This window comes from Pongo pygmaeus, chromosome 2 (assembly GCF_028885625.2).
Source record: "Pongo pygmaeus isolate AG05252 chromosome 2, NHGRI_mPonPyg2-v2.0_pri, whole genome shotgun sequence".
Lineage (NCBI taxonomy): Eukaryota > Metazoa > Chordata > Mammalia > Primates > Hominidae > Pongo > Pongo pygmaeus.
The window spans coordinates 115,259,650-115,378,190 of NC_085930.1; the positions used below are offsets into that span (position 1 = coordinate 115,259,650).

The following is a 118,541-nucleotide window of genomic DNA, read 5'->3' on the forward strand; positions in this document are numbered from 1 at the left end:
TTTATAGGAAAGGGGTAAGGTCCCAATACCAACAGGAGAAAATGCTTAGGACTCTAACAGGTTTTCAAGAATGTGTTGGTAAAGGCCACTAAATTCGATTTTTCTTGGTCCTCTTTGTCGTCTAAGAGGGAAGGCAAGGGTGCAGGTTTTCAAGAATGTGTCGGTAAGGGCCACTAAATCCAACTTTCCTCAGTCCTCCTTGTGGTTTAGGAGGAAAACTAGTGTTTCTGCTGCTGCATCGGTGAGTACAACTATTCTGATCGGCAGGGTCCAGGAACCATTGCAGATTCTTGGGCAGGCCAGGGGTTGGGGGGCATGGGCAGAAACAAACCAAAACTGTGGGCGGTTTTTTCTTTCAGATGGGAAACACTCAGGCATCAACAGGCTCATCCTCAAAATGCATCCTAAGCCATCGGGACCAATTTGACCCGCAAACCCTGATAAAGAGGTGACTCATTTTTTTCTGCACTATGGCCTGGCCCCAATATTCTCTCTCTGATGGGGAAAAATGGCCACCTGAGGGGAGTGTAAATTACAATACTATCCTGCAGCTTGACCTTTTCTGTAAGAGGGAAGGCAAATGGAGTGAAATACCTTATGTCCAAGCTTTCTTTTCATTGAAGGAGAATCCACAACTATGCAAAGCTTGCAATTTACATTCCACAGGAGGACCTCTCAGCTTACCCCCATTATCCTAGCCTCCCTATAGCTCCCCTTCCCATTAATGATAAGCCTCCTCTAATCTCCCCTGCCCAGAAGGAAAAAAGCAAAGAAATCTCCAAAGGACCACAAAAACCCCCAGGCTATTGGTTATGTCCCCTTCAAACTGTAGGGGGAGGGGAGTTTGGCCCAATCCGGGTACATGTCCCCTTCTCCCTCTCTGATTTAAAGCAGATTAAGGTAGACCTGGGGAAGTTTTCAGATGATCTTGATAGGTATATAGATGTCCTACAGGGTCTAAGGCAAACCTTTGACCCCACTTGGAGAGATGTCATGCTGTGAGATCAAACCCTGGCCTTTAATGAAAAGAATGTGGCTTTAGCTGCAACCCGAGAGTTTGGAGATACCTGGTAGTTTAGTCAAGTAAATGATAGAATGACAGCTGAAGAAAGGGACAAATTCCCTACCGGTCAGCAAGCCATCCCCAGTATGGATCCCCACTGGGACCTAGACTCAGATCATGGGGACTGGTGTCACAAACATCTGTTGACCTGTGTTCTAGAAGGACTAAGGAGAATTAGGAAAAAGCCCATGAATTATTCAATGATGTCCACCTTAACTCAAGGAAAGGAAGAAAATCCTTCTGTCTTCCTTGAGTGTCTACAAGAGGCCTTAAGAAAATATACTCCCCTGTCACCCGACTCCCTCGAGGGTCAATTTATCCTAAAAGATAAGTTTATTTCCCAGTCAGTCACAGATATCAGGAGAAAGCTCCAAAAGCAAGCCCTAGGCCCTGAACAAAATCTGGAGGCATTATTAAACATGGCAACCTCAGTGTTCTATAATAGGGACCAAGAAGAACAGGCCGAGAAGGAAAAGCGAAATCAGAGAAAGGGCACAGCCTTAGTCGTGGCCCTCAGATAAACAAACCTTGGTGGTTCAGAGAGGACAGAAAATGGAGCAGGCCAATCAGCTGGTAGGGCTTGTTATCAGTGTGGTTTGCAAGGACACTTTAAAAAAGATTGTCCAGTGAGAAACAAGCTTCCCCCTCACCTATGTCCACTATGCCGAGGCAATCACTGGAAGGCACACTGCCCCAGAGGACAAATGTTCTCTAGGCCAGAATCCCCCAGCCAGCCAATCCAACAACAGGACTGAGGGTGCCTGGAACAAGCACCGGCTTATGTCATCACCCTCACTGAGCCCCAGGTACATTTAACCATTGACGGACAGGAAATTGACTTCCTCCTGGACACTGGTGTGGCCTTCTCAGTGTTAATCTCCTGCCCTGGTCGGCTGTCCTCAAAGTCCATTACCATCCGAGGAATCCTGGGACAGCCTGTAACCAGGTATTTCTCCCACCTCCTCAATTGTAATTGGGAGACTTTGCTCTTTTCACACGCCTTTCTTGTTATGCCTGAAAGTCCCATATCCTTATTAGGGAGGGACATATTAGCCAAAGCTGGAGCTATTATCTACGTGAATATGGGGAACAAGTTACCCTTTTGTTGTCCCCTGCTTCAGGAGGGAATCAACACTGAAGTCTGGGCATTGGAAGGACAATTCAGAAGGGCAAAAATGCCTGCCTAGTCCAAATCAGGCTAAAAGACCCCACCACTTTTCCCTGTCAAACGCAATATCCCTTAAGGCCTGAAGCTCATAAAGGATTACAGGATATTGTTAGACATTTAAAAGCTCAAGTCTTAGTTAAAAAAAAAATGCAGCAGTCCCTGCAACACCCCAATTCTAGGAGTACAAAAACAGAACAGTCAGTGGAGACTAGTGCAAGATCTTAGATGCATTAATGAGGCAGTAATTCCTCTATATCCAGTTGTACCCAAACCCTATATCCTGCTCTCTCAAATACCAGAGGAAGCAGAATGGTTCATGGTTCTGGACCTCAAGGATGCCTTCTTCTGTATTCCCCTGCACTCTGACTCCCAGTTTCTCTTTGCCTTTGAGGATCCCACAGACCACACATCCCAACTTATGTGGACGGTCTTGCCCCAAGGGTTTAGGGATAGCCCTCATCTGTTTGGTCAGGCACTGGCCCAAGATCTAGGCCACTTCTCAAGTCCAGGCACTCTGGACCTTTAGCATGTGGATGATTTACTTTTGGCTACCAGTTCAGAAGCCTCATGCCAGCAGGCTACTCTAGGTCTCTTAAACTTTCTAGCTAATCAAGGGTACAAAGCATCTAAATTGAAGGCCCAACTCTGCCTACAACAAGTCAAATAGCTAGGCCTAGTCTTAGCCAGAGGAACCAGGGCCCTCAGCAAGGAATGAATACAGCCTATACTGGCTTATCCTCACCCTAAGACATTAAAACAATTGCAGGGATTCCTTGGAATCACTGGCTTTTGCTGACTATGGATCCCCAGATACAGCGAGATGACTAGACCACTCTCTAAACAATGAGACCCAGAGGGCAAATACTCATCTAGTAGAATGGGAACCAGAGGCAGAAACAGTCTTCAAAACCTTAAAGCAGGCCCTAGTACAAGCTCCAGCCTTAAGCCTTCCCACAGGACAAAACTTCTCTTTATACATCACAGAGAGAGCAGGATTAGCTCTTGGAGTCCTTGCTCAGACTCGTGGGACAACCCTACAACCAGTGGCATACCTAAGTAAGGAAATTGATGTAGTAGCAAAAAGCTGGCCTCACTGTTTATGGGTAGTTGTGGCAGTGGCCATCTTAGTATCAGAGGCTATCAAAATAATACAAGGAAAGAATCTCACTGTCTGGACTACTCATGGTGTAAATGGCATACTAGGTGCCAAAGGAAGTTTATGGCTATCAGACAACCACCGGCTTAAATACGAGGAGCTACTCCTTGAGGGACTGGTGCTTCAAATATGCACATGTGCAGCCCTCAGCCCTGCTACTTTTCTCCCAGAGGATGGAGAACCAATCAAGCATGACTGCCAACAAATTATAGTCCAGATTTATGTTGCCTGAGAGGATCTCTTAGAAGTCCCCTTAGCTAATCCTGACCTTAACTTATATACTGCTGGAAGTTCATTTGTGGATAATAGGATACAAAGGGCAGGTTATGCCATAGTTAGTGATGTAACAGTACTTGAAAGTAAGCCTCTTCCCCCAGGGACCAGTGATCAGTTAGCAGAACTAGTGGCACTTACCCGAGCCTTAGAACTGAGAAAGGGAAAAAGAATAAATGTGTATACAGATAGCAAGTATGCTTATCTAATCCTACATGCCCATGCTGCAATATGGAAAGAAAGGGAGTTCCTAACCTTTGGGGGAACCCCCATTAAATATCACAAGGAAATCATGGAGTTATTGCAGTGCAAAAACCTAAGGAGGTAGCAGTCTTACACTGCCAAAGCCATGGGGAAGGATAGGGGAGAATAGCAGCATAAGCGGATGGCAGAGGCAGGGAAAGACCAGTGGAAAGTCAAAGAGAGAAAGAAAGAGGAAAGAGAGAGAGGGGGGGAAAGACAGAAAGTCAGAGAAGGAAAGAGAGAGGGGAAAGAAAGTCAAAGAGAGAAGGAAAGAGGGAGAGGAAGAGACAGAGAGACAAAAAGGGAGTCAGAGAGAGAGAGAGGAAGAGACAGAGACAGAAAGTCAGAGAGAAAGAGACAGAGAAGGGAAGAGAGAGAAAGAGAGAGAGATAGAAGTAGTAAAAAAAAAAGTGTGTACCCTATTCCTTTAAAAACCAGGGTAAACTTAAAACCTATAATTGATAATTGAAGGTCTTCTCCATAACCCTGTAACACTCCAATACCACCTTGTTGTTAGTGTAACCAAGAGCGTAGCTCAAAAGCACTGAGGCCACTGTCAATCTATAGCCTTCCTATCAAAAATCCTTAACCCAGCAGGTTTCCTGACAGGAGATCTAAAGCTTAATTAATTACCACACAAAGATCCGAACAGACCTAGGAGGAACTCCCTTTGGGACAGAACAATAGACGGTTCCTCCCAGGCGATTAAGGGAAAAAGACACAACGGGTATTCAGTAAGTGATAAGGAAACTCTTGTAGAAGCAGAGTTAGGAAAGTTGCTTAATAATTTGTCTGCTCAAACGTGGGAGCTGTTTGCACTCAGCCAAACCTTAAAGTACTTACAGAATCAGAAAGGAGCCATCTATACCAATTCTAAGTTAATATGGACTGAACGAGGCCTTATTAATAGCAAAGAATAATTGAAATCCCAAACTTACGAGGTTTTTGACAAAAGTAAAGTTTGCTAAAAGTTAACAGTGTAACATGTATTATCCTAACTTCTAATCTTGAGGAAATCAGACCCTATTAGTATCCCTCAAAGCTGAAGTCTATCAGCGCAGGGCCATACAACTAATAACCCTACTTACAGGGTTAGGAATGGCCACTGCTACAGGAACCAGAATCGCCAGTTTATCTACTTCACTATCCTACTACCACACACTCTCAAAGGATTTCTCAGATAGTTTACAAGAAATAACAAACTCTATCCTTACTCTACAATCCCAAATAGACTCTTTGGCAGCAGTGACTCTCCAAAACCTCTGAGGCCTAGACCTCCTCACTGCTGAAAAAGGAGGACTCTGCACCTTCTTAGGGGAAGAGTGTTGCTTTTACACTAACCAGTCAGCGATAGTACGAGATGCCGCCCAGCGTTTACAGGAAAAGGTTTCTGAAATCAGACAATGCCTTTCAAACTTTTTTTTTTTTTGAGACGGAGTCTCGCTCTTTCACCCAGGCCAGAGTTCAGTGGCGCTATCTCGACTCACTGCAAGCTCCGCCTCCTGGGTTCATGCCATTCTCCTGCCTCAGCCTCCCGAGTAGCTGGGACTACAGGTGCCTGCCACCGTGCCCAGCTAATTTTTTGTATTTTTAGTAGAGACAGGGTTTCACCATGTTAGCCAGGTTGGTCTCGATCTCCTGACCTTGTGATCCGCCCACCTCAGCTTCCCAAAGTGCTGGGATTACAGGCGTGAGCCACCGCACCCGGCCACCTTTCAAACTCTTATACCAACCTCTGGAGTTGGGTGACATGGCTTCTCCCTTTCTAGGTCCTGTGACAGCCATCTTGCTATTACTCACCTTCAGGCCCTGTATTTTTAACCTCCTTGTCAAATTTGTTTCCTGTAGGATCGAGGCTGTCAAGCTACAGATGGTCTTACAAATGGAATCCCAAATGAGCTCAATTAACAGCTTCTACTGAGGACCCCTGGACCGACCCACTGACCCTTTGGCTGGCCTAGAGTTCCCCTCTGGAGGACACTACCACTGCAGGGTCCTTCTTCACCCCTATCCAGCAGGAAGTAGCTAGAGTGGTCATCACCCAATTCCCAACAGCAGCTGGGGTGTCCTGTTTAGAGGGTGGATTGAGAGGTGAAGCCAGTTGGACTTCTGGGTTGGGTGGGGACTTGAAGAACTTTTCTGTCTTACAAGAGGATTGTAAAATGTACCAATCAGCACTCTGTAGCTAGGATTGTAAAATGCACCAATCAGTGCTCTGTGGCTACCTAAAGGTTTGTAAAATGCACCAACCAGCACTCTGTAAAAATGCACCAATCAGCTCTCTGTGGCTAGCTAGAGGTTTGTAAAATGGACCCATCAGTGCTTTGTAAAATGGACCAATCAGAGCTCTGTAAATTGGACCAACCAGCACACTGTAAAATGGACCAATCAGTGCTCTGTAAAATGGACCAATCAGCAGGACATGGGCAGGGACAAATAAGGGAATAAAAGCTGGCCACCCCAGCCAGCAGCAGCAACCCACTTGGGTCTCCTTCCACACTGTGGAAGCTTTGTTCTTTTGCTCTTCACAATAAATCTTGCTGCTGCTCACTCTTTGGGTCTGTGCCAGCTTTATGAGCTGTAACACTCACCACGAAGGTCCACAGCTTCATTCTTGAAGTCAGCAAGACCAAGAACCCACAGGTAGGAAACAACTCCAGACACACTATGGCTATTCAGGCTCTTTTTGGTTACTTATGAATTTTAAGATTGTTTTTTCTAATTCTGTGAACAATGATGTTAGTATTTTGATAGATATTATGTTGAACCTGTAGATTGCTTTGGGCAATATGGTAATTTGAGTAATATTAATTCTTCTGTTCCAAGAGCATGGGATGTTTTTCCTTTGTTTGTGTCTTCTTCAACTTCTTTCATTGGTTTCTTGTAATTTTCCATGTAAAGATTTTTCACTTCCTTGGTTAAATGGGTTCCTAGGTATTTTATATTATTTTTTGTAGCTTTTGTAAATGGGATTGCCTTTAAAAAAAAATGGAGACAGGGTTTTGCTCTGTCACCTAGGCCAAAGTGCAGTGGTGCAATCAACTCACTATAGACTTGAATTCCTGTGTTCAAGCAATCCTCCTGCCTCAGCCTCTGCGTAGCTGGGACTACAGGTGCATGCCACCACACTTGGCTAATGTTTTATTTTATTTTTTTTTTTTTGAGACAGAATCTTGCTCTGTCACCGGGCTGGATCTCAGCTCACTGCAACCTCTGCCTCCTGGGTTCAAGCGATTCTCCTGCCTCAGACTCCTGAGTAGCTGGGACTACAGGTGCACAGCACCACACCTGGCTAATTATTGTATTTTTAGGAGAGACAGGATTTCACCATGTTGGCCAGGCTGGTCTCGATCTCCTGACCTCGTGATCCACCTGCCTCAGCCTCCGAAAGTGCTGGGATTACAGGCATGAGCCACTGTGCCCGGCCTATTTTTATTTTTATACAGGGTCTCACTATGTTGCCCAGGCTGGTCTTGAACTCCTGGCCTTAAGTGATCCTACTGCCAAAGCCTCCTAAAGTGCTGGGATTACAGGCATGAGCCACTACACCTGGCTGGGATTGCCTTCTTGATTTATTTCTCAGCTAGATCATTATTCGTGTATAGCAACATGACTGGTTTTTGTACATTGATTTTTTTATATCCTGTAACTTTAGTGAATTCATTCATCAAATCTAAGAGTTTTTTGGTAGAGTCTTTAGGTTTTTCTGGATATAGGATCATATCTCATATCATCAACAAACAGTGATAATTTGAGTTTCTCTTTTGCAATATGGATGCCTTTTCTTTCTTTCTCTTGCCTGATTGCTCTGGCTAGGACTTCCAGTACTATGTTGAATAGGAGTGGTAAAAGAGACTTGTCTTGTTCCGGTTCTTAGAGGAAAGGCTTTCCACTTTTCTCCATGTAGTATGATGTTAGCTGTGGATTTGTTGTATATGCCCTTTGTTAATTTGAGGTATGTTCCTTCATTGCCTAATTTCTTGAGACTATCATGAAGGGATGTTGAATTTTATCAAATGCTTTTTCTACTTCTATTGAATTCATCATACAGTTTTTGTCCTTCATTCTGTTGATATGGTGTATCATGTTTACTGATTTACATATATTGAACCATCCTTGCACCCCTTTTATAAATCCCACTTGATTGTGGTGGGTTTTTTTGTTTATTATTATTATTATTATTATTATTATTATTATTTTTAGAAGGAGTCTCACTCTGTCACCCAGGCTGGAGTGCAGTGGTGTGATCTTGGCTCACTGCAACCTCCATTTTCTGATTTCATGCAATTCTTCTGCCTCAGCCTACCAAGTAGCTGGGATTACAGGCACCCACCATCACACCTGGCTAATTTTTGTATTTTTAGTACAGATGGGTTTTCACCGTGTTGGCCAGGCTGGTCTTGAACTCCTGACCTCAGGTGATCTGCCTGCCTTGGCCTCCCAAAGTGCTGGGATTACAGGTATGAGCCACCGCACCCAGCCCAGGTGTGTTATCTTTTTGATGTGCTGTTGGATTTGGTTTGCCAGTATTTTGTTGAGGAATGTTGTATTAATGTTCATCAGATATACTGCCCTGTAGTTTTCTTTTTTGCTGTGGCCTTTTCTGGTTTGGGGATCAGGGTGATGCTGGCCTCATAGAATGAGTTAGGGAGAATTCTCTCTTCTTCGATTTTTCAGAATAGTTTTTAGGAGGATTGGTATTAGTTCTTTTACATTTGGTAGAATTCTACATTTGGTTACATTTGGTAACTCTATCCAGTAAAGGGTTTTTCTTTGTTAAGAAGCTTTTTGTTACTGTTTCAATCTCGTTACTTGTTATTGGTCTGTTTGCGTTTTCTATTTCTTCTTGGTTCAAACTTGGTAGGTTGTATGTGTCCAGAAATTTTTCCATTTCTTCTGTTTTTTCCAGTTTGTCTATGTATAATTGTTCATAGTAGTCCCTGATGATCTCTTGTATTTTCGTGTTACCAGTTGTAATGTCTCCTTTTTCATTTCTGATTTTGTTTATTTGGGTCTTCTCTCTTTTTTTCTTGGTTAGTCTGGCTAGTGATTTATCAATGTTGTTTATCTGTTTGAAGAGCAAACTTTTTGTTTTGTTTATCCTTTGTATTTTCTTAGTCTGTTTTTCATTTAGTTCTGCTCTGATCTTTATTCCTTTTTTCTGCTAATTTGGGGTTTGGTTTGTTCTTGCTTTTTTAGTCCTTTGAGGTACATTGTTAGATTGTTAACTTGTGATCTTTCTATTTTTTGATGTAGGCAGTTACTGCTATAACTTCCCTTTTTGCACTACTTTTGCTGTATCCCACAGATTTTGGTATATTTCATTTCCTTGAAGAATTTTTTTATTTCCATCTCAATTTCTTCATTGACTCAATTGTCCTTCAGGAGCATGTTGTTTAATTTCCATATATTTGTATAGTTTCCAAAGTTCCTCTTGGTATTGATTTCTAGTTTTATTCCATTGTGGTCAGAGGAGATACTTGATATGAATTTGATTTCTAAAAAATTGTTGAGGCTTGTTTTGTGGCCTAACATATGGTCTATCCTGGAGAATGTGTTGTATGCTGATGAAAAGAATCTATATTCTGCAGTTGTTGGATAGAAAGTTCTGTAAATCCCTGTAAGTTTCATTTGGTCTGAAGTCCAGCTTAAGTCCAATGTTTATTTGTTGATTTTCTGTCTAGATGATCTGTCTAATGCTGAAAGTGGGGTGTTGAACTCCCCCACTATGATTGTATTACAGGCTATCTCTCTATTTAGATCTAATAATATTTTCTTTATGAATATGGGTGCTCCAGTGTTGGGTGCATATATGTTTACAACTGTTATATCCTCTTGCTAGATTGATTCCTTTATCATTATAAAATGGTCGTGTGTGTGTGTGTGTGTTTGTGTGTGTGTTACTGGTCTTGACTTAAAGTCTGTTTTATGTAATATAATAAGCATAGATACTCCTGCTCACTTTTGGTTTCTGTTTATATGGAATATCTTTCTCCATTTGTTTACTTTCAGTCTATGTGTACCTTTACTGATAAGGTGAATTTCCTGTAAGCAACATACAGTTTGATCATCTTTTTAAAAAAATCTATTTGATCAGTCTGTCTCACTCTCTCACCCAGGCTGGAGTGAAGTGGTGTGATCTTGGCTCACTGCAATCTCTGCCTCCTGGGTTCAAGTGATTCTCAGCCTCAGCCACCCGAGTAGCTGGGATTATAGGCACATACCACCACATGTAGCTAATTTTTGTTTCACTATGATATGGCGATGGGGTTTTGCTATGTTAGCCAGGCTGGTCTTGAACTCCTGGCCTCAAGCAATCCACCTGCCTCTGCCTCCCAAACTGTTGGGATTATAGGCATGAGCCACCACACCTAGCTCCAATCAGTCTATATCTTTTTAGTGAAGAATTTAAACCATTTTCATTCAAGGTTATTATTGATATATGAGGCTTTGTTCCTATCATATTGTTGTTTCCTGGTTGTTATGCATATTCTTTGTTTCTTTTTCTTTTATTGTCATTGTGGCTTGGTGGATTTCTGTAGTGGTACTATTTCAGTTCTTTCTCTTCCTCCTTTGTGTGATTGCTTTACCAATGAATTTTGTTTCATGTGTTTTCATGATGGTAAATGTTTTCCTTTTGTTTCTAAGTTTAGGGCTCCCTTGAGCATTTCTTGTAGGACAAGTCTAGTGGTAACAAATTCCCTCAGCATTTGCTTATTTGGGAAAGACATTTCTCCTTCATTTATGAAGAGTAACTTTGTTGAATAAAATATTTTTGGCTGCTGATATTTTTCTTTCAGCACTTTGAATATATCATCCAATTCTCTTCTGACCTGTAAGGTTTCTGCTGAGAAATCCACTGTTAGTCTCATAGGCTTTCCTTTATAGGTAATAGATGCTTTTCTCCTGCTGTTTTTAGGAATCACTCATTATCTTGGACTTTAGACAATCTGACTATAATGTACTGTGAAAGAGACCTGATATGGTTTGGCTGTGTCCCCACCCAAATCTCATCTTGAATTGTAATAATCCCCTCATGTCAAAGGCAGGACCAAGTGGAGATTATTGAAACATGGAGATGGTTTTCCCCATGCTGTTCTCATGATAGTGAGTGAGTTCTCACAAGATCTGATGGTTTTATAAGGGGCTTCCCCACCTTCACTGAGTGCTCAGGCTCTCTCCTGCTGCCCTGTAAAGAGGTGTCTTCTATCATGATTGTAAGTTTCCTGAGGCCTCTCCAGTCATGTGGAACTGTGAGTCAATTAAACTTCTTTTCTTTATAAATTACCTAGTCTCAGGTATTTATTCATAGGAGCTTGAGAACAGACTAATAGAGTAAATTGGTACCAGGAAGGGGGTGCTGCTATAAGGATACTTAAAAATGTGGAAGCGACTTTGGAACTGGGTAAGAGGCAGAGGTCGGAATGGTTTGCAGACACGAAAATGTGGGAAAGTTTGGAACTTCCTAGAGACTTGTTGAATGGCTTTGACCAAAATGCTGATAGTGATATGGACAATGGCGTCCAGGCTGAGGTTGTTTCAGATGGAGATGAGGAACTTTTTGGGAACTGGAATAAAGTTGATTCTTGCTATGCTTTAGCAAAGAGACTGGCAGCATTTTGCCCCTGCCCTAGAGATCTGTGGAACTTTGAACTTGACAGAGATAATTTAAGGTATCTGGTGGAAGAAATTCCTAACTGACAAAGCATTCAAAGGAAGCAGAGCATAAAAGTTTGGAAAATTTGCAGCCTGATGATGCAATAGGAAAGAAAAACCCATTTTCTGAGGAGAAATTCAAGCCTGCTGCAGAAATTTACATAAGTAATGAGGAGCCAAATGTTAATCACCAAGACAATGGGGAAAATGTTTCCAGGGCATGTCAGAGAACTTCAGGACAGCCCTCCCCATCACAGGCCTGGAGGCTTAGGAGGAAAAAATGATTCTGTGGGCCAGGCCCAGTCCCTCTCTGTTTTGTGCAGCCTAGACACTTGATGCCTTACATCCCAGCTGCTTCAGCCATGGTACAGCTTGGGCTGTGGCTTCAGAAGGTGCAAGCCCTGAGCCTTGGCAGCTTCCACATGGTGTTGAGCCTGCAGGTGCAGAGAAGTCAAGAATTGAGGTTTGGGAACCTCCGCCTAGATTTCAGAGGAAATGCATGGATGTCCAGGCAGAAATTTGCTGGGGGATGGAGCCCTCATAGATGAACCTCTGCTAGGGCAGCACAGAAGGGAAATGTGGGGTTGGAGCCCCCACAGAGAGTTCCCCCTGGGGCACTGCCTACTGGAGCTGTGAGAAGACGGCCATCATCCTCCAGACCCCAGAGCAGTAGATTCACTGACAGCTTGCACTGTGTGCCTGGAACAAATGCAGACACTCAACACAAGCCTGTGAAAGCCAAGAGTGGGGCTGTACCCTGCAAAGCCACAGAGGTGGAGCTGGCCAAAGCCATGGGGGCCCACCTCTTGCATCAGCATGACCTGGATGTGAGAAATAGACTCAAAGGAGATTATTTCAGAGCTTTAAGATTTAATTACTGCCTTGTTGGATTTTGGACTTGCATGGGGCCTGTAGCCCCCTTGTTTTGGCCAATGTCTCCCCTTTAGAACAGGTATATTTACCTAATGCCTGTACCTCTATTGTATCTAGGAAGTAACTTTTTTTTTTTTTTTTTTTTGACAGTGTCTAGCTCTGTCGCCAGGCTGGAGTGCAGTGTCACAATCTCAGCTCACTGCAACCTCTGCCTCCTGGGTTCAAGCAATTCTCCTGCCTCAGCCTCCCGAGTAGCTGGGATTACAGGCACACACCACCATGCCCAGCTAATTTTTGTATTTTTAGTAGAGATGGGGTTTCACCATGTTGACCAGGATGGTCTCAATCTCCTGACCTCGAGATCCACCCACCTTGGCCTCCAAAAGTCTTGGGATTACAGGCGTGAGCCACTGCATCTGGCCAGAAATAACTATCTTGCTTTTGATTTTACATGCTAGGTGGAAGGGACTTGCCTTGGCTCAGATGAGACTTTGGACCTGGACTTCTGGGTTAATGCTGAAATTAAGTTCAGACTTTGGGGGGCTGCTGGAAGAGGATGATTGTGTTTTGAAATGTGAGGACAAGAGATTTGGGAGGTGCCAGGGGTGGAATGATGTGGCTTGGCTGTGTCGCCACCCAAATCTTGCATGGGGACTGTGGCCCCTTTGTTTTGGCCAATGTCTCCCCTTTGGAACAGTTATATTTACCCAATGCCTGTACCTCCATTGTATCTAGGAAATAACTATCTTTTTTTTCAATCTTGAATTATAACAATCCCCATGTGTCAAGGGCAAGACCAGGTGGAGATAATTAAATCATGGGGGCAGTTTCCCCATGCTGTTCTAATGATAGAGAGTTCTCATGAGGTCTAATGGTATTATAGGAGGCTTCCCCTTCACTCAGTGCTGATTCTCTCTCCTGCTGCCAAGTGAAGAGGTGCCTTCTGTCATGATTGTAAGTTTCCTAAGGCCTCCCCAGCCTTAGGGGAAACGTGAGTCAATTAAACCTCTTTTCTTTATGACAAACCCACAGCCAATATCATACTGAATGGGAAAAAACTGGAAGCATACCCTTTGAAAACTGGCACAAGACAGGGATGCCCTCTCTCACCACTCCTATTCAACATAGTGTTGCCAGTTCTGGCCAGGGCAATCAGGCAAGAGAAAGAAATAAAGGGTATTTGACTTGGAAAAGAGGAAGTCAAATTGTCCCTCTTTGCAGGTGACATGATTGTATATTTAGAAAACCCCATCATCTCAGCCCCAAATCTCCTTAAGCTGATAAGCAACTTCAGCAAAGTCTCAGGATACAAAACCAATGTGCAAAAATCACAAGCATTCCTATACACCAAGAACAGACAAACAGAGAGCCAAATCATGAGTGAACTCCCATTCACAATTTCTATGAAGAGAAATACCTAGGAATCCAACTTACGAGGGATGTGAAGGACCTTTTCAAGGAGAACTACAAACCACTGCTCAAGGAAATAAAAGAAGATACAAACAAATGGAAGAACATTCCATGCTCATGGATAGGAAGAATCAATATCGGAAAATGCCCATACTGCCCAAGGTAATTTATAGATTCAATGCCATCCCCATCAAGCTACCAATGACTTTCTTCACAGAACTGGAAAAAACTACTTTAAAGTTCATATGGAACAAAAAAGAGCCCGCATCGCCAAGACAATCCTAAGCAAAAAGAACAAAGCTGGAGGCATCATGCTACCTGACTTCAAACTATACTACAAGGCTACAGTAGTCAAAATAGGATGGTACTGGTACCAAAACAGATATATAGAACAATGGAACAGAACAGAGGCCTCAGAAATAGCACCACATATCTACAACCATCTGATCTTTGACAAACCTGACAAAAACAAGAAATGGGGAAAGGATTCCCTATTTAATAAATGGTGCTGGGAAAACTGGCTAGCCATGTGTAGAAAACTGAAACTGGATCCCTTCCTTACACCTTATACAAAAATTAATTCAAGATGGATTAAAGACTTAAATGTTAGACCTAAAACTATAAAAACCCTAGAATAAAACCTAGGCAATACCATTCAGGGCATAGGCACGGGCAAGGACTTCATGACTAAAACACCAAAAGCAATGGCAACAAAAGCCAAAATAGACATTTGGGATCTAACTAAACTAAAGAGCTTCTGCACAGCAAAAGAAACTACCATCAGAGTCAAAGGCAACCTACAGAATGGGAGAAAATTTTTGCAATCTACTCATCTGACAAAGGGCTAATATCCAGAATCTACAAAGAACTTAAACAAATTTACAAGAAAAAATCAAACAACCCCATCAAAAAGTGGGCAAAGGATATGAACAGACACTTCTCAAAAGAAGACGTTTATGCAGCCAACAGACCCATGAAAAAATGGTCATCATCACTGGTCATCAGATAAATGCAAATCAAAACCACAATGAGATACTGTCTCACACCAGTTAGAATGGCAATCATTAAAAAGTCAGGAAACAACAGATGCTGGAGAGGATGTGGAGAAATAGGAATGCTTTTACACTGTTGGTGGGAGTGTAAATTAATTCAGCCATTGTGGAAGACAGTGTGGTGATTCCTCAAAGATCTAGAGCTAGGAATACTGTTTGACCCAGCGATCCTATTACTGGGTATATACCCAAAGGATTATAAATCATGCTACTATAAAGACACATGAACACATATGTTTATTGTGGCACTATTCACAATAGCAAAGACTTGGAACCAACCCAAATGTCCATCAATGATAGACTGGATTAAGAAAATGTGGCACATAAACACCATGAAATACTATGCAGCCATAAAAAAGGATGAGTTCATGTTCTTTGCAGGGACATGGATGAAGCTGGAAACCATCATTCTGAGCAAACTATCTCAAGGACAGAAAACCAAACACCGCGTGTTCTCACTCATAGGTGGGAATTGAACAATGAGAACACTTGGACACAGGGAGGGGAACATCACACACCAGGGCCTGTCATGGGGTGGAGGGCTGGGGGAGGGCTAGCATTAGGAGAAATACCCAATGTAAATAATGAGTTAATGGGTGCAGTAAACCAAATACATGTATACTTATGTAACAAACCTGCACGTTGTGCACAAGTACCCTAGAACTTAAAGTATAATAATAAAAAATTCAAAAAAAAGAGAGGCCTCAGAAGAAGCCAAATCTGTGAACACCTTGATCTTGGACTTCCGGCCTCCAGAACTAAGAGGAAATAAATGTCTGTCGTTTAAGCCACCCAGTCTGTAGTATTTTGTTATGGCAGCCCTAGCAAACTAACACAGCTGTAATAGGTTAAAATATGCATATTGGCAATGCCTACAGCAACCACTAAAAACTAAAACAAAGAAGCTGTTGCAGGTTGAGTTCCCATGAGCAGAGATGGAGTTCAGTGTGAAGGATGTTTATTAAGGAGTGCTCTTGGGACAAATACCTGTAGAAGGAAGGTGACACAAGCAGGGGTGGGCAGTATGAGAAACCAGGTTGTTATGCTAGTCCAATAATAGCCTTGGCCAAGCCCACATGAAGCTACAGAGCTAGAATGACTCTTCAGAATTGTGCTGAGTTGGATTGAGATGGTCAGACCTTAATATTCTTGCATTCAGCACTGGATGTTAGCCACCTTGGGAAGGCAAATGACCTTGAGCAAGGTAGCTCTCTGCAACTGTGGCAATCCCTGAAGGGTCTGTCAGCAGAAAGCTATCTGTCAACAGGTCTCCCAGCAAGGGAAACAATAATGACTTCTTGAAGAGGAAACTGAGCAGCATTTAACATTATCCATCACAGAGATCTAACCAATATATGGAGTGGAGATAAAATGAGATAACAAAAAATACTCAAATAACTCAAAAGAAGGCAGTAAAAGGGGAGGGGACAATGAACAGCTGGAACAAATAGAAAACAAATAGTAAGATGTGGGATTTAAAGAAACCACATCAATAATTACATTATGTAAATGGACTCTAAACACTCCAACCAAAAGACAGTGTTTACAGTTCAAGAAGGTTAAAATTTAAATGATTTAAAGAAACATATAACATGCAAATACTAATCTAACAAATGGTGGAGGGGCTATAGTAATATCAGGAAACAGTATTCAGAACAGTGAATATTAACAGGGAAAAAGAGGAACATTTCATGATAAGTGGGTCAAATCATCATGAAAATATAACAGTCCCAAATATGTATGTCCAAGTAATAGAACCTCAAAGTATATGAAGAAAAATGGAAAAAACTAAAAGGAAAAATGAAGAAATACACAATTATGGTTGGAGATTTTACTACTGCTCTCTCAGTAATTGGTATAACAAGTATACAGAAAATCAGTTAAGACATAAAAGACTTGAACAACACCATCAATCTAATTCGACCTTATTGTCATTTACAGAACACTCAACAAGAGAGAAAACACATTTTTTTTCAAATGCACACAAAACATCCCCCAAAATTAAACTATATGCTGGGCCAAAAAATAAATGTCAGTAAGTTTTAAAATCTTGAATTTATGCAGAGCATATTCTTAGACCACACAGATGACATTAAATAACAAAACAAAATTCTAGCAAAAAGTTATCTGGAAAATCCCCTAATATTGGGAATTAACCTAAGAATTAACAAAAAATAGCAAAGGAAATCGGAAAACATTTTGAGCAGAATGACAATGGAAACAGAACATATGAAAATTTATGGGATGCAGTTAAAGCAGTGCATACAATGAAACTGATAATGTTAAGTGCTTATGTTAGGAAAGAGGAAATGTCTTAAATCAGTTATGTAGATTTCCACCTTGAAAAGCTAAAAACATTGACCAGGCATGATGGCTCACACCTGTAATCCCAGAACTTTGGGAGGCCAAGGTGGACGAAGCACTTGAAGTCAGGAGTTCTAGACCAGCCTGCCCAACATGATGAAACCTGTCTCTACTAAAAATACAAAAATTAGCCAGGTGTGGTGGCAGGCGCCTGTAGTCCCAGCTACTCAGGAGGCTGAGGCAGGAGAATTGCTTGAACTGGGAGGCGGAGGTTGAAGTAAGCCAAGATCATGCCACTGCACTCCAACCTGGGCTACAGAGCGAGATTCTGTCTCAAAAAAAGAAAAGAAAAGCAAAGCTAGGAAAAGCAGAATAAATTGAACCTGAAGTAAATAATAAAGAATGGAAATCAATAAAATAGAAAAAAAGTATGATCAATAAAATTGATAAACTTCTAGCTAGTCTGATTCAGAAAAAAGACAAATGACCAATTTCAGAAATGAAAGGGAATTCTTTCACTACAAGTACTACAGACATGCAAGGATAATAAAAGAATATTTAAACAAGTTTATGCTAATAAATTTGACAAGTTAAAATGGAAGATTGTGGCCAGGTGCGGTGGCTCATGCCTGTAATCCCAGCACTTTGTGGGAGGATTGCAGGAGTTCAAGACTAGCCTGAGCAACATGGTGCCAAGACCAGCTCAGTCATGGCGACCAAACCAAGCAGCGCTAGAGGAATTAAGACAAAGACACGGGAATACAGTATAAAGTGGGGATTGGGGGCTGACAGCCTTCAGAGCTGAGAGCCACAAACAGAGCTTGACCCACACATTTATTGACAGAAAGCCAGGGACAAGCATTGCTTCTATAGACTGTAGATTAGCTAAAAGCATTCTTTATGGGAAACGAAGCAATCTCAGCGAGGAGCAGAGAAACAGGCTCTGGCTGATTATCTGTAGCAAAAATATGCTGTCAAGGCACACGCCTTTCCTGCTATCATTTGTGGTTTGAGCAGTTTTTTGCTCTGGGCGAGGCCAGGTGTTCCTTGCCCTGCTCCAGTAAACCAACAACTTTTAGCAGTGTGCATGACAGCCATCACGAGCATGTCACATTCCTGCAGAAATCCTGTTTATGGCCAGTTTCTTTAAGGTCTGTTTATGACAGGGTTAGGGCTTGCTACCAACATGTCCCCCCTTTCTGTTTTTGCAAAGTGATAAAAGCATAGGCAGCTTTGTCACAGTAGGCTACTTCTCGCAGGATTCGGGATCCACATTTGCAGATGTACAAATGACCAATTTCATTTGTATTTCAATTTGATATACAAAGACAAACAACACCAATTAAAAGCACAGTCATCATTGAAATCACAGAGCCTCCAAGTGTCTTGATCCATTTTAAGGGGTTAATAGCTGCTAATACATCTGAAGCGCCTTCAAGCACTTCAGTTCCTGGCATTAGTTTCAGATGTGCCTGAGAAGATTGGAATATTTGTTCCTTCAGTTGTGTAATATCTAAAGTAAATTTCCAGTATGACCTTTCAAATGTTTTTTAACTCTTTCCCACTCATGCTTTCTTTCATTATACAGATGAGGAGTAATGCAAAAATCAGAAGTATTCCAATCACATTGTAACTGCATTCTATATTCTAGACTAACTACTCAATCTCCTAGCCACATTACAGTTTGTTGGAGCCACATTACAGTTTGTTGGAGATCATTGATTTGATTAGCTAGTTTCTGGTCTATATTAGTTTGGGAATTCTACAGCAAAGTAGAATTTTTCTGCCAATTATTTACATAGTCTGCTGTTTGTACTGTGGAATGCAAAGCAACTCCAGCTGCCACGGCAGTAGCTGTGACAGCAATCAATCCCATAATGATTAAAATTAAAGTAGCAATGAAACACTGACAGCGTCTCAGAATCTTTTGAAGAATTTCAGTAATAATATGCACAGAAGAGGCTTCCCAAGGGCTGGAAAGCTTTACAGGTATCCATACTCCTTCTTGGGCTCTTACCACTAAAATAGAATGATCAGTATTATACAAGGAAGAATTCACGCAAGAAACAACCTACATTCTTGACAAGTCCCATGATGATTAGGGAGATCAAGTTTTAAATCACCCACTACAAGCAGGAAAGGCGGACTTATTGTCAGTCTCAACATGGCTGCAAGTGGGGGGTCCTTGGGTTCCTCCCAAAATCTCTTCCTCAGCATCTGGCTCATGATAAAGTTTCAGGTGTCTTGATGATATCCAAATTGGCTGCTGGTTTTGGCCTGGAGAAACACAAGCATAACCTCTACCCCATGTTATTATTTTACCTATTTCCCAACTTTTTGTTATCGGATCTCTCCACCAAACCAGTTGTTCTACTTCTCTCTTTGAAGCTGGTTTCTGTAGATGCTGTTCAGCTGCTGGTAGCATCCAGCCTTTAGGCAGGCTCAAAAAATTTAAAGTTAATAATGCTAGATTTAGTTGTATGTGTGGAGTCCTATAATCACCATTCTTATAATCATTGTTCCCCCTCTTCTGCTTTTGTAATTGTTGTTTTAGGGAGTGATTCATTCTTCCCACAATGGCTTGTCCTTGTGAATTATATGGGATGCCAGTAATGTGTTTAATATTCCATATAGAGAAAAATATAGCTAGAGCTTGGCTAGTATAGTCTGGAGCATTGTCCATTTTAACTGAAGCTGGAATGCCCATGAATGCGAAGCATTACAGAAGATGCTGTTTAATACAGGCAGAAGATTCCCCTGTTTGGCATGTAGCCCAAACAAAGTGAGAAAATGTATCTACACATACATGTACATAAGCTAGTCTCCCAAATGAGGGAACATGTGTGACATCCATTTGCCAAAGAGAATTAGGTTCCAATCCTCAAGTATTAACTACTCCTGTAAAAGATGAGGAATGCACCATTTGGCAAGTTGGGCATTGCTGGATAATAGCTTTAGCTTCTTTCCAGGTAATGCTGTGTCTGCGTTTGAGACCAGAGGCATTAACATGAGTTAAATTATGAAAGTGTCTAGCATTAGATAATGCCATAGCAACTAGGCGATCAGCAATTTGATTTCCTGCAGTCAAAGGTCCTGGAAGAGGTGTATGAGCTCTAATACGAGTAATGTAAAAAGGGTGCATTCTACTCTTAACTGCTGTTTGCAATTGGGTAAATAAAGTCATCAGTTGTTTATCTGCATGAAATTGTAACTGAACATTTTCAATTAATTGTGTGGAATGAACCACATATGAAGAATCAGAAATTACATTGACAGGCATCTCAAAAGCAGTCAGCACCTCAATTACAACTACAAGCTCTGCTTTTTGAGCTGCAGTATAGGGCATCTGGAAAACTTTACTTTTTGATCCAGAATTAGAAGCTTCACCATTACTAGACCCATCTGTAAAAACATTTTCAGCACCTTCAATTCATTTAAATTTAGTTATTCTAGGGAGAATCCAATTAGTTAATTTCAAAAATTGAAATAATTTTGTCTTTGGAAAGTGATTATCAAGAACACCTATGAAATCAGCTAAATGGGTTTGCAATCAAGACTATTTATAAAGGCTTTTTGTATTTGTGCCTTTGTAAGGGGAACAAAAATTTTTCCAGGATCATATCCCTGTACTTTAACAATTTCAGTTCTCCCATTTCCTATCAGAGTAGCAATTTGATCCAAATAAGGAGTTAGAGTCCATGAATTAGTATGTGGAAGAAAAAGCCATTCTACAAGATCTTGCTCTTGAACAATAACACCAGTAGGTGAATGCTGAGTTGGAAAAATCAATCTTTTCTGGATCTTTTCTGGATCTATTCTATTTATTTGAACTTTATGCACTTGCTTTTCAATTAGCTGTAACTCTGCCTCAGCCTCCTTTGTTAATTGCCAAGGGCTTGTGAGACTGGGGTCTCCTCTAAGGATAGAAAAGAGATTACTCATGGCATAGGTAGGAATGCCTAGAGCAGGTCATATCCAATTAATGTTTCCCAGTAATTTTTGAAAGTCATTCAATGTTTTCAATTGATCCCTATGTATGGTTACTTTCTGTGGCACAATGGTAGTGTCATTTACTAAGGTCCCCAAGTAGGAGTAAGGAGTAGTAGTCTGAATTTTGTCAGGAGCTATAATTAAACCAGCATGAGAAATCAAGTTTTGCAAGTGATTATAACATTGGAGTAATAGTTCCTGAGTGGGGGCAGCACAAAGTATATCATCCATATAATGAATAATGTAACACTGTGAAAATTTTTTACAAGTAGGTTCAATTGCTTGTCCTACATAAGTCTGACAAATCGTTGGACTATTTAACATGCCTTGTGGTAACACTTTCCAATGAAAACGCTTAGTAGGCTGCAGGTTGTTTACCGCAGGAATTGTACATGCAAACCATTCACAGTCTTGCTTAGCTAAGGGGATAATAAAGAAACAGTCTTTTAAATCTATGACTATTGAAGGCCAATTTTTTGGAATCATAGCAGCAGAAGGCAGTCCAGGCTGCAATGCTCCCATAGGTTGTATAACTGAATTAATGGCTCTAAGATCTGTCAACATTCTCCATTTATCATATTTTTTCTTAATAACAAAGACTGGAGGGCCGGGCACGGTGGCTCACACCTGTAATCCCAGCACTTTGGGAGGCCGAGGTGGGTGGATCACAAGGTCAGGAGATCGAGACCATCCTGGCTAATGCAGTGAAACCCTGTCTCTACTAAAAATATAAAAAATTAGCCGGGCGTGGTGGTGGGTGCCTGTAGTCCCAGCTACTCGGGAGGCTGAGGCAGGAGAATGGCATGAAACTGGGAGGTGGAGCTTGCAACTAGCCAAGATCGCACCACTGCACTCTAGCTGAGTGACAGAGCAAGACTCCGTCTTAAAAAAATAAAATAAAATAAAATAACAAAGACTGGAGAATTCCAGGGGGAAAATGTTAGAACTATATGTCCTTTTTCTAATTGTTCAGTAACTAAGACCTCTAAAGCCTCCAGTTTTTCTTTACTCAGCAACCATTGTTCTATCCAAATTGGCTTACTTGTTAACCATTTTAAAGGTATAGGTTCTGGAGGCTTAACAATGGCCGCCATAAAAAATGATACCCTAAACCCTGACAAGAATTTTTTCCTTCCGCTTGAAGTGGTTTCTTTAACCCTTGTAAATTTTTTCCTAATCCCATGCCAGGCACATACGCCATCTCTTGTATCATATGCTGACTTTGAGGGCTATATAATTGTTCTATGTAATGGGGAACTTGTGCTCCCCATTGCTGTAATAAATCTCTCCCCCATAAATTTATAGGTACAGAAGTTACAATTGGCTGAATAGTCCCAGATTGTTCATTGGGTCCTTCACAATGCAAAATATAAATACTTTGATATACTTCAGGGGCTTTACCAACTCCAACTATGTTAAATTGAGCAGATTGAATTGGCCACACAGATGGCCAGTGCTGTAGAGAAATGATTGAAACATCCGCTCCTGTATCTCCCAACCCTTTGAATTTCTTTCCCTGAATAGTTATTTCACAGGTAGGACGTTTATCAGTAATTTGATTTACCCAGTAAGCTGCTCTCCCTTGCTTATTTGTACTTCCAGATCCTCCTGTCTGTTTAGTTTAACTTCTCCCCATTTCCACATATGGCACAATCAGGAGTTGTGCTATATACTCTCCTGGCTCTGCTTTCCAGGGAACAGAAGCAGATATAACAACTTGAATTTCCCCATTGTAATCTGAATCAATGACTCCTGTTTGTACTTGTACTCCTTTTAAATGTAAATTAGACCTACCTAGAAGTGATCCTGCCGTCCCACTGGCATCATCTGACTGGAGACAGCAACAATCTTTAACAGTCCCATTACAAAAGGAAAACTTGGTCCATGTTGATTAATAGATTGTTTAAATTCTTTAAGTATTTTAAAAGGAAAAGACTCAAATGTAGCCATAATATTTCCCTGTTGATCAGGTGGGTGTATTCTAACAGAAAACTGCCAAGCATCCATATTACCCTTTTGTCTGGCTTGCTGGATTCCTGCCTGAATAGAACTGAGAGCGGTTGCTCGAGGCGCTGCTCAAACAGTCACTGGGGCAACTACTTTTCACCCAGTGTCCTCTGGAAAAGAAAGATTCGGAGGGTCAGGCCACTCCTTTTCTTCAAAATAATGAGGGGGTGTAGAGGGGTAGGGACAAAGCTCTCCCTACTTTGCTGCTTTAGCTGGCAAGCAAACCTGCTCTGTCACCTCTTCTGTTACTTCGTTAGACTCTCCTTCTTCCTCTGATTCCTCCTCATCATCATCTGTGTGGAAAGGCTCCAAGGTGGAATGAACCAGAGCCCACACTGACCAGTTATAGGAATATCCCCAGCACCATCCTTATATGCCTTTCTCAGTGTGCTGCCTACCTTTTCCCAGACCTCTACATTCATAGTTCCTCGGTCCGGAAACCAGGGGCAATAAATTTCTACTGCACTAAAAAGCTGCGTAAGTCAGCTAGTGCTAACGTTCACTCCTCCTTTTCTGAGGAGATGTCGAAGCAGACTCAAATAAGCCTCATGCCTGCTCGACCCTTGTCCCATTGTTACCCTGATGCTTCTGAGCTCCCCTTCTTACTCACCATGAGGATTGCTTTAACAGTACTCGGGTGTCTTCCAGCATAGTTCCACATTTTCTAACCATTGCTCCAGCGACCCTTCGACCCAGGTTCGAGCCCCTGTGTTGGGCATCACTTGCCGAGACCAGCTTGCTTGTGGAGACTCCAACCCAGCGGCGCTAGAGGAATTAAGACAAAGACACAGGAATACAGTATAAAGTGGGGATCGGGGGCTGACAGCCTTCAGAGCTGAGAGCCACAAACAGAGCTTGACCCACACATTTATTGACAGAAAGCCAGTGATATAAGCATGGCTTTGATAGATTGTAGATTAGCTAAAAGCATTCCTTATGGGAAACAAAGCAATCTCAGCGAGGAGCAGAGAAACAGGCTCTGGCTGATTATCTGTAGCAAGAACATGCTGTCAAGGCACAGGCCTTTCCTGCTATCATTTGTGGTTTGAGCAGTTTTTTGCTCCGGGAGGGGCCAGGTGTTCCTTGCCCTGCTCCAGTTAACCAACAACTTTTAGCAGTGTGCATGACAGCCATCATGAGCATGTCACATTCCCGCAGAAATCCTGTTTATGGCCAGTTTCTTTAAGGTCTGTTTATGACAGGGTTAGGGCTTGCTACCAACAACATGGCAAAACCCTATCTCTACCAAAAAAAAAAAAAAGGAGATTCTTTGAAAGATATGTATTATTAACATTGACACAAAAAGAAGTACAAAATCTGAAGGGCCATATATTTTTATGTAAATTGAATTTTAACTTAAAATTTCCACAAAGAAAACATCTAACTAAGATGGTTCCACTGGTGAATTCAATCAAATATTTAAGGAACACATAATACCAAAACCATAACACATACATGTAAAACATTTACCAAAATTCAAGACAAACCTACACATTCTTTTTAAATATTCCTCCCCACCTCCAGCAAGAAATGAAAGGGAAATTTCTTAGCCCGATGGAGGGCGTATTCACACACACACTGTTAGTGATAAAATGCTGTCCCCTAAGATCAGGAACAAGGCAAGGATTATTGCTCTCCCTGCTTCTATTCAACATTATACTAGACATTCTAGCCATTGCAGTAAGGCAAGAAAATGAAATAAAATGCTTACAGATTGAAAAGAAGAAAACTGTCTTTGTTTTTATAGATGACATAACATGATGGATAGAAACCCTATATATCCTACTAATACAAAATACTACCATAACTAGTGAGTGAATTTAATAAAGTTGCAAGACACAAAATCAAACAAAAATTGATTCTTATGGCTGGGCGTGGTGGCTCACACCTGTTAACTCCAGCACTTTGGGAGGCTGAGCAGGTGGATCACAAGGTTGGGGGATTGAGACCATCCTGGCCAACATGGTGAAATCCCCTCTCTACTAAAAATACAAAAATTAGCTGGGCATGGTAGGGGGTGCCTGTAATCCCAGTTACTCAGGAGGCTAAGGCAGGAGAATCACACGAACCCAGGAGGCAGAGATTGCAGTGAGCCAAGATCGTGCCGCTGCATTCCAGCCTGGCAACAGAGCGAGACTCCATCTAAAAAAAAAATGATTTTTATATGTTAGCAGCAAATAATTCCATATACCATAGACTATCTCTATATGCTAGCAAAAACAATTGAAAAAATGAAACACTTTTCCAACAGCATCAAAACAATTAAATGTGTACAAACGGCAAATAAGAACATGAAAAGTGCTTAACATCACTAGTCATTAGGAAAACACAAATCAAAACCACAATGAAATTTCACTTCACATCCATAAGGATGGCTATTTTATATATATATATATATATATATATATATATAAAAAGAAAAATAACAAGTGTTGACAAGGATGTAGAGAAACTAGATCCCTGTGCATTACCGCTGGTAATGCAAAATGATGCAGCTGCTGTGGAAAACTGTGGTGGGTCCTCAAAAAGTTAAACGGAATTACTATATGATTTAGCAATTCCACTTCTAGGCATATACCCAAAAAATTGAAAGCACGGACTCAGATATTTGTACATCAATGTTCATAGCAGCATTATTTACAATCACCAAAAGGTGAAAACAACTCAAATTTCCACTGATGGATGAATGGATAAAGAGGATGTGGTATATAAACACAGTGGAATATTATTCAGCCTTGCTACAATGTGAATGAACCTTTAAGTTTAAAACATTAAAACATTAACTATTTTGCACATGTAATATTTAATAAAATATTACACGAAGTGGAATAAGCCAGAAACAAGAGGACACATGTATGATATCACTTATATGAAAAACCTAGAATAGGCAAATCCATAGAGACAGAAAGAATAGCGGTTATCAGGGGCTGGGGAGAGAAAAATAGGAGTTATTGTTTAGTGAGTAGAGTTTCAGTCTAGAATGATAAAAAGGTTTTGGAAATGTGTGGTGGTGATGGTAGCATAATATTGTGAATATACCTAATGCTACTGAATTTGATCTTTATATGTTCGCAATGAATAATTCAACATACCATGGAATAGTCCTAAATGCTAGTAAAAACAATTGAAAAAATGAACACTTTTCCATGGTTAAAATGATAAATGTCATATATTTTATCACAAAACATGGTTAAAATGATAAATGTCACACATTTTATCACAAAACATTTTTGAAATATCAAATAATTTAACAAAATATGTGTAAGATATACACTAAAAACTATAAAACTTTGTTAAGGGGAATAAAAAGAACTAAGTAGAGAATTGGCCTTTGTTTATGGAATTTACCCATCATTGGTACATAGAGATCTTCCTCATTCTTTTTTATTGTGTGGATGCATTATAATCTATTCAATCTGTCCTATATTAATGTATATGTGCCTTTCCCAAGCACTTTGCTGTTATCAATAATTTCACAATAACCTTATACATATGTTGTCTTGTATGTTGGAATTGTGTCTTTGTGCAGATTCCTATTGGAATGGTTAAGTCATACTCATTTAGTTTTGTTGATGTTGCCCAATTTCCCTCCTTAGGAGTTTCACAAAATTGCACTCCTACCAGAAATGTATACGAATGCCTATTTCTCCACAACCATGGTAACACAGAATTTTATCAAACTCTTTGATTTTTGTCAGTAAGCATTTTAAAATATGCTTAAAGTGTATTTGCGTTTTTTCTGATACATACATATATATGTATATATGTATATATACATGTGTATATGTGTGTGTGTGTATATATATATATATATATATATTTTTTTTTTTTTTTTTTTTTTTTTTGGAGACAGAGTCTTGCTCTGTCACCCAGGCTGGAGTACAGTGCTGCCATCTCAGCTTACTGCAACTTCCACCTCCCAGGTTCAAGTGATTCTCCTGTCTCAGCCTCCTGAGTAGCTGGGATTACAGGCGTCTTCTACCACGCCCGCCTAATTTTTTTTGTATTATTAGTAGAGACAGGGTTTCACCATGTTGGCCAGGATGATCTTGAACTCCTGACCTCAGGTGATCCACCCACCTCGGCCTCCCAAAGTTCTAGGATTACAGGCATGAGACACCACGCCCGGCCTGATACATATACTTTTTTTTTTTTTTTTTTTGAGACGAAGTCTCACTCTGTTGCCCAAGCTGGAGTGCAGTGGCGAGATCTCGGCTCACTGCAACCTCCACCTCCTGGGTTCAAGCGATTCTCCTGCCTCAGCCTCCCAAGTAGCTGGGACTACAGGCATGCACCACCATGCCCAGCTAATTTTTGTGTTTTTAGTAGAGATGGGGTTTCACTATTTTGGCCAAGCTGGTCTTGAACTCCTGACCTCATGATCCGCCCGCCTTGGCCTCTCAAAGTGCTGTGATTACAGGCATGAGCTTCCATGCCTGGCCTAGAAACTGTCTTTTGAGCAACTATGCCTGCTTGTTGCCCATAGAAAGTTGGGGGTCCAGGGTCTTTTAACATTTAGTCCCTTTTAATCCAGGTTAATGCCATTAGTATAGCTTCCTAAAATGTACTGTGGGTTTTATGTGTGATTGGAGTCTACTCTACGTACCAAAAGCCTCACTCACAATTGTTTTTGAGATAGCTCCCAATGAGTTTAATCACTGATATGCCAGGTGTGTGAGGCTGCTGTGGGACAATCTTGATTCCTAGAAGAGTCATAAATTCCTAGGGACTACAGGATCCTGCCACCATGCCTGGCTAATTTTTGTATTTTTTTTTTGTACAGATGAGGTTTCACCATGTTGCCCAAGCTGGTCTCGAACTCCTGAGCTCAAGCGATCCACCTGCCTCAGCCTCCCAAAGTGCTGGGATTACAGGTGTGGGCCATCACGCTTGCCCTAGAGTAATATTCTCTATTATCAAGGTAGAAAGTTCAACATATATTCATTAGATCTACTTTATAGATACTATTATTTAGATCACTTATATCGTTATATGTATTTTTTGTCTCCTTAACTTCAGTCTTGGATGAGACAGAGGTGTTTTAAATTTCTCTGTTATTTCTGGGTTTCTATTCATTTTTCCTTGCATAATTTGTTATGCAAATGTTATGGGCTTTGACAAGGCAGAAGTAACACAACGGAAACAACGAAAAAGGAGGCAGAGAGAAAGAGGAAAGTACAAAGAGCTCTTTGTTGTACAGGGAATAGGTAGGAGCCAAAGAATATCACTTAAAGTTGACAAACCAGATAACTGAAGCTCTAACACTCATAAGTAGTATATCCTCATTGTGAATTGTGGCTTTTAGCATTTTAATGTATCCTTCATTGCCTTGTCTAATTTTTCCTGAATTCTACCTTTTCAGATATGGATACTGTAATCTTTGCCTTTTTTGGTCCTACTTGTCTGGTCTATTTTTGCCCATCTCTTTTTTTTAGCCTCTCCTGAATCACTTATTTTAGATGTGTCTCTTATAAATAACAGACAATAAGACATTGGTTTGTAAGCCAATCTGATATTCCTTTTAATAGGTAAGTCCTTTCACATGTACTGATTTAACTTATATGCTTGGACTTAATATATTTACTGTATGATGGTACATTTACTGCATGTTTTTCACTGTAATCTACTGCCTTTATTATTGTTTCTTTGAGCATTGATGATTTACATTTTTATTCTAGTAATTATACTATGTATTCTATACTATTAATAGTATAGTACACCTTTAATGCTCTAAATCTCCCTTTTTCCTTACTTACACTTCATATACTTGGTTTGTTAACTTTAAATAACACTCTTTGATTTCTACATATTGCCTAAGCAACACGTTCTTTGTATTTTCCTCTTCTTCTTTCCCTTCTTTTTTGTTTTGTTACTTCTGCCTTGTCAAAGCATATACAATTTGATACTATTTCATGTGATTAGGCTTTCTGTCCCCACCCAAATCTCATCTTGAATTGTAATCCTCAGGTGTTGAGGGCGAGACCTGGTGGGAGGTGACTGGATCATGGGGGTGGTTTCCCCCAAGCTGTTCTCATGATAGAGAGTTCTCACGAGATCTGATGGTTTTATAAGACAGTTTTCCCTGCTTGCTCTCTTGTGGGTTCATGCTCTCTCTTTCCTGCCACCATGTGAAGAAGGTCCTTGCTTCCCCTTCACCTTTTGCCATGATTGTAGGTTTCCTGAGGCCTCCCCAGCCATGTGGAACTGTGAGTCAATTAAACCTCTTTTCTTTATAAATTACCCAGTCTTGGGTACTATCTTTATTATTTTTTTGAGACAGAGTCTCACTGTCACCCAGGCTGGAGTGAAGTGGCACAATCTCGGCTCACTGCAATCTCTGCCCCCGGGTTCAAGCAATTCTTGTGCCTCAGCCTCCCAAGTAGCTGGGATTACAGGTGTGCACCACCACACCCAGCTAATTTTTGTATTTTTAGTAAAGACGGGGTTTCACCATGTTGGCCAGTCTGGTCTCGAGCTCCTGACCTCAGGTGATCTTCCTGCCTCAGCCTCCCAAAGTGCTGGGATTACAGACATGAGCCACCATTCCCAGCTGGGTACTATCTTTATAGCAGTGTGAGAATGGACTAATACTGTTCTTCCACCCTTATCCCCACTTCCATTTGGCCTCAGGTCTACAATCAAAGATATTCAATGGTCATATCCAGTCCTTTTGCTCAAGTTTCTCCAATCATCTAGTTGGATGAAGCTTGTCTTTTAGTAGAATTCTAAGGAAGAAGTTGTGAGTATAATAGTCCCTGGGCTCTTGTGTAATTAAAACTTCTTCCTATATCCTTGATACTTAAAGGACAGCTTGGCGAAATATGAAATCCTCAGTTCATACTTTGAGTTTCTTGAAAAGGTTGCCCCATTGCTATCTTGCTTTGTTGAGAAGTCTTAGGCCAACCAGATCTTTCCTTTGTAAGAGACTAGGTCTTTTGGCCTAGAGGCTTACATAGTTCTTTTTCTTTGGCTTCAAAGTATAGTTGGTAGGCTATGTCTCAGAGCTAATCATTCTGAGTCAATATTCTAAGTAACAAGATAGACCCTTTCAAGATAAAGTTTCAGGTTTTCTTTTGTTTTCCAAAAGTTCTTTGGGATTTATTTGTGTTTTAATATTTGAATTTTAAATATTAACTCTATTCCACTGTCTTATCTTTTGTCTTCATGAGTTCCAATTTTACCTGTATCATCTTTTCTTTGCCAATCTTCTTTATCTATCATTTTATTTCTGGGTCTTTATGGCTCTTCCTTTAATATTGCTTTGTTTTGCTTCTCTTAGCTTTTCTTTTTTTTTTTTTTTAATTAAGTATTTATTGATCATTCTTGGGTGTTTCTCGGAGAGGGGGATACGGCAGGGTCATAGGATAATAGTGGAGAGAAGGTCAGCAGATAAACACATGAACAAAGGTCTCTGGTTTTCCTGGGCAGAGGTCCCTGCGGCCTTCCGCAATGTTTGTGTCCCTGGGTACTTGAGATTAGGGAGTGGTGATGACTCTTAAAGAGCAAGCTGCCTTCAAGCATCTGTTTAACAAAGCACATCTTGCACCGCCCTTAATCCATTTAACCCTGAGTTGACACAGCACATGTTTCAGAGAGCATGGAGCATCCCAAGGCAGAATTTCTCCTCCCAGACAGGGCGGCCGGGCAGAGGCGCTCCTCACTTCCCAGACGGGGCGGCCGGGCAGAGGCGCTCCTCACTTCCCAGATGGGGCGGCCGGGCAGAGGCACTCCTCACATCCCAGACGATGGGCGGCCAGGTAGAGGCGCTCCTCACCTCCCAGGCGGGGCGGCCGGGCAGAGACGCTCCTCACCTCCCAGACGGGGTGGCCGGGCAGAGGCGCTCCTCACTTCCTCCCAGACGGGGTGGCAGCCAGGCAGAGGTGCTCCTCACCTCCCAGAGGGGGCGGCCGGGCAGAGGCGCTTCTCACCTCCCAGACGGGGCGGCCAGGCAGAGGCGCTCCTCACTTCCCAGACGGGGCGACTGGGCAGAGGCGCTCCTCACTTCCTCCCAGACGGGGTGGCAGCCAGGCAGAGGTGCTCCTCACCTCCCAGACGGGGCGGCTGAGCAGAGGCGCTCCTGACTTCCCAGACGGGGCAGCCAGGCAGAGGCGCTCCTCACTTCCCAGACGGGGCGGCCGGGCAGAGGTGCTCCTCACATCCCAGACGGGGCAGCCGGGCAGAGGCGCTCCTCACCTCCCAGACGGGGTGGCCAGGCAGAGGTGCTCCTCACCTCCCAGACGGGGCGGCCGGGCAGAGGCACTCCTCACTTCCTCCCAGACGGGGTGGCAGCCAGGCAGAGGCGCTCCTCACTTCCCAGACGGGGCGGCCGGGCAGAGGCGCTCCTCACTTCCCAGATGGTGCGGCCAGGCAGAGGTGCTCCTCATCTCCCAGACGGGGCAGCCGGGCAGAGGTGCTCCTCACTTCCTCCCAGACGGGGAGGCAGCCGGGCAGAGGCACTCCTCACCTCCCAGACGGGGCGGCTGGGCAGAGGTGCTCCTCACTTTCCAGATGGGGCGGCCAGGTAGAGGCGCTCCTCACTTCCTCCCAGACGGGGCGGCAGCCAGGGGGAGGCGTTCCTCACTTCCCAGACGGGGCGGCCGGGCAGAGGCGCTCCTCACTTCCCAGACGGGGTGGCCGCGCAGAGGCGCTCCTCACTTTCCAGATGGGGCGGTGGCCAGGTAGAGGCGCTCCTCACTTCCTCCCAGATGGGGTGGCGGCCGGGCAGAGGCACTCCTCACCTCCCAGACGGGGCGGCCGGGCAGAGGTGCGCCTCACCTCCCAGACGGGGTGACCGGGCAGAGGCGCTCCTCACTTCCCAGACTGGGCGACCGGGCAGAGGCGCTCCTCACATCCCAGACGATGGGTGGCCTAGCAGAGATGCTCCTCACTTCCTATATGGGATGGCGGCCAGGCAGAGGCTCTCCTCACTTCCCATACGGGGCGGCCGGGCAGAAGGGCGCCTCACATCCCAGACGATGGGTGCCAGGCAGAGACGCTCCTCACTTCCTAGATGGGGTGGCAGCAGGGCAGAGGCTGTAATTTTAGCACTTTAGGAGGCCAAGGCAGGCGGCTGGGAGGTGGAGGCTGTAGAGAGCCGAGATCACGCCACTACACTCCAGCCTGAGCAACATTGAGCATTGAGTGAGCGAGACTCCGTCTGCAATCCCAGCACCTCGGGAGGCCGAGGCGGGCAGATCACTCGAGGCCAGGAGCTAGATACCAGCCAGGTCAACATGGTGAAACCGTCTCCACCAAAAATACAAAGACCAGTCAGGCGTGGCAGCGCGCGCCTGCAATCCCAGGCACTTGGCAGGCCGAGGCAGGAGAATCACAGGAGCCCGAGGCAGGGAGGTTGCAGCGAGCCGAGATCACGGCAGTACAGTCCAGCTTTGGCAACAGATGGAGACCGAAAAAAAGGAGAGGGAGAGGGAGAGGGAGACGGAGAGGGAGAGGGAGAGAGTCTTAGCTTTTCTTACTCCTACCTTCTATGTGCCTTAATGTACTTGTGACCATATCTATTTTCATTAAGATATAATTTAGTATTCATATCTGTGAAGATTTATCTTTTTGTTCAAATTATTTCCCAAGTTCAGTCAGTTCTCTTCTCATATATGCTTGTAGCTTTTTCATTTTTATTCTGAGTTTTTGAATTTCTGATCTCTGGTGTTCTTTTATATCCACAATTATTTATTTTCAAATTCATGTTGAAGTGTTTTGTTACAGTTTACTGTCTCGTGGTCCAAGACAGCCTTTTTCTGCTGGCCAATAATGTAAAATGTCTTTAAAAAGTAACATCTAGGTGGTACTAGGGGGAGTTGTCTGTCTTCTTCGGAATCTTCGGCTTGCTGTTGTATCTAATGGGCCGTTATCTTTAACCTCTTGCTTCCTTTGCCCCCTTTCACCCACCATGCCTCCAAAGACACCACTCCCTTTCAAGATGGTTTCATCTCCATCACAAGTGATGCCTTTGGTCCCATTCATTTTCTAAGCCCCTTCCTTTTAACTTCCCACTAGCTACTGCTCTGACCCACCAGGTCTCAAACCTATCTGCAGGATTTTGTCACTCTGGGTGAGAACATGAGTATTTTGATTTAGCTGGAGTCCTGAGCTCAGTAAAGGCCTTGGGCAGAAGAAAAATCTGGAAGAGTCTGCAGGAGTCAGATCACAGAGGACTTTCTATAGAGGCTTTTGCAATAATTTGAGCAAGGAATAGAGAGGTATAAAGTAAAACAGGAGGGATAAAGAGGAAGGAAAAAGGAACTCACTATACAAATATAGGAAGAAAACTAAAAGTGAGAATCACAACTTTTCAGCTGATGAAATACTCCAAAATAAAAAAGAAATCCAGAATTTTGGAAATTCTTCCAGAGAAATGACACAACTTCTTCAGCAACTGGACTGCAAGAAGAGAGAGGGAATGAGGGAGAAAAAGGGAGAGAAGTTCTAAGCTGCACCACTTGGGAGATGGTCCCTCTCAGTGATCTGTGGGCATAGCTAAAAGCAGGGCACAGGAAGCACGTCCACCAGGCCCATTGTTTGGGTGGGAGGTTGTGAATTATGCCAAGTGAGTTTGGGGAGGGAGGAGAGATGAAGGAGGGGGAGAGGAGAGATGATGAAAGGAGAGAATGGGGACAGCATGGAGAGGGTGAGCATGGGGCAAGTAAGAGAGGCCCTAGGAGGCACCTCAGACAGCTGAAACAAGGAGGGCAGGGTATGGAAGAGAAGAGACTGTGGGGTTTCGATTGGGGGAGAGGATGGATGGTAGATCAAGGTATGGGGTGGGGGCGGCTGTGGGTCACAGTTTGCGGAGGAGTGGGCAGACAGTCAGGGTTGGAGAAAGAGATAGGATGAGGTTAGGGGGTGAGACAGGGCTTTGTCTCCCCCATTCTGCTGATTTGAGTCCCTAGATTAGCTTTAATTCTGCCTCTGCAAGGGGAAAAGTCATAGTTTTTATTGGACATATCCCAGTCTCAGTGTTGTCCTGCCTCCTGAGATAAAAGACAGGAAAAGAGAGATGCTTTCCTGCCCTGGGGCACATGGGCACAAGGGCAGGAGTGCCTATCTATCTTCAGGCAGATGTGCTGAGGGCGGCTTTAAGATGGTCCCGGACACTCCAAGGAGTCAGTAGGGGCAGGAAGAGCTGTTCAGAACAGAGAAGAGGATCCCTGCTGTCTGGGGCCATGTCTCCAAGTGGGGTCAGTAAATCTGGGCAGGCAGGGGCAACAGGGATGCCTGTTCACTCCGGAGGCCCCCGGGTCTGAGACAAGATTCTCTGCTCGAGTTTGGCGTACTGGGGGAGAAGGGCCTCGTAGACCTAGAAGAGCAGAAAAAGCAGTTTAGAACAGGGACGGGGGAAATGCCTTTTACATCTGGTTGCCCTTTGCAATTTAAAATTTATAAATCCCGTTTACTTGCAATTTAACTTTTTTGCTAGGCAAAAGAAAGCATCAGTTCACAAAAGAGGAAATGCTAGTAGTTCCCAAACCTATAGTTTAAGATTTTTTAAAACTGTAAATTATGACAAGAAACCAATTTTTATGATCAAATCTACAAAATTTAAAAAAAATTCTGGTGAGAGTACCTAGAAATGGCTGCCTCATTGCACAGCTGGTGAAACCTGGTGATACAACTCTTTGGGAAATAGACTTGACTTTATATCTGTATTAAGGAGCCCATAGTATGGGACCCAGATATTCTACTTTGGTGAAGTTCTCCTAAGGAAATAATCCTAAATGTAGGATGCCAAATCCACCAAGGGTCTTCTTTGATACCACTAAACATTCAGACTTATAAGACCATCATGAGCCAAGGGAAGTCAGCCTGGAGACACACAGTGGCGGGAGGTGCTCCTCTCAATGGAAGACCATGTAGCAGTCCATACAGCAGTTCACACAGCTGTCCAGGAGAGGGTCTCTTTGCCTCCCAACCAGGTTACAGCCCAGGCACAAAGAGTTGAGATCTGGCCGGGCATGGTGGCTCATGCCTGTAATCCCAACACTTTGGGAGGCCAAGGCAGGTGGATCACCTGAGGCCAGGAGTTCGAGACCAGCCTGACCAACCTGGTGAAACCCCGTCTCTACTAAAAATACAAAAATTAGCCGGGCATGGTGGCAGGTGCCTGTAATCCCAACTACTCAAGAGGCTGAGGCAGGAGAATCACTTGAACCCGGGAGGCGGGGGTTGCAGTGAGCCAAGATCGCAACATTGCACTCCAGCCTGGGCGACAGAGCGACACTCCGTCTCAAAAAAAAGAAAAAAAAAAAAAAGAATTGAGATCCACATCATACAGACAAAAGAATGACCCTGGCTTCAAAACCTCATATGCCCTACAAAAGTATCTCCTGTAACAACTTAGTAGGTAGGAGGCATGTCCAGGAGGAGTCACTGCACTCAAGGAGGCCCTGAGGAAGACTTCTCCCAGGTAGTTATGGTTTTCTCAGTTCAGACGCAGTTTCTCAAGCAAAGGCCATTTTTACATAAGCAATGTTGCCTAGTAAAACTGTTGATAGTCCACTTCTATGAGATCTCAAGGAAAACAGAGCTAGAAAGTTAACCAAAGTTCAAATTCTCATGTAGAATAGGAAAGGATTTTTTTTTTAAATCCTTTATCTAAGAAGAGTTAATTATAATTGAAAAACTAAAAGCAACTGTGCTAAGGCATGGAAAATGCTCGAGTAAATTGCGGTTCTGGCAAAAAATTTGCCAGTTTTTTTTTTTTTTTTTTTTTCGTAGAGATGAGGTCTTATGTTTGCCCAGGCTGGTCTCCAACTCCTGGCCTAAAGTGATCCTCCCGCCTCAGCCTCCCAAAGTGCTGGGATTATAGGTATGAGCCACCGTGCCTGGTCTACCCAGATAGAATATTATACAGTCATTTAAAATGGTATGCACATACATTTTTAAGAATGAAATATTTATGTTGTAATGTAGAAATTTTAAAGAAGCTACAAAATTATATATACAACGTGCTGTATTATAAGCCAAAATAAATAAACACAAAGCCCAACAGAGAAAAAAAGACCAAAAAGAAATACAACCCCACATTCTTACTCTTCTTTTATCCCCCTAAGCAGTTTTCCCTGTGGCTGTCCTTTTTACCTGAGAAATGCAGATGCACTTCAGGCAAGCACACGCTGTCTTACAGACAAACAACAAGACCAAGGACCCGGATTTTCCTGGGACTCGCAAGTAAACACAAGTAGGAGCTCATGCCAACCCCATTCCTTCTTAATTTGGTTTAATTTGCTCCAGAGTTAAGTTTTGTTTTTTTATTTTTTGAGACAGGGTCTCACTCTGTTACCCAGGCTGGAGGTGCAGTGGTGCAATCTTGATTCACTGAAGCTTCCACCTCCTGGTTTCTAGTGATTCTCATGCCTCAACCTCTCAAGTAGCTGGGACTACAGGTGTGCGCCATCACACCCAGCTAATTTTTGTGTTTTTTTCTTTTTTAGTAGAGATGGGGTTTCACTATATTGGCCAGGCTGGTCTCTAACTCCTGACCTCATGTGATCCATCCGCCTCAGCCTCCGAAAGTGCTGGGATTACAGGCGTGAGTCACCACGCCCGGCTGGAAGCCAAGTATTTTTAACAACTGATTATGCAACTGGGGCCTACTCTTGGTGCAGCTGGAGCAGCTCTGTCTGAGAAGGCTCAGGGACAGTTACACGTGGTGTCAGAGCCAGAGAGAAGGAGCCTGCTGGCTTCTGAGTCCACGATAAGTCTGTGCTGCCTAGAAGGGCTTAGGGGGATAAATTCCTTTGCTCTTCCAAATGAGGGTGACACAGCTGATGTTCTGGTTCTACCCTGCAAATTATGTGTTTGTGAAGTACTTGGGAATAGACCCCATGAGTAAAATAAAGCAAAAGATAACAGGTGACCCTTTATAAAGAGGCCCACAGGCGAGGGGCCTAAGGTTGTCCTAGCCTGTATTGGACATTAAGGAGTCAGAGAACAAAGGTAAGGGGCTTTGATTTCTCCCCATGGAGAAACTGCAACATTCAGTTGGGCTAAGGGAGAAAACATTCTTACTGCTTTGAGTTTCCCCTTGAGCACAAGCAGTGCTGTAGGTGCCACAGAGAGAATGAAGGATGTGGCCCTGCTCTCAAGAAGTTTAACTCTAGTCCACAAATTCAGTCTGCATATAAGTCACGTATGCTGACAATCATATAGACTGTCACTGCTTGCAACCTACTGTTGGGCGGGCTTTTGAGGTTACATTTTGATCCAATGGTAAAGGGTTCCATGAGTTGTCAGTGATTTCGGCCATGGGCAGGCCAGGGAGAGTGATGAGGCACATACAGCTCAGAGGATTGGCCACTCCGTACTCTACATGAGGCAGACGCTGCTGTGCTGCCCTAAAACTTTCCCCAACTACCTTCCTCCTTGCTGGCCTCCTTCTAGATAGAATGAAAGAGCCAGACCCTACCCTAGCCTTTCCTACAACCGGAATTGACCATATGACCAAGTGGTAGCCTGTTGGGGGTGTGTGGGGTAGGGGAGGGATAGGCCAGTATTTTTCTCCCTGATGAGCAAGAGGTGTGTGAGGAGAGACTCTCTGCCCAGTGTCACCCTCTGATCCCTGCCTTTGAATACAGCTGTGAAGACATGATGTTTGGGGCAGCTACAGCTGTCCTGTCACCATGTGGAGCACATCCAGAGCTGCACTATCCCACACAGTAGCTGCAAGCCCATGTATACCTTTGCATACTTGAAGCATGCCCAGAACTATAAGTATTAAATGCACACCAAATTTCAAAAGCTTCATGCAAAAAAGGAAATGTAAAATATCATTTTAGTAACTTTTTTTTTTTTTTTTTTTTTGAGACAGGGTCTCTGTCGCCCAGGCTGGAGTGCAGTGGTGTGATCTTGGCTTACTGCAACCTCCACCTCCTGGGCTCAAGTGATCCTCCCACCTCAGCCTCCCAAATAGCTAGGATTACAGGCACACACCATCACACCCAGCTAATTTTTTTATTTTTTGTAGAGACAGGGTTTTTGCCATGCTGCCCAGGTTGGTCTCGAACTCCTGGGCTCAAGCAATCTGCCCACCTTGGCCTCCCAAAGTGCTGGGATTACAGGTGTGAGCCACTGTGTCCGGCCCCACGTTAGTAACTTTTCTAATTTATTACATGTTGACATGACAATATTTCAGATATAGTGGATTAAATAAAATGTATTAAAATTAATTTTAATCATTTATTTTTATTTTTACTTTAAAAAATGAGGCAACTGAATATTTTAAATGACATATGTGGCTCACATTATGTTCCCATTGTCCACTGCTGACCTAAGGAATTGCAGGGAACATGACCAGAGTTCTCATGTTGAACCACTGAACCAATTTGTACCTCCGGATTTCCTATTAGATTATAAAGCCATTTTGGTAAAGGATTCTTTTTAAGCCTCACAATTAGCAGGTTAAAGGGAGGCAGGACAGATGGTATAACCACTTCACAGATAAACAAACAGGGGTCTGGAGGCAAGGAGTGCTGCTTAAGATCTCATGGTGAAGGAGAAGCAGAATAAGAATCAGAACTTAAATGTCCTTTATCTCGACATTGAATCTTTCCAGTGTATCGAGGGGCCTCTGGAACATAAGAGAAAAATAGCCTCTCACACACAACAGAAAAATTACAGAAGCTTGGGCACACCTATGTGTGTGGTTTGTCTGGTCTCCTAGACAGCATGAGCTCCTGCTTCCAAGATATGCTGGGAGACAATTCTCCATAGTGTTTCTACATGTCTTATGACAGCTTTCGTTTCAGACCATCTTTTCAAGGATGTTTGTAAAGTATAGAGACATACAGATAGTGACTCTCTCCAGGGCAGAGACACTGGAGACAGTGTTTGTCTGTTTGCTGACAAGAATAAAAAGGATAATGTCTCCTTTGGTGGCAAAGTTTAGGCAGGTTTGCTCGCAGTTCCTTTACAAGGTTGGGAGTTTTCTATGCTCGGGATCATTTAGTTGTATCACAGACTATTATGTGCACCGTATCCACCTGGGCACACTTTGCATCACCCTGTGGAATTTGGGGGCCAAGGGAAACTGATGCAAGCATGAAGCTCATGCTTCCTGATGAACCATGAGTTCATCATGGTTCATCATAATAAAGCCCTTTGTCTCTGATCCAAGAGTCCCGTGTCTTCTGCCTGCTGCTACAAAACGGTGGCAGGCTCACTTGTTAGCTTTCAAGTCAGGTAAATCTCAGACCCTTCACAGTTCCTTACAAGATGCACCCACCCCTGCTGCTGGGCTGCCAGACCCTTCTGCAAACAGGTGCAGTGGTGTGGCGGATGCTGTGGTGTGCCATCCAGATTCACCTCGGGAATGAAGAACTTATTCTCCCAACTGATGGGAGTGCTGTTGGCAGAGAGCCCTCAGCTGACAGCCCACTTTGGAGGTTGCTTTAGCTATAAAGAGCTGCCTCACCCCATCCTGGGGTGGCCCACATGCGATGACTGATTGACATGGGGTATAAAGGCCCAGCCCCTTAGCCCAACTGGGTAAAACTCTAAAGGTCATCTCAGCTTCGGAGCTTTCTGTAGGAATAGCTTAGGCTCCAGAAATTGCACTGCTGCTCACCTTCTCCCTCCGTCCAATCCTGTCTACTCGCTTTCCTTTCTGCAGTTGTGGATTCCAAAAGCAACTTCCCTGACTCCCATAAACCTCATATATCTTAGTTGACATCTCAGACTCTGCTTTCTGAGGGACCCAACCTGCAACAAGTGAGGTCTGCCTTCACAGGAATTTCCTGGCCTGGGTGACTGCACAGCTATCTTGGGTCTAGACTTGAGATCTGAGTGCTAGAAACCCAGCATGTCTTGAATTTCAGTGATGGATCCTTTCAGTAGCTTTTATAGCCCAGTGACATGGAAGGGCCCACCGTGAGGCATAAGAAGCAATACAAATATGCCCAGCAATCCATCTGACCCTGGCTGTAAAATCAGCAGTATCTGTGACTTGCAGCTGACAACCTGGCTCTTTTGCTCCATTTTCTTGATAATTTCAATAAAGCAGAATTTCTCCTTTAGCTAAGCACATCAAGTTCAATGTAGGTGACCTTTTGGTGGGGGAAAAAAACCTAGCGGGCTTTCATAATGCAAATGCTACAAACAAATTCTGATGGTCTCTCACCTGAGAAGCTCCCGGGCTTGGGGTAGCAGCTAGTCTGGGATTTGGAGCTAACTTCACAACCTCTGAAAAGGGCACATCTGTTCCACCTGCAAGACCTAGAAGGGAAAGGTCACTTCACATTAGTGCATGTTGCAAATGAAGACGTTAACCATAAACACCACGAAGGATCTCACTGGGGTGGCAAACTGTTCTAAAACTGGATTATAGTGATGCTTGCACAATTCAGTACATTTATGAAAAATCAATGAATTGGACACTTAAAATGGATGATTTTTATGTCATATAGATTGTACCTCAATAAAATTACAAAACAAAACAAAACAAAAAAATGCCAAGCGCAGGCTTGTCTCCAGCAGGACCCAGCTTGTCTTGCTCTTTGTGGTTGTGCCTTTCATGGAATGGGCCGGGTAACCTCGACATATGATGGGGAAGGGTCTGCCTGCCCCTCCTCTCTCCCCTCATTCACCACATTCTGGACAGCCTGGTCTTCTCTCCACTCATTCTGCCTCAGAGCCTTTTCACTGTATGGAATGTTCTTTCCACTCTTCACACGCCCGTTCCCTTCTCCTCAGCTAAGATGCACCTAGGACCATCACTTGTTCAGGAGGCCCTCCTTAGCGCTCAGCACCATCTGCTTTTCCTCAGAGCACTTTTCCCAACTTGTGCCTATGTATTTCAGTGATTATTGGTTTAAGATCCCTCTTTTGCCGAGCTGTAAAGTCCACGAGGCCAGACACTGTGTCTCTCCGGGTCACCACTATAACCATGGTGCCTAGCACACCATCTGGCATACAAAAGGCACTCAATAATTACTCACCAAGCAAATGAGTAGCAGGGGGAAGGTTGCCATTGGTGGGCAAGAAACAATGAGTAATTTCTAGGCAAGGTAAGTAGTAGCGTCAGATATACAGAGAAACACACCACCACCAGGAGTGAAGAAGGGCCCTCTGAAGATGTGAGGACCAGTTTTCCTAACCAAATGCCAGAAAATCCCAGCTCAGAGCAGAATGGATGAGGGACTGGGATGGTGGTGGGGTGGACAGCAGAGACTAATCAAAAGACTCTGGTTCCATCTCCACTCATACTCGCAGATTGGCTACACAAGACAGTCATCCCCAGACCCAGATGGGGAGAAGAGATCTCCAAATGAAGTGGTTAGTATCCCTCTGGGTAGGGACTGGTGAGCTAAGATTTGGCTCAGGCTTTGGTTTTGGAGGGCAGAGCAGGGCAGTGGCCCAGGTAACCTTTGGCAAGCACAGAAAGGGAAAAAGAATAAAACAAAACACAGTGCAGGATAGCAGTGAAGTCCCTAAAGGGTAACTCCTTTCCCACTTCCACAAAAGAATTATGAAGCAGACCCCATACTTCTCATCAGCAACCCTGAAGCCCAGAATATTATGGAAGAGTATCTTCACAGTTCTCAGGAAAAGTATTTTGAACATAGAGTCTTTTACCCAGCCAGTATTTGGGAGGATGAAACAAAGGCCTTGTTGGACATGTCAGGCCTCAGAACCATCACCTATTGAATTCTCTCTTAAAATATTTATTTAGGTTGTATATTCCAGCAAAACTACCATACAGCCTGGGTGCGGTAATCCTAGCACTAGAATTCATGCCTGTAATCCTAGCACTTTGGGAGGGTGAAGTGGGTGGATCACTTGAGCCCAGGAGTTCGAGTTCAGCCTGGGCAACATGGCAAAACCCTATATCTACAAAAATTAGCCAGGTGTGGTGGTGTGTGCCTGTAGTCCCAGCTATCCAGGAGGCTGAGGTGGGGGTGGGAAGATCACCTGAGCCTAGGAGGTCGAGGCTGCAGTGAGCCATGACTACGCCACTGCACTCCAGGCTGGACAACAGAGACCTTGTCTCAAACAAAACAAAACAAAATCTCAGCATAGAAATAAAGGAGAAAGAAGAAGAAGTTTGTTTTTTTTTGTTTGTTTGTTTGTTTTTTGAGATGGAGTCTTGCTCTGTTGCCAGGCTGGAGTGCAGTGGTGTGATCTCAGCTCACTGCAACAGCTCACTGCAACCTCCGCCTCCCAAGTTCAAGCTATTTCGCTGCCTCAGCCTCCCAAGTAGCTGGGACTACAGGCGCGCGCCACCATGCCCAGCTATTTTTTTTTTTTTTTTTTTTTTTTTTGTATTTTAGTAGAGACAGGGTTTCACCCTCTTGGCCAGGATAATCTTGATCTCCTGACCTCATAATCTGCCTGCCTTGGCCTCCCAAAGTGCTGGGATTACAGGCGTGAGCCACTGCACACGGCCGAAATGTCAGGAAGTTAAAAAAAAAGACAAAGTAACAAACAGAGGAAGGAAGGAAGGAAGGCAGGCAGGCAGGCAGACCCATAGGTAAGTGTGAATAAAAGCCAATATAATATTAAATGTACTTAATATAAGAATCTGGAAATAAATTCCCAAATGATCTTGATATAGGATATGGCATGAGGTGGGGTGAGGTAGATAGGGTGGGGAGAGAATAAAAGAGTAAGAGGTTAATTATTATTATTATTTTTTTTGAGATGGAGTCTCACTTTGTCACCCAGGCTGGAGCGCAATGGCGCAATCTCGGCTCACTGCAACCTCTGCCTCCCGGGTTCAAGCGATTCTCCTGTCTCAGCCTCCTGAGTAGCTGGGACTACAGGTGTGTGCCACTACACCCAGCTAATTTTTGTATTTTTAGTAGAGACGGGGCTTCACCATATTGGCTAGGCTGGTCTCGAACTCCTGACCTTGTGATCCACCCGCCTCGGCCTCCCAAAATGCTGGGATTACAGGCATGAGCCACCACACCCGGCCAAGGTTAATTATTAAGAGAAGGATATGTTGCCTGATTAATTCTCAACATTGATAGAAAAACATAAGCTTAGGCCGGGTGTGGTGGCTCACGCCTGTAATCCCAGTACTTTGGGAGGCCGAGGTGGGCAGATCACAAAGTCAGGAGATCGAGACCATCCTGGCTACCACAGTGAAACCCCTCCTGTACTAAAAATACAAAAAATTAGCTGGGCGTGGTGGCGGCGGGCACCTGCAGTCCCACCTACTCGGGAGGCTGAGGCAGGAGAATGGTGTGAACCCAGGAGGCAGAGCTTGCAGTTAACCAAGATTGCACCATTGCACTCCAGCCTGGGTGACAGAGCAAGACTCCATCTCAAAAAAAAAAAAAAAGAAAAGAAAAATATAAGCTGAAATAGATATGTTAAAAAGTTAAGAATATGAAAAGAATAAGAACCACCTGGGCTGCTACAGGAGCTCCCTGAGCAGGCAGGAGACAGAGCAAATTGATCCAACTTGAAGGACTGCCCTTGCAGGTGGGTGCTGCTCCCACCAGAACTCCCCTAGATCAGGGAGCTTCCCTTAATACCCAGAGTTTCAGCGAGGCCTCCATCAGGGCAACAGGGCTCCATGACGCTGTCCAGGGTCCTGGACTGCTTGGGCCTGAAGCCTTCCCCTTTGTTTCAACTTCTGTTCTTGCTGAAAAGACGGCTCTGGACTTTGTCCACCTCTCCTGCCCTCTAGCTGTCCAGACCCATGCCCACATGCTCTCAACCATGCCCTGTGTTCTTTTCCCGTGTCCCTGTGCTGACCTTAACTCTGACCAGACCTCATTCAGTTAGGACCCAGCCTCTTTTTCTCCACTTTAAGCAAAGAATAAAGGAACAGAGAGCATGGGTTGGTTCTCACCTGCTGGGAGCTAGAAAAATTAAGCTGAAGTCCCCAAGACTCCAATGTCCCCAAAGACTGGGTACACCTCACTCTTCCCTTTCCACCCTCCTCAGCCCACCCCATGTCCTGGCCACTTCCAGAGATAGCTGTCTCCCTCCATCAACCTACCATGAAAAGCTCGGTATGCAGAACCCACACAGGCCGAGTTGGCAGTGTCTATAACATACACCGGGGCACCAAACACATCTGCAAGCACCTGAAAAGGACACAGAGGTTCTACTGTGGTGAGCCATTCCTCAAAGGGAACACTGACATTGTGGGATGCACTTTCCAGGCTCTCTCCCTCATATGTCTTCTGACCCCTTCCATTCCACCTCGACTGCCTTAAGAGGAGTATGCTTGGTCATGCTACCCTGGTGATAGAGTCAGGATGAGCTGGGGGAAGTCCGTAGTGGAGGGCCACAGCTCCCCAGGCTGTCCCTGTACTTTTTAGCCATTTCACCAAAGACAAGGCAGAAGATTTAGGAAGTATGTTTAGCAAATGGCACTGACCTAGGGCTGAAGACAGCTGGGTATTAGACTAATATTAACAAGCCCAAACAAACCCAAGCTAACAAGGGCATGTTTCATGGGGATAATGGTGAAGTTTCCCATTTAGGTTCAAAAATAAATTGCATACATTTCAAATGGAGGACCTGTACTAAGAGGAGTTCGCATGGAAAGAACTTGGGGGAGGTCTTAGGTGACCAGAGATATTGTAGTAGATGCCACTGATGCCTACCCAGATCCCCCTCACTGGACCGTTGTGCATCCCGCCCCAGCTACTGTGAGTACTGGCTACTAATGGCTTGCAGCACTACTTCCTCAAGAAAGCTGACCTTGGCTGAGCACAGGCCACCGCTCACAGGAAATTTAACCTCCCCAGGGTGACCTGTTGGCCCCCTTGTCCCAAGGTAAAATCAGCTCTGTGGTATAATTCAGGTTCCAGAGCCCCACCTCCCCACCAGGATGGAGCTGAAGTAGACTCCAGACAAGACCATATCCTCACTTATCATTCTTCCTCTGCACTGCCCTGAGTCCCTCACTTCCTTCCTCCTGGGAGTACTCTCTCAACAAACTGCTTATAGAAGAATTCCCATTTCAGGCTCTGTTTCTAGAAAAATCTTACCTAAGATAGGTAGTCACAAGCAAACAGCTAATACAGTTACTCTAACAGTTAAGGCAGCCCCAGGCTGCACCCAAAAGTGCACAATGTCCCCATAACAGGCTCTGACAGCCCCACAGGTGACAGTCTGAGTGTCAGACATCTGCAGGTTGATTCTACTTTTGGTCATATGTTTCTGGCATAATGAAGGACCAGAAGGACAGTAACAGTCTGGCAACTGTGTTATAAGAGGACTGGTTGGAGAATCAGCGATGGTTAAATTGGAAGGCAGAGGCCTCGAGGAAGACAAGAACACTGGCATTAGATGTGAGAAGGTTTGCCACATGGAAGAACAGGCACTTTCCATGTGACTCCAGAGGACAGTGCTGGTATCAGAGAGTGGATTGTACACAGCCGTAGAATTCACCTGCATGTGAGACAGATCCCACTCACAGTGTGAGCTGTAAGGCAACAGAGCTGCTTCCTGGAGTGTGAGCTAAGAGCTCCCCATTCCTGCAGGAGTGGGAATGGAGGCTGTCCTTCCTATCGAGTCTCTGGCTCTTAGACATAAGAGATATGGGAGAGGCCATGGTGTAGGGCCCACTACTAACGCTTACCTGTAAGATGTCTCTATTGTGAGATGCTCCTCCTGTGGCCAAAATCTTTGTCTTGGACACTGCAAGGGAAAAGAAAAAAGTGAAATAGCTATGCCAGTTCTCCCAAGGCAGAAAGGGCTGTTTTTGCAGAGTTCTTCAGCTACAGAGGGCTCATGATGGGCCAATGCCTCCCACTTATCACACAGGACTACGGGAGAGATCCAAAGCTGGCTCTGTGTGTGCAGGCCTGTCACATTCATTTGCTTGTAAGGTTGCTGCCTCACCCACCTTAACTGTCTTTAATACATTTTTGTTTTAAATATCTCAACAAAACAGGAGAAGGGAACTTCCTTAAGTGATAAAAGTCATATATCCACAACTTATAACAAATGTCATTCTTAACAGAGATTTAGAAGCACTTTCTTTCAGACTGGTGTGTCAGCCAGATTCCAAAATGGCCTCCACATAATCCCTCCCTCCTGATATTCACACCTTCAAGTAGTCCCCTCTCACATTTAATAGGGCCGACTTGTATACCCAATAGAACCTTGTGTAAATGATGGAGTATGAAGTCCAAGACTAGATGATAAAAGACATTGAGGCTTCCATCTTGCTCTGACACAGATCATGCTCTCTTGGATCACTCACTTTGGGCAAAGCTAAGTGCCACATCCTGAAGACACTCAAGCAGCCCTAGGGCGAGGTCTACATGGCAGAGGACTGAGGCCTCTTGCCAACAGCCACATGAGTGAGCCAGCCTGGAGGCAGATCCTCCAGCCTCAGTCAAGCCTTCAGATGACTGTAACCCCAGATGACATTGTGACCGCAACCTCAGGAGATATCCTCAATCAGAATCACCCAACTATGCTGAAACCAAATTCTTGACCCAAAGAAATTGTATAAGAGAATAAACATTTATTACTGTTTTAAGCTGCTAAATTTTGAGATAATTTGTTACATGGCAATAGATAATACAACTACAAACAAAACAAAGATTCACAGTATCCAGTCCACTGTTTAACACAGTATTAGATCTACCAGTCAATGCCGTAAGATAACAAAAACAACTAAAATGTTTAAGTATTGAAAGAAAAGAAAATAAAACTGTCATTTGCAGACAATAGTCCATCTACTTGGAAAAAATAAAGAATAAACAAACTAATAAAACTAACAAGAGTTTAATAAGTCTGCCAGATACAAAATCAACTTATAATAATCAATGGCATTTCTAATAATAATAAACTACCAAATAAGATAGAAAATAAATAAATTAACATTCACAACAGCAACCAGAAATGTAAGGTAGACTTACATGTAAGGGAATACCTTAACAAAGAATTCAAAAGTCTCTACTAAGAAAAAGTTGAAATTGTTGTCAAAGTACAAAAAAGAATATCTAAATAAATTAAAAGATATTCCAGTCTTGAATGAATATGAATTAACATTATAAATATGTCAATCTTTTCCAATTAATGTATACATCCTATTCAACCTAAATAAAAATTCCAACTGGACTCTTTTAAGGAAATAGACCAATTTCTTATAAAATATTTATGGAAAAATGAAGACCTATAAACAGCTCAGACAATATTTTAAAAAGAAAAGCAAGGAGGAGATAATTGCTATACTACATATTAAAACATTATTATGGGCTGAAGTGTGTCTACCCTAAATTTATATGTGGAAGTCCTAAACCCCAGTATCTCAGAATGTGAGTGTACTTGAAGATAAAGATAAAGACAGATATTACCTCTTTAAAGAGGTAATTAAGTTAAAAATGAAGTCATTAGGGGTGGGTCCTAATCCAGTATGACTGATGTCCTTATGAGAAGAGAAAATGAAGACACAGGGACACACAGGATGCGACCATGTGGAGACACAGGAAGAAAGTGACCATCTACAAGCCAAGGAAAGAGGCCTAAGAAGAAATTAACCCTGCCGACACCTTGATCGCAGACTTTTAGCCTCCAGAACTGTGAGAAAATAAATTTCTGTTGCTTAAGCCACCCATTCTGTGGCACATTCTATGGCAGCCCTAGCCAACTAATACAGACATACTACAAAGCCACAATAATACAACAGTTCTTCTGCCCCAAGAACAAGACCAATAAACCCATGAAGTAGAAACAGGAGTGCAGGTCAGGTGTCGTGGCTCATGCCTGTAATCCCAGCACTTTGCGGGGCCAAGGCAGGCAGATCACTTGAGCCCAGGACTCTGAAACCAGCCTGGGCAACATGGCAAGACCCTGTCTCTATAAAAAATATTTAAAAATTGGCCAGGCATGGTAGCACGTGTCTGTAGTCCTAGCTACTCGGGATGCTGAGGTGGGAGGAACCCAGGAGGTGGAGGTTGCAGTGAGCTGAGATCGCGCCGCTGCACTCCAGCCTGCGCGGCAAAGTGAGACCCTGTCTCCAAAAAAAGGAAAAAAAAATGAAAGGGAGTACAGAGAAAGACCCATGTATATACAGGAACTGGATAAATGATAAAGGGGGCACTATAAGTAATGGGGTAAAATAGACCACTTAGTAAACAGTGTTTGGAAAACTGGATCAACATGTGGAAAAAATTAAATTGGATCCCAAGTTACACCATTCACAAAGACTCCAGATGGATCAAAGTCCTAAATGTGGAAGGTAAAATTGTAACATCAACAGGAGAAACATAAAACAGTACTTCTGTGATACTGGAGTAGGGGGAGAATCTCTTAAACAATACCTCAAAAGCATAAAATGTAAGATGAAAAATTGATGAATTTCATCAAAATTCTGTTAAATTGCTGACACTATAAATAAGCAACAGACAAATGAGAGATATCTGCAACACAAAAAACTGTAAAAAACCTAATATTCAAAGTATACAATAAAATCCTACAAATCAATAAGAGAAAGATAGGAAATCAAATAGAAAAATGGGAAAGGATGTACACAGCCAATTCAGAGAAAAAACCAGAGTTACAAAGAGCTGTTCAAAATCATTATTAATTGGCCAGGCACGGTGGCTCACGCCTGTAATCCCAGCACTTTGGGAGGCCGAGGCAGGTGTATCACCTGAGGTCAGGAGTTTGAGATCAGCCTGGCCAACATGGTGAAATCCCATCTCTACTAAAAATACAAAATTAGCTGGGCATGGTGGTGTGCGCCTGTAATCCCAGTTATTCAGGAGGCTAAGACAGGAGAATCACTTGAACCAGGAGGTGGAGGTTGCAGTGAGCCAAGATTGCGCCATTGCACTCCAGCCTGGGCAAAAAGAGCGAAACTCCATCTCAAAACAGAACAAAACAAAACAAAATCATCGTTAATTAAGAAAACACAAATTAAACTGACACTGAGATACCAGTTTGCACCCATCAGACTGGCAACAGATTTAAAGGTTGTTGCTGTTAAGTGTTGGTGGGGATATGGGAAAGTAAGAACCCTCATAAACTGCTGCTGAGAGTACACGACTGACTTCATGACAGCAGGGGTCTCAAGCCCCTTCCCTCCACTCCCTTACACTCAGCAGCAGAAGCAGCAGCAGTGTTTGTCCCCAAGCTAAAGTAAAGAAGTGCTCATTAGTGAAAGTGGGCTACTAGCTGGGGAGGGTGCCTGGGGGGACTGAGTGAAGAGGAACCTGAAATGACACTGAGCTCCCACAGCAGGCATGGAGACAAACATGGAAAGTAGCTCTACTCATCACAGAAAAAAGCTTGATTCCTCTTCCAACCAGAATAAAACCCTGCTTATTTTGGGTTGGATAATTCTTTTTGTGAGGGATCGTCCCGTATATTGTAGAATGTTCAGCAGAATCCCCAGAATGCTATGTCCTCACATGGCTGAAAAGCAGAAAATGGTGAACTCACTCCTGAAAGCACTTTTATAGTGGCATTAATACACAAGAGTTCTCATGACCTAAACACCTTCCATCAGGCCCATCTCCCAACACTGTCACATTGGGGCTTAAGTTTTTAACATGTGAATTTGGGGAGACACAGTCAGGCCATAGCAAATGGATAAATGGTTGTATAATCATGTGATGGAATACAATGAAAATTAACAGCTAATAGCTATCTATGCACATTAACATGGATGAATTCATAAACATGACGTTGATCTAAAGCAGCAAGTCACACCACATGTAGTATAATTCCACGTATTATGACGTTCAGAAAGGGCAAAAAACCACAATGTATTTAAAAGAATGCATACACAGCTGGCAAAACAATAAAGAATTCCAGGGAAATAATAATACAAAAATCTGGATAGAAATGATCTCTGCAGGGATGAGGGGAAGATGAGGATACAGTGGAAGAGGAGCACGGCAAGATTCTAAGGTTCTAGTGATGTTCTATTTCTTCTTTTTGTTGTTGTTGTTGTTGTTGTTGTTGTTGTTTTGAGATGAAGTCTCGCTCTGTCTCCCAGGCTGGAGTGCAATGGGGTGATCTTGGCTCACTGCAACCTCCGCCTCCTGGGTTCAAGTGATTCTCTTGCCTCAGCCTCCCGAGTAGGCTATAAGCGTCCGCCACCATGCCTGGCCAATTTTGTGTTTTCAGTAAAGACGGGGTTTCACCATGTTGGCCAAGCTGGTCTTGAACTCCTGACCTCAAGCGATCCGCCTGCATCAGCCTCCCAAAGTGCTGGGATTACAGGTGTGAGTGACTGCGCCTGGCTGATGTTCTGTTTCTTAACCCGAATGCTGATCATCAGATGTTTGATTAATATGTTTTATAACTAGCTGTTAGATACATATACTCTACTGTATACATGATATTTTTCACAATAAACTGACTGAGCGTAGTGGCTCATGCCTGTAATCCTAGCACTTCAGTAGGCCAAGGCAGGAGGAGGATTGCTTGAGCTCAGGAATTTGAGACCAACCTGGACAACAAAGTAAGACCCTGTCCCTACAAAAAATACAAAAATTAGCTGGGCACGGTGATGCATGCCTGTGGTCCCAGCTACTCGGGAGGTTGAAGTGGGAGGATTGCTTGAGCCCGGGAATTCAAGGCTGCAATGAGCCATGATCACACCACTGTACTCCAGCCTGGGTGTATTCCTGCCTGACAAAGCCAGATTTTGTCTCTAAAAAAATATAATAGGCTGGGCACAGTGGCTCATACCTGTAATCCCAGCACTTTGGGAGGCCAAAGCAGGAAGACCACCTGAGGTCAGGAGTTCGAGACCAGCCTGGCCAATATGGTGAAACCCCGTCTCTACTAAAAATACAAAAATTAGCCAGGTGTGGTGGTGGGCACCTGTAATCCCAGCTACTCAGGAGGCTGAGGCAGGAGAATTGCTTAAACCCAGGAGGCAGAGGTTGCAGTGAGCCGAGAATGCACCATTGCACTCCAGCCTGGGCCACAGAGCAAGCGAAACTCCACTTTAAAATAAATAAATAAAAATAAATAGTAAAATAATAATAAACCTTAATCTAATAAAAGACATATAGTTCCACTTCCAGCTAAGATGATAATGGTCAAGAAAGAACACACTTGTGCTGTAACAATGACAGAATGGAATAAACAACAACAACCAGAGCATCATATTTTTGTTTGAAGCTATCAAAAAATTGTAAATTCAAGAAGTCTAAATAAAATAAGTTCCAGAATGAGATGAGCCCTTAAGTGCTGATTCATACCTGCAGCATGGGAGACATGAAGAAGTAAGACTCTACAGGCAGATAAACTTTGCTAGAAAAGAAAAGCAACTACATTTGGGCTGGTATGGAGGACTGAAATCTGGAAGAGTCTCCAATATAGAGCTAGTCCTCCCTACCCACCAATTGTCTCCAATGAACTACTATGGAAGCAGTGATGTGGAAGTGGGGGAAGAGCTGGAAAACAGAGAAAGAGCTCTGTAATCTCAGTGGTTAGGTCCCAAAGACTTGATGGAGGGAGGGGCCTGATCCTGCTGATCCTGATCCCAAGATACTGCAACTACTGGTGAACTAAAACTAACTAGTACTGATCCAACCCCTGATTAAACAAAAAAGACCACCACCTCACCCTCACTTCCTGATAGAAAGGCAAGCCTTTTCTGCAGGTAAACATTAGCTATTTATTTAACAACTGCATGTGAATCTACAATTATCTCAAAAGTAAAAGCTTTAAAAATTAGCCACTTTAGTCAACACTGTACTTTTAAACACAACGTACAGCATTCAAACAAAATTAAATAGCATTTTAAGAAGCAGGAAATGGGAGTAAAATAGTAAATAAAAGCAGACTCTGAGATGAATTAGCAGATAGGAGCTTTATAATAATTATAAAGATGATATAAAGTCAGAGGAAAAGATGGACAAAATGGTTAAAATATGAAAAATTTCAGCAGAGAAATAAGAAAGTATAAGAGAATGAAATGGAAATTCTAGAAATAGAAAAAATATAATATCCAAAATGAATTTGTTAGATGGACTTAATAGCAGACTGTATACAGCAGAAACATGAATAAAAAGAGGTGTGATAGAAATTGTCCCTCTGAAGTCCGGGCGCAGTGGCTCATGCCTGTAATCCCAGCACTTTGGGAGGCCGAGGCAGGCGGATCACCTGAGGTCAGGAGTTCAAGACCAGCCTGCCTAACATGGTGAAACCCCATCTCTACTAAAAATACAAAAAATTAGGCAGATGTGGTGGCACTCACCTGTAGTCCCAGCAACTCAGGAGGCTGAGGCAGGAGAAGCGCTTGAGCCCGGCAGGTGGAGGTTGGAGTGAGCCGAGATCATGCCACTGCACTCCAGCCTGGGCAACAGAGCAAGACTCTGTCTCAAAAAAACAAAACATAACAAAACAAAACAAAAAATGAAATTGTCCAACTGAAGCAGGGAGAGAGAAAAAATAAAAATAAAAAAAAGAATAGAAAATCAAAGTCCTATGGGACAACAGCAGATGTGTAACTGAAGTCCAGAGAATGGAAAGAGGGAATAGGGAAAAATAAATATTTGAAGAAATAATGGCTAAGAATTTTCCAAAATTGATGGAAGACATTAACCCACAGATCCAAGAAGCTCAGTGAATCACAAAGGGGATACATAGAAAATAATAATAAAAAAAACACTTACTTAGGTATATCATAATCAAACTGCTGAAAATCAAAGAGTAATAGAAAAATTTTAAACCAGTCAGAGAAGAAAACCCCATTACATTCAGGAGAATAACACTAAGAATGACAGTTAATTTCTCATCTGAAACATTAGAAGTCAAGAAAACAATGAAATGACATTTTCAAAGTGCTGAAAGTAAAAAGTGCCAACCTAGAATTCCACAACAGAAAATATTATTTTAATATGAAGTAAAATAAATACATTTTCAGACAAAGTAAAACTTAAGAGAATCCACTTCTTATAGATGTTCTACATTCCTTCCTGAAGCTCTGACTTTCCATCTGGTATGATTTTCCCTTTAGCCCAGAAGACATCCTTTAGTCATTCTTGTAGTGCAAGCATGTTGGTAAAAAATTCAAGTGTATAATATTAGTGCAAACCAGACTTTTCAAGTTAAGGATTTCAATTTAAAAATAAATTAAAAAGTGTATACCTTAAAAAGCCAACAGAGGAGATAAAATGGAATACTAGACATTGCTCAGTTAATCCAAAAATAAGACAGGAAAAGAATAAGAAAGAAAAAAGAACATATAGAACAAAAGAAAAGAAAAAGCAAAATTGATATGTAATCCATTTTGTAAATGGATGGATTAAAAAAATAAAAAATAAATGGATAGATTTGATTAAAGCCAATCATTTCAATAATTACATTAAATGTAAATGGATCCTTCCCTTTAAAAATATTTATTTCCTGCCTACCTTCCTACCTTTCTTTTTTCTTCTTCCTTCTCTAAAAAGCCATTAAATAGGCAAACAGAAGTGGCTCAAGGGCCACATGTAAGTACATAACCAGAGTGGGGCAGATTCAAGAGGCCGCTGGAGAGAGGACACAGAGACAACACAGGTAAGGGTAAGCAGAGAAGCCAAAATGGGGCCTGCACGTCAAGGAGGCAGCAATCTGGAGGGGTCAGAAGAATCAACTTTGTCACTGTTAGGATAAGATACAAATGTGGGAAGGAAGAAAGCCAGAATGAACCCCATGGCATTGTACTGGAAGTGGAGTGTATAGGGTTGAACTCATGTTTTTCAACACATGGAGAAGTAGACAGACAGACAAATAGAAAGGTAATGTGTGTATTGATACAGACATATATATATTTGGAGATATACATATATATATATCCTAATATTTCCCAGCTCAGCCTACTGAAAGGGGTTGTTATATATCCTAACATATTCCCAGCTCAGCCCACTGAAAGGGGCTGGGAACAGTATCATCCCAGTAGCAATGAGCATCCAGAGAGAGCATCCAAACATCTCTCCCCACTCAAAGGAGTCAGGGCCCCTTGGATAAATGGAGGATTACAGGGCTGATCCAAGGAAAAAACAAGATGAGCCTGAAACTTTTTTTGTACTAGAAGCTATGGAAATGCTCAAGGAATGATAGAAGATATGTCAAAAGGACGAGAGGCCAGTTTGAAGGACCACTCATTGATGCAGAAAAAGATGAAAATTACTATCTTTTTAGAAATGAAAGATACATTATGTAAATAAAGTTAACATGTAACATTCTGAAATGCATAAATTAGAAGTTAATACAGAATGGGAATAAATGAGCTAAAATTTCAACTTAAAAATACAGAAAAAGAAAAAAATTCATAAAGTAGAAGGAAAGCATTTAAAAAGACAAAATTAGAAATTAATAAAATGGAGTACAAAACAAAATATTAACATTGCTTAATAAAATATACAAACCTTTAGCTAACATGCTCAAGGGAAAAAAAATACACAAACAAGAATGAACTAGGGACAAGGGTATAGGGCATAGAATGAGATGGTGAAAGTGGAGATTACAATCCCAGCACTTTGGAGGCAAAGATGAGTGGATCACTTGAGGTCAAGAGTTTGAGACCAGCCTAGGCAACATGGCGAAACCCCATCTCTACAAAAATACAAAAATTAGCCAGGTGGTATGGCACGCACCTGTAATCCCAGCTACTCAGGTGGCTGAGGCACAAGAATCGCTTGAACCTGGGAGGCGAAGGTTGCAGTGAGCTGAGATTGTGCCACTGCACTCCAGCCTGGGCGACAGAGTGAGACTCTGTCTCAAAACAAGAACAAAAACAAAAACAAAACAAAACAAGAAATAATCTTAATGTCCTTCAACTAGGGCTATAAAATAATTTAGCAGACCTCATGCCAGTCATTAGAAAACAAAAAGGTAGACCCGTACATACTGTTATGGAAAGCAAGTCTCAGAATAACACGTAGAATATAATAGCATTTCTGTTAAATATACACACACACACACACACACACACACACACACACACGTATCAGGTTGAACCATATGAAATTGCCATTTTTGTAAATAAAAACTTCTTCAGTATTGGCAATTCCGTATGACTCAATCCAACACAGAAACTCACAGGAAGGAAGTCACAGTCTGGAAGGAAGGAAAGGAGTCTGGGAGGCATATGAAGGGGGCATTTGCTTCTTATTCCATATTTCTGTTTTGCATGAATCTTTTATGATAAAAAGACATCCATTTGTTATGTATTTTAAAACAAATAGTTGTTTTTAAGACCTGCTGCTTTCCATCCAGCCCCTTAGCTCTGTCCAGGAGAAGACATTCAGCCCCCACCTCTCAGCTTCTCCCATCTTCATTGCTGGCCATGAAGACAGTGTCTGGGAAGACAGAAGGACCGCCATCCTCCTGGGGAAATAATTCAAGCTATCGAAGATGTTCTAGTGTGATTCCATGTTGGAAAACCAAGAACAATGGCCAGGCACAGTGGCTCACACTTGTAATCCCAGCACTTTGGGAGGCCGAGGCAGGTGGATCATTTGAGGTCAGGAGTTTGAGACCAGCCTGGCCAACATGGTGAAACCCCGTCTCTACTAAAAATACAAAACTAGCTGGGCATGGTGGTGTGCACCTGTAGTCCCAGTTACTCGGGAGACTGAGGCAGGAGGATCACTTGAACCCGGGAGGTGGAGGTTGTAGTGAGCCAAGATCGCGCCACTGCACTCCAGTCTGGGCAACAGGAGTGAAATCCTGTCTCCAGAAAAACAAAACAAAACAAAACAAAACAAAGAAAACAAACAAATAAAAAAAACAAGAACACCCTCAGTGCCCAAATGCAGGAAAAGTAACCTGGCCATCATACACAGCACCACAAAGATGACTTCTGACCAACTTTGGTTCTTGTATACACCCTTTGCATATAAGGTACAAAGGAACAAAACTATGGCTGTATGGAAATAAGCTCATAAAGGAGACTGGGAGAAAATGTCCCCAAATGGTACCAGTGGTTGGAGAGAGGGGATGGGATTATGAGTCATTTTCCTTTATTTTTTTGAGACATGGTCTTGCTCTGTCCCCCAGGCTAGAGTGAAGTGGTGCAATCACAGCTTATTGCAGCCTTGACCTCCCAGGCTCCAGCAATCCCCCCAGCCTCCTGCCACCCCCTGCCACCCCACCCCCAGTAGCTGGGACCACAAGCACATGCCACTACACCAGGATATTTATAATTATTATTATTTGTAAAGAAAGGGTCTCTCTGTTGCCGGTCTCAAACTCCTGGGCTCAAGTGATCCTCCCGCCTCCACCTCCCAAAGTGCTGGGATTACAGGTGTGAGCACCAGGCCCATTTTCTTTATTTTTCAAACTTGCTATTACAAGGTTTGACTGTTTTTACAATCAACCTAAACAACATGAAACACACTGAAATATAAGCTGAAAACTATGGCTTATTAGCCCTGCCCAGCTGGTGTCTATCATGTCTGATGGTGTCTATAAACATCAAGAGGGCGATTGTTCCTTAAAAAAAGCAGGTTCAGCCAGTGGTTGAGAATCCAGCTTCTGGAGCCAGACTGGCTTGGTTCAGATCCCAGCTCTGCCAGCCCTGACCAAGTTATTTAACCATGGCAAGATTTGGTTTCCTCGGCTGTGAAGTGGGAATCATATCAGTACCTACGTCAGAAGTACGTTGTTAATAAAGATTAATTGCTAAGGAACTGGGCCGGGCACACACTCAGTGCCCAACAAATGCTGGCAGCTGTTAGTATCATAATAATCATTTTTATTTGAAGTGCTTCTTTATTCCCCTTAGACACTATTAAAGCCAAATGAGATGATGACTGGGCAAGAACGAAAACTAGAGCTGGCCAGTCCACACGGCAGCCTGGAGAATGAGTCCTCACGTGCGTGCAACCTCTGTTGGTTCCAAGTATGTCTATTTAAGTGATCACTCAGCAGAGCGGCAAGACAGGTCTGATTCTGCATTTAAGCTTGCTAAGAGGATAAGTAACTCTACGCCGTTTTGCACAAGAAATGCCTTAGAGGCTGGGAATAATGCCACAATCCCATCAGCTCCTCCTGAGTCCATAGGGGCCTTCTGCCCTAATTGCTTCTCCCTGTATGCTGGGCTGTTCCGTTCCCTGGGGTTCCCTTCTGATGGTCGGAGGACCCCTGCCAGGCACTCCACCAACTCCAGCACCATCCCTGCCCTGCTCACCCAGTCTCATTTTCAGGGAACTTGGAAGTCTTTGCAGACCTTTGGGAAACGTCTTTTTACACTTAGGGTGGTGGGATGAGGGCAATCGGAATGCTCATGGTGGTCATTTTACATATTTTAAAATCTTGTATTGACCTAGAACACACATCCTGAAAAATGCACACATCATAAGCCTATAATCTTCATAAATTTTTACAAACTAAACACACTCATGGAACATGAAACAGAACATTGACAGCACCCCACAGGCCCCTTCTGAAAGGTGACTACTAATTATCCCAACTTCCAACAATAGTAAATAGTTTCGTCTGCTTTTTTAATTTTTTTTTGAGACAGGGTCTCATGGCTCACTGCAGCCTCAACCTCCTAGGCTTAAACGATCCTCCCACCTCAGTCTCCTGAGTAGCTGGGACTACAGGCATGTGCCACCACACCTGGCTAATTTTCGTATTTTTTGTAGAGATGGGGTTTCACCATTATCGGGGAACCTGCCCCGATAATCACGTAGGTTCTTTTCCATTTTTCCTAAGCATCAGCCGGCTTGAGAAATAAAGGGACAGAGTACAAAAGAGAGAAATTTTAAAGCTGGGCATCCGGGGGAGACATCACACGTTGGTAGGATCTGTGATGCCCCACAAGCCACAAAAACCAGCAAGTTTTTATTAGGGATTTTCAAAAGGGGAGGGAGTGTGCGAATAGGTGTGGGTGACAGACATCAAGTACTTAACAGGGTAATAGAATACCACAAGGCAAGTGGAGGCAGGGCGAGATCACAGGACCACAGGACCGAGACAAAATTAAAATTGCTAACGAAGTTTCGGGCACCATTGTCATTGATAACATCTTATCAGGAGACACGGTTTTGAGATCAACCGGTCTGACCAAAATTTATTGGGCGAGAATTTCCTCTTCCTAATAAGCCTGGGAGCGCTATGGGAGACTGGAGTTTATTTCATCTCTGCAGCCTCGACCATAAGAGACAGGCTACGCCCAGGGGGGCCAGTTCAGAGACCTACCCGCAGGCACACATTCTCTTTCTCAGGGATGTTCCATGCTGAGAAAAAGAATTCAGCGATATTTCTCCCATTTGCTTTTGAAAGAAGAGAAATATGGCTCTGTTCTGCCCGGCTCACCGGTGGTCAGAGTTTAAGGTTATCTCTCTTATTCCCTGAACAATTGCTGTTATCCTGTTCTTTTTTCAAGGTGCCCACACTTCCTATTGCTCAAACACACATGCTGTACAATTTGTGCAGTTAATGCAATTATTACAGGGTCCTGAGGTGATATACATCCTCCTCAGCTTACAGGATCAAGAGATTAAAGTAAAGACAGGCATAGTAAATCACAAGGGTATTGATTGGGGAAGTGATAAGTGTTCATGAAATCTTTACAATTTATGTTTAGAGATTGCAGTAAAGACAGGCATAAGAAATTATAAAAGTGTTAATTTGGAGAACTAATAAATGTCCATGAAATCTTCACAATCCACATTCTTCTGCCATGGCTTCAGCCGGTCCCTCCGTTTGGGGTCCCTGACTTCCCGCAACACACCATGTTGCCCAGTCTGGTCTTGAACTCCTGGACTCAAGCAATCCACCTGCCTAGGCCTCCCAAAATGCTGAGATTACAGGTGTGAGCCACTGTGCCTCGCCTGTAGTACCATCTGCTTTTGAATTTGAAGTACAGAGAACCCTGCCATATGTATGTCCATGTTTGGCCTCTTTTGCTCAGTGTTACATTTGGTGAGATTCACCCATTTCATTGTGTATCACTGAGGGTGGTTCATTTTCATTTCTGTGTAGTATCCTGTTGTACAAATGCACCACAATACATTTTTCCTGTCTACTGTTAATGGGCACTGGGCCACTTCCACTGTGGGGCTATTCAGCATAATGCTGCAATGAATGTTCTCCTGTACATCTTTAGTAAACACATGCACAAATTCCTGTTGTACCTTTACTTAGAAATGAGATTGCTGGGTAGGCGTATATTCAGCTTTAGCAGATGCTGTCTAACAGGTTTTCCAAGAGGTTTCCCTAATGGGTATTTTTATACTATCCTTTTACTCAGTTGATTCAAAGGTATAAAATATATATTACATAGAACTTGGATTGTCCATAAAGTATCACAGGAAGGCCCTCAAGCAAAGCAGTTTCACTATCTTCTCTAGTGACAACAGCTATAACCCAGAGGGACAAATACATCTTAGAAACCTGGACTCTATAGGCAGCCAGTCCAACCTCTTTACAGACCCTTAGACCATTCCAATGCCACCTGTAAGGGGAACTCACTGACACCCTAAAGCTGATTATTCTACAGATCAAGTTCTCAGAAATCCCTTTCTCCTCCTTTTGCCTCCCCCAGCCCTGGGTCTGCCCTCTCCATGCCAGTTGCTAAGGTATGAATATGTGTCCCCTCCAAAACTCATGTTGAAGTTTTATCTCCATGTTGCTTTATCAATGACATATTGAAAGATGGGACTTTTAAGGTGGGACATATTCAAGATGGGACATATTGAAAGATGGGAACTTTAAGGAGATTGGGTCATGAGGGCTTTATGAGTGGATTAATCTATTCATGGGTTAACAGATTAACAGGTTAATGGATTAATGGGTTATCGTGGGAACGGGACTGGTGGCCTTCTGAGAAGAGGAAGGGAGACCTGAGCCAGCACACTCAGCTCTCTCACCATGTGATGCCCCCTACCTCCTCAGGACTCTGCAGAGAGCCCTACTAGCAAGCAGGCCCTCATCAGATATGGCCCCTCAACCTTGGACTTCTCAGTCTCCATAATTGTAAGAAATAAATTCCTTTTCCTTATAAATTACCCAGGAACAGATATTCTGTTATAGGCAACAGAAAATGAACTAAGACATCAGTCTTCTGAGTTTTGACAGTGGTATTACATCCCCTTCTTCCCTGTCCAAGCTGAAAGACGCAGACGGTGTCCCACAGGCAATGGGACCTGGCCAGGCTAAAAGGCCAAGATCCACTCATGTTCCCAGACCTTGCACTGCCTATGTCTTTGCAGTCCAGAGCTCAGGACAGGTCTTCTGCAGCTTGGAGCTCATCTGCAGCTTGGTCTTCAGAAAGACCATTCCCAAGTCTTACAGGTCCTGGCCAAAAGGTCAGGCTATTTGGACACAGCTGAGAAGCGGGAACAACCAGTCTGCTATTCTATGCTTGCCTACACGTGCCAATTGACACTTTCTCACCCCATCCCTGAGGTCAGGCTCCACCTCCCTCCTGCACAAGTCCCCCTGTAAGAAAACTTTAGTAGATATTGCCCCACTAGCCCTGGCTCCCGGGTGTGAGCTGGCCCTCAGCCCCCACCCCGGGACACATGCCAGTGGCTCACTTACTGACTCGATAGCCCAGGCCTTCTGCGTGAATCCTCTTGGCCATGAATTGTCCTTCAATCAGAGCTCGAACCTCCACATCCCCAGGGAATGCTGCCACCTGTTTCCAGGAAAAGGTGGGCACAGAGTAAGGAACTCTCATTGTCCATTCATGTGTGTGTACATGTGTCTGTGTGTGATCTTTTTAAACAACAGCCCAGATTTGAAACTCATAGCTGGGCTCTTTAACCACTATCTTTGCCTGTCACACACACTCACACAAACATACTACTCAAGCACACAAGCTCACAGCCTCACATGCACGTCACTTCGAAGAGTCAAGAGACATTACAGAACTTAGTCTCAGGCAGCTGAGAGTTCAAGTTCTGTCTACCATTCAGCTCTGCAATCTTCAATAAGTTACATTAGTCTTGCTATCATTCTTTTTCTTAACAAAATGGAGGTAATAGTGGCGCCTGTTTTTTAGAGTTGTTGCAATGATCAGATTAGACAACAGAGCCTGGAAAATGCAGTACATACTAGATAAGTGAGAGCCACGAGCTTACGCTGAGATCCCACCCCTGTGGCATGTCCTTCAAGCTAGCGCTGATGGGCATCAACCCCAGGCTCACTCCTGCTGCTCTGGCACCTGAGACCAATGCTAGAACCTGCCGCCATCCCCCTCATAAACAGCTACACTCTAACCTTACTGACCTTCTTCTAGTTCCCAAGCTGCTCCCTCTGCCTGAAAGTCTATCCTACTCTTTCCATGGTGAGATCCTGAGTACTTTCAGGTCTCAACCTACAGGCCACCTTCTCAGAGAGGCCCAGGCCTGATCACCCCACCCAGGGTAAGTATCCAACCCGCCCACCAGCTGCTTTCCTTTGCGGCACTCTGTTCTTCTGCCTCCTAGCCTTAGCACCTGCTGCATTCATGTACGTGCTCATTCAGTCGTCTACTGTCCCTCTTCCTCCTAGACAGCAGGCTCTGGAGAGCAAGGACCACCGATGTTTTGTTCTCCTTTGTGTCCCCGGTGCCTGGCACCAATCATACATATCTGCTGGATGAATGAATGAATGAAGAACACTACTTTCTCCTTGACAAATCTAGGATTGATATGCATGAAAGAGAACAGGCATAGCTTCTCACTAACAAAAGAAACCAAACTGATCCTCCATCAGAAGACTGAGATGAACTTCCTACTTTATACAAAGCTTTCCATTCATAATCCAACATGTAGTGCCATCATCTGCCACTGAATCCAGCGCGAACTCTGACAGTTACAGTTTCCAGACAGAGTGTCTTACATAAACCCCCCATTTACTGGGGTCAGAAACATCTCTCAGGTACAACCCAAAATGTGGTGATGACTCTCCAGTGACTCTCTAGCAGCAATGTCAATTTTGAGCAGCAAGAACCAACTAAATCCTTCCCGAGAAAGGTCACATTGTGGAGGAGAAAGAAAACAGCAGCTTCAGAGCCAGAGAGGAATGGGTTTGAGCCCCCTCCACCATCTATGACCTTGTGACTCTGGGCAGATTATTTAGCCTGAGCCTCTGAGTCTCAACCTCTCCATCTAGAAAGAGGAACAATAGTGCCTATTGCTTTGAAAAGTAAATGATAGCTGGGCATGGTGGCTCACACCTGTAATCCCAGCATTTTGGGAGGGGGCGTATCACTTGAGGTCAGGAGTTCGAGACCAGCCTGGCCAACATGGAGAAACCCCTGTCTACTAAAAATACGAAAATAAGCCAGGCGTGGTGGCTTGCGTCTGTAATCCCAGCTACTCAGGAGGCTGAGGCAGGAGGATCGTTTGAACCCACGAGGTGGGGGTTGCAGTGAGCCGAGATCATCCCGCTGCACTCAAGCCTGGGCAACAGAGCGAGACTCCATCTCAAAAAATTAAAAAAAAAAAAGAAAAGTAAATTAGGAAGGTATAGAAAACCATGCGCACAATGCCTGGCACCAAATAGGCTCAATAGAAGTTAGTACTTCCCGGGCTCAGCAGCTCTTTCAACCAGGAGGAAATTCATGATCTCAGGATCCATGGGTTCTTGATAGGTATAGGATAAAACTCATCAAGGAAATAAGCTCTGTGATACCCAATGATAGTGTTAGCATTTGTTAAATACGAAGAGAACTCTCAGGTTTTCTGCATTCCTCCCTGAGGGAAAGGACCGTGTCTGTCTTAGGTCCTGCAGATTCCCCAGGATCTAGAATGCACCCTGGCACACCACAAGTGTGTATGATATCAATGGATGAGTGAATGAATGAAGTCCCTAAAAGTAACATAATTTGATAGGCAATTGTTAAATTTTACACTCACAAATTGAGCCAATGTAACTCCAATACCAACAGCAAGTAACATAATTTGATAGGCAATTGTTAAATTTTACACTCACAAATGGAGCCAATGTAACTCCAACACCAACAGCACATATACCTTGTGGTTTTCTGTGTTAAACCTATGACGTCCAATAATTTCAGGGGTGATCTCCATTACATCAAAATAAAAACCTGAAATAAATCCAGGAAGAGATCAGCCGTCGTTAGTCAAAAAACAAAAGATCAGCTTCTCAACAGACTTAGAACAGGACAAAATGACCCCATATCCCTGGGTCCCCCGGCTCTCTTTCATCCCCCAGATGAGACCTGTGAATATTCTCAGTTCCTTCTCTCCAACGGGATAGAAGGGAACCAGGGAGCTCTGAGCTAGCTTTTCTCAAAGACAACTCTTCCTGCTCTCACTTGGCAGCCTGGAATAGGAAGCAGCTGCCCAGCCAATCCTAAAATACCAACACAGGTTTGACCAAGGGAGGCACAGCCCCTCCCTGCTCAGGCCTGCCCAGACACTGGGCACTTTCCCTTGTGCCTGGGGCAGAGGGCTGTGAACGGGGATGCACCAGGGTACAGGCTGCCCTCTCTGATGCTGTCACCAGGGGCTTGGTGGGAACAGAAGACATAGCTATGGCCTGATGTTCTGCTCAGAGCAGAAGCCAAGGACAGCCTTACAGCTCCACCCTCGCTCAGAACACAGGGTTCCACATCAGCTTGTAGGATGTGTGGAATAGAAGTGCAGACAGACAGGACTCCCCTGGACTTCTCCACGGCCCTCCTCTCCCCCAGCTCATGGGGCCCCAGGCCCTGCCCCTCCAGCTGGCAGCTGCTGACCCTTCACGGGCCTGGGCATCACCAACTGGCCTACCCAGGTTTCCGCCGTTGCCCATCTCTGTGGACTGCAGTGCCTTAGAGAAATCGCTCCAGGAACGGGACGCAGACTCGTCGCGGATCTTCTCTCTCATGAGGGAGCCATTTTTAAAGCTGCAGAAGAGGGCATAGCTCTGAGGGAGGGAGCCGGTGCTTGCTGACCGGACCCATGAGTTTCACTGAAGAGACCCAGGCAGAGGAACTGCAGGTCAGGCTGGACCACAACCCCTAGTCAGTGCACAGCAGGCTCTGAAACTTAGGTATCGGAGGCTCTTCCTCAGATTCAGGCCCCTGAACGTCCCTGGGAGGTGCTGGAAACGCCCTTGTCTTGGGCTGTTTACACAGGAGGCTGACACAGAGGAGCTCCAGGGAGAGACAGGGAGCTCAGGCTTCTGCACATTCTACCACGGGCACAATGAGGCAGGGAGGGCTAGATTAACTAGCCACATTCTCCAATGGTTCTTAGGGCTTAGGAGCTCAGAAACCATTTCCCTCGGGAGCTTTGGACAGGTCTCCAAAGGCCTGAGGTCAGAGCACAGAGCACGTCCCTTCCATGAGAGCTGTCGGGAGGCAGGATGTCCTTCCCGCCATTTGCTGAAGGTCCACCACATGCCAGACAGGTCACGGTAACAATGTGAGGTAAATGCTCTTACCCTCCCCATCTCATGAGGAAAGTGTGGCTCAGACATGCCACACTACAGAGTTTGCACAAGGTCACACAGGATATAGGCGGTGAGGATAGAATTTGAACCTGGGCTTGAAGGACACAGGGTCTTGGGTTATTCCCCACCCAGCTCTGCTGTCAGCAAGAGCCGGTGAGTCCTTGGGGGTCTCAGTTGCCCAGCAGAGCCTGGAAAAGTGGAGGGGGTCATTCCAGAGCTTAGTGGAATGACTTGGGGTCCTCAAGATGGTGCCAGATCTGCCCACACCTCCTCACCCGGGAATGGTGCCAACCAACACCCAGGCTCACCACAGGAGTGCCATGTAGTGCTGGGAGTCAACCGGGTTGCAGAAGATGTGGCCTTCCAGGGCAGGCATGGGCTCTTGGAGCCAGAGAAACAGGGTGTCACTGGTGCCCAGGCTGACCTGGGGAGAGATAGGCAGAGGTGGGGCACCTTGGGCTTTGCCCACACACGCTGCCCTCTGCCAGTGACACGCTATACTCCACCCACCTTAACCCTGTCACTTCATTCATGCTGCAGACCTCAGATCCAAGGCCGCTTTCTAAGAGCCACTTCTGACCCTCCCACACCAGATGAGCCAGGAGTTAGCTCCCCAGATGCAGATCTCATGGATCTTCTGTGCTGATTTCCCACAACTGCATCTAAATAATGGTTTGGGTGATGGCTGGTTCCCCACATGACTTTCCCACTAGAAGTAGGAATGCCTGGGTTATGTCTTCATTATTCATCTGGGCTGCTCACAGCCCTTTGGCCCCACATCTGACCCTCTGCCACTGCATGCACTAAGACTGGCCACTGTGAAGCAGGCAGGGGTCCTGCCCATCTAGCAAAGAACGATGACTTTCTGAAAAAGATGTACGCCCCCATCCCCTCCCTCCACTGTCTTTTGGAACTGGCAGACACTCTGATAAGTAGCAGAGATGCTGCTGGGACCCAGACCCTGGGATATGGGTCCCAGCAGCATCTCTGCTACTTATCAGAGTGTGGGTATGAGTGTGGAAACAGAAAGAGACTATGGGTGTGGGAAGTCGCCTTACCGCAATGTCACCTTCCTCCAGTCTCATGCCTGCCAGCGACGCTGAGAATGGGAGGGGAGCTTCTGGTTAGCTGGCAGCCACATGGGAACCACAAAGCAAACCACAGGGCTCTCCAGGCAGGCGCACAGCCCCCACCTCCAACCCCCGCCCACACCCTAGGGTGGAGGCAGGAGCAGGGAGAGCTGAACGCTCAGGAGGCCCTAAGAGGAGAAGTCATAGGGGTCAGGGGGTGGAGTCTCTGTTAGCAGGGTCTCTGATTTGAGCTGTGAAGTCTCTTCCCTGAAGGGGTCCAAACATCCCTCCACTGTCAGGCACTCCCGAGAGTGCAGAGAATCAAGGAGGCCAAGACAAGACACCAATGATATACAGCAGAGAAAGACAAAGGCAGTAAAGGAAAAGGGGGTGAGGTTATGTTCACTCTCTGTGCCCTGCCTTAAACACAAAGCCCACAACAGCAGTCTTTTTTTTTGTTTTTAAGAGATATATAGGTGGGGTCTCACTCTGTCACCCAGGCTGGAGTGCAGTGGCATGATCATAGCTCACTGCAGCCTCGAACTCCAGGATCATGCAATCCTCCCACCTCAGCCTCCCAAGTAGCTAAGACTACAGGTGCACACTACCACACCTGGCTTATAACAGCAATCTTTATCTGCCTTGATTGCTGAAGGGCCCCAGTGCTGAAGGAAGGCCTGGCACATAATAGGCACTCACTAAATGCTGAGTGAATGAACATGTGAATAAATGTGAACTGGGAGTGAGGAACAGGTGCCACTGAGGTTCAATCAGCAGTGTGTGTGTCAGAAGCCTTGGATCTAGGAATCCCACCTTTGAGAATTTATCCTATAACAACAAAGAGACGAGACTGAATGTGCATCTCAACATCGTTTGCACTGCCCAGACACTGAAACAACACCACCCTCCATCCATCAGGGACCAGTGAAATAAATGCTGGGACAATTGAGCTCTAGACAACTGTTAAAATGAGAAAGATACTGCCCAGGTTGATTAAAAGAAACAATGCTTATTTATGAGCACAGAAAGAAGATTGAAAAGAAAGAAATTAATCTTTCTAATTAAGGTTAAAATTAACCTTTCTAGTTAGTGTTAAATGTAACCCTAATCTGGTGGATCATTAGAAAAAGACTTACTTTTCCTGGGGTGGGGGTGGGGCTGAGGGGTAGTAGTTAGGGTGTTATTCAGTGTAGCCCACCTGGCCTTCCTTCAGAGATCCGAGGGCCTCTCCAGGAGTGGCTTCAGGACTACCCAGAGGAGAGGAGGAGGAAGAGAAGAGGCTAGGGAAGGAGATGAGGTGTCTGGATGAGAAACAAGTCATTGCTGCAGATCAGATGACAGGGCAGAGACTTAAAACCATGTCCCAGAGGAAGGGTTGGAGGAATTGAGCTATTCATCTTGGAACAGAAAAGACAGGTTAGGGATGGGGTGGACATGACTGCCTTCCATAATCACTGGGCAGTTTTCATCCAGAGAGAGCAGACTGACCAGCTCCTGAGGGCAGAGTCGGAGCTAAGATGGGGCAGGTACAAGGAGTCAGATCACAGGGTGGGAGTGGTGAGGAATGACCACAGAAGGCTTCACCAAGAGGCTGGACTGGAATTCTCAAACATCCAGCATGGACCCAGTCATGCTCATTGGAGAGTGAAACTCCCCGAGATACTCACCTGGGTTGTCCCCAGTGAAGGCCACCACTTTGCATCCTGGAGGAAATCCGTAGCGCTGGACATAGTAGGAAGAAATGGCTCCCTGAGGGACGGGGATAAAGCAAAGGAGCTCTGTTGAGGTAAATCCCGCCTGCCCGGCACAGCCACCCACCCTTCAGGCCACGAAAATGCTACAGGCTCCAGGTCACCAGAGCTGAAGGAATCTTTTGCAGAGCCTGGAGTCACATCACTCCCTGTCACAAACTGGGCACGTCCCTCCTGTTCACAAATCGTCAGAGAAGTCCAGTGCAAGTTTGGAAACCACAAGCATGAGGTCATTTCAAAAACTGCTGATCTTGAGATTTAAGGTAGAGAGAACAAACCAACCCCTAACTTGTGCTTGCTTTATAAGCTCCAAATTCTGGATATAGCATTAAAAAAAAAAAAAAAGGTAACAGGACACCAGTAAGCAAACTCATGGGAGCAGATAATGCCTCGCACACTCGCTCTATCACCCCAGCGACTGGATTAACAATAATTGGACGTGAACGTGCAGAGAGCAATGTTCTAAGGAAAGTAATCCAAAAAAGACAGTGTGCAGGGAGGGCTATCTGAGCACCAGCTGCAAAAAGAGAGAAGACGAAAAGCATGGGTCTCGCGTGGTTCCCCCACACGTGACACCTATGTGACAAATGAAAATGCCTTTTCAGAGTCAGTTCTTTCCCGATCCTCAAGCTGCTTGTCTTTACAGGCTCCTTCTTGGAGGCATGTGTTCTCGCATAAGGCAAACAAAGCCTGCTCTGAATTTCACATCCAACTAAAAGCCATGTGTGGATTACCAGTCCCGGTGGCTTGGCTGTTTTCTGTCTGCCCTTTCTCTGCCTTTCTGACCCGTGTCAGAAAGCGGGGTCAGAAAGCTGCGCTGTCAGCTTCCACAGGGCCACATGGCTCTTCCTTCAGCTCCGTGCACTGGCCTCATGGCCATGGCATACTTTGGATGCTGATGGTTTGGCTTTGACATTCTGCCTCATGGTGGCAGAGGCTGTTTTCAGCATGTCAGTGTGAATCATACAAGAAAAATGGCCGAGCACAGTGGTTCACACCTGTAATTCCAGCACTTTGGGAGACTGAGGCAGAATTGCCCAATCTAAGCAACATCACATTTGGTAGAGACCCTGTCACTACCAAAACAAAAAAAAATTAGGCCGGGCACGGTGGTTCACGCCTGTAATCCCAGCACTTTGGAAGGCCGAGGCGGGCAGATCACGGGGTCAGGAGATCGAGACCATCCTGGCTAACACAGTGAAACCCCGTCTCTACTAAAAATACAAAAACATTAGTAGGGCGTGGTGGCGGGCACCTGTAGTCTCAGCTACTCGGGAGGCTGAGGCGGGAGAATGGCGTGAACCTGGGAGGCGGAGCTTGCAGTGAGCCAAGATTGCACCACTGCACTCCAGCCTGGGTGACAAAACCGAGACTGTCTCAAAAAAAAAAAAAAAAAAAATTAGCTGTGCATGGTGGAGCAAGCCTGTGGTCCCAGCTACTCAGGAAGCTGAGGCAGGAGGATCACTTGAGCCCAGGAGTTGGTGGCTGCAGTAGCTATGATCACGCCACTGCACTCCAACTTGGGTGACAAGGTGAGACTCTGTCTCTGAAAAGAAAACAAAAGTGATTCTGTGGCTGAGACTCCCAATGCGAAGTCCTCACAGCAGCCCCTCCTCCACATGGCCTAAGACTCCCAGTTACACGACTCCCTCCAGGCCTCAGGGTGCCCTTGTCCCTTCTTCACACCAACACTCTGTCCCACCCAGAGTTCATTCTGGTTGTTCTGGCTCTGTGGTAAGCATTTCCCACCAAAGGGCCCCAGTGGCAGGACCCAGATCTTTTTCTCTCTCTCTCTACTCCACTGTCCCCACAGGACAATGGAGAACAGGGCTGGCCAAGTAGGACACCCCAGGACATTCACAGCCAGTGTCCACTGCAAATGGGTGGGGCTGCTGTGATGGGTAAATATTTTTCCCATTACCCGTGGGACCAGGCACTATTTTTTAAGTGCTTTAAAAGTATTAACTCATCTAATTTGCACAACAGCCCTGTAAGATGAATAGCATCATTCCCCTTGTTCCAGATGAGGAAACTGAGACACAAAGTCACAAAGCTGGTAGAACCAGAATTCAGTCCCAGGCTGTCCAGTGCCAGGGCCTGTGCTGTGCCAGCCCCACTGGTATTTCCTTCTATTTTCCCCAAGGCTGCCTCCTTCAAGCTTCATCAGTAGTCCCTAGAATTTCAGCACTCTGTACATTTTTTTCTTTAGCTATGCAATCACCTGCCATTTTTATCCCTATTCTAATAAATTTCTAGTGGAATTTTCCAAAGTCCCGCCAACCATAAGGCATGTACCTGAGCACCTACTATGTGCAAGGCACTGATCCAGACACTGACTTACATCTTAGGCTAAACTGAAGACCCTGCATGTGTATGCCTGTGGGTGAGTGAACAAATAAGGGAGGCTGCAGTGTGTGTGTGTGTGTGTGTGTGCTACAGTGCTTCCCTGGTAGCTGCCAGCTCTTAAATGAGCCACATCACCAGAAAGGAGACCTACCACAACTGAGCATGATGGTACTGGTGGGCCAAGCTTCTCCTCTAAATGAGGTGCACAGGCACCAAGGCAAGCCTGGGACCAGACTTTATCCTGTATCTGCAACAAATTCATTCCAGAACCTGAGGAAGGAAGGAAACAAACAACAGACAATCTTGAAAATGGACCTTTTGTGAAAATGCACAAAGAGCAGATAATTCTCTTGCCGCAACTTGTACCTGGAGCTCTTTCTTCATGGAAGGTATATATGCTTGTGTTGTTCTGGAACCAGAGAACCAGAGACAAGAGGGGCCCTTGGAAACACACGGCACCACACCTCCTCCAAATGTTCCTCATCAACTCAAACACTACAGTTAGCTTGGAAATCTGCTGCTCAAAGACCTCCCAGGGGGCCTGGAACTAGCAGCAACACACTGACCAGGAACCACTCTCCGTGTCCCTTAGGTTTCCAGGTCAGCCCCCAGGGATTTCTCAATCTCATCTAACTTTTCAAGGAAAGGTCTCAGAGTCCTCTAAACTTCCTCCTGGTCACTGAGATCAACCTACTAGCTCTTTCCTAAAACATCCTCCTTCTCCCAAGGCTTCCCTGAGGATGGGAAAGGACAGGTAACCCAGAGCATGGGTGCAGAGACCTCCTCCTCCACTGGGCCAAGGTGGAGGCAGACAGAGGTGGGCTGGGATGCTGATGGTGTCACCTGCCCAGGTGAAATGAGGAGGTGACATCTCAGGTGAGTGAAGGGGGCAGAGTGGAGGGCCCACCTGTGGCTGAGGAACATAAACCTCTGGAATGCCCCCTGGAATAGCTGCTGCAGTTATCAGCCCTGTGGCAGGTGTGCAGAACGGGTGGACATGCAGGCTACTCCAAGTTGACTATTCTGCCTGTCTGAGTTCTATGGAGCTAGCTGTAGGGAACCCTATTGCCTCCTCCAGATTGTGAGGGAAGCTTAACAGCACTCCTTAGTCACTCTCTCTCCTGAAACCAGAATAAAGCCTGGCATACAACAGCCCTCAAAAACTTCCCATGAACTCCCATGAGGCTCAGAGCATCCCAGGCTCCATTCTGAAGCCACGTCCACGGCTCTGGGCTCCTGCCCTGCATTCTCTATCCCCATTCTGTCCACACTCTTCTCACTCTTAGGCTCATCCAAGAGTTCCTGTAGCAACCTCCTCCCAGCTTTCCCTCCTCACTGGCATTAACTGCAATTTATTTTTTTGGGGGGTTTTGATTCTAGAAGCTCACAAATCTCATGAGTTCACCAAATGTGAAACAAAAACTTTAATAGCTCCTTGCAGGAGCCAGGCTCCATGATCGCCCCTACTGATCCCCACCTCCTGGTGTTCACCCCTTGTGAGGTTCCCCCCAACATTATACTGGGTCAACTGTACCTAGTGTGTGACCAGTAAGATGAGACAAAAGTGATGGCATGGCACTTCAAGATTAGGGTATAAAAGACTCCTCAGCTTCTGCTTGGCCTCTGTCTCCTCCCTCCCTATCTGCAGTGTCACTAATAGCCCCATAAAGAGGCCCACATGTGAGGAACTGAGGCCTCTTGCCTGTAGTCATGTGCATGATCCTGGAAATGGATCCTGTAGCTACAGTCGACCCTTCAGATGACTGCAGCCCCGGCTGCCAGCTTGACTGCCACCTTGTGGGAGATCCTGAACCAGCACCTCCCAGCTAAGCTGCCCCCACATTCCTGACTCTCAGACACTAGGTGAGAAAATAAACATGGTGGTCTTCAGCTGCTAAGTGTTGGTGTCATTTGTTATGTGGTAAAAGATAATGAATACACTTCCTTCCTGGCAATAGATGACAGGGCTACAAGATTGGCACCCACTTGGGGTAGATGGGGCTCCCACTGCCTGCATACCTACATGCCACATGCACGCTGCCCAGGCACCCACCCCATACCCGGAGGCTCACCATCGCTGTAGTCAATAGGGGAGTAAGAGCCAAGGAACAGGGAAGCAGCAAAGCTACTGACCAAAGAAATTCTCTGTAAAGGAAAGAAACAGTGAGAGGTGCCTCCCTTCCACATACCCTACGCTACTGAATGCTTCTGACACACACACAGCATGAAAAAAAATTGAAGAGGGAAGTGGAAACTTTGAACAAAAGGCCCAAGTAATGGTGGAGATGGTGCATCTCAGATAGGAGCAGCTGGAATACCATGAGCGGACTCCTCGGGAGAGCATTCATTCTCTACAGTTTCTGATGGGCCATAAAACTGCCAATTTCAAAAGAGACAAAAACCAAAAGCCCTATGAGAAAGGGCTTAGGGAAGCTGCGTTTTCATCCGGAATCCACATGTTGGGGAATGTGTGCCCTGATTTCCTTCCTCTATTTCCTTGGCATTTACTTCTGGTCACAACGGAAGTGGATGTGTGGCCTCAGAACTAACCAGGACACTCTCAGGGCTTCAGGAAAGCTGGCTCCTCAGAAGCCACAGACCCTGAGCACTAGCCAGAGAAATAGATGATGGATCTTCAATGCCACCCTGAGGGTCTGTACTTCCACATGAGAATCATGGGCCTTTGGAACTGTGGAGAGAATGTTATCACCTCCTGTCCTCTGTCAGGCCAACTTCGTTTCACACACAGAATTTAGGGAGAGTTTTCACCCCTCCACCCAAAGCCTACATTAATGGCTAATGCTGCAGAACAATCTGGAACCTCAAATCATTAAATAATAAACCACATGTTAATTTCTAAGATTAAAAAGCTGCTTTGGTTTAACGGGAGCTGATCGTTTCCTTATCACAAGATGAAAATCACTAGCCAGGGTGTGGGGCTATTTCTCAGGCAGCAACAAGTGCTGGCTTCAGCAACTGTGGAGCCAGGAATGAACCTGGGTTCCTGTGACAGAGGCTCTGGCTGAAGGGCCACAGCTGGGGACACAAATGCCCAGTCCTATACATTTCCAAAGAAAACACTGACTCCATGCCAATCATGTGCCTGGTAGCCCTCCTATGTTAACCACATAGGAAAGTGAGCAGACACAGCCTGCTCAGACACCCAGATCTTCCACTCAGGTGGTCTCAGGAACAGGTCAGTCCCCAGTGCTCCCACCTGGACCCTTACCCTCACCCTTCTGGTCAGGAGAACCCCTGACTTCTCTTTCCCACATTCCATTCTTCCCCTCCTCTTTGGAAATGTCCTGACAATGAGAAAAAAGCAAATCGAATATATCATTTGTTAATGTCTGCTTATCAATGTTTTCAGTCACCGCACGTAAGATGTATCTATTCTAACATATTATGAAAAGAATTCAACTGTGACTTTCAATCAAACAGGAACATTTAACCAACCTCCGTATGTGAGTAGGCCTCGGGGTTCTGCTGGTAAATTTTTGCAATTTGGTTTCCTGTAAAACGCTGGAAAAGGAATATAAATTCTTAGGAACCCAAATCCTACACAGAATGAATAATTACCTCCATAAAGTGAGTTTAATGTAGCATGCTCTGGATAGGAGTAGGTACCATAAAAGCTTTTAAAAGTAAGCCCCAACCAGGCACAGTGGTGTGCACTTGTAATCCCAGCTACTCAAGAGGCTGAAGTGGGAGGAGCTCTGGAGCCCAGGAGTCCAGCCTGGGCAACACAGTGAGACCTCGTTTCTAATAATTAAATATTTTAAAAATAAGCATTAAATCCATTTGATATCTACTGAACAATGTGATCTTGGCCTTTGAATCCTTAAAATGTCCTTAGTAATCAAATACTCAGGCAGTAAACAATGGCTCTGCACCCACAGGATAGAGAAGTAAGTAACTTCTGGGCCTTCCTGGAGGGCCTCTCCCACATCAGGATTGGACAACACAGAGTGAATAACCCTTGCTCTTCACACAACACGGTGACTGCTCTGACCAAGGCACCAGAGTGGGGGATCGGGGTATTTTCCCCATCCACATATTGTTATTTCAGGTGGCCCAAGTAGAGTTGGCCCTATCCCCAAAACTTCTACTCCAGCGAGGTCATGTGACCCAAGCTGGCCTAATCACAATCACCCCTGGGGACATGGTTGAACCAGTGGAACAGAGACATTATTATTTTTTTTCTTTTCTTTTCTTTTTTTTTTTTTAACATTGCCAGGCACTACACTAAGTGCCTTACAAGCACTGACTTCTTTCAGCTTCAAATCTACCCAAAACGTAAGTCCTGTTGTAATCCCCAGGTTACAGACAATGAGAGGAGGTGCACTCTCATTGAGGGGGTGCCCTCACCCCCATGCACAGCACCTCCATGTCAGGAGCACAGCCATGTGCACACCCAGCCTGGCCTGGGAACACACAGGGCGGCAGGTGGCCTGGATCAGGACCCAGGGGCCAGAGTGCCTGTTGCTGGCTCCGCAGGGCCAACACCTCCACGACCTCATGTGATCCCCACAGAGGCAGGTCACCCACTGTGCCTCCGGAGCTTGCAACCAGACCACCACCTGCACTCCCCTGCATCCTCAGCCTACCTCATAGGCGCGGGACCCCGTGAGGCAGCTGAGAGCCTGAGCCCCACCCACGGCAGCCTCCAGCTGGCGGCACTGGGCTGTGGTGCTGGAGTCCATCCACACCGGGCAGTCGCTGATGGAGAAACAATCCTGGGAAGGAGGGCAAAGGCGCAGGCTTAAGCTCCATCCGCTGACTTGGAGATCTGCCCCAGGGCTAGTGGTCACACTGCCCATCACGGCAGTCGTGACGCTTCTTCCCAGGTGACTTTGGTTGGAGACACATGGGCCAGCCCTTTGTGCATAACTTAGAACTGGCCCAGTGGGGTCTCTCCCCAAAAGCCTGAGGTTGAAAGCTCTTCTGGTGAGGGCATGTGAGCACAGCTGCAACACTGAGATGAGCAGGCTTCAGGACCCACAGGACTTGGGACTCTGCAGAAGTTTCTCACCCTCATGCAATGTAGTCACAGTTACCTGCAGCTGCTGGTGTAGCGGGAGGTCTGGTGATAGGCTTGTCAGTGCCTGCTGGGATCCAGCCTTCCAGTATATACTTCCGTGTTGCTGTTGGGAAACCCAAGCACATGTTCACATGACCACACACCGGTGTCACAGCCTCCTGGAGACACAGAAAGACCCCAGACCACATGCCAAAGAACTGGGCTCCACACCTGCCCCTGCCACTTCTTAGTCACAGAGCTCATCACCCTCCTGAGACTTGGTTTCCACTTCAAGAAAATGGGGAGGAACTCTGCCCTGTCTACCCTACAACTTATAGAAAAGGTCCAAGAACTAATTATTGGTCTGGATTTTGATGCCTTTTGTAAAACTGCATTTAAAGACATTGCTCGTAATATTACCTGAAATTCATTTATTTATTCACTCACCCCATTCATTCATTCATTCATTCATTCAATGAACATTTATTAAGCACATAGATCATGCCAGGCTTGGGATAGATAAATAGGGTACTATCATCCCTATTCTTCAGGCTATTGGAGTTGAGTCAGGGAAAAGGACACAAATGTACAATTACAAAACCCTATGGAGCTGCAGTGACAGGGCCGTGGGAACAGAGGCACCTAACCGACTCAGGTACAGATGGGTGGAAGTGGTCGTGAGTATCAGGAAAGGGTCCCAGTGTGTGTTGCATGCACAGAATCTGCAGGTGAGGGGTGCCAGGAAGGTCCCGGGAAGGGTGGCATTCTAAGCAGTGGGTCTGAGGCTGGGTCAGGGGTGGGTGATGGGCTGAAGAGAGAGGGGAGAGTGTGAGCACTGAGAGCCTGAAACCATGCTCAGGAGGCTGGGGTTTATCTTGGAGGTGGTGGGAAACCTGGATTACCGGGGGAGTGGCATGGACAGAGCTGAATGTATGAAGGGCTTGTGGGAGTCACGGGGAAGGTAGGCTGGAGGCAGGAAGGCTGCGGTAGAGACCTGGAGAAGAATGACAAGCAGGTAGCGCTGGAGAAGAGATAGTAGAGTCAAGGGTCACAGACAAATCAGTGGGACATGAGGACCCTTGGATGTGGGGAGGGAAGGTGGAGGAGGCAGGGATGACACTTGAGTTGTGCCCTGGGTGGATGGGGAGAATTCCCTGAGAAAGAGAACCCAGAAAGGAGGAGGTCTGAAGGGAGACAGAACTCAGTCTGGGACATGCTAAGTTTGAGGCATATGTGGGACATCCAGCCATGGGGGTCAGGGAATAGCTAGGAGGGAGATGGGGGTCCAGGCCCGGGATTCGGGAGAGAGAAGTGGACAAGATCACCCAGGGAATCTCTGTTGTGTTTAACAAGAACCAAAACAATAAATTCCTGTTAGGTCACAGAGGAAGAAGCATCTTCAGAAAAATTAGTTACATCCTAGTGAGGATTTGAAAATATAGTAATCCAGCATGGAGAAAAGCGATCCCAGCACAGCCAAGGGACTGGATGAGATGGACTCAGGTCCTGACTCCCACTCCCAGCACTGTGTGATCTTGGGTAACTGACATCACCTCTCTGTGCCTCATGTAAATATCAATGATAATAACAGAAGCCCAAGCTTTAATAATGTTTACTGCGTATTAATAGGAGGCACTGTGCTAGGTACTTACACTCACAATGACCCTATGACAGATGAGAATACAGGGGCACCAGAAAGCCAGATGACATATCCCAGGTCACTGCCTGTAAATGGCAGAGCCAGGGATCAAACCCAGACAGTATGCCCTGAGTGTGTACCAAGCACTCCACAGCACCACCCTGTAGAATCATAAGGATTAAGTTGGATGACATCTGGAAAGGCCTCAGAGTTGTATCTGGCATGCACTAAGTGCTCAGTCAATGTCCTCTGATATCATTATTAATATTCTTCCTTCTACTGAAACTACTATCATTATTAGGATCATTTTTGACTTTGCTTTTACTTTCAGGAAATAGAAAAGCAATTGTGGTGCCCCCAAGCAGTCATAATAAATTCAGGTCAATTGCTTCCTCCATCCCTTTCAGAGGAACTCAGTTCTCTCACCAAGCGTCCTATTTTATATAATACTTACTCCTAAGAACTGTCTCAGATCCTTTTGCAACAAGACAAGTTATACAGTCTCCAAAGTAAAATAGTTGTAGGGATTTTTATTCACAGTGAAATTTGTGCAGTGGCTGTCAAGAATGAGCCGCTCCCCATCAAAGAGTTGCCATCTCTTCAACACCCACACCACTGCCCAGGACAGTCACCCTCACATGGCAGACAGAGTCTGCTGCAAACGAACCTGGCCTGCCCCGGACAAGGCTAGGACTTGAGAGAAGTCGAAGCCCGAAGCCTTCATCTTCTCCAAGATGATATCCAGTGCCTGAGAAGAAAAACAGAACCCACCATGACTGTACAGAACCACGGAATCAGACACGCAAGCCTCAGAATTGAAACGCAAGTGCCTGCCATTACAGCAGAGGACTCTGGGCAGATGATGAAGAAACTCATGACTTGGGATTTGTAAGCACTAGAGTACATTAATTAAACAAGTAGGCATCAATCAAATAAAAAGGTCAACTATGCTAAAAAAATTTTAAATAAATGGAATCATAAACCACCAATCCTCAAATTTTACTTCTCCATTTTTTTCTTTCTTCAAGACAGGGTCTCGCTCTGGTTCCCAGACTGAAATGGAGTGGCGCAATCTCAGCTCACTGCAGCCTCAACCTCCCAGGCCCAAGTGATCCTTCCATCTCAGCCTCCCAAGTGGCTGCAACTACAGGTGCATGCCATCACCTCACACCTGTAATCCCAGCACTTTTGGAGGCCAAGGCAGGAGGATCACTTGAGCTCAGGAGTTCAAGACCAGTGTGGGCAACATAATGAGATCCCATCTCTACAAAAAATGAAAAATTTAGCTGGGTGTGGTGGCATGAACCTGTAATCCCAGCTACTCAGGAGGCTGAGGAGGGAGGATACTTGAGCCCAGGAGAATGAGGCTATAGTGAGCCATGATCACACCACTGCACTCCAGCCTGGGCAACACAGCGAGACCTTGTCTCAAAAACAAACTAACAAAATAAGGCAGCCAACTTTTGCCTTCTTTTATTTGCATTTTCAACCCTCTATATTAGTGATCTGACTTCACTGCAACAGGGAAGTGAAGAGCAAATGAGAGAGCTCCCATGAGAGCAAAGCATCAGGCCCAGACTCCCCGTGTTCAGGAGCCGGAGGCTGGAGGGAGTGGATAGAGATGATGGCCACCTGTTTCAGGCCCCTATTCCAGCCTCCACTGTCTGGTTGGACCCTCCTTTCTAGCAAAACCCAGTGAGTGGGATGGATGGTGGCGCCCAGCAGAACTTGGCACCACCCTCCTAAGATTTCACGGCAGGAATTAGAGATTCATTCTGACCTGTGTTTTCCTGAGGGCAGAGAAGACTCTCTCACTTCTGCCTGACTCCACCACCCCCAGACTTTGCTGGGAGAGCTTCTTTCAGCCCTGGCTGTGGCTGCCATCTCTATCTGTGCCCATCAAACCTCGGGCAGGGAGTGGGGTGCAGCTGGAGCAGGGTCTGGCAGAGCTAGGATCAAGTTTGGTCCTGGAGGCTGCGTCAGATCAGAAATCACCCTGGCCCCACCCCCAAGCCTGGCTCTCACCCACTGCTCACCTCCCCAGGTGAAGGCCTTGGCCTATGAGATGCCCTCGACATCATCATTAGGACCTCCTGACACTGACCATTGTCTCTAACCCCCGACCCTCCCACTCTGCCCCTTGGTCTGGCTCAGCCTCCTCTGAAGTACATTCTAGCCAGTTTGTCTGGATAAAATCCATCCTTTACCCCAATTCTCCAGTATATGAATCAGGGTTATATCAATAAAAAAGAAATCATACTAGTTATTTTTAACAAGAAGAATTTAATATAGGGAATTGGTTAGATAGGTATTGGAGGACTGAAAAAAGCTTTTGGAAGACACACACTTAGCTGGCCTCCAGTTTCAGGAACTCGGGGACCCTGCAGCATATAATGAGGTAGCCCCTGGCGCTACCACGCCTGTCTGTGCTGTCCACATCCCTGCTCCTGTGGCCCCCTAGGTCACCAGATCCTGCTACAGGCATTCTCCTTTCCTGTTGATCCCCAGCAGGCAGGCCTGGCTTGGCATTGATATAAGTCTGACTGGCCAGGCCATAACTTGCCATTCTAGGTGCTTAGGGAGCTAAGGGATCTTGGAGGCTGAGCACTAAGACCCTAAGGGCTATGTTTGTATTTCTTTTTTTTTTTTTTTTTTGAGATGGAGTTTCACTCTTGTTATCCAGGCTGGAGCTCAATGGTGCGGTCTCAGCTCACTGCAACCTCCACCTCCCAGGTTCAAGTGATTCTCCTACCTCAGCCTCCTGAGTAGCTGGGATTACAGGCACGAGCCACCATGCCCAGCTAATTTTTTGTATTTTTAGTAGAGACAAGTTTTCACCATGTTGGCCAGGCTGGTCTCGAACTCCTGACCTCAGATGATCCACCTGCCTCGGTCTCCCAAAGTGCTGGGATTACAGGCATGAGCCACCATGCCCAGTCTATGTTTGTATATTTCATGGTACAAGGGAGGCCACAGGGCCTGACTGCAGATGTTTGGAAAATATTTGCTCTGTGGTATTTTAAAGGTGGTTAATGGCAGGACTTGCCATCTGCTGTAGCTCCAGTACCTGGAAGTTTTTTGTAAGTCCTCTGAGCCTGGGAGTGTTGACACCAGCTGAGGCTGAGCCTGATCCCAGGAGCCATGCCAACTCCACTTTCCCATGAGGACCTGGTCTCAACAGATGCTCTCATTGGCTGCCACCTTTGGACCTCCTAGCAAATCACCGAGTCTGCCAGTCAGACAGGCTGGGGACAGAAGGAGAACAGGAATCCCTACGCTTACCTGGACCCACATTAGTACTGGAGAAGTGACCGTCAGCCCATCCTTGTGCACATGAACACCGCCCTGAGTCCTGCAAGAACAACAGAGAATGTAAACCAGAGCCTCAGGGCAGGCAGACCATTGCAAAGCCAGGAGAAATCCTATGGTAGATGACTCTGGAAATGTCCAGATGAAGGAGAACCTTCCCCAACCCCAAGTGGGAACTGTTAATTGAACAGGCACGAGGGCTGCAAAGATGGAAAGAGAAGACAGGCAAATTGCCCAGAGTGGCCCAGATGTGGCAATTCTCAAAAGCATCTTCTAAAGAAGCCTTCTAGATAAGAAAGGCTCACCCTAGGGGAGTGCAGTGTTGGATTATAAAATCCCTCTCAAGCCCCATAGGTTTGGAGAGGTAGAAGAGGGGCAGCCACACAGAGATGCCGCGTCAGAGGGAAGAGTGTCTCTACTATCACAACAGACCAACAAGTCCTTGGACTACAGGCTTTGGAAGTTTGACTGGAACCCTCTCCCCACCCTCCTCACCCCTAGAAGACTCTAGTGCAAAGAGCTGATCTGATAAAATCCAGCCCTTTTAACTATGTGTTAAAAAAGAGAAAACCAGGCTCAGAATCCACACCAAGATGCTGTTAGATAACCATGTGATCTAGCCATTCAATTCCTAAGTATCCAGCCAAGAGAAATGAAAGACTAAGTCCATAGAAAGATTTGTACACAAATATTCATAGAAGACTTATTTGTAATAATTAACTGGAATCAACCCAGTGTCCCTAAACAAGTGAACAGATAAATTGTGGTATATATATGTGATATCACACTACAGAGCAAGAAAAAATATGAACTATTCATATGTACACAATTATAACTTATACAGGAACAGACTAGAAGACGCAGGTTCTTCTATACTGAGAAAAGGAGATCAGTGGTTGTTTAAGTCTAGTGGGTGCTGGGAATAGGCCCTAAGCCTGTCATAAACAGGCCTTAAAGAAACTAGCCATAAACAGGATTTCTGCAGCAATGTGGCTGTTCCTGATAGCTATCACACTCACACTGGAGGTTGCTGGTTTACCAGAATGAGGGCAGGGAACACCTGGCCCACCCAGGGCGGAAAACCGCTCAAGGCATTCCTAAACCACAAACAATGGCATAAGCGATCTGTGCCTTACGGACATGTTCCTGCTGCAGATAATCAGCCAGAGCCTGTTTCTCTGCTCCTTGATAAGAATGCTTTGTTTCCCATAAGGAATGCTTTTAGCTAATCTATAATCTATAGAAACGATGTTTATCACGGGCTTACTGTCAATAAATATGTGGGTAAAACTCTGTTCATGGCTCTCAGCTCTCAAGGCTTTTTAGCTGATTCCCACACTGCACTTTATTTCTGGGTCTTTGTCTTCATTCCTCTAGTGCCGGTACGTTGGAGTCTCCACAACCGAGCTTGTCTCGGTAAGTGGGGAAAACAGCAATCCTTTGGGGGGTGACATAAATATTCTGTATCTTGATTGTGGTGGTAGTTTCACAGCTATAGGTCTATATCTGTCAAAATACATTTAATTATACATTTTTAATGGATGGCATTTTTTGTACATAAATTATACTCAATAATATGGATTTTTAAAAAAGATACTACTAGGGAAAAAGAGGAAGAGAGCAACAAAATTTTACTATAGACAATAAAAGCTCACCAAAAAATGTTGCCTTTACAAAACAGATAAAAACTGTAACCAGACATTCTGCCATGTATTTAACAACTTAAAACTGGCATTTCGGCTGGGCGCGGTGGCTCACACCTATAATCCCAGTGCTTTGGGAGGCCAAGGCAGGCAGATCACCTGAAGTCAGGAGTTCAAGACCAACCTGGCCAATATGGTCAAACCCCATCTCTACAAAAATACAAAAATTAGCCAGGCATGGTGGAGGGCACCTGTAATCCCAGCTACTTGGGAGACTAAGGCGAGAGAATTGCTTGAACCCAGGAGGCGGAGGATGCAATGAGCTGAGATCTTGCCACTGCACTCCAGCCTGGGCGTGACAGAACAAGGCTCCGTCTCAAAAAAAAAAAAAAAAAAAAAACCACACACACACACAAAACAAAACTGGCATTTCTAGCTAAGAAGGAAGACCAGAGCCACCCCATGCCCCAAAAGCACCAGGCCCAAATGGTTTGACAGAAAAATTATACCAAACATTTAAATAGCAAATATTTCTAATACTATTTAAATTGTTCTAGAGCACCCGAAAAGAAGGAAAATTTTTCCAATTATTTTAGTGAAGTAAATATAAAATTGATACCAAAACCTAACCAATACTGCACCAAAGCACAAATAGCAAAAGGAAAAAAGTAGGAAAATTAGACTTTATCAAAATTAAAAACATTGCTTCAAAGGATCATCAAGAAAGTGAAAAGACAACCCACAGAATGGGACAAAAATTTTGAGATCGCATATCTGACAAGGGACTTGTATCCAGAATATATATTAAAAAAACTTTTACAACTCAATAATAAAAGAGAAATAACACAGTTTTTTTTTATAAAAGGGCAAAAGATCTTAATAGACATTTCTCTAAAGAAGATATACAAATGGCAAAGATACTCAACATCATTATCATTAGATAAATACAAATCAAAAGCACAGTGAGATTGCATTTCACATCCACTAGGATGGCTGCCATCTGTAATTAAAAAGACAGTCAACAATAAATGTTAAGCAAGGATGTAGGCTGGGCGTGGTGGCTCACGCCTGTAATCCCAGCACTTTGGGAGGCTGAGGCGGGCGGATCACAAGGTCAGGAGATTGAGACCATCCTGGCTAACACGGTGAAACTCCGTCTCTACTAAAAATACAAAAAATTAGCCGGGCATGGTGGTGGGCGCCTGTAGTCCCAGCTACTAGGGAGGCTGAGACAGGAGAATGACATGAACCCGGGAGGTGGAGCTTGCAGTGAACCGAGATCGTGCCACTGCACTCCAGCCTGGGTGACAGAGCAAGACTCCATCTCAAAAAAAAAAAAAAAAAAAAAAGGATGTAGAGAAACTGGAGGCACCATCTACCACTGGTGGGAATAGAAAATTGTACAGCCACTTTGGAAAACAGTTTGGCAATTCTTCAAAATGTTGAACATAAAGTTACCATGTGACCCTGCAATTCCACTTTTAGGTAATATACCCAATAGAAATGAAAATATATGTCCACACAAAAACGTGTACATTGTATTAGTTTGCTCAGGTTGCTATAACAAAATACCATAAACTAGATGGTTTAAACAACAGGCATTTATTTTCTCACAGTTCTGGAGGCTAGAAGTCCACAATCAAGGTGCCAGCAAATTCAGTTTCTGGTGAAGGCTCTCTTTCCAGCTTGCAGACAGCCGCCTTCTCACAAGACCTTTCCTCTGTGCATCTGTGCATGAAGTGGGATAGCACTGGTGTCTCTCCTTCTTATAAGGAAACCAGTCCTATCAAATTAGAGCCCCACCCTTACAACCTCATTTAATCTTAATTATCTACCTAAAGGCCTCACCTCCAAATATACTGTCATGATGAGGGTAGGCTTCCAACATATGAATTCTGGGGGGCCACAATTCAATCCATAACATATGTGGATGTTCATAGCAGAATAACTCACAATAGCAAAAAAGCAGAACAACTCAAATGTCCATCAGTTGAAAGGAAAAACAAACTGTGATATATCAATGCAATGGAATATTATGAACCACAAAAAGGAATGAAATACTGACACATGCTACGACGTGGATGAACTTTGAAAACATTATGCCAAGTATCTGGTTCAAGTTGGTATTTGAAATAAACAAAAAGCTATGAAAATTTTTTAAAAAGAAAACATTATGCTAAGTAAAAGAAAGCTGTCACATATTATATATATTCACGTCTATGAAATGTCCAGAATCAGCAAATCCAGAGATAGAGAGTTGATTGTGGTTGCCACTACTGGCAGGAGGGGGGACTATTCAGTGGATGCTAATTAATACAGGGTTTCCTTTCCAGGTGGTGAAAATGTTCTAAGATTACATAGTGGTGATGGTGATATGGTTCTTTGAATATACTAAAACCATCAAATTGTACATGTTAAAAGGGTGAATTTCATGGTATGTGAATTACATTTCAATAGAAACAGTATTTTCTCTTTGTTTCTTTTCTTTCTTTTTTTTTTTTTTTTGAGACAGAGTCTTGCTCTGTCGCCCAGGCTGGAGTGCAGTGGCGTTATCTCGGCTCACTGCAAACTCCGCCTCCCAGGTTCACGCCATTCTCCTGCCTCAGCCTCCCGAGTAGCTGAGACTACAGGTGCCCGCCACCAAGCCCGGCTAAATTTTTGTATTTTTAGTAGAGACGGGGTTTAACCGTGTTAGCCAGGATGGTCTTGATCTCCTGACCTCATGATCTGCCCGCCTCTGTAATCCCAAAGTGCTGGGATTACAGGCGTGAGTGACCACGCCTGGCCCCAGTATTTTCTTTAAAAAAAGGATATGAGGGAAAAAATTATATTAGTTAAGGAAAAACACATTTCTATGGCTTGATACAGCTGAAGTTTCTTTCTCCTCATGTAAAGCACAATCAGTAGGTGGTGAGGAACATGAGTGGGGAGTGGGGAGTTCTGCTCCATGCAGTCATTCAGGAACCAGGTTGATGGTGGCTCTATCATGTTCCACATGTGCTTCCAAGGTTGCTCTGGATACCCACATCAGCCAGAAAATGGGAGAAAAGTTGGAGAAGGAGGTTTTCTCCAACTTTTGGAGTCTAAAAGACTAGGTCTTTTAGAGGTCTGATCACATTTTCTTATATTCCACTGGCTAGAACTCAGTCACATGATTGAACATAACTACAAGGAAGGCAGGAGAGTGCCTAGGAAGAAAGGGAAATGAGTTTGGAAGACAGCTGATAAGTTTCTGCTAGAAACCTCCCTTCCCCACTTACAGTAGTAAAAGGATAAAAAAGTTAGAAATAAACTTAAAAATAATTATCTACATTGGGTAGTTTTTGCATTGTCACAAACCACTTCAAAACTTAGTGGCTCAAAACCATTAAGCTCATAATTCTACTTGCTATCATTGGGTGGGGCTCAGCTGGGCTCACTCATACATCTGCAGTCAGTTAACGATAGCTAGAAGGCTCTGCTTCATAGGTAGCTAACAGTAGCTAGTGGCTGGCTGGCTCTTAGGTGAAGAACTTGGGGCAACTAGGCCACATATGTCCAACTCTCCAGCAGTGTAGCCTGAGCTTGTTCATTTGGTGGCTGGGCAGAGTTCCAAGAATGACAGCAGAAGCACGTAAGGCTGCTTGAGGCTTAGGCTTAGAACTGGCACAATGCCACTTCCCCTGTTCTATTGGATAAAGCAAATCAACAGGTAGGGAAATGACTCCTTGATGGGAGGAATTGCAGTCACATTGCAAAGGCTGTGGGTACAGGGATGGGTGGAGTATTGTGGTCATTTTTGTAATCTATCAAAGTGAGCAAAATCTGTATGTTAAACATATTAAAACACATGTGAAGTATTCAAAAGAAGACTTGAACAAATGGAAAGTCATAACGTGTGCTTAGACACGAAGACTTAATCTCATAAAGTTGTCAATTCTGCCAAGTTAATTTATAAAGATAATACGATCTCAATAAAAATATTAACAACAGGCTGTGTGCGGTGGCTCACGCCTGTAATCCCAGCACCTTGGGAGGCCGAGGTGGGTGGATCACCTGAGGTCAGGAGTTCGAGACCAGCCTGACCAATTATGGTGAAACCCTGTCTCCACTAAAAACACAAAAATTAGCCAAGTGTAGTGGTATGTGCCTGTAGTTCCAGCTACTCAGGAGGCTGAGACAGGAGAATGGCTTGAACCCGGGAGGTGGAGGTTGCAGTGAGCAGAGAACACACCACTGCACTTCAACCTGGGCTCCAGAGCTAGACTCCATGTCAAAAAAAAAAAAAAAAAAAAATTAACAATTTGGCTTTCTGGAACCTGAAAAGCTGATTCTGAAATACATATTGAAAAAGAACAAGAATAGCCATGGAAACTCTGGAAAAAAAACGAACAGAGGGGACCAACAATTCTAGATATTAAAACATATTACAGGCCGAGTGCAATGGCTCACGCCTGTAATCCCAGCACTTCAGGAGGCCGAGGCAGGCGGATCACCTGAGGTCAGGAGTTAGAGACCAACCTGGCCAACATGGCAAAAACCCATCTCTACTAAAAATACAAAAATTAGCCAGTGGCGGGCGCCTGTAATCCCAATTATTCAGGAGGCTGAGGCAGAAGAATCACTTGAACCCAGGAGGCGGAGGATGCAGTGAGCCGAGATCGTGCCACTGTACTCCAGCCCGGGCGACAGAGCAAGACTTCAGCTCAAAAGTAAATAAACAGACAAACAAACATATTACAGAGCTGGGATAATTGAAACAATGTGTTACTGGCTTATGAACAGATCTACCAAACCATGGAACAAAAAAAAAGCCCAAAAATGGACCTAAGTGAACACAGAAAGTAGCATATGATAAGGCTCACATCTCAAATCATGGAGGTAAAGATGGACTTCTTTTTTTTTTGTTGAGATGGAGTCTCGCTTTGTCACCCAGGCTGGAATGCAGTGGCACAATCTCAGCTCACTGCAACCTCTGCCTCCCAGGTTCAAGTGATTCTCCTGCCTCAGCCTCCCAAGTAGCTGAGACTACAGGCACCCACCACCATGCTCAGCTAATTTTTGTATTTTTAGTACAGACAGGGGTTTCACCATGTTAGCCAGGCTGGTCTTGAACTCCTGACCTCAGGTAATCTGCCCACCTCAGCCTCTTAAAGGTAAAGATGGACTTCTAAAAACCCGGTTGAGGCTGGGTGTGGTGGTTCACACCTGTAATCTCAGCACTTTAGGAGGCAGAGGTGGGTGGACTGCTTGAGCCCAGGAGTTCGAGACCAGCCTGGGCAACAGAGTGAGACCCCATCTCCACAAAAAAAAAATACAAAAAAATTAGCTGGTCATGGTAGGGGCGCACCTGTGGTTCCAGCTACTTGGGAGGCTAAGGAGGGAGGATTGCTTGAGCCCGGGAGGCATAGATCGCAGTGAGCTGAATCACACCACTGCACTCCAGCTTGGGTGACAGCCAGCTCCTGTCTCAAATAAAAAAATTAAATGAAATAAAAACATGGTTGGTGTTACAACAACTGAAGAGTCATCTGGGAAAAATTAAAGTCGGATACAAATGTCATACTATGTACCTGGATAAACTCCAAATATTTTTTTGTAAGAAAGTTGAAATCTTACAAGAACTAGATAAAAATATAGGTGAGTTCCTTCATAATTTTGGAGTGAGGAAGCCCTTTTAAACTATGACTCAAAATCTAGAAGCAATAAAAGAGACTGGGAAATTCAATGACATAAATATCTGTGTGTGGCAGTAATAGCGACAACTTGGCCAGGTGTGGTGGCTCACGCCTGTAATCTCAGCACTTTGGGAGGCCGAGGCGGGCAGATCACGAGGTTGGGAGATCAAGACCATCCTGGCTAACATGGTGAAACCCCGTCTCTACTAAAAAATACAAAAAATTAGCTGGGCGTGGTGGCAGACACCTGTAGTCCCAGCTACTCGGGAGGCTGAAGTAGGAGAATGGCATGAGCTCGGGAGGTGGAGCTTGCAGTGAGCCGAGATCATGCCACTGCACTCCAGCCTGGGTGACAGAGAGAGACTCCATCTCAAAAAAACAACAAAAAAAAGCAACAACCCATAGCAAGTCAAAAATCAAACAAAATCTGGGAAACATATTTGCAATTCATTTAACAACAAAGAGGGAATTCCTCCAATATACGAAAAGCTCCTAGAAATTATAAGAAATGGATAACCAATCCAAGAGATGATAAGAAATAGATAGCCAATCCAACAGAAAAATGGGCGAAGGACATTAAAAACAACTTCACAGAAAAATAAATTCAGGTAGCCCTTCAACGTCTGAAAAGATGCTCAACTTCACTCATAAGAGAAATGCAAAGTATATCATTATTCATCTATCATATTGGCAAAGAATCAAAAACTCAATAACCCTCATTGTGCTGGCTAGGCTGTGGGAAAACAGGCCCTGTCATGTGTTAGTGGTAGGGTGCAAATCAATATAATCCCTATGGGAGGCAATCTGGCCACATCTCCCAAAATTATAAATCTTTGGACCAGCAATCCCAATTCCCAAAAATTTAACTTACAAATAAATTGGCACACATCTGCAATGACATATGTAATGTAATCTACTATATTATTTTTCATTGCAAATAAGTCAATGTCCTCCATTAGGAAATGGTACATCTACACAATGGAATACTACACATCTATAAAAAACAACACAGAAGTTTTTATGTATTGACATGTAAACATAGCCACATTATTGCGAAGTGAGTAAAGCAAAGTACAGATCAGTGAGCACAGTATGCTTTCTCTTGTGTGAAAGGAGGAAAATAAGAATATTCATACCTTCCTATATTTCCATGTAAAAACACTGGAAGAAGCCTGGCGCAGTGGCTCGAGCCTGTAATCCTAGCACTTTGGGAGGCTGAAGCGTGTGGATCGCTTGAGTCCAGGAGTTCAAGACCAGCCTAGGCAATATGGTGATACCCTGTCTCTACCACAAAAGTGCAAAAATTAGCCATGTGTGGTGGCGTGCGCCTGTAGTCCCAGCTACACAGGAGGCTGAGGTGGGAGGATCACTTGAGCCCGGAAGTTGGAGGATGCAATGAGCCAAGATCATACCACTGTACTCCAGTTTGAGGGACAGAGCCACACCTTGCCTAAAAAGTAAAAAAAAAAAAAAAACTGGAAGGATACACAACAAATTAAAGTCATCTGTAGAGAAGGGATGGAGAGGACAGATGAGCTCACAGGTGGGATTAAGACTTTTCACTGTTATATGGCTGGGCTCAGTGGCTCACGCCTGTAATCCCAGCACTTTGGGAGGCCGAGGTGGGCAGATCATGAGGTCAGGAGATCGAGACCATCCTGGCTAACATGGTGAAACCCTGTCTCTACTAAAAATACAAAAAATTAGCTGGGCGTGGTGGCGGGCACCTGCAGTCCCAGCTACTTGGGAGGCTGAGGCAGAAGAATGGTGTGAACCCGGGAGGCAGAGCTTTCAGTGAGCCGAGATCGCGCCACTGCACTCTAGCCTGGGCGACAGAGCCAGACTCCATCTCAAAAAAAAAAAAAGAAAAAAAGAAAAAAAAAGACTTTTCACTGTATACTTTTCATTTGAATTATACATTAAGTGCAATGTAATGCCTGTTAACAATATAAAATATTTTTTATTAAAATCACCACTTTGGAAGAGAATTCCTTAAGAAGTTAAACATATACTTGCCATATAACTCAGCCACTATACTCCTGGTATGTCATTTCCAAGAGAAATGAAATCATATGTCCATGAAAAGATTTGTATGTGACTCTCATAGCCCCTTGCTTATAACAACAGAAAAGAGAAACAACCCCAATATCCCTCATCAGGTGAAACCAATTGTAGTCCATCCATACAACATCATACAATGAAATACTATTCGGCAATAATAGGAACCAACTATTGCCACATGTAGCAACACGGATGAATCTCAAAACTGTGATGCGAAATTTTAAAGGTTTTAAAAAAGCGTACATAATTATGATTCCATCTATACAAAATTCTAGAAAATACAAACTAGTGATAGAAAACACATCAGCGGTTGCCAATGGGTAGGGGTATGGGGAAGGAGGCATGGCTTGCAAAGAGTAGGAGGAAATTTTTAGGACATGGAAATACTCATTGTCTTATTTTGGTGATAGTTTCATGAAAGAATACAGACATTAAAGCTTTTAACTGTATACTCCAAGTATGCACAGTATTGTACATCAGTTATACCTTAATAAAGTTGTTAAAAAAAAAACCCACAATGCAATTGAGGTGATGGGGAAGGAATGAACTAAATGTATAGGTATCTGGTTTAAAATATCTTGAAAATATAATGGAAAAAAGCAATACCGTATTTTGGTTATGGACACCTTTTTTTAAATGTCCAGTGGAGAGGACTGACATTAAATGGAAGAGAGAGTGAGGGAGAGGAAATTTTAAAATTTTGAAAGACTAGAAGTCATATAGGGTATGTTCTCAGACCACAATGAAATTAAACTAGAAATCAATAACAGAAAGCTGGAAAATCTGGAGATTAAACAACACACAACACACTTCCATACGTATTTTTTTTTTTTTTTTTTTTTTTTGAGACAGGGTCTCCCTCTGTTGTTCAGGCTGGAGTGCAGTGGTGCGATCTTGGCTCACCGAAACCTCCCTCTCCACAGTTCAAGCAATTCTCCTGCTTCAGCCTCCCAAGTAGCTAGGATTACAGGCGTGCAGCATACATGGTGCCTGCCACCATGCCTGCCACCACGTCCAGCTAATTTTTTTGTATTTTTAGTAGAAACAGGGTTTCACCATGTTGGCCAGGCTGGTCTTAAACTCTGGACCTCAAGTGATCTGCCTGCTTCAGCCTCCCAAATTGCTGGGATTACAGGTGTGAGCCACTGCACCCAGCCTAAACAACATTCTTCTAAATAACCTATGAGTCAAAGAAGTTTCAAGAGAACTAAAAAATATTTTGAACCAAAAAAAACGAAACTATAACTTATCAAAATCTATGGGATGTTGCTGAGGCATCCCGTAAAAAGCATTTGTGCTTACAGAGAAGTTTATAGCATTAAATGCATATATTAGAAAAGAAGGTCTTAAATCAATCCTCTAAGCTTCCACTTCAGGAAACTAGAGAAAAAAGAGCAATTTCAACCTAAAGCAAGCAGAAGAAACTAAGTAATAAAAATTAGAGCACAAAACAACAGGGGAAAAATCAACAAAATCAAAAGTTGAACTTTGAAAAGATCAATACAATTGATAAAACTCTAGCCAGGATAACCAAAGAAAAAAAGAGAGAAGACAAATTTCCAATATCAGAAATGACCAACAGCAAGAGATCATCATTACTGGTCCCATAGATATCATAAGGAGGATAAAGGAATATTATAAACAACACTATGGCCACACATTTGATGCCTTAGTTAAAAAGACCAATTCCTTGAAACATACCAACTACCAAAAGGCAAACATGCAAGGCCTGCAATAATAAAAAATGTGAGAAAGCAAGATGGTTTCTAACCTCGGCTCCAAGGGGCTGCATTATTAGCTGGGGGCAAAGAGTTGGCAACACAATGTGATGGGTAATGAGAGGTGCAAAAAGGGCCAGCTGGGAAGGCTTCAAAGAGGAAGTGTGTCTAAAACAGACAGGGAAGGACACTTTTTTACCAGGACCTCACGAGGGTGCCTCAAAACCAGCAAGTTCACAGTGTTACGGACTGAATTGTGCCCCCTCCGCCCCCAAAACTCATACGCTGAAATCCTAACCCCGAGGGCCTTGGATTGTGATTATTTGGAGATAGGGCCTTTAAAAAGGCAATTAAGTTAAAATGAAGTCATTAGGATGGGCCTTAATCCAGTATGACTCATGTCCTTATAAGAAGATTAGGATACAGATGACACAGACACCAAGCACTCCTGCACCAAGTGACCACCATGTGAAGACACAGCAAGAGAGTGGTCACCTGCAAGCCAAGGAGAGAGGTCCCAGAGGAGACCAATCTTCACAGCACTTTGATTTTAGACTCCTAACGGCCAGATGTGTGAGAATATAAACTTCCGCCCTTTAACCCACCCAGTCTATGGTACCTTGTTATGGCAGCCCAAGCTGAACTCATGATCTTTCTTTCCAAAACTCATTATTTCCCACAGTCCAACATCCACTCTGAAGGACAGCCAGAAATCCCACCCTTACATCTCACATTCAATTTTGTAACAGGACCTGTGTATTTTACTACTCAGCTCTCTCCTATCCATCATTTCATACCCGAATGACCTGCAAAAACCTCTTCAATAGTTCCCCACGTCCATTCCAGCAATGCTCCGAATCTGTTCTCCCAATGCCCCCAGACAGATGTTTTCAAAACAAAAATACAACCTGTCATACCTCACCCATACCCCTAACTCTTATGGCCCTTAGTGGCTGACCATAGCTTCTAGAATAAAGACAAACTCTATACCATGACCTGTGGAGCTCTGACCAGCCTCCACCTCTCTCTGCTCCCCAGCCTCATTGGCTTTCTTCAATTGCATGAAGGAATCAACCATGCTCTTTCTTGCCACAGGGCCCTTGCACATGTTGTTCCTTCTGCCTGGAATGCTCTTCCATCACCTGGCCAACTTCTCTTCCATCGCTTGGCTAACTTCACTCACTCTGATCTCTAGCTCAAGCACCACTTCCCTAGAGACACTCTGGGACTTCCCCTCCCAAGTCTGAGTCACATTCCTTTATAATAAACACTTGGAGAAGTGAGTTCCTTTCCTTCAGAGGCCTTCTCAGAGTTTATAATGAAATGATCTTTTGTGAGATTCTTTGTTTGATACCAGTCTCCACTACTCAGTGGGAAGCTCTGGGAGAGCAAGGACCATTTCTCTTTTTGTTTCACCATCAAGTCCTAGCACCTGGCACAAAGTAGGTCTCAACTGATGCTTACTGCATGAATGGATGAATGGAATTAGGAAGAAATGGGGGAGATGGCACTCTAGGTATAGGAAAAAAAGATGCTTGAAAAGTCTGCCGAGACCACCACTCCTGTATTTGGCAAAGCCTGAACAGTGCGTTCTGTGAACACAAAAGTTTGCGGGAGGACCCCAAAACCAACACCCCCATGACACACACATGCACATCAAGTACATACCCAAATTCTGGAAGATCTCTGTCAAAATGCACACTTTCCTCATAGAAGACATTCAACTCTGCATCAACAGCAACAACCTTTACCTGAAAGGCATTTTAAAAAATGAAGTGTAGAATTTTCCTCAGCTTCTACACTGGTCCAGGGAGTACTAACATCACCAGAAGAGGCCACACACCCTAGGAGCAGTTCAGCCTAGAGACCTCCTTGAAGGCAGGGCTGCGTCACCATAATCGTGGTAACAGAGGACTCATCTGGGGTGACACTCAAAGTTTAGTAAAATGAAGAAACTGAGGCTAAGTAGGAACACCCACATGCCTCAAGGAATCTTTGTACCCCAAATAGCCAAAGCCAAGACCCTCTAGAGGAAGATGTTCACAGATGAGTTGATTTGTGCATCTGACAAGGAGACGGGAGAAACTGCCAGAGAGGAAGGAATGGGAAGCAAGGTTTGGAGGCATCTCTGGGGATCCATGTCTGCAGGGGCCTGAGACCAGGCAAGGCCATAGGCTATTCTCACAGGCCATGATTGTGGTTCAGAGACATTAATGTCCCACTGAAGCAATCTCCAAGCTTGGGAGTATAACTCCTTTCCTGGACAGATGGGGAAACTGAGGTCTAGCAAGGCAACTCGAGTCATCCAGAGTCCCACAGGACTTTCCCCCCAAGGACTGCCAGAGGCCTGCCTCCCTTGACCCATTCGAGAAGAGGGGTTTGACTGCAACTGTGTATATTTCCCAAGTACTTTAAAGGAAAAGGTGCCCCCGGTCACCCCATGCCCTCTTTGAAGGCAAATTTTGATTTGCTTGCCTGTTCGCGGGGCGTTGGCAGCAGCACACTGCTCCTCTGGCCAGCAGTCCTGGGTCCGCCGACCAGGCAAGCTGGTGTCAACGAAGGGCGGTCACAGGGTAAAGTCCATTTGTACACTACGCATTTCACTTTTTTTTTTTTTTTTTTTTTTTTTTTTTGAGACAGGGTCCCGTTCTGTCGCCCAGGCTGGAGAGCGGTGGCGCCATCTTAGCTCACTGCAATCTCCACCTCCTGGGCTCAAGCGTCCGCTTCAGCCTCCAGAGAAACTGGGACTATAGGTGTGCGCCACCATGCCCGGCTAATTTTTGTATTTTCTGGTAGAGACCGGGGTTTCTCCATATTGCCCAGGCTGGTCTCGAACTCTAGGGCTCAAGTGATCCACCCGCCTCGGCCTCCCAAAGTGCTGGGATTACAGGCAAGAGCCACCAGGCCTGGCTCATTTCAATTTTTAAAAAAAGGTTTTGGGCTATAATCTGCTTCCAGGTCACTGGTTGTGCATGTGCGCAGGGCTACCCGCCTGTCTGTTAGTAGCTGACTACTACTGTAGTAGTAGCTACTACTGTTAGTTAGCTACTACTGTTAGTTAGTAGCTGTTAGTTAGTACTGTCTGTTAGTAGCTGACCCTGCCTTATAGTAGCTGACTTCCTTCGTATCCCCGTCACTCGGTGACCATAACAGCGCAGGAACCCGCGGAGTCCTCCGGTCCCTCTGGGCACCGGGGGTCCTGCCGAGGAGCGCCTGCAGTTTCCCGGGGTAGCGGGGTCCAGGCGGGGTCGAGGCCGCATCTTGCGAGCAGGTGGCATTGGCAGGGCATCTCCGGGCGAGGGCACCGGCGCCACACGGCCGCGCGCGGGGCAGGGGCGCGGGGGCCCCGGGAAGCCAGAGAGGTAGGCGCGCCCGCGGCCGGGCCCATGTTTTCCCGCGTCCGGGTGACAGCCCGCCCCCTATCCCCACCGTAGCGGAGGAGGCGGCCCCGTGGCCCTGCGGCCAGGCGACTGTACCTGCTGCGTGCTGAAGTCCCAGCCCAGGCAGCAGCGGCGAGGGGCGTGCTCCGCCATGGCCCTGTCGGGTAAGGCTGCGCGTCCGTCAGTCCGTCCGTCCGCCACGCCGCGTGACTGTCGCCGCGCTCCAGCGCCCAGAGACGCAGGTGCCCGCCCCTCGCTCCGCCCGACCGGACTGTGGACCGGAGTCACGAGGCAGGCTTGCGCTCTGGCGCCGCCTGCGGGGCGACGCGAGCCGCGACCGCGTCCTGTGCAATCGACGGTGCCCCCCACGCAGCCCGCTTTCGTTCCAAGCGCACCCCTTCTGGTCCTCCCCATCTTCATCTTCTCTCTTCATGGGCCTTGCCCTGACACAGCCTGGCTTCCCTTAGAGGACGCCTGGGCCAGAAGTTTCAGCTATAAGCCTGCTTGTCTCTCACAGGGACCCTGCCTGTCCTTCTGGAGGCCCTAGGCCTGCAGTCCTCTGTGGCTGTATCTTGGCACTGGAGCACCCATGGGGGTGACTCAGGGGCCACAGGGAAATGGGCCCTGGGGTTGGAAGCACTGAGTCCTGACAAGCCCTGTCCAGATCCAGCAAATCTGAGTGGTTCCCAGTGTGTCACATCCCACCTGTGTATTTAAACTCAGAGCTCCTGATGCCCCCACGGGGAGACACTCATTCCTGGAGTCAGTTGGAATTGATGGTCTAATGTGTGCCAGGCGTGGTAAAGAGGAATGAGAACCAAAGTCAGACCCACTCCCTTTATTCATGGAGCTGAGGGCGCCTGTCCCACCAGCTACATCCTTCTCGTCCCTAAGACTGACTGCTTTCCAGAATTCCTCCCCAAACCCAGCATGTGAGAGGCTCCTCCTACGAACTTCCCAGCCCACCAGTGCCCTTCTCATGCACTTGCAGTGGTCTGTCTCCCTTGCTGAACTTGAGCTGCTTGGAGTCTACATGGGATCCTCTTCATTGCTGGAACAAGAAGGGGCCAACATACTTGTCCTTCAAGACATTCACAGCTTATTGGGGACACAGCCCCTCCAGCAGTCACCACCTGTGACAATAGACAAATACTGGATACTAGCTAGATCAGAAACAATTATGCAACCTGCTGAGCACATTTAATCCTCACAATGATGCTGGGAAGTAGGTATTATTATCTAGACTTTTAAAAAATTTTAAATAAAGCTATCTAATCTAATAAAGGTATCTAAGTATCTAATCTAATTAAGATTAGGTTACTGCATTTTAGTCTAATCTTAACTGCTTGATGCCTTTTTTTTTTTTTTTTTTGACAGAGTTTCACTCCTGTCGCCCAGGCTGGAGTGCAGTGGCATGATCTCCGCTCACTGCAACCTCCACCTCCCTGGTTCAAGTGATTCTTCTGCCTCAGCCTCCCATGTAGCTGGGATTACAGGCGCACACCACCACGCCCAACTAATTTTTTTTTTTTTTAAAGGAGTTTCACTCTTGTTGCCCAGGCTGGAGTGCAATGCCACGATCTCGGCTCATCGAAATCTCTGACTTCTGGGTTCAAGTGATTTTCCTGCCTCAGCCTCCCGAGTAGCTGAGATTACAGGCATCCGCCACCAAGCCCAGCTAATTTTGTATTTTTAGTAGAGACGAGGTTTCTCCATGTTTGTTAGGCTGGTCTTGAACTCCCGACCTCAGGTGATCCGCCTGCTTCATCCTCCCAAAGTGCTGGGATTACAAGCGTGAGCCACTGCGTACAGCTCTAATTTTGTATTTTTAGTAGAGATGGGGTTTCACCATGTTGGTCAGGCCGGTCTCGAACTCTGACCTCATGTGATCCACCTGCCTCAGCCTCCCAAAGTGCTGGGATTACAGGCATGAGTCACCGTGCCTGGCTGATGACTTTTTAAAAATGTATGTATATACCCATATAAACACTGAGATCAAAACAGAACATTTCCACCACTCCAGAAATTTCCTTCATGACCCTTCCTAATCATTAACTCCCAAGGCAATCACTATTCTGATGTCTACCAGTATAAACTCACTTTGAACTTTGTATAACTTACCATCTTCATTTTACAGAGTGAGAAACTGAGGTGTAGAGAAGTTAATTAACGTGGCCTAATGAAACTGCCATTGCGAAATTATAACTGAGACAGTGAAAGAGATCTGACTTAACCAATTCCATCTTGCTTCCAGCCTCCAAGCTGTCATTGCTCATTCCTAGGCATAGACAGAACTAACTTTAGGAGGAACTTACTTTATAGTTTAAAACAAAGATGATAACAGCCCTTTCCCAAAACAAATCTCCTTCTTGCCTGTGACTAGACTGCCTTTGTAGGACTAACAAATTAGCCACAAGATTAGAAATTAAGGTTTAGGAGTCATGCAGCTGAAGACTACAAGATTCTGACCATCACCAAATTTCTCCTGGGGATAACATCACTGTTGTAAAACCTAAGATCAGTGCTCGAGATATTTTAGAGACCCTGCACTTGATGGATCAGCTGGTACCACCCAGCTCCATAAACTGGCTCATCTGATCTTGTGGCCCGCACCCAGGAACTGACTCAGTGCAAGAAGATAGCTTCAAATTCGTATGAGTTCATTTCCAACCCAACCAATCAGCACTCCCAACTCACTGGCCTCCACCCACCCACCAAATTATCCTTAAAAACTCTGATTCCCAAATGCTCTGGGAGACTGACTTGAGTAATAATGAAACTCTGGTCTCCTACACAGCTGACTCTGTGTGAATTACTCTTTCTCTATTGCAGTCCCCCTGTCTTGATAAATTGGCTCCGTCTAGGCAGTGGTCAAGGTGAACCTGTCGGGCGGTTATACATCCTTTGCTCAGATCATTGGAACACTCCTTCTTTTGTACAGAATGAGGTGTTGCCCAATTCTAGAATCACAGATAAAATCCATTTAGGATCTTTAAACTAAATTTGTTGTAATTTTGTCTTTTGACAGCAGATGTCAGCTCCCAATAAGAGTGGGTTAGATTGCACAGAAAGGGCTCAGAGTGGACAGATGAACCCACATAGGGAGCTGTGAAGGCTATCAAAGACACAGAAAGAGATCATGAGAGGGGCGTAATGGTGGCATTCACTAGACTGAGCTTGTCCAACCTGCAGCCCATGGGCTGCATGTGGCCCAGGATGGCTTTGAATGCAGCCCAACACAAATCAGTAAACTTTCTTAAAACATTATAAGATTTTGGGTGGATTTTTATTTTAGCTCATCAGCTATCATTGGTATATTTTATGTGTGGCCCAATGTGGCCCAGGGAAGTGAAAAGACTGGACACTCCTGCACTAGAACCTTCCTGGGAGGTAGGGCTTTTGACAGGGTCAAGTGCTGCCTAGGAGCCTCTCCCTCAGGCTTAGCAGTAAAGAGGGCAGGTCATCGAAACAGCAAGAGCAAGACCATAGACCTTACTTTGTGCTTTTTAGCCTGAGCTGCTTTCACAAATTGCCACAGATTGATGGCTTAAATGACAGGTATTTATTTCCCACAGTTCTGGAGGCTGGGAATTCTAACATCAAGGGGCTAGCAAATTCAGTTCCTGGTGAGGGCTCTTTTCTTGGCTTGTAGACAGCAGCCTTCTTAATGTATGCTCACATACAGCCTTATCTCCGAGTATGCATGTGGGGAGAGGGAAAGCTCTCTCACCTTTTCCTCTTCTTAAAATTTAATAATCTCATCATGAGGTCCCCACCCTCCTGATCTAATCTAGATCTAATTACCTCCCAAAGACCCCATCTCCTAATACCATCGCATTGGGGGTTAGGACTTCAGTGAATTTTGGAGAGACACAAACATTCAGCCCCTAACAGTTTAAGTACTTTTAAAATTCAGCACCGTTTTGAAGATGTATTAATATTCGTGTATATATCTAATCCTGTGGTTCCCAAACTGCACCAACGTGCTCTGGGTAGCTTCAGGGAACCCATAGAGGTGCTTTGGGATACTTTCCATTTTAGTGGGAAACAGTGATGCAAAACATCTGTCAGGCATCATGTGAACCACTAACTTGAGGTAGTTCACAGTTCCAGCATTAGACTGCTACTTTCCTTTCCATGACATCTTATTTTTGCGAAGCTGTATTTTCAGCAGTTGTAGTGACAAGCAGATACTGCATGAAAATCAAGGGGAAACAAAATAAGGGCACATGTCCAATCTGACCCCAACATTTGAGAAGCCACACGGTGCCCAACAGGCACACACATCACATCCCCTCAGTAAATAATTCTGGTTATTTAAGAATGAAATATTATTTTTTCCTCCAATGTATGTGTATAAATTTCTTCAAACAGGTACTAGTGTGTTGGCACATAAATACCTATTAAGCTGTTTGGACCATCTACTTAATAACAGAACAGAATGGCTAGCCAGAGCTGTTGGCCATTTCTTTTGGCCTAGGAACACCGTGAAGACATTGGTGCGTGAAGTGAGAATGTTTGGGAACCCCTGGTCTAGTTGATCATATTTGTTAGTGAGCCAACACCACATTTTATTATCCAGGCCCCCAGTGAGCGACACCTGGGTGGAGTCCAGTTCAGTGCAAACAGCATTGCATGGAATGCCTTCCCCCATGGCCCTATGGACCTGTGTGAGAGAATGTTTCTGGGCTTTATGTCTGAGAGTAGGATTTATATGATGTGTGCATGACTGATTGGACCAGAGAATGCTGGAGTGCTCCTGAGAATGGCTGTGCCAGTCAACGCTCCCACCTGGAATGCATGAGGCTACCCCATCCCTACCCCCTATATTTAGCACTTGGCATTTCCATCCTTCTAATTTTTTGCCGGTTTAATAGATGAGAAGTGATTTCCCTTACTGCTGTAATTTGTGTTTTTTCTCATTATTGATGAATTGGAGCATTTCTTCATATAGACTCATTGGCCACTCAGGATTTCTCATTCAGTGAATTCCATACTTATCCTTTGCTCATTTCTCAGTTGAATATTTTTGTCTCTTTCTTGTGGATTTGTAGGAATTCCTGGATGTTTCAAGATATAAACCCCCTGTTCATTTTAGATGTTGCAACTATCTTCTCTCAATATGTCATTTATCTGTTAACTTGATCCAACTAATCTTTTGTTGACTGGAAATCTTTAATTTGAATATAATAAAACCCATCAATGTTTTGCCTTATTGTCCAAGTTATTTGATCTTAAGAAGCGCTTCCCCACCCTCAGTCCACAAATATATAATCCTATATTTTCTACAAGGACAGCCCACATTTTTTTCTATTAGCAAGATCTTTGAATTTTGCATTATTGAATTTTCTTTGAATCTAGGCATTTTTCAGCTGAATAAATTACCATCATAACAGAAATCAGTGAAAATGAATTCAAGGATAAGCACTAGGTGTAAGCTTTTCAGAGAAAGAAAAAACTTTTCATTTAGTAAATATAATAACGAAAATGCATTGCAAAATAAGAAAAAAGAGACAAATATCAATCCAATTCTTATACACTGGTCTCCAGTGAAACAACATCAGAACATTTCTTTGAGGTTTGTAGCCATGTGAAACATGAATTTTTCTCAAAGTAAAACTTTATATTGGCAAAGGTCCTTAAGAAAGTGTGCTTTCTTCATAAAGACGCATTATTTTTAAATTCCAGTATGCTTTATTCTGTTAATTCTTTATTATGCCTTAGTCTATTAATTGCAGGCTAGTTGTTTTTAGCTCACACGTTCCTAAATCTGCATTCATTAATATTGATAACTATTGAAACCACTCAGGCTTGTATATATTTTTCAGAATGAGTAATTTTATCTTATTTGTTTTTACTTATTTTTTTGAGACAAAATCTCACTCTGTTGCCCAGACTGGAGTGCAGTGGCACAATCTTGGCTCACCGCAACCTCCGCCTCCCAGGCTCAAGTGATTCTCCTGCCTCAGCCTCCCGAGTAGCTGGGATTACAGGCGCACACCACTACCACCCGGCTAATTTTTGTATTTTTAGTAGAGATGGAGTTTCACCATGTTGGGCAGGCTGGTCTCAAACTCCTGACCTCAAATGATCCACCCACCTCAGCCTCCCAAAGTGCTGGGATTACAGGCGTGAGCCACCACGATGGGCCAGAATCAGTAATTTTAAAAGTAAAAGGTTGGCAGTAGATTAGTAACTTAAATTTTATCCCTTCTACTTCCAAGACAAAGATAAAATTACTGAATTAAAAATAATCAGAGGGCAGGCATGGTGGCTCGTACCTGTAATCCCAGCACTTTGGGAGGTAGATGTGGGAGGATTGTTTGAACCCAGGAGTTCAAGACCACTCTGGACAATATAGTGAGACCCCACCTCTAAAAAATGAAATAAAAATAAATAAATCATAAAAAAATCTGAAATTAGGGAATGAATTAGACAAATCAATTATAATTCAGATTCACTAATTGATTGTATATATCTGAAATTCTATAACATGTACACATATAGAAGATTTCATCTTGTGATATGTTGGAAATGATTATTTCTTCTGTCCTTTCTATACCAGAGTCAGTAAAATTCTTTGTAAGATCAGTGGGACGCTCTTGCAAGTGAAAATGAATGTTTTGAACTACAACCCATAGCAGGGCAAATGTTTGAGAGTGGGGGTAGGTCTGCCTCCAGTTAAATAAGTAACTCATGCAGCTGAGGTTAAAATTTTTAAAAGCTGAGTTTGGGTTTGTATCTGGAGAAAAGTTTGATGGACTTTGATACTTAAGCAAACAGATTCCAAAGAGCTTTGAGGAGAAAAGTTTTTATTTTCACCAAAGTGTGAATATATCTGATGTTAATTTGTTTGTACTCACTTTAGGAGCAAATTTGGTTTAAGAAAATTAGATGTGATATCTTCCATTTTTTCCTGGTTTTACTGCATTCACTCCTTGGGATCTGCCCTTCTCCCTTCTCCCACTCCACGAGTATTTGAAGCACATAATTCAGCCAAGTACTTCTTTTGTTTTGTTTTGTTTTTTAAAATAAATTGAAGTTGTACAAGTGAAGTTTTGTGACATGAATGTATTGAGTGGTGATTAAGTCTGGGCTCTTAGCATAATCATCACCTGAAGAGTGTACATTATCATTAGGTAATTCCTCATCCCTCACCCCCCTCCCACTGTCCCTAAGCCAAGTACTTCTGTATACATGAAAGAATGGTTTGCAAAGATAGACTCCAAGTTATCAATAACAATGATCTGTGGGAGTGGGATTTAGAAACTATTGGTTAGGGGATGACTTTTGCATTTTAATGTATTCTATATTATTGAATTTTTGTGAACTAAAAGAATAAAGAAAAAGAAAATAAACAAAAAATAATAATTGAAGGAATCTCAAGCTACTTAGAGCCTTTAAATCATTCTCGTAAATAATTAATGGCTCAAAGAGGCAATAATAATACAACACACTACTTAGAAAGCAGGAAAATGAAAACATCCTTATCAGAACCTTTAGGGTATCCTCAAAGGTAAATGTATATTCTTGAATGCTTTCATTAAAGAGTGAAAGTAAATTAACCCCGTGTAGTGAGTAGAACTGTGTATCCCAAAAAGATGTGCTCAAGTCCTAACTCCCAGTATCTGGGAGTGTAACTTACTTGGAAATAGGGTCTTTGCAAGTGTAATCAAGTTAATATGATGTCGTACTGGATTGGGGGGCTCCAATCCAATGACCAGTGTCCTTATAAGAAGAGGAAAATTGGCTGGGCATGGTGGCTCACGCCTGTAACCCTAGCACTTTGGGAGGCCGAGGTGGGTGGATCACCTGAGGTCGGGAGTTCGAGACCAGCCTGACCAACATGGAGAAACCCCACCTCTACTGAAAATACAAAATTAGCTGGGCGTGGTGGCACATGTCTGTAATCCCAGCTACTCGGGAGGCTGAGGCAGGAGAATCGCTTGAACCCGGGAGGCGGAGGTTGCAGTGAGCCGAGATCCTGCCATTGCACTCCAGCCCGGGCAACAAGAGCGAAACTCTGCCTCAAAAAAAAAAAAGAAGAGGAAAATTTGGACACAGACACATGGGGGAAGGCCATATGAAGACGGAAGCAGAGACTAGAGTTTTGCATTTGCAAACTAAGGAACCCCAAGGATTGCTGGCAACCACCAGAAGCAGGAAGAGGCAAGGAAGGACTTTCCCCAGGATCCTCCAGAGAGCGCATGGCCCCGCTGATGCCTGATTTGGGACTTCTAACCTCCAGAACTATGAGAGAATCAACTTCCTTTTTAAACCACCTAGTTGGTGGTACTTTTCAAATGGAAGCCCTAGGAAATTAATACACTGCGTAATTCAGGAGGTTAGAAAAAACAAAACCAAGACTGGACATGATGGCTCATGCTTGTAATCCCAGCACTTTGGGAGGCCAAGGTGGGAGGATTGCTTGAACCCAGGAGTTTGAGACCAACCTGGGCAACACAGTGAGACCCTGTCTCTACCCAAAATCAAAAATTGAGTAGGTGTGGCAGTATGTGCCAGTAGTCCTAGCTACTTGGGAGGCTGAGGCAGGAGGATTGCTTGAGCCCAGGAGGTTGAAGCTGCAGTGAGCTATGATTGCACCACTGCACTCCAGCCTGAGACCCTGTATCAAAAAGCGAAGAAGAAGAAGAGGAGAAGAAGGAGGAGGAGGAGGAGAAAGAAGAAGAAGAAGAGGAGAAGAAAGAAGAAGAAGAGGAGGAGAAAGAGGAGGAGGAGGAGAAATAGGAGGAGGAAAAGAAGAAGGAGGAGGAGGAGGAATAAAAACAAAAGCAGGAAAGCAGAAAGAAGATGACAAGAAAGGCAAAACAATGAGAAAACAGTAAAAGCACCAAAATGAAACAGTAATAAATAACTACAAGAGCTGATCTTTGAAACCAGAGAAAAAGACAAGCCTCTAGAAGAAAACAAAAACAAAAACTAAAACAAAAAAATTCATAAAAATAAACCTGTAATGCACAATGTTGAACCCAAGCCCTGACCTAACGGCACTTAGGCCCTTTTACCATGTAGGTCTCTAGGGGAGGCAAAAACAGCTGCTGGGCTCCTGCAGGGTTGCAGAATCCAGTCTAAAGTGACACTGGCCTCAGGTGTCCAGGACACAGGTCACCAGGCCCTGCCAAGGCTCTGGGAAGTCTGGCAGCTCCACACTTCCCATCCATTCCACACAGCCCTGGATACAATGCAACATGAGGATGCTTCCTTCAGCTCTTCATCTGGAATATGTTCTGAAGCATCCAGATGTGGAACTTCATAATCCCATCCATGGAAATATAGCGCCTGGATGTCTGCAGCTCCTTTGCCTTTGTCTTGTCCCTACTTTAGCCCTTTGCTCCTGGATCTTAACATCACTGCCCTACCTCTGAAGCATAGCGTCCTCTGCCCCGTGCTGCACCTACCCTTCCACCTCCCTACCCTACTGCATGAGCTCTGAGACCTGATCAAGACCTGTTTAGTGTTTTCTCACCTCACTCCTTTTGGCGCTACTTCCTTTTCTAACCAGCCCGTCACTTTAACCACTCTCTTGACATCACACTCAACTCCTGGCGCTTTACAGGCAGTGGAAAAACCCTAACTTGGCATCAATTCAGCCAGGTTTCCCTTTTGGAGCCCACACTACTGGATAATGCTAAAGAAAATCGCACACACTCCTGGCCTCCAGCCCTTCCCAGGGCTTAGGGCTAGTGCACTCTGCTCAGCTGCTTCTCCCTTCCCCCACTGCGGCTCTGTCCAGCCTTCACCACAGTCCTCAGGCTCCTGTCCAACATGCTTGCTGGTCATACTCAGCAGAATTGCCTCCTCCTTCTCAGAAAAATGTGGAAGGCATCAAATTCCCCATATCCTCACAACAAACCTATGGGCATCAATACTCACCCACATTTATGCATGCAACAAACATTATGCAGCAACCAATTATGTGCCAATTTCTGTACTAGGGCTGGGCTAGAGAGATGAATGGCAGAGTCATTGTCCCTTCCTCACATGGGGTGTCAGCAGCTGAGGACAACAGGATGCTATTGAGAGACTTGAGCTAGGGAGTGACCAGTCAGGTCATGTTTATTTGTTTGTAACTGGGAACTTATTTATTAAAAAACATTTTTTGGCTTTTTTTCCCCGAGGCCACTTCATGGTTTATACTGTTCAGATTTGTTTTTGGAAGATCACTCTGAATGGGGGAAGATGGGGCAGAAACAAGGCAGTGACAGGAGCTGTGAAACTGTTGTGGGTGGGAGGTGATGGTGGTCTGAACTAGGGAGTTCAGTGACAGAAGAAGAGATCAGAACCAAGAGATATATTGGGAGGAAGACTTGACAGGTCTTGGAGACTGAATGTGGAAACATGAAGGAGAGGAAAATGCGAAACTGGTCATCCCCGTCTACCCTCCCAGTTGCAGGGGTCGAGGGGTCCTCCAGGTTCTGGGTTTCATGGGAGTCATCTCTGCCCACCTTTCTTCACTGAAGACCTTTTCTGTCTCTTTAACAGTTTTATTTAAGTTGAGCTCTTAACATCTCAGTGAAGTTTTATAACCCTTGCAAGATCTTCACTTTGTGCCTTGAAATATGGGGACCTCTTGTTACATTCCATGCTCTCCTGGAGGTTTCCTAATAAGAACACTGCTTGGTATTATCCCCGGGTGAAAGGCCAACTCCTTAGTCTGGGCATCAGTTAGGCCTGGACATGAAAAAGGAGTGTTGCCGCCTTGGCTAACATGCTCCAACGAACTTCACAAGCAGTGTGTGAATTCAGACTGAAAACCTTCCTGGAGACTAGCTAAGTCTATCGTTTATTTTATTTATGCATAGAGTTTTACATATTTTCTGCAGAGACCATCATGTTGTCTGCAATTATAGTTATATTTTAACTCCCTGCCTGACCCTTATACTCTATTTCTCTTATTTCTTTTTCTTGTGTTAACTCTACCAGCTTCGATATCTACTATTTGCAGAACAGAAGTAGTGAGGGAACAGTACCTGATCTCAAAGGAAATGCTTTCAACATCTTAACATGAAGTATAATCTTTGCTGTTTTAAGTATAATCAACTTTATATAGATGCCCTTTATTAGGTTAAAGAAATTCTTTCCCATCTTGAGTTTTTGCCAAGACATGAAAAAATTAATGTATTTGAATTTTAAATGATAAATTTAAAGATATTAATATGATTAAATATATTAATCTATTTTACAAGATTAAACTAACCTTGTATTACAGGAAGAAACTCGATCTGGTCACGTGTTTTTCTTTCAAAATGTATTTTTTAAATAAATATTTTGCACATTACCAGTGCTTAGGAATAACTTTTATTTATTTATTTATTTATTTATTTATTTATTTATTATTTTTTTGAGACCAGGTCTCACTGTGTCACCCAGGTGGAGGGCAGTGACACTATCTGCAACCTCCGCCTCCCAGGTTCAGATGATTCTCCTGCCTCAGCCTCCCGAGTCTGGGATTACAGGCACCCACCACCATGCCCGGCTAATTTTTTGTATTTTTAGTAGAGATGGGGTTTTGCCATGTTGGCCAGGCTGGTCTCAAACTCCTGACCTTAGGTGATCCACCCACCTTGACCTCCCAAAGTGCTGGGATTACAAGTGTGAGCCACCATGCCTGTCCACTATTTTGTTGTTGTTGTTGTTGTTGCTGTTGTTGTTGTTGTTTGAGAAAGAGTCTCGCTCTGTCGCCCAAGCTGGAATGTAGTGGCACGATCTCTGCTCACTGCAACCTCCACCTCCTGGGTTCAGGCTATTCTCCTGCCTCAGCCTCCCGAGTAGCTGGGATTACAGGCATGTGACACCACACCTGGCTAATTTTTGTATTTTTAGTAGAGATGGTGTTTCACCATGTTAGCCAGGCTGGTCTTGAACTCCTGACCTCAAGTGATCCACCCGCCTCAGCCTCCCAAAGTGCTGAGATTACAGGCATGAGCCACCATGCCCAGCCTTGTACTTTTATTAGAGAGAGAGTTTTGCTATGTTGGCCAGGCTGTCAAAATGTATTTTTATTTTTAAATATTTTTCTGGATTTGATTTATAATATGTCGCTTAGGATTTTTATAATTATGTTCTTGAATGAGATTAACATCTATTTTTCCTTTATTAAACTGTTCTAATCTGTGTGTGTGTGTTATTCAAGGCTTTGCAAGCCTCATAAATTAGAAGTACTTCCTCTTTTTTTTTTTTTTTTTTTTTTTGGAGACGGAGTCTTGCTCCAGAAAAATTTCTGTAAGGTTGGATTATATAGAACTTGCCCTTTTGCCCTTTTTTTTTTTTTTTGGTCTTGCTCTGTCACCCAAGCTGGAGTGTAGTGGCGCCATCATAGCTCACTGTAACTTCGAATTTGTGGGCTCAAGTGATCTTCCTGCCTCAGTCTCTCAGGTAGCTGGGACTTGTCCTCTTTCATTTTTTTTTTTATTTCCCCTCTTTGGGAATAGCTTTAATGTCTTTGTAAACATGATGCATACATATTTTTTAAAATTCCAACACTACCTTAAAATACAAGTAAGAACACATTTAAATATTTTCATGAAACTATCTGGTGGAAACCAGTCAACATTTTGATGAACATACTTCTGAACATCCCTCTATGTAAAAATAAATGTCTGAATTTTACATAAATGGTTTACATACATTACATGTGAGGTTCAGCTGAACTGCTTTCTTCCATTATGTCATGGGCACCTTTTCTTTTTTCTTTTTCTGTTTTTTTTTTTTCTTTTTTTACAGATAGGGTCTCACTCTGTTGCCTAGGCCAGAGTGCACTGGTGCAATCATAGCTCACTGCAGCCTTGAACTTCTAAGCTCAAGCGATCCTTCCACCTTAGCCCCCAAAGCTGGGATTACAGGCATGAGCCACTGTGCTCAGCCATGGACATCTTTTCATGTCAGTAAATATGGAGCTTTCTCATAAATCATACTGATTACGTCATCTAAACAATAGTGCCTCCTAGCAATGACAAAGTTACTTTCAATTTTTCTTTATTTTTACTGTAACAAAGCAATAATGAACACCCTTGTGCATGCATATTTTTATATTTGGGTAATTATTCAGGTAAATAGTCAAAGGAGGATTACGGGTCAAAGGGTATACAAATCTTAATTATTCAAACATATTTCCAAAGTCCCATCTAGAAATGTTGCACAATTTGCACTCCTACGCCATTGCAGAGAGAATACCTTACTCTCCACTTCTCCACCCTCTGACTCCTACTCTTTATTTAAAACTAACGTCCAGGCCAGGTGTGGTGGCTCATGACTATAATCCCAGCACTTCGGGAGGCCAAAACAGGAGAATCACTTGAGTCCAGGAGTTAGAGACCAGCCTGGGCACCACAGGGAAACCCTGTCTCTACCGAAAAAAAAAAAAAAATGTTAAATTAACTAGGTCTGATGGTGTGCGCCTATAGTCCCAGCTATTGGGAGGCCAAGGAGGGAGGATCGCCTGAACCCGGGAGGTTGAGGCTACAGTGAGCTGTGATCATGCCAGTGCACTTTAGGGCAAGACCCTGTCTCACAAACAAAACAAAACAACAAAACTAATATCCTTATTGACATATGTCACATGCCACATAATTAACCTATTTATAGCATATACAATTCAATTATTTTTGGTGTATTCACAGAATTGTGCAACTATCATCACAACCAATTTTAGAACATATTCATCACCCCCAAAAGAATCTCCATACCCCATAGGGTCATTCTTATTATTACCAAACCCCAGTACCTGGGAACCATTAATCTACTTTCTATCTCTGTGGATTTGCCTATTCTGGGCATTTCAAATAAATGGAATCATACAATATGTGGTCTTTTGTGGTTGGTATATTTAACTTAACATAATGCTTTCAAGATTCATCCGTATTACAGAATGTGTTAGTATGTCTTTCCTTTTTTTTGCCAAAAATATTCTATTGTATGGATATAGCACATTTTATTTATCCATTCGTCAGTTGGTGAACATTTGAGTTGTTTTAATTTTTTGCTATTGTGAATAATGCTGCTATGAACATTCATGTACAAGTTTTTGTGTGGACATCGGTTTTTATTTCTCTTGGGTATATACCTAGGAGTGGAATTGCTGGACCATACAGTAATTATGTTTGACATTTTGAGGAACCACTTTCCCTTTTAATTGCTAATATTATTCATTTGTACCTTCTCACTTTTTAAAAAGAATTAATATTGGCAGGTGCATATAGTTAATCTTCTCAAGTAATTAACTTTTGGCCTTCTTTATCTCCTGTATTACATTTATGTTTTCTATTTCACTGATCTCTGCACTTATCTTTATCATTTCATTTTTTACATGTTTGATGAGCATATTTAGCTATTCTAACTTCTTAAACTAAAATATCTAGCTCATTAATTTTCAGCTTTTTTCTTTGTTAATATAATCATTAAGACTAAGTTTGCCTTCTTGGTATTGTTTTAGCTGTAATCCACAAATTTGGTACACAATCATTTTGTTATCATTCAGTTCTAAATATTTTCTAATTTCTATAGCGATTTCCTCTTAGACCCAGCATTGCTTAGAAATATTTCAAAATCTCCAAATCTTGTGGAGGTGTTACGTTTATCTCCTTGTTATTAAACTCTAACTTAGTGAGTCTCAAACTTGAGCCTTATCAGGATCACCTTGTTAAAACACAGATTTCCAGGCCCCACTCTAGAGTTTCTGATTCACTATGTCCAGGTGGGACCCTGCATTACAGTAGCCACTAGCCACATGTGGCCATTAAAATTAAACTTAATCTAAATAAATTTTAAAATTCAACTCCTCAGCCATAATTATCCACATTTTAAGTGTTCAATAGCCACATGTGGCTAGTGGCTACCGTATTAAACAACATTGATATAGAACAGTACCACAGAAGCTTCTATTAAACTATCACAGTCTAGTTGAAAGGGCCCTGGAGGCACAGTCAAATCTAAGGTCTTAATACAGGGTTTGACTGACTTGCCCTTAACTCTGTATTTCCAACAGGTGCCTTGGGCAAAACTGTTGAGCCAGATCTGCAGGCCTGTGTCTGGGAGCCAGGAGTCCAAGCTCCATCCTGTCCAGCCTCAATTACAATCTTAGCCTCCATTCTGGCAACCTCACACCTATGTGTGCTTCTGTAGCCCCCGTCTCCACAGAGCCAGGGACCACAGTGCAAGGCAAAGCTGACTTGGACGTGCACCTGCTTAAAACCAGTCAGAGGCTCCTTGCTGTCCTCAGCATGGGGACCTCTTAGCCCAACCAGAGCCCTGGGCATTTGAGATGGTAAAGTGTGGTTTGTTCATGTCCCTTCTCCTCTAGTTTGTGATCCCTGAGGGCAGGTGCAGCTCATCCCTGGCACTAGCAGGGTGCTGGGCAGATTAGGTGCTGAGCATCACCTGTGGAATGAAAGCACCAGGTTGAGGAGCTGCTGGGCTGTTGGCTGGGCCAGTCCGGGCCTGCAGGGGCTGGGCTTGGGAGGGAAGGAGGATGGAGCTCCAGGTAAGGAAGCGGCCACCTGCCCTCTGCAGCCGGAGTTGACACCATGTCCACATCTGCTCAGGTGAACGTATCCTTCTCACTCTCCCTGGAGCTGCTCTCCTATCAGAAGCTCCGGGCCGACCAGACACTGCCTGGGGTGGACATTCAGCAGAGCGCGAGTGGAGAGAGAGAGATGGTGTTTACTCAGAACCTGCTCCTGAAGCACACCAACCAGACCACTCAGGCCTGCCCGAGGCCCACCCACATGGAGAGGAGGGCCAAAGCGGGCTGGTTTCTGTTCTGCTGGGGCCAGAGAAGGAAAGACCTGGCAGGGCCCTCAGAAATGAGGAGCCCCTGCCACAGTCCTGGGGCTCAGTCTCCCCTAGAAGAGGCCCTGTGTGCAGAGAGATGAGGGCCATCCACCCTTACCTACCTCATGAGTCCAAAGCTGGGTGAGGGGCCAGAGTGTGGGAAATCAGGGAAGACTCCCTGCAGGAGGTGGCATGTGAAGCCTGTATACTCTTTAATCAAAGGAGAAGGGAAACACATTGATAGGCTGAGGGAACACCTGATGGGTGGAAACAGTGAGAGTACCTGAGACACTTGTAAGGAATGAGCACCATAGGCCAGAAGGTCACTAGGCTGTGGTGTAGAGGCTAAGGTGGGGCTGCAGATGAGGAGTGTGAAGGAGTGGCCCAGGGGAGTGTTGCCCACACAGCTGAAACAACCTTTATGAAGATTATGACAGTGAGAGAAATCTAACAAAGCTGACTCCATCTTGGTTGTAACCTCACAGGCTAACTGTCCTCGTTCATTCCTGGGCATAGGCCAAGCTAACTATGAGAGGAATATAGTTTTTCTTTTTTTTTTTTTTTTTTTTTTGAGACAGAGTCTCGCTCTGTCACCCAGGCTGGAATGCAGTGGCGGGACCTCGGCTCACTGCAAGCTCCGCCTCCCAGATTCACACCATTTTCCTGCCTCAGCCTCCCAAAATGCTGGGATTACAAGTGAGCCACTGTGCCTGGCCTTATAGTTTAACTTTAAAGCAAGGACAATAATAGCCCCTTCTCAAAACTAACCCCCTCCTTGTTTGGGGACCAAATCCACCTTTGTAAAACTAATGAAAGACCACAAGGTTAGAATTATGGTAGGGACCTGAATCCTGCTAAGCTCTAAGCGTAGTAAAGTGATAGCCAGCCATTGTTCCCTAGTTTGCTTACTGCTTAGGAGTCATGTAGCTGGAGGCCACAAGATTTATAACTTCCCCAATTGCTCCTATAGATAACATCACTATTGTTAAAACCTAAGATTGGTCTTTGAGATATTTTTCTGACTTTTGCATTCAGGCAGACCAAATGACACCACCTAGACCCATGACTAATACCAAGGAGCTGACTCAACCAGTCCTATGACCCCCAACCCAGAAAATGACTCAGCATGTGAAGACAGTTTGGACACTCTTATGGTTTTATCCCCAACCAATCAGTAGGACCCATTCTCTATCCCCCTGCCTGCCTAATTATGCTTTAAAGCCCTAGCCTCTGAGCTCTTAGGGAGACAGATTTGAGAAATATCTCCCATCCTTCTGCTTGGCCATCTTGCAATAATTAAACTCTTTCTCTGCTGCAATCCTGCTGTCTTGATATATTGGCTTTTCTGTGCAGCGGTCAAGAATAACCCATTGGACTGTAACACAATGGATGGGTTTGGTCACTTGGCAGGTGACAGTCCAATGACCACAATCAAGGAGGGTTTAACAAGGGGACTTTATTACTTGCAACAATTAAGGAGGATGCCAGGGATAGCACCCAAGAGCAATGCCTCCCCAAATAATGGTGAAAACAGGGCTTTTATTAGGTAGGTTAGCTGAGTCATTGTATGTAAAGGCAGTGCAGATGCAGTCACCGATCATGCTTCTACATACATAGCATGTATAGAAAATGGCAAATAAGCTCCCCTCTGGGTGGGTGGGGTTTTTAGTATGATAATGAGGAGCATTCATCAAAATTCATCTCCAACTCAAGTATCTCTGGATCCAAGTGATTTTTGTTTTTCTCCAGGGGCTGAGCTTCTTTCTGGAACTTTTTGAAACAACAAGATCTCAAGATGCAACAGTTACATGTGGGTACTTTTCCAGAAGGACTCCAGAGAGGCCAGAAGCAAGAGGCTGAGCAATGGAGCTCGGCTCTCCAGCCTGGCACCTAGGCAGCTGCTAGGGCTGAGAAGCTGGGGCTGAGGTGATGAGGTTGTGCATGCCTGAGGTGCCTGAGGGTGATGTAGGAACTGCCAGGAGCTAGAAGAGGCAGAGCACAGATAAGGCATGAGGCTGAGGGATGGGGCCAGGTGGCTCAGGGCCTGAGAGGAGCTGAAGGCTGAGCCCTGTGGGCCTCATGGAGGAGAAAGGAGGAAGAGGAGGGCAGCTTAATTGGCCATGGAGCAGGGAGCAGAGCTTGGGGGGAGTGAGGGAGGCAGGGATGGCAGGGGGAGTAGATGGCACATCATCCTAGCCCTTTCCCTGTACAGACTCCCACCAGCAGCCCTGGCCTTTAAAGGTAGCACCAGCCCCCTGCCACCTGTTGGGCACTTCCCCTGTTCTCTTCAAGAGCATCAGCACTTGGGGTCAGCAGGGTTCCCTGTGTCCCAGAGGCCTTGGCTCAGAGCCCACCCAGAATGGACAAGGTTTCCTGGTCCCCCACAGGTGCTGCTCCTGTAGGCCATAGTGACTGTGCCTGAGCTGCAGCTCTCCACCAGCTGGGTGGGCTTTAGGACCTTCTTTGTGAGCCAGCAACGAGTCTGGGAGGTCTACCTGATGCACCTGAGCAGCTGCTGAAGTTACTGGGCCACAGAAACTGGAGAGAAGATGATGCCCCAGGAAGGGCCTTGTCTTAGTCCATTTTCTGTTGCTTAGAATACCTGAAAGTGAGTAATTTATTTAAAAAATAATTTGTTTCTTACAGTTATGGAGAATGAGCAGTCCAAGGCTGAGGGGCTGCATTTGGTGAGGGCCTTCTTGCTGGTGGGGGCTGTTTGCCTGAGCGGACACAGGGCATCGCATGGTGATGGAGTAAAGTGTTCTAGCTCAGGTCTCTTTTCCTCTTCTTATAAAGCCAGCATTCCCACTCCCAAAATAACCTGTTAATCCATTAATCCATGAATGGATTAATTTATTCATGAGGGCAGAGCCTGCATGACCTAATCATCTCTTAAAGGCCCAGCTCTCAATACCACCACATTGGAGATTTAATTTCACCATGAGTTTTGGAAGAGACAAATGTTTAAACCATAGTGGAGCTAATGTATCATGTCCCTGTGAGGTGGCTCCCCAGGGCTGGCACCATTTGGAATTCCTGCAGAGCAGCCAGTCCGCCATTCCCATGTGATCTCAGAGTTGCCCTGCCCTGTGGTGCTGAGCAAGACCAGAGGTGCAGACCTGAGATGCAGGTAAGCCTGGGGGTGGGTGAATGGGTGAAGTCTTCCTGTGGTGGTACATGGGGCTACCTGTGCTCATGTTTGTCCTCCCTTCCTCTTGGAGCTGGCCAAAGACACGGTGACCTTCAAGGTCTCTCCAAACAGTGGGCTGCTGGAGGTGTGACCCACCAATGCACCCCCAACCTCCATTACCTTGTAGGTTTTCTTCACTGCCAGTTACAGCCCCTCCCAGAGTCCCCTGCACTGCCCACAGAGCCTGGACATCCTGCCCAGGGCCATTCCTAACCTGCTACCTATAGGAGCAGAAAGCTATACAAGTCCACCTTGGTGGTGCAAGATGTGCTTGGCAAGAAGGTCTGTACCCTGTGGTTCTGGGTCCAAGAGTCTTATGATGACTAGAGATACCTGTCCCCTCGCCAGCTCTGAGGCTCTGCCCTATCCCTCAGCCCCAGCCCGCAGCTATGGAATAAACATGGCCCAGGGCTGAGGAACAGGTCTGCTGTGCAGGGGGCTGTACCAGGTCACAGACTAGGGTGGTGGGGTGGAAACTGGAGAGGGGATAACCTGGCACCTCAGGTCTCCAACTACTCTAGAACAGCCCCCTGGGATGGAGGAGACTCTTTTCCAAAAGGGCAATATTTGATACAATTTAATATCAAAAGGAGAAGAAAAACTCCTGGAAATATAGAAACAGTAAAACACTTCCTTAATCTGATCATGGCTATGTACAACACAACAAACTTACAAAAAACATCATGCAATGTTGAAATGGTGAATGATTTCCCTTTAAAATCAGAGTCAAGACAAGAATGCCTATGCACATCACTTCTTTTTCATGTTGTACTGGAAGAACTAGCTAGTACAGCAAAGCAAGGAAGAGAAATATAAGACAAACGTTGGAAAGGAAGAGACACTATTTAACAAAGCTGTGGATATAAAAATCAACATACAAAATTACACTTCTCAATACCAGCAATTAATGGAAAATGAAATTAAGAAAACAAAAAAGACAGTATTTACAAAAGCTTAAAAATATAAAGTACCCATACATAAGTAAAAACATACAAGGGCTCTAATGAGAAAACTATAAACTAAAAGTTTACCATTGGATTTTGGAGAAGACAAATAAATGTAGAGACGATATAACATGTTCTTGGTTTGGAAGAGTCAATACTGCAAACTGTCCTATAGAGTCACCACAACTCTGATCAAAATTCCATCACATTATTTGTTGTTGTGGAACTTAACAAACTGATTCTAAGATTTAAATGGAAATGCAAAGAGCCAAGAAAAGCCAAGACCGTCTTAAAGAAAAAACAACATGAGAGAACTTGCTTTACTAGACACCAAGAGGTTAACACACTAGAGTCCTTAAGAAAGTGTGGTATTGGTAGAAGAATGGCCAGGTGACTGAAACAGAACAGAGAATCAGAACCAAACCCACATGTACAGTCACTTGATTTATGATGGCACTGAGACAACTGGGGGAAAGACCATCTTTCCAACAAAGGATCCCGGAAAAATCAGGCATCCATATAAAAAAAAATGAAGATGAAAGCCTTCTTCACATCATACATGCACACAAAAAAACCAGTCTCAGGCAGATTAGATATGTAAATATGAAAGGCAAAAAAAAAATTAGGTGAAAAGGCAAGCCAAAGGAGGGCAAGATGTTTGCAAAACAGATAAGATGATAATGGACTCATGGCAAGAATACATAAGGCACTCCAATAAACCTCTAAGGACAAGAACAGACAACTCAATACAAAAAAGGGGCTAGGCATGGTGGCTCATGCCTGTAATCCCAGCACTTTGGGAGGCCGAGGCAGGCGGATCACCTGAGGCCAGGAGTTTGAGATCAGCCTGCCAATATGGTAAAACCCCGTTTCTACTAAAAATACAAAAATTAGCCAAGTGTGGTGGTGGCATAATTGTGATCCCAGCTACTTGGAAGGCTAAAGTGGGAGAATCACTTGAGCCCAGGAGGCGGAGGTTGCAGTGAGCCAAGATCGTGCCACTGTACTCTAACCTGGGTGACAGAGCAAGACTCCGTCTCAAAACAACAACAACAACAAGATCCATAAAACAAACATGGGTGAAAGACTTGACTAGGTACTTCACAGAACAGAAAATCCAAGTGGCCAATGCATTTATGAAAAAGTGCTCAACCTCCTTAGGAAGGGGGGAAATGCAAATTTAAACTCAAGATATATCACTACACAGCCATAGATTGGGTAAAACTTACATCTGAAAAAATCAAGTATTATCAAAGATGTGACACGCATGAAGTCTTCTACCCTGCTTTTTAAAAGTGTACACTGAAACACCACTTAGGATAATGGCTTGGCATATCTAGTAAAGTTGAGAGATGTATTCTCTCTGATTCAGCATTCTTGCTCCCAGGTAAAGACCCTAGAGAAACCAAGGTGTCTGTGCTCCAGGATACAGTTAAAAGAAGGTTCACACAGGCATTATTCATCATAGCACATTTTCACCATTTGGAAAGCACCAGAGGTTTATCACTTTGGATATGGATGAATAACCTGTGACCCATTCATACAACAGAATATAGCATAAAAACAAACAACTTGCCGGGCATGGTGGCTTGCACCTGCAACCTCAGCCGCTTGGGAGACTGAGGCGGCCAGATCACTTGAGACCAGGAGTTCAAGACCAGCTAGGGCAACATAGCAAGATCTAAAAAAAAAAAAAAAAAAATGGAGATGGAGTTTCACTCTGTCGCCCAGGCTGGGGTGTAGTGGCACCATCTCGGCTCACTGCAACCTCTGCCTCCAAGGTTCAAGCCATCCTCTCACCTCAGCCTCCCAGGTAGCTGGGATTACAGGCATGCATCACCATGCCAGGCTAATTTTTGTATTTTTAGTAGAGATGGGGTTTCTCCATGTTGGCCAAGTGGTCTTGAACTCCTGACCTCAAGTGATCCACCCACCGCCTCCCAAAGTGCTGGGATTACAGGCATGAGCCACTGTGCCCAGCCTCCAATTTTTTTTTTTTTCAATTAACCAGATATGGTGGCATGTGCCTGTAGCCCCAGCTACTCTGGAGGCTGAGGCAGGAGGATTGTTTGAGCCCAGGAGTTTGAGGCTGCAGTGAGCTATGATGGATGAATCTCAGAGTTGAGTGAAAGAAGCAAGAGTCCAAACTGTGACTGCTCTTATAAAGTTCAAAAACAAGTAGAAGTAACCTATATTGTTAGAAATGAGTAATTACCTTGAAGGAAGGGGAGGTGGTGACTGAGAGAGGAAGGAGGGAGCTTTGGGATGCTGATAATTTTCTGTTTCTTCATAAGGGCAATGAGTACCCAGTATGTGCTTTGTGATATTCAAAAAAACAGGGCTGGACATGGTGGCTCACACCTGTAATCCTAGCACTTTGGGAGGCTGAGGCAGGAGGATCACTTGAGCCCAGGAAACCGAGGATGCAGTGAGCTATGATTGCACCACTGCATTTCGGCTTGGGAACAAGATCGAGACCCTGTCTCTAAAAACAAATAAACAAAAACACGTTAAATGATTTATGCACTTCTACACGTTATTCTTCACTTAAAAAGTTTAAAAGATTACTGTAAGAATGTCAAGTGAAAGAAAATTTATGGCAAAAAGCATTAATAGAGACAAGGGAGTTATATTTAATAATTAAAGAAAATAATCGAGCAACTCACTCCTTGGGCAGTATCTTATTCTGATTTTACTTCTCTATTGCGTTCTTTAATTCAGCCACTAGAGTGTTCATTTCTAGGATTTATAGGTGTCATTTTCCAAGTTTGTGTCTTAGGAGTTATGTGACTTTATCTCTGAACATTTTAAACAAAGTCTTTTCAGAAAGAGCACTCTCACCACTAGTTCATTGATGGCAAACCCTCCAGTGTATTCCTTCTGTTTTTATGCCATTTTATTTCTTCATGTGCTCAGTAATTTTTACTTACAAGTTCATTTCATTGAGATTCATCTTCCTTAGAAGCCCTGTTAAGTCTTGAGTTACTGTGGCAACCTTGTTGTGGATTGCTTTAGTGTTTGCTTCTGCCAAGGCCTTACAGGATTCACAAGTGTTTAGGTTTGTTCCTGGGCTTGGGGCTTGCATTCATGGGGGGCTGAGTTTTCTACTCATGGCCTGGGGGATTCATCCTGTACCAAGCTGCTTCACGCTCACCCCGTGTATCCCCTCAACATGACCTCAAGGCCTTTGGTAAATTGTTAGCAGCATCCCATGTCAAGGATGGGGATGAAAGAGGCTGCTGCCACATTTAGGCCAACGCTTGAACAGTGGTAGAAATATACAAACAGCTAAAAGAAGCAGATGAGAATTCCACAAAGGCGAGTAGTCAGTGACCAGGAAATTAGAGCTCCAGAATTCACAGTTCACGGACATCCATGGGTACCATCACAAGCTGCAAGATTACTGACCTCTCTCTCTCTCTCTCTGCACACAGGGAGGCCCCTGCCAACATGTCAACACTGTCTATTGTATCATAAAAATATCACATGTGTGAGAAAGAGTATTGACAACATACAATTTCATACAATTTTGGCATTTAATTTTAGGCATTACACCAAGATACCTGTGTGATAAGAATGATGTGTGAGACCAATAAAAGGAATATTTTAGTCTAGTACTGTGTAATAGAACTATAACGTGAGACACAGATGCAAGTCATGTATAGTTTTAACATTTTTGGTAGTCACATTTCAAAACACTTTTAAGAATAGGTGCAATTCATATACACCGTGGAATATTATGCAGCCATAAAAAAGAATGAGTTCACATCCTTTGCAGGGAAATGGATAAAGCTGGAAACCATCATCCTCAGCAAACTGACACAGGAACAGAAAACCAAACACCGCATGTTCTCACTCATAAGTGGGAGTTGAACAATGAGAACACATAGACACAGAAAGGGGAACATCACACACCGGGGCCTGTCAGGGGATGGGAGGAAAGGGGAAGGAGAGCATTAGGACAAATACCTAATGTATGCAGGGCTTACAACCTAGATGATGGGTTGATAGGTGCAGCAAATCACCATGGCACATGTATACCTATGTAACAAATCTGCACGTTCAGCACATGTGTCCCAGAGCTTAAAGTAAAATTAAAATAAATTAATAAGAATAGGTGCAATTAATTTTAATGTTTTATTTGCTCAATATATCCAAAAGGCTGCCATTTTTACATGTGATCTATATTAAAAATATTGAGATATTTTATGTTTTATGTTGTACTAAGCCTTTGAAATCCAGTGTGTTTTTCACAGTTACAGCACTTCTCAAATCAGACTAGCAACATTTGTTGTTGTTGTTGTTCTTTGTTTTGAAACGGAGCCTCGCTCTGTTGCCCAGGCTGGAGTGCAATGGTGTGATCTCGGCTCACTGCAAGCTCCACCTCCCGGGTTCAAGTAATTCTGCTGCCTTAGCCTCCCAAGTAGCTGGAACTACAGGCGCCCACCACCATGTCCGGTTAATTCTTGTATTTTTAGTACAGAGGGGGTTTCACCATGTTGGCCAGGCTGGTCTGGAACTCCCAACCTCAGGTGATCCGCCCCATCTTGGC

At 44.3% G+C, this 118,541-nt stretch overlaps 1 protein-coding gene across 6 annotated transcripts; it reads right to left on the reverse strand.

The window, feature by feature from the left end:
• Positions 1–17,960: 17,960 nt before the first annotated feature.
• XYLB (xylulokinase) lies at positions 17,961–94,355 on the reverse strand. 6 transcript variants are annotated; one of them, XM_054480377.2, is made up of 20 exons: positions 94,163–94,355; positions 92,355–92,437; positions 79,581–79,650; positions 76,966–77,046; positions 74,697–74,783; positions 74,247–74,375; positions 73,096–73,161; positions 71,712–71,784; positions 69,791–69,909; positions 67,210–67,291; positions 65,531–65,571; positions 64,781–64,896; positions 63,809–63,924; positions 63,047–63,120; positions 60,627–60,723; positions 45,751–45,809; positions 44,158–44,245; positions 40,327–40,421; positions 23,806–23,960; positions 17,961–19,475 (listed from the first exon to the last, which is right to left on the reverse strand). In XM_054480377.2, exons 1-20 carry the CDS (start codon positions 94,217–94,219, stop codon positions 19,421–19,423), a joined length of 1,743 nt encoding a protein of 580 aa, XP_054336352.1. In that variant the 5' UTR covers positions 94,220–94,355; the 3' UTR covers positions 17,961–19,420. The 6 variants fall into 6 exon arrangements, 4 of the variants coding, with proteins under 4 accessions (XP_054336352.1, XP_063518092.1, XP_054336353.1 ...); XM_063662022.1 differs by lacking the exon at positions 94,163–94,355 and adding an exon at positions 93,162–93,305; XM_054480378.2 differs by lacking the exons at positions 17,961–19,475; positions 23,806–23,960 and adding an exon at positions 32,808–34,509.
• Positions 94,356–118,541: the final 24,186 nt, after the last annotated feature.

Bases quoted from the DNA above. Each gene is read 5' to 3' on its own strand.
- XYLB (XM_054480377.2), bottom strand. From the start codon at position 94,219: ATGGCGGAGCACGCCCCTCGCCGCTGCTGCCTGGGCTGGGACTTCAGC. The intron at 65,572-67,209 runs GTGAGTATCTCG...TCCCATTCTCAG, and splicing joins CTTCACTGGGGACAACCCAG to CGTCGCTGGCAGGCATGAGA. The intron at 40,422-44,157 runs GTAGGTTGATGG...TTTCCCTTCTAG, and splicing joins TGCATACCGAGCTTTTCATG to GTCTTGCAGGTGGAACAGAT.